This window comes from Hakea prostrata, chromosome 2, assembly GCF_041222555.1.
Source record: "Hakea prostrata isolate BN-2017 chromosome 2, UWA_Hpros_2, whole genome shotgun sequence".
NCBI classification, from domain to species: Eukaryota; Viridiplantae; Streptophyta; class Magnoliopsida; order Proteales; family Proteaceae; genus Hakea; species Hakea prostrata.
Genome location: NC_142601.1, coordinates 68,481,567 through 68,588,513, shown reverse-complemented (window position 1 = coordinate 68,588,513; position 106,947 = coordinate 68,481,567). Strand labels below are relative to the sequence as shown.

The 106,947-nt window shown below is 37.8% G+C and overlaps 11 protein-coding genes and 1 pseudogene across 13 annotated transcripts; 6 read left to right on the top strand and 6 right to left on the bottom strand.

Annotated features, from left to right (window-relative positions):
* Positions 1–211: 211 nt before the first annotated feature.
* Positions 212–10,107, bottom strand: TRANS11 (translocase 11). 3 transcript variants are annotated; one of them, XM_089146232.1, is made up of 8 exons: positions 9,771–10,107; positions 9,591–9,668; positions 9,004–9,263; positions 5,638–6,091; positions 5,451–5,515; positions 4,622–4,815; positions 3,351–3,559; positions 212–1,415 (listed from the first exon to the last, which is right to left on the bottom strand). In XM_089146232.1, exons 1-8 carry the CDS (start codon positions 9,918–9,920, stop codon positions 1,233–1,235), a joined length of 1,593 nt encoding a protein of 530 aa, XP_089002358.1. In that variant the 5' UTR covers positions 9,921–10,107; the 3' UTR covers positions 212–1,232. The 3 variants fall into 3 exon arrangements, with proteins under 3 accessions (XP_089002358.1, XP_089002360.1, XP_089002359.1); XM_089146234.1 differs by lacking the exon at positions 9,591–9,668; XM_089146233.1 differs by having other exon boundaries at positions 9,560–9,862.
* A 2,625-nt stretch (positions 10,108–12,732) lies between these two features.
* Positions 12,733–19,955, bottom strand: LARP6A (RNA-binding protein). Its single transcript, XM_089146231.1, has 11 exons — positions 19,652–19,955; positions 18,721–18,802; positions 14,874–14,968; positions 14,563–14,634; positions 14,395–14,474; positions 14,225–14,309; positions 14,012–14,059; positions 13,835–13,903; positions 13,623–13,754; positions 13,373–13,457; positions 12,733–13,191 (listed from the first exon to the last, which is right to left on the bottom strand). The coding sequence occupies exons 1-11, from the start codon at positions 19,850–19,852 to the stop codon at positions 13,079–13,081; spliced, it is 1,062 nt and encodes a 353-aa protein (XP_089002357.1). The 5' UTR covers positions 19,853–19,955; the 3' UTR covers positions 12,733–13,078.
* A 1,642-nt stretch (positions 19,956–21,597) lies between these two features.
* On the bottom strand, positions 21,598–25,438 carry LOC149026010 (choice-of-anchor C domain protein, putative (Protein of unknown function, DUF642)). Its single transcript, XM_089146230.1, has 3 exons — positions 25,248–25,438; positions 22,557–23,054; positions 21,598–22,448 (listed from the first exon to the last, which is right to left on the bottom strand). The coding sequence occupies exons 1-3, from the start codon at positions 25,354–25,356 to the stop codon at positions 21,862–21,864; spliced, it is 1,194 nt and encodes a 397-aa protein (XP_089002356.1). The 5' UTR covers positions 25,357–25,438; the 3' UTR covers positions 21,598–21,861.
* Positions 25,439–27,772: 2,334 nt separating this feature from the next.
* LOC149026009 (pentatricopeptide repeat-containing protein At2g33680-like) lies at positions 27,773–31,000 on the top strand. The gene is given in 2 exon segments (XM_089146229.1): positions 27,773–30,368; positions 30,370–31,000. Coding segments are annotated over 2 exon segments (2,763 nt in total). The 5' UTR covers positions 27,773–28,001; the 3' UTR covers positions 30,766–31,000.
* A 767-nt stretch (positions 31,001–31,767) lies between these two features.
* Positions 31,768–52,557, bottom strand: MNS3 (alpha-mannosidase 3). The gene is made up of 6 exons (XM_089146228.1): positions 52,290–52,557; positions 45,120–46,081; positions 41,388–41,646; positions 33,436–33,633; positions 33,122–33,270; positions 31,768–32,978 (listed from the first exon to the last, which is right to left on the bottom strand). The coding sequence occupies exons 1-6, from the start codon at positions 52,371–52,373 to the stop codon at positions 32,720–32,722; spliced, it is 1,911 nt and encodes a 636-aa protein (XP_089002354.1). The 5' UTR covers positions 52,374–52,557; the 3' UTR covers positions 31,768–32,719.
* A 3,003-nt stretch (positions 52,558–55,560) lies between these two features.
* LOC149026007 (ubiquitin C-terminal hydrolase 15-like) lies at positions 55,561–65,927 on the top strand. Its single transcript, XM_089146227.1, is given in 15 exon segments — positions 55,561–55,933; positions 57,213–57,598; positions 58,155–58,608; positions 58,702–59,119; positions 59,204–59,358; positions 59,475–59,563; positions 62,445–62,530; positions 62,623–62,785; positions 62,960–63,083; positions 63,195–63,352; positions 63,449–63,533; positions 63,956–64,168; positions 64,657–64,718; positions 64,792–65,232; positions 65,234–65,927. Coding segments are annotated over 14 exon segments (2,865 nt in total). The 5' UTR covers positions 55,561–55,933; positions 57,213–57,311; the 3' UTR covers positions 65,364–65,927.
* A 2,529-nt stretch (positions 65,928–68,456) lies between these two features.
* On the bottom strand, positions 68,457–69,578 carry HBP1 (SOUL heme-binding family protein). The gene is made up of 2 exons (XM_089143239.1): positions 69,278–69,578; positions 68,457–69,115 (listed from the first exon to the last, which is right to left on the bottom strand). The coding sequence occupies exons 1-2, from the start codon at positions 69,499–69,501 to the stop codon at positions 68,692–68,694; spliced, it is 648 nt and encodes a 215-aa protein (XP_088999365.1). The 5' UTR covers positions 69,502–69,578; the 3' UTR covers positions 68,457–68,691.
* Positions 69,579–70,633: 1,055 nt separating this feature from the next.
* Positions 70,634–82,792, bottom strand: LOC149026005 (WD repeat-containing protein PCN-like). The gene is made up of 11 exons (XM_089146224.1): positions 82,379–82,792; positions 82,112–82,261; positions 80,358–80,673; positions 80,209–80,272; positions 79,223–79,336; positions 78,932–79,094; positions 75,615–75,759; positions 74,874–75,469; positions 73,052–73,233; positions 72,079–72,339; positions 70,634–71,117 (listed from the first exon to the last, which is right to left on the bottom strand). The coding sequence occupies exons 1-11, from the start codon at positions 82,550–82,552 to the stop codon at positions 70,850–70,852; spliced, it is 2,433 nt and encodes an 810-aa protein (XP_089002350.1). The 5' UTR covers positions 82,553–82,792; the 3' UTR covers positions 70,634–70,849.
* Positions 82,793–83,021: 229 nt separating this feature from the next.
* Positions 83,022–85,623, top strand: LOC149026004 (uncharacterized). Its single transcript, XM_089146225.1, has 2 exons — positions 83,022–83,986; positions 85,014–85,623. The coding sequence occupies exons 1-2, from the start codon at positions 83,063–83,065 to the stop codon at positions 85,086–85,088; spliced, it is 999 nt and encodes a 332-aa protein (XP_089002351.1). The 5' UTR covers positions 83,022–83,062; the 3' UTR covers positions 85,089–85,623.
* Positions 85,624–91,201: 5,578 nt separating this feature from the next.
* LOC149026003 (uncharacterized) lies at positions 91,202–91,687 on the top strand. Its single transcript, XM_089143612.1, has one exon. The coding sequence runs from the start codon at positions 91,202–91,204 to the stop codon at positions 91,685–91,687; it is 486 nt and encodes a 161-aa protein (XP_088999738.1).
* Positions 91,688–98,222: 6,535 nt separating this feature from the next.
* Positions 98,223–98,663, top strand: LOC149026002 (uncharacterized). Its single transcript, XM_089143611.1, has one exon. The coding sequence runs from the start codon at positions 98,223–98,225 to the stop codon at positions 98,661–98,663; it is 441 nt and encodes a 146-aa protein (XP_088999737.1).
* A 938-nt stretch (positions 98,664–99,601) lies between these two features.
* On the top strand, positions 99,602–101,906 carry LOC149026001 (cationic amino acid transporter 5 pseudogene; annotated as a pseudogene).
* The last annotated feature ends 5,041 nt before the right edge of the window (positions 101,907–106,947 follow it).

Below are 106,947 nucleotides of genomic sequence, written 5' to 3'. Positions count from 1 at the left end.
TGCCAGAACATTCACCTATCAAACTCATCTGGACATGAGGTGTGTTGGAAGGCGGTGGGGTTTCTCTCTCCTCTTTTCTTGAATTTTGGAAGTGGAATTTCAAGGCTTGACGTTCATTAGTCATAGCATGAGTCCCTCAACCCTTTTTGGGCAAAATTGCTTCAGTCCTGCTTCAGTCCTGGGCAGCAGGACTGAAGCAATTTTGCCCAAAAAGGGTTGAGAGCAGAGCGTAGAGGTTCCATTGTGCCAGACGCTCTCTGGCATGCCCATGACGCAGGGCTGTCGGTTTCTTTTTCCCCATGTTTCTAAAATTATAAATGGAGTTCCATACAATCTAGCTAGAGAGACCTGTCGATGAGGTGCTTGACATTTGACAATTCGGCCTTTATCTACTCCCTTAGGGGTTTTTTTTTTCTTGGTAAAAAATTTTCATTGATGGGCCCAGAAAAGGCAAGCGGACAGTGAGTACAAAGAGTCAGAATCCAGTGATCGAAAATTAGCAAGCCAGCCATCCTGCTGGGGAAGATAAGGCCCTCTTGGCTAAGGAGTGAGCTATAAAGTTCAACTCCCTAGGGATAAAAGAAAACGCACAAGATTGGAGACTCTACAAACTCCCTCTTTGGCGTTTTTGCCTCTGAATTAAAAAGAAGCAGGGTTGTAACTGGCAAAATGCTCTGATGGACGCCAAAAACAGCTAATGGAGTGGCTTAGACTGAAGATGAGTGCAGGCACTAACAAACTCTTGGATCCTTTATAATTAAAATTGCACCTCAGCGCAACAGCCAAATTACGCCATGTTTACCTCAGCGCAACCTGGGTTTCGATTGTGTCGGAGACAAAAGAGGTTAAATTGTAGAAGGTGCTCTTCTCCTACTCCTTTCCTTTCACCTCTTCGTTCAATTCTTACATAGTATGTTGGTCATTTTTTTGCCTCTTCTCCGTCTTCCAAGCTTAACATCACATCAAAGATTTGACAAAATCTGGATCAAGCGCTTTGGAGTTATGGGCTGGCCGTTTTGAGGCATGTCTCCCACTCTACCCACCCATTTGAGTTTATGGGCGAAAATGTATTCAGTTGTTGCTACTTATAGGGGGTATTAGACCCCCTCTGAAGAACCATTGCGCTAGTAATTTTCAGTGTATCCATCCCAGTGAGGACCTAGATACCCCCCACCAACAAAAGAATGGGCAAAGATAATGATATACAAAGCAATATAAAGGTTACTGGGGATTTAGGCTGACACCAGACCTACGTACCCAGCCAACATGGCTAAGGCGCAGGATACAAAATAAGCCATTGTAACAATAGATTGTTCTCTAAGTCCACATAGCTCAAGGTGGTGATGCAGAGGTGACATCCTGAACAAGCGACGCCCCACTCCATGTAAGCGTTTGGTCATCTTGTAGTGAGATACCTGATCCATACACTATTTTCAGACTAAGAAGAGGTGATCGGAAAATAAGTTGAGCATAAGAACAGCTAAAACTGAAATTTTCACAATTGATTCAACTCTATACCTCGCTGTATCCTACCAAATATAAAATGGCGCAGAAGTAATGCCAACTCTGAGCATAATGATTCAAGACCACATGGGAAAAAGTTAAGATGAAGCCAGCATAATCACATCCTAGAAAATTATATTTTGCCAAAAGTTTCTACAGCCATTTAAGAGAGAATCTCCTCAATGGCACACAGTTTAGGTACACGGGAGAGAGGCGGTAAACAGGTCTGCTAATATTTGGCTAACGGTCTGAATCACAGTTTTCAAGGCAGTGCATTGGCATCAAAGCATTTTAGTTGACCTGGAACCCTTCATCTAGCGCCTTGACCACCATGTCTGAATGAGCTGATTGCCAAAATTTTCACCCTAAACATACCAACCATATCTGTCCATGCCCCCTCCCCCTCCCTGCTGCAGATTTAACAACGATATGACCTATCTTCTTCTAAAATCAACATAGGGTTGCTAGATATGGGTGTTAGGCCTTTGCTGCATAGGCTTACGTGGTCATGGACCCATTCTATGGGCCTAAAGCTAAGTGTTTAGGCCAAATACGAAATTAGATCAATTAATTGGTTTCATTGGTCTAGTTATGTAATTCTACTCAAGTTAAGTTATGAGGGCAGAATAGTTTTTCAATTTGTTCTTTTCAGTTGGAAGGGTCCAAGTCATAAATCTGGTACGCAGACCAGATTTAAAAGGTTTTTAGTTCAATTCTTGTTTCTCTTATTCGAAGCCTATTTGTACCCCCTTGAGGAAGAACATATATAGTTCATGATTAATAAAATCCAAGCTACCCCAAAAAGGATTCAACCACAAGAATTCAACCTAATTTGGTGCGCATCTCCAAGGCATTAGAACATAGGTTCAATCCAAATGGCAACCCAAACTGAGAACCCTAATTCCCCAAAAGCCTAACTCAACAAGTTTACTTTGAAAACTTCCTGAGAGGAAAATTTTCCCCATTTACAGAAACTGAACCAAACTATCAACATTACATTCCCAGACCCATTAAAGACTACCTATCCCAAAATACCCCATAGTCCATAAGTGAAGTCTCAAGATGTCCTTGTTTGGGTTATAAAAGGTTGGTTTTGATAAGATCTTGAAAGAACTGGCCCTCATTTAATTGAAGCTACATCACTTCATTCTAGTCCCATGCAATTTCTTTCCAGTCCCAATTTTAAGTATCTTTTCTCTCGCTTGGCTCAGATTTGTTAGAAATTTCACATATTGATCAGCCCCATCTGATCCGACCATGTGCAGCTTTAGATGCCCATTAAAAATATTCTTTCCCCTGTCCTGTATTATATGTTGAAAAACAACAATTCATTACGTATGACATGCTTATGCATACTAATAACTATTCACATGTTTTATTTTGAGGTTGGAGGCTCTTTTAGTGCAGCAAGTGAATTAGAACCTCACAATAGAAGTTGCCATTCAGATTACAGTATACCATACTAGCTGACATAAAAAACTGAAATGCAAACCAAAACAACATGTTCAAGCCTGGTATTTCATGCTCATCAAAGGGTGTCAATAAAATTAGATTTTTTTTTAACCTAAAGTACACGAGGAATTGAATCTGGATATTATAAAGTTAATTCATTGCTAACTAAATATTGTATTGATGTGTTCCAAGTTGAATGCGACCAAACTCTATGCAGTAGAGGATACTTACATCTAAGATATTTAAAAAGAAATAGAAATTTCAGTGAAAACTTAGTACTAATCCAAATGCTATAACAGCAGAGATGAAACGGCAGTGACAACTACAAAAAGAAGAGATTATCAAATGGCAGACCTGCAATATTACTGAAACAGATAGGTTATCAAATGCCATACCTGCAATATAACTGATAATGCTTCCAGTACAAAGACTCCAGATGCAATAAATAATGGGAAGAACATTCCTGTGCATGTTGCCATTGCTGCTAATGCTCCACCCAATGCCAAGGATCCAACATCACCCATAAATACAGATGCCTTGTACCGGTTGTGCATAAGAAAACCAACACAGGCTCCAGCCATGGATGCTCCAAATATAGCAAGATCTGCTTCAGAAAGCTCAGAAAAAGTTAACCATGGAAAAAGCTTGAATCTGATTTTATTGAACAAGTGATGAGTATTGAGTCCTTGACAAACAACAACGTATAAATGCAGCAACCAAAACTATCATGTATCAACCCCTAATATAAATAGAATAACATCAGTGTTGATGAGATCGGTACGCCCAGACTAATCAACCTTAATAAATATAAGATATAACAAGATAAATATAAATCTTACCTGTAATTAAATAACTAAACTAGAATACCGTACTGAACCCACAACTCAATAGGACTAAGTTTATCTACATCCAGATCCATGGAAGCACTCTGCATTAACACCCCCACCCCCCAACAAAGGAAGAAAGACAAAAATCAACCCTCTGAGTGCGTTAACACCTCCCCACCCACCCCCACCCCCCCAACAAAGGAAAAAAAAGACAAAAACCAACCCTCAGTAGAAAGTCTAGAGACTAAATCCAGAAAGGGTAGAAATTCCTAAATATGAAAACCATAATGTCCTTAGTCTCGTCCTTGACCTATCTGAAACTATTAATAGCTCAAAGGTAATCCATAATGACTTCAAAGATAATCCTCCCCTTCAAATCACCAATACGTATACACTACCTAATCTGAAACTATTTAATAGTTCAAAGGTAATACATAATGACTTCAAAGATAATCATCCTCCCCTCCAAAACAGCAATAAGTATACACTTCTACAAGTCACATTAAGGATGTGTATTTTGAAATTATACTCCAACCCCTCCCCAAAACAACAACCAAAAAAAAAGAAAGAGAGAGAGAGAGAGAGAGAGAGAGAGAGAAGAAAGAGAAGAATAAAATAATTCACATATGTTTTTGTCGCAAATTTATTTTATGCATGCGTGGCAGGGGTTAAATCCTCTTGTGAGTGAAAGACCAAACACCATCATCTTCCTGTGCACGTCATTCTAATATACTACTAAATCAGCACAAGCCAACCCAAACAAATTTGCATTTTCAGGGTTCAAGGTTACACTGCATGCGACTAATATATTTCAAGTTCTAGGAGAAATTTGCACTGACCAGAACAAATTGGAAGCACCGCAATCGACATGCCTATAAAGGCCAAAGCAGCTGTTCCTCCAGCAAGACCATCAAGGCCATCTGTTAAGTTAACCCCATTCCCCATTGAAACAAAACAGAATGTAGTCAAACAGGGATACAGTTTACCCAGAGGCATCAGGCCCAATGGTGCAGGAAGAGGCACCAACATTTTCCTACATAAGAGCAAAGAAAAAAGGTAAAAGTTAAGCACCACATATTTAACACTTGTTGCATCAATAATTTGTAGAAAAAGACATACATCACTTTAGATCAAAACTTATGAAATGGTCATACATCACATTTTCTCATGGTTTTGTAATTATGTTATTAGATCAAAACTTTAGGCAGGAAATGGAAACTTGTAAATATAGCCATGTTAATGTAGATGTAAGAGAAACTGTCACCACTTCAATACGTATGCTGCTCTCGATGTATCCAGGGTTAAGATTTTGTCACCTACCATATCCCCAAATTATGGATAACTGGAAAAATTATAGCAAAAGGAACAGCAGCATTATAGAACCAAGCCGTTTTTAAAACAAAGTTACCTTGGAATAAAATTACGATGATGAGAACCAGCCTTTCCATATCTAAAATTTCTCTTAATTGGAATATTAGATTATATGGCGTCTAATAATTTCCATTTGGAACATCATATTCTCTTGACGGATTGTCTTTATATTCTTAATAGGAAATAAATAAATAAATAAAGATATTTTTCTTCCTTCAAATACTTTTTGACAAGTATAGACCATGTTCACGTTACCATCACATAAATCTCGATCAGATTAGTTACAAGAAGGTATACATGCTATAAGGTGATGATACAAGCGTCGAGTCCAACCAAAACCAAAACCATATCCCAACAGCTACCTGCCAATACATCCATTAGAATATAATACAAACGTGGAGGACATTTTTCATTAGAATCTTAAAACTGAATGAAACTGAAGGAGTGGAGAACAGACAAGGAAATAACATAACAGAAATATTACCTCCAAAAAGACTTTCAGCCATGCAGGTAACCCGTAATTATGATTTTTAACAAAACTTGAAATGTCATCAACTAACCCAATAAAAGAAAATGCTACAGTAGCCACGGCTGCTCCAGAAACTTCAACAGAAGGTAAACCAGCTACAGCTCTGGCAACAGATATACCAACTGGAATAAAAAACAGTCCACCCATCGTTGGGGTTCTCCTTTTCTTAGTGGAATGCATAACAGGACCTTCTTTTCTAAAGATTTGATGAATCTTCAAACTATTGAATAATGGGACAAATAGATACCCCGAAAACGATGTTATAATTGCAGATATAAAAAATGGTCGTGTCAAGAAAAATGATCGTAATGGCAGTCTGACAATCCGCCATGAACACCAGTCGACAAATAAAAGAAGCATAACCAAGAAGGCTACCAATCCCATAGTAATAAAAATCCCAGGTTGGATCCTGCCAAATGTAAACAATAATGTTTAAATCAATCACATGAATTCCATGTCCCACCCCCAACCTCAACACACATACACACACAAAAGAAGAACAAAACAAAACAAAAGAATGACATCCTACATTTATGGTCAAATAACCAAGAATTTCCTACTTTTCAGACAACAGATATGCAATGTCAGAAAATATTACCAAAAATGATTTTGGGCATGTTCTCACTCGTCACTATAACCACTGCTGAAATGGTAAGATGAGCTAATTTTACAAACATGCTGAATTTATTCAAGCCAAGAGATATTAAAGATGTTTCCTGCACTCAATTAACTCATCCTTGCCAACTCAGAATTTCAACTACTGAAACATACAGAAAGAAATAAGCTTCTACTGAGGAATGAGGGGAGGGAAAAAGTCCCAGAAGTGTAAAAAGAATCCAGGATACCCTAAAAAATGTAGTCTAGAGTGTGTTGCAGCTGAACTTAAGAATGACTGCAATATACATGAAAACTTGGGAAAAATCCATCCAGAAAAATAGGGCAGCCATTCCAATTTTCAAATATTTATAACTCCAATGGCCTAGATTCTTGCACTAGGTTTGCAGAAACTTCTAGTGGAAGGAGATCCTCGTCAATGGGCAATTTAATATCTTGACAGACACAGAGAGTACCACACTACTTCAGAGAGGCTATATTGGGAGGCTGAAGTAGAGGTTACCAAACACTGGAATCTCCGTGCCAAAGGTTACCCAGCTGTTTCTTTTTTGTTGTAGGGAACAAATACCTTTCTATTGTACACTTATTTGTGTTTATGGGCCAATCCTTGTTGCATCCATCCCCTTTGGGTTCTTTCACAGAAGGAAAATCTTGGAGAAGACTAGAAGGTCAGCCATAAGATTACCCAAGGAATCATTTTCACAATCTTTATTCAATTTTTTATATAATGTAATATTTGAGGAGAATTGAAATGGCTAGTTAAATGAATAGTTAATTTCTATAGCATAGTGAGATTGACACCATTAAAATTGCAGGAGTAATTTTACTGTATAATATTGGGCAAATGTAGAATAAGAAAAGTTCAATCAAGAACAGTGTGACATAAGAGTGATAACAGATGATGAGAGGCTGTTCAGATGAAAGTATGATGATGGCAAGAGTAGACAAGGCAGATTCACATTAGGCCAGGTGGGTGATAATGTAAACTCATCCAAGATTGTTTGGCCAAGAGCATAATGACCAGTAACTAAAGTTGATGCTTCAAAGAAAGGAGAAAAAAATTAAAAATCTAAGGCTCTGAAAGGATACAGGAAAGGGTGAAACATACTTGGGTTAGATAGTGTGAAAAGATATATGTGATTGATGGAAAGGTACTCTAGGTTGGCCATCGAGATTAGAAAGGTACAATAGCATGCAGATAAATAACAGAAATCTGCTTAGTTTAGCAGAAATACACCTTGGTTTGAGATTCTTACATTTTCCAGTTTGATACAAAAGGTAAAAGGCTACTTTATTGAAACCTAAAATATGGGTTACAACTTACAAGAATAGTCAAATGTTAGAAGTTAGCAAAGTCAAGTTGTAGAATTGTTAGGAATTTGAGTCCAGATTTGAGATTTGATTTGGAAATCCATGTTCTGCTTGTGAAGTCCTAGTCTGAGGAGTGTCATATAATTGTCTGTTTTGACCATTCCAATTTCCAAGTCAGTTACGAAATCCAAAGTATAGCTGCAGTGGCGTATGGCCCCAGATATGAATTTTATAAAATATAGCTTTTCTATTTACCAGAACTAATGCAATTGTGGATTCAACAGTGTAATAGGTGGATTGCTAGACGGGCTTTCTCTTCTATTTTATATCTGTATCTTTCTATCAAGATCAAAACTAAAAGAATTGAGTAATCAATTGCAGTTTGGGACCATTCAACGCTGTTTGTGTTCAGTTACAGAATTACGCCATGAAAATCTTTCACGCAGGACATTCAGTCCATGTCCTAATTAAAGTTTGGATTGGGCTTAGTTTTGGATTTTATTGTGGCAGAGAAGTCCCAAAGTGGGGTTTTAAGGTGCATTCAATTATTATTCATTATTGGATCCCATGTCTAAAGTAGAAATTTAGGAAGTTATCTTAGCTTCCAAGAGTTCTAATGCTAGTTATTTCTCATAGTAACAGCTTTTTTAATTTTGGTTGCTTATTTAGGGCAAAATGGCACAAAAAGTCCTTATAGTCAATTCAGTATATTTACAACTTATAAATATGTAACAAACCACTCATATACTGGACTTTGAATGGAAATTTCAATTTGTTTCTTGACTGCTTTGCTGGCTTTTTTTTTTTTTTTTTTTTGTTCTCTCAGTTTGGGTAAAAAATCTCCTTTCTTCTTTCCTTACCCACCTCACGGTTGATGTTTTACTCTCTTGTTATTCCTTTCTTTTTCTAATCCCCCCCCCCCCCAAAAAAATTATCTGTTCCATTATTTCTCTCTCACCCTCCATTGAAGGAAGATTTCCTCCATTTTCTTGCTTAATTTCTCTTTAAGCTGCTACATTAATAGCTTCTTTCTGTTGGTCATCTGTCCGTTTGAACTTTGGAACCTATTTTTTAAGAACAGATACTTTCTTCTTTTTCTATGGGAAGAAAAGCTCATTAAGGATTCAGATCAGCTTCCCAGGCAAGCCGGAGGAAGGGGGAACAGAAAGAGAGCTCTAATTTCCCATTCATTATTTCATATATACCAATTATCTGAACAAATTTCCAACCTTTTTCTTAATCCTTCATTTATACATGTGATTTTTAAGAAATTTACTAGATCTAATGGGTGAAAATATGAGTACTTTTCTGGTTCCATGTTTTCCAAATATATCAGAAAGAAGCAATTCCATGAAAAAAATTTAATTCTCAGAATGACAGGAAGGATGTCCATACCTGTGCACTTTGCGTCTTCTCCGAAGCACACCAAGTCGGTCGGTAGTTACCATAACAGATCCATCAGATGTGTCCAAATGCTCCAGATGATCCCTGACATTATGTACCTCGACATCCTTAGAAGGATTTACTAAAAATTGTGTTATTTCTGTATCACTATCTTCACCTTCACTTGAAGATAGCGTGTAAGAATCTATCTCCGAAATCTCCTCACCTTCCCCTAATCCCCACTCCTCAAGAGAAGAAACACCAACTGAATCCTATAACAAGAAAACAAAAACCATAAGGTCTACTATGAGAAGACCAGTTCCCTAAACTAAAACAAAGTCCTTAAGTTGCAACTTAATTAGTAATACGATCATAAATAAGTCATTCAGGCAGGAGACTTGGCTAATTCTGAATTTGAAATCTTTACTCAAATTTTATTACAGATGCATTGCGTTGTTATTAGGTTATATACAATTATCAATAAAACACAAAACTGTGGAACATGTATTAATATCTAAGTTGTGAAACGGTGAAGCGCCAAATACAGAAGCGAGAGCAAACTGCTAACCACATCTTCCGATGAGCTGAGTGAGAAATACCTCATCCATGGTCCCAATGCCAAACAAATTGCGCCGAAATGTAGTTGATCCGCGCCATGGAACATTAGATTCAGATAGCTAAACATAAACCAGGGACAAGAAAAAGACTGACGTCTGAAATGGACATGACAACCGGTGGAACAAGAAAAACAAATAGAAATCTTCATAAGCACAAGGTACCTTTTCCTTTAGATTATAATGATCGAATCGGCGATTACGAAAAGGCGAAGCAGAGGAGATCAGTGTCGTTCTGCGATTGAAGTCCGAACGGTTTAGGGCTTGGAGAAGGAACGAATGAGTTTGGTGGAAAGCTGTTTTATGAGAAAGCATGATTTAACAGAAGAGGCGGAAGAGAAAGAGAAGAGGAATGAGAAGAAAAAACGAAAAAAAATACTTTTTGACATTTATATTTGTCGCATTGGTTCTTCCGTCCATTTCTTTCTTGCATATAAATAAGGGAAGAAGTTCCAGCCATTCGGAAGCGAGGGAAGGTTTTAAAATAGTTTCAGTCTCTTTAAGTCTTCTTGTCTTTACCACCAAAAAGGGCAAATAGTTTCAGTGTGTTGTGACCTTCAGCGTAGCGAAGACAGCCGTGTAGCTAAGCTCTTCGTTTTTGCCAAAATGTTAATAAGTAGACAACGACGTTTCAACGAAAGCTTCGCCGCTAAAATTGGTTCGAAATCTTTCACAAGTTGGGCCGGCTGAACCGGATATAGATACCATAGACATGACCGTTGAAGGGCCTCAATGCGCATGGTGCCCAAATCTGAATGAGCCAAGGTGAGGATTAGTAATGCACTTATGCACATCGACCCTTGATTTGAGTTGATTTTCAGTTTGTATGATTGAAGGATGATTCTAAGAAATTACTCTATAAAAGGAGAGAATACTCCAGCAAGAAGAGATAATGTTTTTGGGAACTTTAGAAAAGCATAAAGAATCTTTTTAAAGGAGCGTAGAGAACAAATTTTGGAGACGTTGTTTGGATTTGGAGATCTGAAGTTTGGGAATAAGTTTTTCTTCATCTTCTGTTCTCGAACTTTTCTATGGTGTTTTTAATTTTTAATATGAACTAATTTAATATTTATAAGGATCAGATGTAGCCTATCTTTGAATATCCACTCTTGAATTAATCAATATAATATCTTAGGGGATTTTGATCTTCGGCCACAACACGCCTTATTTGTAAAGGGTGAAGCTAGGATTTGACATCCCATAGGGGTTAAAACTTAAAAGTACTAATATTTCACAAAGAACACAATGAATTTTCATCCAGAGACTAAATATTTATATATACATGGAAAGAGGGCTAAGAAGCTTGTTTGCTTGCCAAAGGAGCTAGATACAAGGGGAGTCGATGGCTATTGACACCACCGAAACCCTAAAATGTTGGTAACATTTTGCCGACATATAAATGGGGTGAGACCGTGAGACTAGGAGAAGACAGTGCAAACTACAGAGAGCAGGAGAGATTAGAGGGTGTAGAGAGAGAGATCACAAAGTGCGACCTTGCAGGTGAAAGTCAAAGAGATAAGTTTGGAATTGATAGTAAAATCACCATGTACTTGTTGTAGTGGAGAAGAGTTGCAACTATACAAGTGTCAAGCATTTCTATTGTTGGAGTTAGAGGAGGAGAAGAGTTCTCAGCTTCGAATCATGGTTTGAAGTAGGGATGTAAATGGATAACCAAAATCGGCTCCTGAATTTGCAGCCCCATCCGTTTAGTAGTATCTGAATCCATCCAATTACTAATAGAATGTGGATATGGCATACCCCTTTCCCACCAATTATTATTTGTCCGATTAAATTATGCAATTAAGTTACTAATTTGTATTTGTTTTTCTTGTTTTTATATTTTTTATTTGAGATATGTGACTATTTTTCTAGATTTTCTACTAAATAACCATCAAAGTTGGTAAATTTTTAAATTTCAAAACTAGCCTCACAAATTAAATGGTAAAAAAATTTTCAGGTAGTCGAAAACTTGTATTCAATTTATATTTATGCTCATTTAAAAAAATCTACTTAATAAAATAATTATCCGAAAATCAATAGAATATTATCCGAATCCCTTGGAATATAATAGGATACAACTATAGTATTACCACTACCAATCCGAATCCAATCCGTTTACCCCCTAGTTTGAAATTTCATCATCTCTTCCGACATCCAACAACACCAACAAGAGCACAACTCATACTGCCATCATTAATTTTTGCCAACATTTCGTCAGTTTGGCAAAAATAACCAACTTTCCAATGATTTTCCAGTGACGTTGGGTACCTTTCGTTTCGATGTTTGGTTTCGTGTCACCATGTGGCAAAACCGCAATGTATCATCACTGACATAAAGTGCCGTGGTTTTGCCCCATTTTCCTCTTTCTATTAATAATTTGTTTTTCTTCTATTCTCTCCCTTTCTCGGCCTTTTGGCTAAGATCAAGTGACAACAAAAATATTTCTTATGTTCTGATAAAAAAACTTTAAAAATAGGATAATTACTACTTATTGACCCTTAAATTTTAATTTTATTACTAATCAAACTTCCTTCTTTATGAAATTACTATTGTCCCCTCACTTTTAACGGTGTTAAGTGACTGTTAACATCAAATATGAAATGTCTATTTTACCCTTCATTAAAATCAAGAAGTAAAAAATATAACATTATCCTCATTTATAGAAATTATATTAAATATCAATTATATTTTTAAAATCTAATATTTTAGAATTAGTTTTTGATTTGGTGGAATCACATACTTATTGTTGTTGAAACTCTCACATTCTACATAAATTTTTCATAATCACAATGATGAAAATTTCACAAACAAATCAACATATAAGATGTTAATTAATAGGAAATTAAGTAACATGCATAATATTAAGTGATATTCTATTTTTAACTTTGAATTAAATTTGATATTTCTCAATATTTTAATTTCTATTTTAAGTTTTATTTCTTTGGTTTTTTTTTTTTGACAAAACAATCACATCTTTCCTTTATTCATTGGTTTCTTTCTAAAAAAAAAGTTAATTTAAAGTTAATTTTGCCTCATAATTAATTAAAGATAAAATTATAACTTAACACAAAAGAATAAATAAGTAAAAAAATAACTGCAGAGTTATTTTTAAAATTTTGAAATAATATATAAAGGCCACATCATCAATAAACTATCGAAACTTAATGGTAAAGGGACATTAGTAATTATAATCAAAGTTAAATGTTAGATTAGTAATACAGAATAAAATAGTAAAAAATTCAAAGTACAAGAAGGTAACCGTAATTATTCCTAAATAAATAAATTTGAACGATTTTCCACTCTTTAAACGGTAAAAGATCCTCGACTTTGATGACTGTAAAGACCTGGCAACATCAATTTGTTTAGAGAAGACTATTGTATTCTGCAAACAAAACCACAGTATCCACAACGAACCGGCTATGTTTCGCAGAGTCCTTAAAAGCTTGAAGATCTCCACAAACAAAGGATGTTTATCAAAGAGGCCGACCACGACCCATTGAGAAACCCCTCGTTCCATCAGGCATTTTTGGCCCTGGAGGTGGCTTTGAACCTTCAACACCAGGACCTCGGTGCAGCGTTCCATGGCCTAGAGAAGAGAAAACAATTTCCCATTAACAAGGCTAAAAAATAGAGTATTTAACAAGAAATATACACTTTTAAGCTTCCTTATTAGTAGACAGTGGATTTGAATATCTCGAATAATCAAGAAAAAATAAAATGTTTAGGTTTGAACAAAATAACTACAACTCAAGTGGTTTGTAGACTACCTTGACCATTATGGTTGTGCTGTTTGTGGCCTTTCGGTCGACGATTTTTCCATCCAGTTCTCTCAGTTCGCGAGTGCCCCTCTTCCTGTGATTTCAAGAGTCGTGAACATTCTTTCCATTTCATTTTTCTCTTTACAGATGACTATAATTTCTACATGAGGTAAAAAGAAATATATATATATATATATATATATATATATATATATATATATATATATATATATCAGTAAGATAATATTGAACAGCTGACCGCTTGTTCAGGTGCCTCATCTTGGTGATCAGTTGATTTTGAGGGATCATCATCCCCTGCTGCATCAGATACTGGAGCATTTCTATTCTTCTCAGAGGCTTTAGAGCCTTTTTTGCTCGCCCCAACCTTAACCTAAAAAGTAAAAACAATAATTAGTAATACTAAAGCAACAAAATTTGAGTGCCAATAAGAAAGTAAACAGAAATTATTACCGCTGGTTTCTTGAGAAGCTTAACACGCATACCAGTTCTCCAATTGGTCTCATCATTTAAGGTGGCAACCTGTGGTAATAACCCAAGAGCTAGGGTAAATAGCTAGTAAATCTATGTAATCAGCCACACATCACAAAGACAAGACAAAAGTAAATAAGAGGCAAGAGTTTGACTCACAGCTTTGTCAGCAGCCTCCACCGTCTCATATTCTACAAAAGCATGTGCCTACAAAGACACACAGCCAGACGGATGAGATTGCTAAAGGAGCGACAAAGATAAAAAGGATAATTGTAACAAAGAATTATAAGATCACAAGAAAATCACCTCATGCAGAAAGAAAGTAATGTTATCAATAGTTTTAAGCCACTATATAAGCAAAAATTTCCATACCTTTCCACTGATCAACATTTTGCCCTTACTGTTCTTCGTTGATTCCTCGGCTGCATGTGGGTCATGGAGAGAAATATTCCTTATTCTGAAAATTTAGAAAATATCAAGACATTTAGCATTTTCATCCAACTACATAAATATAAGAACATAAGATTACGATTAAGGCATACTTGCCGGCAGCCCCAAAGATTCTCTTAATGCTCTCCATTGAAAAGTTCTCTGGCAAATTCTCTAGCAAAACAGTCCGTAACTAGAGTTCACAAATTAGATACACAAATAATTCTTTCAACGATAAGAACATCAGAAGAACTAAAACTGAATTTCCCCGCGATAGATACCTTTGCATCCTGCACCTCAAAAACTGGCAGTGGATGTATTCTCTTCACCTTCTTCCCATCTGAACTCAAAACCTATAGTGGAGGTAAATGGAAATTATCAGTTCCAACACTCAAAAGGCATTAGAAAATACCTTTCAAAGTCTCCATATGATGGAATATAAATACCTCGAGAAAAAAGCGGGGGAGGGGGGGGGAGAGCAGAATATAAAATTCTAAATACCATTTCAAAGAAAAGGTCTAGCATACACTGGGTTCCAGAGAATTAGGTCAAACAGGAAAAAAAAGGGAAGGAGAGACCAGAGAGAGATTACCAGCTGCGTTGATTCCTGGAGTGCATCCACTATCCAAGAATTATCTCGAACAAGTTTTTTTATTTTCCTGAAGGACGCAATAAGAGCCACAGGAACTGCAAAAAGCTAAACATCATTAGTTTCAGGATTGCTTCAACAAAACAATCATAAAATATTTTCATTCTCTCCCAAATAAGTAGCAAAACAGAAATTTGAGAAAGACCTAGTTAGAATAAGAATTTTGGACTCAATGGATAATAATCTCAGAACATGAAATGAAATTGACAAAAACACATATCCCCTGCCCTTTAAAATATAACCACAGACTCACACTAGCATTCATGCTAAATTGATTAACAAATCAAAATTTCATAAATTAAGGGAGGAACACAGGAAAAATATTAAGCTAGCTCTTGTTCAATGTTCATAATCAAAACAAGTAATTAGAGTGTACTAAGTGATACTCACCAATCACTTATAAACGATGCTTGGATATTATAGATTTTCCCCCCTTAGGGTGGGGGGAGGGGTGGGTTTGGTTTTCTTGTTTGTGTAACATTTGTATTTCTGCAACCTTTCGCTGCTTTTTTTTCCTATATATCTTGTAATTAATACTCAGCAGCATTATAAGCTTATAACTATCTGTTAACAGCTAATACAACAAAAAGAACGAACTGCAAATCACCAAAACCCCAAGCCTTCTACTTCTTGTCCCTCACTTAAGTGCAGCATAATTTCAGCATCATAACAATTAAAAGTTGAGCTGTTCAGATTATGAGATTTCAAAATACCAAACATCAACATCGTACTTCTTGCTTCATTGATAAATTTTCTGCACAAACAAAGAATTACATATAAAACATTCAATAAATGATGAGGATTCCACATCAACATAGAACTGCCACTGGTATCAGGATTTATGAATAGCAACTATCAGCTGTTCCTACTACACAAAACTCATTCTCTAGAAAGTAGCAACTTCAAAGCCCCCCACCCCCAAGGGAAAAAAATAAATAAATAAGTAAAAGAAAAGAAAGAAAAATTCCTTTTCAATTCCACCAAAGTTCAAGCATCTGATGCTACAGAGAATGCTGAATCATTCTGTGGAAAGTAATCTCCCACTGCATACCCCCATCGGTCTTGGTTTGGCTTGGTGTACACTTTTAGTTGTTTGAAGCTTATAAAATCATCCCTCAACGATACCAAAACCTTTGGATGCAAAGCCCCCATGACCAATTTGGGAAGTAGGTCATTTCATTTTTCTCCAGAAGCATAAGCTCACAAGTAGTCACATAACCTCCCCCACCCCTTCCTTTGTAATGGAATGAAGCTTGAGGCAGAAAATTGATATAGAGATAAAACAACTAAACATAAAAAACCACCCACTTCTAAGTCAAGCCAATTACATTAATCCACGCCTAACACTCAGAATACAAGAAATGCAGAGAAGGCTCATCTGAACAAATCCAATTTTCTGTACTTCTTTACAGTAATCCTTGATTACTTAATTTGGGGAACAGGGCTGGGTAGCCATTGTAGGAGTCTCAAAAAACCAATCTCTTGTGGCTGAATCACTATTCAACTGTTCAAACTGCAAACGTTTCTTCATCTTCAGTGGGGAACAAAATGCCCTTCGTGTTAGATACGAACATGAAACCAAAAACTATCCACACCAAAAACACACAAGGTATGATCTTCAATAATAATAATTTAACTTGGGATGAAAATGTCAATATTAAATAATTTGGCCATTGAAAATCATACACAGTTACACAAGTTGACAAAAGCAGAACACAAAACAAAAGAATGAGGTGTAGATATCAGTCTCCTAGTGCAGAAGGTACCACTAATTGTGGAGCCTGGGAGTGTATAAGCCTACCCCTTCCTTTGCAGAAGAGGCTGTTTTAGGTTTTGGTCAAACCTAGAAGAAACCGAAAACTTCAGTTGGAGGGGAAAAAAGACTAAAAATCCCACAATACCAATCCATCAGGATCCAGCCATAACCCAAACTATACAGCAGCAGAAGTGGTCGTCCAGATCTCAATTAATCAAATTGGGTTCGATTTATTTTTGGTGTTGATGGGCTACCTTGTGCACAGTATTGCCATCCATCTTGCAAGACAGGTAAAGAAAAAGGTCTTGAGATGAAGTGAAGTTCAGAGCAAAGCCTCAGGAAAAATAGATTGAATAATTAATACATGCAACATTGTGACTTACAAGAAAGAAAAAAATACAAGCAATATAATGCATGAACCATGTGTGTAGAAAGAATCAGTCAGCAGTTGGTTGCATAGTCATTCAGACCTATCCCAGTATCTCGGCACAGCTACAGTTGGCTGCACCAAGAGATACATTGAGAGAAGGCAACCTGTCATAAGTACCTGCTATATTTCATCATCTTCTTCAACTTTTTAATTACCTATCAAATGTAAAATCCATGACAAACAGAATGTTTGGTACCAGAACTGCTCAAAACAAAATTAATTTTGTGGAAAAAAGATTTTCTCATCCAGCAACCTCAGTTTCTCCAATCCAGCACCAAGTTTTGCCATGTGAAAGGGTGAGGGAACCATTTTGATCATGTGGATCTAGGAACTGGCATATATTGGCTATATACCAAGTTACTAAGAATTCAATAATAACTTTCCCCCACACCAAAAGGTATTTTAATATACCTAATATTTTCAACCATCTATTTCTGTTTAGAATAACTTCATTTCCTATCTGAAAATTCAGAGTTTTACCACTGACAATATGCAGACTTCCTTCTGCCTGAAATTTGATCTGTGAAAAAGGGCCTTTGGGGTCCATGTCCACAAAATTTCATCTCAATTCAATCGGCCACATAGTAAATATTTGTGCCAGATAGGAAAAAAGAAAATTATTTTGTTGGACAACTAAAAGAACCTTTTTATTGGTTCAGCATCATTGACTGAGACAGATATCTCAAACCCTACAGAAGAAGACTCAGATGAGTAAGGCAAAATCATATCCTGCCACATGAGCTACCAGCAGCAATAACTGGGCAACCATCAGCATGATCTGCAATATGTACTCTTCATGGTCCTCTATCCAGACATTGCAACCAACTTCTTCTTTTTTTAAGCATGTTAACATTAAGTTATCTGACTTAGTTGAAATTCAAAAAAAAAAAAAAAAAAAGGAGCAGCCACAAAATCTGGAGATAGTCTCTGCAAAACCAGGGATGAGGCTGCACAGTTTATGATCCTCTACAGCACACACACAAACCCTCCCCCCCCCCCCAAAAAAAAAAAAAGAACCACCCTTGCACACACAAAACAAAAAATCCTTTTGAAGATAATGAGGTATAGAATTCCATCAAGAGAATCCAACAAAATGTACCAACCAACACACCACATTCAACATAATCAAATAAGCACTACTACTGCGTTACCAAAAAAAGGCACTACTACTGCACTGAAAAGCAACACTATACTGTATAATCCATACTACAACTGACGTATTCAATAGTAAAGATCCTGTAGAATAGCATAGTTTAGAATGTAAATACACTTGAAGTCTACGAACACCAGCTAGGAAAAGAAAGTGCTGTTCAGAAACCCTACAATTAGATATGAAGCAAGGATATTGTTCAAATTTTCATGTCAGTCCTTATCAATCCAGACTCCAATACCAATTTTCACAGTGATGGTAAATTGCTGAATATGAAACCGCCTAATGGAATTCAAATAGTAACACCATCTATACATGCATTCCACCAAAAATTAGATTCATACCATAACACGATGTCTGAAAATCTGTAACTTCACTAAACAATATCTTTTGATTCTTAAAAGACTTTTTAGATAAACCAAGAGTCAAGACATGAAAGATTCACATGACATACCAAAACCTTCTTTATCCTTCTTTACATGGCTCATCAGAAACTTATCTGTTGAAAGATTCTCGTCACTAAAATAGTATTCCACCTGCATAAAGATCAACAGCTTCAGAATATTGCCCTCAAGGAATGTCTTCATAATTAGAATGCTCAAATAGAGGTGCAAGAGAAACCTAGTCTACTTCACTCCTTTGCTTGAAGGAAGACCTAATATTTTGACTCTTGCTAGGCTACTTACACCAAAACAATTATGGAAAATCGAGTGAAAATGTAAGAGACAATGATCATCTGAAATAGACAATCTGTACTGCAGCAACAAGCTCATATTACTGAAAAGAAAAATGTTGCTAAGAAAGTAAGAATGAGAAGAAAAAAATTACCAAACCACAGTTCCACCAAACTAGATTTGGCTCCAGCCAACTAAACAATATTAGGTTACTCCCATCTAGTATAATTTTCTACACCATCACTGAATACAGAGATAAACTAAGTCAATCAGCAATAAGAGGAAGAAAATCCACGATCTAAATAACTAGGTCTTTTAAACCCTACTAAAATAACAGCATGTCTCTCATCTCGCTAGTTATCTTCCAAACAGACGGATCGTGTATTCAAATGCGATGTAGCATTTATGATTCGTTCAATAATATGAAGATTTCCAAAACAATTTACGAAACTTTCCGCTGCCCAACTACGGAATCGATAAGCGAAAAAAAAAAAGACTTAAGGGATTCGATCACTTGCTACTTGCAGTAATAACAATATTTATGAAGCCAGAAAAAAGAAAGATTAACTTTTTAAGAACCCATCACATTTTGGGATACCGTTAAACATCATATAGCAACAGGATTAAAGCATATAGACCAGACACTATTTCGGCGATCCATGATCAAACCAATCAATAAAATCAGATGCAAAGAGAAAAGAAAAAACTCGCCTGTTTTATGATCTTGTCTTTGAGATCATCGGTAAGAACAACAGGTTCGTTGGTCGAGGAAGGAGGAGGAGCGCCGGTCTCCAACGGCTGCTGGTCAGATTCTTGAAACCCTAAATCGTCGGGAGAACCGACACACATAAGTTCAGAATCAGGAGGAGCAAGGGCTACGGCGGATCCAACCTCTTCTTCTTCCCTTTCCATTCCGAAGTTGAAATCTAGAAGAGTAGAGAAGGGAGAAGGAAGAGGAGGTGGAGGCGGAGCTGAAGCAAGTAACCGTAAGAACGCTCCCGCGCTCTTACTCTCGTCAAACTCAGCTCTTGTCGGCCTTCGTCGAGATCCTATATAATGGCCACCAGGGCTGGCCAGCAAATTCCCACGTGTTAACTGCACGTGCTTAGATGGAAGTTTTCAAATGTTCGACATTTCCCGGGTCGCTTTGACTCTGGAAGTTTGATGTTGTTGTTAACTTCTCTTAAGGACCGAACGATTTTTGAACCGACAAACCGATACTTGTATCGGATGGATAGTGGTCTCGGATAAAATCGAAGTTTTATTGTTTAATGAGATCAATGTATGGATTCTTGCTTTCCAATTAGTTCTATTCGAGGTTATGAATCTAACCTTCCAACTAGAATTCAACATTACGAATCATTGCCTTCAAAGAAGGCTGAAAACCTGGAATGTGTAATCGAGATGGACCACACTGAACCAGTTTGTTATATGTGGGTCATGAGTTCTAATTCCTCTAATATTTAGTGTGTTGTAACTTAGGTAACAAATTCTCTAATTAGGAGAGCTTTGTCTTCGACAAGTAAGATGTGTATCGAAATTGTACTAACATCAACCCTAAGATAATCATTCATTACTTCATCCTAGCTATGGATGTATAGTTTTTTTTTTAATCCAAAAATATTTGAACTCTTGACCTTTGGTGTTTATCAACTAAATCAACCTTTTTCAAATTCAAAATTTTTTTTAAGTAATTGATAATTTTAAATTATATTATAATTATTTTACCCAAAAAAAAAAAAAAAGGGAGAGAGTCCACCATTGCGCCAAGCCCGCCATTCTTACCCAAAAAAAAAATCATTTTTACAAAATCTAAAACTAATAGGAATGAATATTTTGAATAGTTCAAGTCTCATTTAGAAGCCGCTCACTCATTCTATAATATTCCATTTGGGAAATCTTGTTGTCGTCAATCAATGGATTTTGTTAGTTTTATTTGTTGGTGGTTTTTTTTCCCTTTTTTTTTTTTTGGGTTTTCCCTTTTTTTTTCTTTTTTAATTTGTTGTACAAGTTGAACTTATATAAGTTGTTCGGTGATATATGGGGAAGATGAGAAATAGTTATCTAATATAAAAGAGGGTGAGCTGGTTGGTTCCATTAATCTAGACATTTGAAATTTATACGGTTTAATTGTGAAAATTCATGGATTCAAGAAATCTAAAAATTCATCGTTTTACAATAATCACTCGATCAAACAATTTTTCATGATACATTCACAAATTTCATTCCACAAATTCAAGCTAACCAAACAGTTAATTTTATGAATCTATCACTCCATAAATTTGAAATCTCTTGCTAGATAATCAACCATCACATTCATGAATTTATTTACATACCCAGAATGGATAAAACTGAAGAGAAGTTTGAGCTTCTGAATTTTATGCCTGGCGTAATCCAAGGAGTTGGGATGTTCATTAAGAGCGAGGAAAGAAGCTTACAATCACTTTCGAAATCAAAGATGCGCCATGATATAATCTTTTCAGACATTAAATCTGCTATCTGGTCAAGCCTTAAAAATTGAAATATCCTTTTCAGACCTTATTAATGCAGAAGCTTTGGAAACTCAGCACCAACTATACAGAACTGCTAGTTAAAATTTCATTTTATTAGGAACATCACTTGCCCATAACAAGTACAGTTATGGGCAATCTGTAGAAAAGAATATGGACAATTGCTTCAGCAGGGGCCAAAAGATAGCTCCCACATTTAAAACTCAACCCCTTTCAATTCATATGGAAGATAGCTGCCTTAAAGTCTTGCTCCATTCATTCACGTCAACTCAGAAATACAGTTACATATAGAGAGAGTTGTTACATTCACAAAGGGAAGATCACTGAGATACTACTTGGCCATGGGAATATGGTTAACCAAAACTCGCATGCCAATTTACTAAAGCATTCATGCCAAGTTACCTGACAATCCTAAACCAATACCAAAACAAACAATAGAAACCCCAAGCTCAGAACTCCACACATGTTTCTTCGGTAAGCAGAGGATGCCAACACCCTCACATCATCCACCACTGGTCCACACAAGGAACTGTGATCATCCGACCTTGTATTGTAATAGATGCTATAGAATGCAATTCGTGTTCTCTCTGCCTTGGCTGTGAAAGTAAGATTTGTAGTTTCAAAGGTTGAATTGGAATTGGGAACGTAATGGATGTTCTGAGCTTGATCCCCTGCAAAGGCCATGATGGCTAAGGGATGTTGGCATTTATCATCAGCATGTCCCAAGTTGAAGACCAAGTTATACTGTTTCTGGGATTTTGTTTCAACCATCTGTGAAATGATACCCTCCTTCCCTGATAGCAATTCAATTGCACGTTTACCTTGGGGAACACTGTAATGATACGAATCAATGTACCTGACGGCTCTGTTTGATTCGACAATCCATCCTGGCAGTGACGATGTCTCTTCATCAAGGTTTGTGGGCAATAGAATCCCTAGAGAAGCATTCCTGAACATCCATGGACCTTCTTCAAAGTCCCCGTTAAGGACTGCATTGTCTGCGACACAAGGAACATACGCATACAATGAAAAACAGTGAGGCTCATGCTACTGCATTTCATATGGAAGAAGAAACCAATATCATCATACCATAGTACTGTGTATACCTTTTGCTTTATCAGGTGTAAAAAGCTTCTTCATGGCAATGTTGTCAATGATGGGACCACATGTGGGGTCATCTTCCATGCCTGTATTCCTGAACACTACCTCTCCAGCATCTGACTCGGCCTGGAAAGCCCATGCATATGAATCCCAGCCTTGCACATTGTAAAGGGTCTGTAGATCAATGGTCTGAGAAGCTGGAGGTACGGATATATTGAGAGATTCTAACTGAGCACATGTCCTTGCAGCACTGAATGTGATGGAGTACAATGATCCCTTCTCAACCTTGATATTCTGCCTTATTTCAGCATCATTGCCAAGCCTCACTGCATGCATACCTTGAGGTACTATAAGGATCATACCTCCTTGCTTTTGACCTGATTCTACTAATTCAACTGTTCCATTCAATTTCCATTCAGGGACAGAGACTGGACCATCTGCCAAGCCCTCATTTGAGAATCCGCTTGTTGGAACCGTTTCAAAATCACCATTTGGTAGTAAACCTATTTAAAAGATTAATCAGTAACAGTATGAAGTTAAAGCTGATCACAGGTTCTATGTCTACTGATTGTGCAGTCTCAAGATGGATTCTGTATCAGCTTCTATGTCTACTGATTATGCAGTCTCAAGACGGATTCTGTGCTTAGAGAGGATTCTAAAACCTGATTTCTTTTTCATTTTCTCCCTTCAAAATGTGTCCCATGCCCAGAATCTATTCTGAGGATGGATACCAAACATAACCTAAGACCACCAATTCTACATTATTGATTAAATCTTAGGGAAAAAGAGTTTTCATTGGAGTACAGAGTGACTGCAAAATGATACCCCCTATTGATGTTATCATGTGTGTTCCCATGCCCCCCCGAGCTTCAGTGCTGCGCAATTAATGCAGTGTCAGCCATACATAGCTCAATGCTGCGCATTAAATACGCAACAATGAAGCTGACCCCCCGCCCCACCAAACACATAGAGCCAAGTTCCTCACATTAAATACTCCCCCCCAACCCCCCCCCCCCCCCCAAAAAAAAAACCGAACACATAGAGCCAAATTCCTCACATTAAATACTTCCTCTTAACTTTTAATACATAATGTCCAGTTAGATAAGTCAAGTAGTAGCTTTATATTTCATTAACAGCAAAAGCATGGATATGAAGTGACACAATGAAATCATCACAAACAAAGCATGCATGACTTTCTTTTAAAGCAAAGATAGCAATTGCAGGATCTGTAGAGCGCAATACCCAAGATGGTCCCCTGATATTATTAGCTAATGTTGATCAGGATGCTGATGGACCGGGTTTGACTCTTAATAGTTAATAAAATTTGAACCGGTCTATCAAAATGTAAACCCAAATCCACAACATCCGACCAGTCAAAAAGACCAGACCCAAACCATCATGGTTCCAGAAGCAGATTCCTGATTACTGGTGATGGTGGGAAAACACAAACCAAATTGATTGCATTTTTGGTTTCGTTTGGACCAAGGCTGCGAAGTTGGTTCGGCCGTTGGTCCGAACGCACAAGCCCCAACACAGTTTCCACTTTAGTCCAACCTATCATATCGGTAAACAGTGGGACTTCACGCGTAAATGGTGGGCCCTCTACTCCCTTTCCCGCCACTGGACAGAATCTGACAACTGGAAATGGTACGACTCTTTTGGCTTCGTGCTCGCGCATGTATGGGATCACTCTGGGATCAGGATTGCACCGAGAACGGCGTACATTGCAGATCTCAGATGGAGAAAAAGAAAAGATCTTCACCGTCCATTCCCACCAACCGTATCGATTTTAGCATCCCACGTTCTCAAGAAGCTGCTGAGTACATCAATAATAACAAGAAAGGAAAAACTGAAGTAGATTCCAACGATCCATGGCTACCAAAGATGGATTGTGTTTATCTCGAAACCCGAAGGATTTTCTGGGTAATCGAAGAGCAGAACGTCAGAGAGAGAGCTGAATCACTTGACTAAATATCAATGGAGCAATGCAATGCAGCAGTGCAAGGGAATCAAATTCCTCACGGGACAAACGGCATCAAATTAAGAATGTTAGATCACAATAAAAATCCATGTCGGTGTCAATCAAGGTTTTATAATTTATTACAAGATCACCACAGTGACCACACAGGTCTCATTCAACATTTCTTAAAAAATAGTTAAGAAAATCTGAAACTTCTGCATTTTGCACATAAAAATTAGGTACACGAATCCCATCAAGGTCCAAACACCGCCATTAAGGGAAGAGCTTTTGCTCAGTATCTTCAAAGGTTACCGGCAAAGTGAGGGGGAAAAAAAGGAGAGAAAGGAAAGAAAGATGAGAGACTGCTTTTCAGCAAAGTAATGGGCGCAAATGTCACTAGCACCGAAAACCAGACTGAGTTTTCCCACTCATTTCCGTTTGATGAATGGAAATGCGGTTGAGTTGAACATTGAAATCAAGGAGCTATTTTCCCCTCTGAAATCGAATCTTACTTCCGCTAAAAACTAGAGATACCCGACGCATCAAATCATAGAAAAAGAGGAACAAAAAAAAACCTATTCTGCTTCCTTGATTTTAGAGTTTCATTAGGCGAATCGAGAACAGAGAAGAGTAAATGAAAGGAGAAAAACTGAGGAAGACACAGAAAAGAATTCCTGAGCTTATCCTTTAGTATAGATCAGAGAAATACACTCAGTGAAGAAAGAAGAGACCTTACCGTCATCACCAGCAGAGAGACAAACAAAGAACAGAATAAGCAGGGGAACCCATTTGCAACTTCTGGTGCTTTCTCTCATCTTCGAAGCAGAGTTACGAGTTCCTTCCATTAGCTCCTCTCACTCTCTCTCTCCGAACACTGAACCAAACAAATACTGAGTTGCAGAGTACGAATGAGAGGTGATGGGAAGAGTAAAGCAATGGGAGTGGAGTGGGGTTTTAATAATAAAAATTAAAAAAAAAAACTTCAAGTTTCTGTTTAAATTTACCTTTGAGTGACCCAGCCGTAATTTTCACTTTATTTTACTTTTACTGAAAAGTATCTTATTTTTCTTTCCCATAAGAAAATGGAATAATTTAAAATTAAAGATGTAGGCTTGTAGTGTTCACAGTTCACACGATTGACCGATATTCTTCCATGTTTTACGATTTGTCTCCGCCGTTCTTGACAGCGATGGAGGGTTTATCGATGATCTCTTGTCGTCTAGTGAATCACCGTATTCTTGCAGATCGTAACAACCGTCCATAACCTCTATAAACCTAAATCAACGGATAAGATGTGGTGGGAGATTTTGAAAATCGAATCGAATTGAATCGGGTTTGACATGGATTCCGAGGAGGAGAATGGACCAGGGTGGGCCCTTCCTTAGCTGTTTTCAGAGAGAAGGTGAAAAATGGGCCCCACACGCTTCAATTTTTCTTCCTTTACATTGGACTCCTTTTCGGCTCTTTCCGACCGTTGATTTAAATTAATTTCGTACACGAAACAGGCTTTCGGGACAAAGATCTTGGGAAGCGAGTTAGCTAGCCCTCAAATTTTCTTTTGTAAAACCCTAGACCTAAAGTAACCGAGAGAGCAAGAGTGATATTTTTCTTGGTTGTTCCTAAAGCAAAAAGCTACTTATTTTTCTATTGGATTTGAAAATTTATTGACACATTTGTCATGGTATTTATGATTTGGGTCCCAAGATTTGGTATCCCTAGAAGCAATGAGATTTTTAGTTGAGTTGATGTGTTCAAACTTCAAACTTGAAGAAGACTATTTTCTTGCCTTTTTATTATGAAAGTCTTAATTATGGGGCCACAAAACAGGAATCATTCAAAGGATTAGGAACCCTAGATGATTAAAGCCTACGTTAAGAATCTTTTAGATCAATTAAATGAATATTAGCCGCCTAAAGTTTTGAAGCAAGAATCTTTAACAATTTTGAAGTAAATCTGAATGTATCTCCCACTTCTACTTATAATCATTTTCTTCTTATGAAAGGGTATTCATGACAAATTACTTACAACGAAGCTTCTCCTAGCATCAGGATACAATGTTCCAGCTGAATGTAGAGCTTGTGGCCACCCAAAATCATCAGAAAATCACCTCTTCACTACCTACCCATTTACTCTTCATTTATGGCAATACCCTCCTCCGCCTTCACCATTGGGACCCTTCACAACCATTCGCCTCACAAGTCAAGATTCTTATATCTCAGTCCACTTCACCCTCTTCTAATCGACTCCAAAACTTTCGAAACGTTATCGTCCTTTTGGGCTCTATGATGGTACTATAATAATATCACCCACTCCCCCCAACAATCACTGCATAAAGACTCCCATCAAAGCTCGTAGCAAGCTGTCGTTGAATTCAAACCTACAATCCCAACCAAACCATTACAAGAGTCACTAACTCTTATTTGTTGGTATCCTCTTTTACTAGGCATGGTCAAACTTAATGTGGCTGGCTCCTCTTATTCATATCATCATCGCCCAGGCATTGGTGTAGTTAGAGACCATAATCATCAGGTGATCTTCACCTTTGGATAGGGAATGGAGTGCCATGATTCTCTAATTACCAAAGCTCAAGCCATTCGAAGAGGACTCTCTTTAGCACTTGACTTTCATATCTCCCGTGTCCATGTTAAGAATGACAACCAAGCTCTTGTGACTTCTATCACCAACCAATCGTCTCACCATAGTTGGAAAATCTCTCATTTAGTCCATGACATCCTCATGTTGGCTATATTTTTCTCTGAATGCTCATTTTCTCATGTGTTTCGAGAAGCAAACTTCACAGTTGACAAACTGACTATCATTGTTCCCACCCTGCCCTTTCTATCCTAAATTTTGCTTTTCGATTTCCTTAGATGTAAACTACCTCGTAGTTATCTTTTGAATCAATAAATTTATTTTTCCAACGAAAGAAAAATGGAAAACAACAGATGATAGATATGGAGAAATAAGGTGTTGCTGGAGCAATACCATCAAAGAGTTAAGAAAAATGTGTAGCAAAAGTGAAGAAGCTATGATGGATGAATGGTAAAACCAGGAATAAGAAATAATCATATTAGGTTTTGTGAGGAAGTAACTCTGACCATTGATAAACTATGAGAAAATTATTCATCAAAAAAAATAATTACGAGAAAATCAATTGGAATGAAATAACACATTTCAATGTCTTTGTACGAAGAAACGCTTTTATCCAAGTCGAAATAACTATAAAAACTAGCACAGAGTAAGAGAATTGGTGAAGAAGGATGCATGGGTTAAGCTCTTGGGAAAAGACTTATTGTACTAGGGGAGAAATTTTATTTAGTTTATAGCAATAGCTGTGAGAAGCTCTTCCCTCCCTGCTCTACAATTTGAGTAGCTTCATGAGAAACCTCTACAACCGCAATTTCACCCATTAAACAGAAATGAATGAAAGAAAAAACCTGTCTGTTCTTCACTCTGCGGTACCATTGTATTTCCTTACGTTACTTTTCTCATGATCTTCGTATACCCCTTCAGGGTATCCTCCCTGATCCTGAGTGAAATCCTTTCTGTTATACCCAACTGCAGGAGTCGTTTCATTCATCTCAACAAGAATGAATTGTGGTTTCAAAGAACGATTTACACCCTCAACTTCTCCAAATCAGATACCAATGGGCCTCAGATTTCTCTACAAGACTACGGGTCACTTTTGCGGCATCTGGGAGATTTGAAACAGATAAAACATGGACAATCACTTCACTCCAACCTCATAAAAAAGGGTTTGGATCAAGATGTATTTGTACGAAACAACATCCTCAGGTTTTATGCTGATTGCCACGATTTGATTAATGCCCGTCTTGTGTTTGATGAGATGCCGGACCCAAATTTGGTCACTTGGACGAGCATGATCTCTTCGTATATACAACATGGTTATAACGACCTTGGTTTGCAGCTATTTTCTAGTATGTTTCATTCCGGATTACGACCAAATGAGTTTGGGTTTTCCGTGGCACTCAAGGCTTGCAGAATTACAGGTAATTTGATGACGGGTAAGGTCCTTCATGGTCAAATACTGAAATGTGGATTAGAATTATGCAGCTTTTGTAGTACCTCCGTTCTAGGATTATATGCTGAAAACCCAAATTCGGATGATGCACGCAGATTCTTTGATGGAATTCCAGTATGCGAAAGATCTGAGGCCTTGTGGAATACATTGCTTGACAGTTATGTCCAGGCCGCTAACTCTGAAGAAGCTGTTGAGTTTTTTCGGAAGATGCTGCGGTTCAATATATTGCCTACATGTTTCTCTTATACAATTATGATCAAATTATGTGCTGATATTCAGAACCTCAATCTTGGAAGATCTTTACACGGCTCTATAGTTAAGGCTGGCTTTGAAACCCATGGCTTTGTAGGTGGAGCACTGGTTGATGCCTACTCAAAATTAGGAGCCTTGCATGATGCCTCGAAAGTGTTCTGCAGTCTTGAACAGAAGGACAATGTGGTGTGGAGTAGTCTGCTGTCTGGTTTCCATCAGATTGGGGATGCCAAACAAGGGCTGACCTTGTATCTTGAATATGTATCAACAGGTCAAGAACTCGATCCATTTACTTATGCAAGTGCATTCAATTTGTGTTCAGATTTAGATTCCGTAAGAGTTGGTTCTCAGATACATTGCAGTTTCATCAAGAGTGGTTTCTTGCTGGATTCTTTCATTGGGAGTGCTGTCATCAGCATGTATGTCAGTGCTGGAATGATTTCTGATGCTTATAAAGCTTTGCTTGAGGTTAGAGATAAGAATGAGATATGTTTCAATGCCATGATTGCTGGTTTAATTCTAAATTCAGAAGACATAGTAGTTCTGGAATTATTCTCTGAGATGAAGGAAATGGGACTAATGTGGTGGGGTCATTCCACAATAAGCTACATCCTCAGAGCCTGTGCAAATTTGAATATGTTGGGTGACTGTAAAGCTCTCCATTCCTACATATTGAAAACTTTAGGGAATCCTGGTTCTAATGTATGCACAGGAAATGCCCTAATCGAGATGTATTCAAAGTTTGGAAGAGTTGAGGAAGCCAAAATGGCATTGGAAGAGATGGACATACCAAATGAGTTCTCGTGGACAAATGTTATATTAAGTTATACTGAACTAGAGAGGTACAGAGAAGCATTACATTTGTTTCGTGATATGTTTCTATCTCCAACCACTGAAAAACCAAGCCAGTTTACCCTTGTTGTTGTCATTCAGGCTTGTAGAAGTCTTGCAGTGCCAGATCAAGGGAGACAACTTCATGCTTACGTCGTAAAGGCAGGATATGAGGCCAATGCTTTTGTGGGAAGTGCTCTGATTGGCATGTATGCAACATGTCCAAGTGACATTAATGATGCTTCTCGAGTATTCTCTTACATGCCCGAACAAGATCTTGTCTCTTGGAGCACAATTATTTCAGCATGGGCACAACATGGAGATGGTGAAGAGGCACTAAGGCTGTTCTCAAAATTTCCCCATGGGACCATCCCGGTTGATGAGTCCATCTTATCAAGCTGCCTCTCAGCTTGTGCAAGCTTAGCCGCATTGAAGAGTGGCAGATGGCTCCACTCCCACATTATAAAATCTGCATTTGAATCTCACATACATGTTGGTTCTTCTGTGATCTATATGTATTGCAAGTGTGGAAGCATTGAAGATGCACGTAAGTTCTTTGATGGGATGGAAAAACACAATGTGGTGTCTTGGACGGCAATGATATCTGGATATGCCCATCATGGGCTAGGTGAAGAGGCGCTTACCCTGTTTCATAGGATGACAGAAGTTGGTTTGAAACCCGATGGCATCACTTTTGTCGGTGTTCTTAGCGCATGCAGTCATGTTGGGCTTTGTCAAGGAAGGTTTGCAGTATTTTGAATCCATTGAAAATGATTATGGCTTGGATGTCACAGTAAACCACTATGCGTGTGTGGTTGATCTCCTTGGCCGTGCTGGAGAGTTGGATAAAGCAGAGGAACTAATAAACAGAGCTCCATTTCCATCAAAAACCCTACTGTGGAAGACCTTATTGGGTGCCTGTAACAAACATGGCAATGTACATGTTGGCAACCGGATAGCTGAGTTACTGGTAAGGCTAGAGCCAGATGAGCCATCAACTTATGTTTCACTTTCAAATATTTATGCATCATCCTTTATGTGGGATCATTTTGTTAAGGTTAGAAACAGAATAAAAAAAGACAACATTCAGAAGCACCCTGGATGTAGTTGGGTTGAAATTGCATCTTGAATATTTTGTTTTGTGTTATTTTCTCTCGGTTTATCCTGACTCTTAAGAGTGCCTTGAAGGTTTGAATATGTTTACTATACGTTTCTCGTGCCTCTCAAGATTTGAGTGAGGCATAAATTGAAAAGGGCATACTTACCACTGTCTCCAACCAACTTGCCCACTTCAAAGGTTTGACTGACAAGTGTAAACCTCACCCCATGGGGTTCCCAGTCCCAGTTGCTCTATAAAATTGAGAAGTACGAATAATTCACTGAAGAATATGATAAAGGCGAAAATGGTGGATGGAAAGATTATCATGAACAATCGTCTCCAGGTAAACACTGTAGAATACATCCATTTGGATCCTACAGAATTAACAAACCATTTTCTTCTTTCTGGAATAAACACTACAGAATACATCCATTTGGATCCTACGGTCGAAATTTGATGACTATAAAATTATCTGTATCACAAACCATTTTCTTCTTTCTTCCAGAAACTCAAGGATTAAGAAGGCTGTTTCATAGACCCACCCACACATCAATCCAGGGATGATCTTCAAAGAATGGCTAGACAGGACATCAAAGAGTTGGTTCTCAAGTTGAATATCTAGAATATTATCCACATGGAGATTCATCCATTCAAGAAGGGGGAAAAGAATCCTGGAATCTACGGAGAATGGAGAAATAGATACAGATCATGACCTTATCAGAAATTTAGTTAATGTAAACTCGACAGACAGACAGATAGCCTGTCTGCAGGAGGCAATCAGGAATGGCTAACATTCTGGTACAAGGAGGGACAAACGTGCAAAAACCAACGCCCTAGCAGGACAAGAGCAGACAAGCTTCTAAAACCTCTGACAGTGGCACCACCACTGAACCAAAAATCTTTTTTTTTTTGGCAACCACTGAACCAATAATCTAGATGTCCAGAAAATAGATTTCGTAGGGACGTATACTAATTACATGAAATTAATCAAAGAAGAAGCTACAGGAAAATGCTGCCGATTTCACAAACTCCCTTTTTTGGGAAAAGTAGTCCACATGAACTTTCTGAAGAAGAGCGCATCACAACATTAGCTGGAGAATTCGGTATCCTACTTGATTCAACAAGAGAAAAACTCAAGATTACTGGTAAGCTGGGCCTGATGCCAAAAAGTATTCATGATATAGGTAAACTGAAAATTCAGGGGAAGCATTGTTAGTTCGCTCATATACAGATGTATTTGAACAAAACTCCGAATGGGTATGAACATACCTCAGTACTCAACCTTCACACTTTTGACAAAAAGTTGAAGAGGTGATAATTGAGTGTGTGTGTATCACTCCTGCTGTACCAATCTCATGCCAGTACCTTGTGGATGCATTCAGGCAACTATCCTACAAAGTTGTCAATGCAGAGAATGCAGAGAATGCAGAGAATGCAGAAATGGTTGATATAAGCATCGTTTGAGATTAACCACAATTGGAAAAGTACAATGCAAAACTGTCGAAATTAATTCTGTAAATTAATGAGGCTCATTACTCAAAATCATACTAGAAAAGTGAATATTACATTTGGATCCACTCAGCTCTCATATGGAAAGGGGAAAATGCCTCAATTAAAAACATCCCAGACAAGGGAGAATTTTGAAGAAAAAACATCTTCCAGTATTACATAGATGGAGAAGGAGGCCTGGAGCTATTTCTGACATCAAGTTTCCTAGTATATGATAAATCAATTGAGCACTTGAAAAAGGAGAAGTAAGAATAGAGAACCCATGAGCTTCTGCCCACTGCTTTCACAACAATGCCACTTCACATCCTCCACAACATTGCCAATGCTACTCCTTGAATGCCAGATTGTAGAAAAAGCATATTAGGATGCTTCAATATATCAAAGGAACTGTTTTAGTTTGCTCCACCAACAATCAGGACAGAACCCCCACAAGCTTTCTTTTCCATGATTACTCGAAAGGACTGTAATAAATGTATCATTCACTTTTCACTAGGCCATTTATGGGCAAAGGGTGAGCTTCTGTGTTAAAAACAAACTTGTCTAATGGAATAATATTGCTGTCTCCAAAGAGCAAGTATAAATACTTCAATGTCTCACCCAAGAAGAACGTCTCCATCTTGTCCCTTCTATGAGGGGGAAGACGGGTGACATCATCCAGAGAACTGTAACCCCCAGAATCAATCTTCGTATACTTTTCAAATGCCTCAAATATCTGCCAACCCCATTCACGGTACCTGCAGAAGTTCAACACTTGTAATATGTTATAAAAATGGCAAATGGAATGACATAGCAGATTTTACTTCTACCTATTCCTGCTGATCTATGAAGCAGAATTCAAAAAGGAATTTTTAGCTCAGGGGAGAACTATTAAGCATACTTTGGATCTTCTGTAACACGATACAAAATTAACAATGATTCCACGGTTTCTGGGCGCAAAAGGTTGTGGCGATCAGCTTGTTTAATAATTATATCATTCACATATTCAGAGCTCTTGTTTCCACCATCAAGGCCATCTTCATTATCTCCCTGATCAGAATGAAATAATATTCCAGTACTCAGTACAAATCAAGACAAGAAAATGCAGTTCATAAATTTTTTCAAGATGGAAGTGGGAAAAAATGGTTTATATTCACTCAAATCTGAAACATTCAACTGATGAAATCTCTAGGTTGGCAAATTGATTCCACTCACCTCTAAACGGAAGTAAGCAATTTCTGGAGCAAGGCCTGTAGTGGTCACCGAATACATCTCAAAGCAAGTTTTTGTCAGGTCTTCAGCAAGCTTCAAGTTTTCCAGGTCGTCGAAACTAAGCAGATTTTCTTCCATAGCCTTTCTCTTTGTAATACCTTTAGTAGCACCAAGCGCCAGAGTTCCTGGGAGGAAACAAACCTGGGCAGGCAATAAGACAGTTATGTCAAAAGATTAGCATAGTGAAGTAAGCAACAAACGCAATTTCTTTTCTGGATGAATAAATAACTATATGGGGGGGGGGGGGGGGACCAGCCTTCAAGCAAGAGACCAGAAAGGAGAGCTAAAACCCAGGAGACAACAATGAACCAATTCCTTGGGGTATCAACCAACAAACAGAATTTATCTCATGAAACAAAGCATATTTTTCTATTCTTCTTAAAACAAAGGGCGAACTTGGTGCCAGAGGCTTCCGCACAAGCAGAGTCCAGGGGGAGGGGGGCAATTTTCCCACGCAGCCTTACTCCAACAATTTTTTGTCAGGAGACTGTTTCGGTACCTTGACCTCAGGCTACAACTGTGGTTCACTGACCATTGAGCCAAGGCCGCCCCTTTATTATCACAAACTATGAAATGAAATATAGTTCTAGATTTAAAATTCTTCCAACTGTACAAGAAATACAGAATTCTGCAAATGACAAAAAAAAAAAAAATGCCCATAACAACATATCTTAAATTCATACTGATGTGACCGTAATCATGGTATGAATTTAAGACTTCAAAACATGAACTCAGGTTTAGATGTAAAAACTACTAAAAAAAATTTAAGAATGTAAGCTATCTGAAGGGATGCCCTTGTTTAATCACACCATTCATTTAAGCATGCATGTGGCATCATATACGAGATCACGCTAAGGTGCAAAATATGAGATTGTCACATATCAGCGTCTTTCTATTGGCATCAATGCAGCCTATATATTGAGTCAACTAGGGATTTTAACAATGTACATTTGTAATGTTATCCCTGAATCAAGAATCTATTGAAGAGGCATATATGCAGTTAAGCCTCTGGCAAAGTATGCTGGTGAGGCGGATACATGACAGCTCTGTAAGCAGCTGAAGAGGATTCCATACTTCCACATGTTCATCAAATTCTCCATTCATGTGACAACTTTCAGCACAGAAGTTGTTTTCTTCTGATGAAGGAAACCCAAACCTTTTCAGAGACTTCATACATTTAACAATATTTAATTAATAGGCTAGAATTACTAGGGAATAAAGAAGGTTATTGATTCAGCTTTGGTTTTATCAGTTTGTTTTGGTTTAGTTCAAGATGTTATGGATGCAAATCAAAACCAAACCAATATTAATTGGTTTCTAGTTTACTAACTGAAACTGATTATTAATTGGTTTTGGTAAGAAGGTTTGTAATTGGCTCGGGTATATAGTTTACCAGCAGTTCAGTCATAAAAAGTCTATTATCTGTCCAGTTATGTGGTTTAAATATACGGTTTATTATCGGTTTGGCTATATAGTTTACTTTCGGTCAGTAATACACCAACTCAGCCAAACCCAACTAAATCAACCCTTCCTACAATCATCACTACTCAAAGTCGCCTTCGTCTTTCATCACCATTTCTCATAGGATCATTTTAGTCTGTCTTCGGCTCTTTCAGTTCCTTCAATCTGAATAAATCAATACCCCACATTGGAACATCCAAAGGCCTTTGTTGAACATGGTCATGCCACCTTAAATAAATTTCTCACAACTTATCACGTGTCGAAGGCTCAGAGCTATCCTCAAGTCAGCTAACCTTCATCTTGGCACTCTTCCATCTCTACATCTTTATTTCCACCGCATTGAATATATATATGATGCTTTGTAACTATGCAACATCCCATACCATACATCATAGCTAGTCATATGATTATCGTATAAAATTTTCCTGTAAGTTTTAAAGGAATACACTAATCAAAACAACACTTTGGATGCACGTCTCTATTTCATACATCCTATTTCGATTCTCCATGAAGCATCATCTTTTATATCCATCTTTATCATGATTGAGCCTAGACAACAAGAATAATCAATTAGCAGAATTCCACCTTCCATCCAATATAACCAAATCTTTTTTGGGGGTGAATTATTGTAACCAAGGTTACACACTATATACTCCCACTTTGTTCTACGTATCTTAAAAACTTTTGATTCCAAGATTGATCCTTGTAACTTGTTATCCCTACTTTTCTTTCATCCACCAAAACAATATTATAAAAAAAGCATACATCAAGGAAACTCATCTAGAATTTCTTTGATTAGACCATCCATGATAAGCACAACTAATAAAGGCTAAAACCTGATCTTGGTGTAACCCAAAGTACTTGGGAATTCACTATGTTGGCCATGCAGCTGGGAGCATTCCCCTCTCTATATTTTGGATATTGCTGAGGAATTCTCTATGCATCTGCATATGTGACAAAAACCAAAGACAGAAAGAAAAAGCGGGAGCAACACAACTGCACTGCAAACCACAGAGTGAACACCAGTGACCGAAAAAGACGAAACTCCAGCCACAGGTCAGATCAGACTTGATCAGGATGCACACCACAAAAAACATATTCTCTAAGAAACAGCAACTCATGTCGCAGAGTAAAAGGGAATCTCAGATCAGAGGGGGGAAACTTCAGATGCAGGATAACAAACTAGCGCAAGCTAGAAGAAAATTCATGTCTTACAAGTAAATAGTGTGACCTCATTCTAAACCTAATCAAGTTGAGATCATATGTAGAAGAAATAAATCCCCAAAGTTACTTGGAAATCTATCATACAGAAGGGGTATACCGCAATGTAACGGCACTAGAAACTTCTAAATTCTAAGTTTAGAAAACAGCAGGACTTTCAGTCAACCAGTTACCAGAATGGAAGCAAATCTCAGTCAGATCCAACAGAAATTACGAGAGTTTCGATTAATGAATACCAAGTTTTGACCAATTAAAAAACCCAGTTTCTACTTTCTACAATAAATATTGCTGACAAAATCTCATGAACATTCACAGTACAACAAAAGCCACAATAAATATTGCTGCAAACACCACGTGGTTCTCTAGAGACTCTAAAAACAGACATAATAAGATGGTCTTGATCAAATCAGTCCTCCAATCCTCCTACCTCTATTGGTGTGGCATCTTTACCCTCCCTAAGTCCACCATCCACTCCATGGAATCTCTCTTCCATGCCTTCCGCTAGAAAGGCCAAGAAACCTCTAGATTCCTTCACCCCCTCAAATGGTCCTCTGTTTGCCGCCCCAAATCTAACAATGGGTTGGGCTTCTATCAGATTCGGGATTTCAATTGCACTTGCTTGCTGAACCTCATTTGGAAAATCTCCACCAAGCATGACTCTATATGGGTCAATTGGGTTTATTCCCACTTGCTGTGAGATGACTCCATTTAGACTGCCTTCCTCCCCCCAAATCCTTCATGGGTTTGGAGGAAACTCCTCTTTAGGCCCCTTGCGCCACCTGTTGCATTACCACCCATATAGCTAATGGGGCCTCCACCTTCTTCCTGCTTGATCCTTGGCACCCTTCGGGCATCCTCTACAACCTCTTGGGTCCTCGTCAAGTCTACTCTTCTTGTATCCCCAAGCTCACCCTCCTCCCGTATTTCATCTCTACCAACTCTTGGACCCCCTCCCTTCCCCCATGAACCTCACTCAAACTTGGTCCTCCCTCCCTCCCCTTCACCCATTAGATAGGGACCAAACCATTTGGTTCCCCTCCCCTCTGGCTCCTTCTCGTCTTCTTCTACTTGGAACCATGTCCACTCCCACTCCCCTATTGTTGCTTGGCTTCCTTTGGTGTGGTTTAAAGGCCATATCCCCCACCATGCTTTCTATACCTAGAGAACCCTCAACCTTTTCCTACCCACTTAGGCTTCCCTTGCTTGGTGACACCATCATGTCAACCCCAACTACATCCTCTATTGGAATGGCCTAGAAGATGTTGATCACCTCTTTTTCCCAGCCCCTTCTCTCATTCTTTATGGGTGAAAGCTATTATTACCATTTCGCCCCACTCCAGAAGCCCCCTTGGCTTATCCCGGGATTGGGTTCTGTTCTTGAGACACTTTGCCAATACTTCTATCTGTGATATGATAGGGAAGTTGGTGTTTATGCTTTGATCTCCCATATTTGGTGGAAGCAGAACCTAAGAAGATGGATCTCAAACTCCAAATTCATTGACTCAATTTGGAGAGCCATTTGCTTTGAGCTTTCTTGTAGATTACAGGCTGTCCCCCACCCACCAGTTTTGGACTCCCCCAGGAACAAGACTATTGTTGCTTCCTGGGGTCTTGGTTCCTCTTGTTTGAAGAGTCAATAGATTGAAATTCCCCCCCCCCTTCCAATTTCTTTTCTTCTCTTGTATATTCTTTTACCCCTCATAGGGGCTTTGGTTAACGAATTATTCATCCATTCACCCCCCCCCCAAAAAAAAAAAGAAGGATTGTAAATCCTATTCAAATTGGCTTCTAATATTAGATAATGAGGTAAAACAAAGGCAATAAGGATGAATGGTACCCCAATTGATAGCACTAGGCATACTTATAACATTAAGTTAATTTCAATTACAATACTGCCCCTTCATACACAAGTAACTACTCATAGACACATATACCCTTAAACAAAGAGAATAAATACTACAAGTAGTACCAGGAGAACCCTGATGGTTTCCCTAAACTATAACATTATCAATAAACAATAGTATCACTTTATATCACACTTTAATAAGGACATTGATGCAGCACCAGAAGGTACTTCATGTTATTGTAACCTAGGAGATAATTCTTCATATTTGGTGAACCCCAAGTCTAGCTTGTGAGAAGATAAAACAGGAGATGCTGTTTTGTGTGGGAGTTTTAGAGATAGTGTAGGACTTGATTATTTATTGGGGATAATTATATAATCAGATTTTTAATTCGGGCAGGATATCTAGGATAAGTTTTAGTAAGTTTTAAAATTCACTCATCTTGCTTTCGCGGATGATCTCATGATTTTTGCTAAAGCTAACCATTCCTCCATCTCCTCCATTCTTGATGCTCTCTCCTCTTTCCAGGCCCTCTCTGGTCTCCGGGTCAATTTGGATAAGTCTTCCCTGTTTCTTTATGGAGTTTCAGATTCTGTCCATTCCTCCCTTCTCCTCCTCATTGGATTTAGGCTGGGATCCTTCCTAGTCACCTACCTTGGCCTCCCCCTTATCCCTGGCCGCCTCACCTGTCATCATTGTTCTCCCATGCTTGACCACATAAGAAAAAACTTCAACTTTGGAAAGGCAGCCTCTCCTTCGCTGTTTGAATAGTGCTCATCCGCTCTGTTCTTCAGTCCTCCTACCTCTACTGGTGTGGAATCTTCTCCATTCCTAAAGCCACAATAAGAGCCATGGAGGCCCTTTGTTATGCCTTCTTTTGGAAAGGTCAAGAGTCCACCCAGTTCCTCCATCCCATCAACTGGATTTTTTCTATCGTCCCAAATCTAAAGGGGGCTTGGGCATTCGGCGTATCTCTGATATCAACCTTGCATGTCTCCTGAAACTCATCTAGAAAATTGCCTCCAGGCATAATTCCATTTGGGTTTCTTGGGTGACTCTCACTTGCTAAAATCTGATTCCATCTGGACTGCTTCCATCCCCTCCAACCCGTCCTGGGTCTGGAGAGAGCTTCTCCTTTTTCGCCCTTGGGCTCTTCCTGCCATTTCAATCCAAATCTCCTCCGGATCCTCCACTTCCTTATGGCTTGACCCATGACATCCGTCGGGCATTATCTTTACCCTCTTTGGGCCTTGCTTTGTCTATGATACCCGCATTCCCAAGCTCACCCCTCTCTCTACCTTTATCACTAATGGTTCATGGTCCCCTCCCCCTCACTCTAGACTCACACAAGTGTGGAACTCTCTCCCTCCCCTAAATGTTGGCATCTCCCATGACTCCACCATTTGGCTTCATATCTCCACCAAGCTCTTCACCACCTCCTATGCCTGGAACCTCCTCAGACTCCCCTTTGCCCCTGCACCTTGGGCCCCCCTTCTTGGTTTAAAGGTCACATTCCCCGTCATTCCCTTACCCTTTGGAGAGCCCTTAACCTAGCCCTTCCTACCCAAGCTTTTTTCATTAGCCGTCACATCCCAGTTAACCCTAACTGCAACCTTTGCTGGAACTGTCCTGAAGACCTTGAGCATCTTTTCTTCTTATGCCCCTTCTCCCGATCTCTTTGGGAGAAAGCCCTTGCTTCTATTTGGCCTAGGTTGAGGCGCTCTTATGGCTTTGCTCGAGATTGGGATTGGTGCTTGTGAGTTTTCTCGGGTTCCTCTCTTTGCAACTAAGTTGGTAAGCTAGTGTTTGGTGCAATTATACACCACTTATTGTGGGAGCAAAATCTTAGGTGTTGGTCTTCCAAATCTCGATCCCTTGATATGATTTGGAAGGCTATCTGATTTGAGGTCTCTTCTAGACTTCATTTTATTCCCCCTCCCCCGGTGATTGACTCTCCTAGGAATAGGCTAATTGTTAGTGCCTGGAGTCTCACCTCTTCCTTTAGGCCTCCCCCGTGAGAGGCTTGTTTTCCCTCCCCCATTATTCTCCCTTTGTATTCTTGGCGTGGTTGTCTTCAATATATTTTTTTATTCATCCAAAAAAAAAAGTTTTAAATTTCCAAGAGTCCTAGAAATTAGTTTTTTTTTGTTAGTTTTTTAAATGCCAAGAGGCCTACTATAGTTGTTTTCTTATTGAAGTAAGTCTTTTTTATTATTTAAAAACTTGTAATCAGCATATTGAAAGAAGAAGAAAATTCTTTTTCTATCTCCCTCTTCTTCTTCTTCTTCTTCTTCTTCTAAGTGTTCTTCTCCATCTTCCCCTACTTCAAGTTTGATTCTTCTCAGGTTCCCCTTCTTCCCGCTATCTTCCTTATTCATATTTCTTCTTTATTTTTTCCCTCATTATTTGGCATCAGAGCCCAAACCTGGGTAAATCTCTTCTCTCTCAAGCGAACTCTTCAACCTTCTTGTCTCTCTTCCTTCCTTTTCTTCTCCTCCCTGAGATCTTTCTATCTCTTATATTCCTTCCTTATTTTTCTTTCTCCAAATTTATTTTCTCAGTGATTGTGACCAAACAATGCTGCAACAACCCATCAAATCCTATTTCTTGTGGAGCCGAAGCGAGTGAGGCAGATTTCGTTTTTTTTTTTTTAATCAAACCCATGGACGAGCTTTTTTTAAGAGAGGGAGGAATTGATGCAGCACCAGAAGTTATTATTCGTGCTATAGTAACGTAAACAATAACCTAGGAGATAATTATTCATATTTTGTGGGCCCCAAATCCAGCTTATAAGGAGATAAAATAGGAGATGCTGTTTGGCTTGGGAGTTTTAGAGATAATGTAGGATTTTGTTTTTATTGGGACAATTATGTAATTAGATTTTTAACTCGGGTAGAATGTTTAGGATCACTCACTATCTTCTTCATTATTATTTTATTTTCTTATAGGATCCATGTAGCCCACACTGTGAAGTTGGGATAAGGCTTGGATGTCATTGTTGTTGTTCTGAAACTCTATAATTTTACATACTATATATCAACTGCATTTGAATAAAATATGAACATACAATACCACAAAGCATTAAGTTGAGTATAAAGAAAAAACCATAAAGACCCATGCAAAAATTAGGAAGAATCATGTTTGCTTGGCCAAGAAAATTACTGTTGGGATAAGTCAAGCTCCCCAATTTTAGCACAAATTATGGATTCTAACAAAATGACACAAATTCCCAATTACCATCTCGGGACCCATACAAACGCGGAGTATTCAAAAGATTGGCAAAAGCTTCGGGAAAATTGAAAAACCATGCAATCAACTGGGACACATATCATTATCAAATATGAACAATCTTAAGGAGGAACAACATACCAGGTGATCCATTTTAGGGCTAAATGCACCTTTAGGTCCATAAGGAAGTTCCCCTACAAAAACCAATCCTTTTGGGATAGATTTCCTAACCAGAAGGTTCCGAACACCTTTCATTGCTTCCTCGTACATTTCATGTAAGTACTTCAGATTACTGTGATTTGTTCCTTGCTGAAGCCAAACTTTTAGTAAGTACTCATAGTAGCTGTCACCACGAGATCCCAACCGAATATTTTCTCCACTGAACTCGCCAGAGCTAGGACTGTACTAACAAGAAAAACATCAATAAAATATTCAATTTGATTAAAATCTCTAATTCATCAGAGAACTGCTCAAAGTAAAACAGGAACATGAATAGGTGTATAGCCCATCAAAAAATATCACTTAAGGAAAAAGTAAATAGCATTGAAAGAAATAAATGTGTATATAGATTGTAAATACAATCAAAGAAATAGAAATAACTATAAGGATAACTCATTTTCATAATCTCATTCACGTAAGTATATATAAAGCACCCCATCTTCTCTTCGAATTACAATAGCAAAACAGAACTTTTAGATCATAAGGGATGAGTTCACCAAGGAAATTTTCTGGACCCTGGACACCAAATCAGTCACTAAATGTCAAATATTACTACATATGGAATTGCTATTGTAGTTACTTTCTAATTCTGTCCTTCTCAGGTACTAAATCTATTCTATGTTTCTATTTTACTTAGCTGCTATTTTTAACTACCCCATACCTTCTGATCTATAGATGTTAATTTGGCAACATGCTATTTTCTGAGTTCTAAATCGAGGGCTCAACGGTACTATTTTGGGAATTGCCAACTTCTGATTTTAATTTTGAGTCCCTAATCCCTGCTTCCCTGGATTATGGAGGTTTCCCGACCATAATGCTTGTGATTAGAATACCCCATTACAAGGAAAACACCAATGTTTGGTTCAATATTAATCAAAAGCTTGGAGCCATCCAAAAAAATCAAAATACAGGTGCAATCTATATATATACTCTTAACCAATGGAGAGGTTTTCATTCATGTTCTCAGGCACTGGAATATGAGGATCATAGCACCCTCACTTGCAGAACGTGAATTCCAGGATAAAAAGGGACGAATTCAACCACTAGGGTACTCATAGGGAATATTATCCTAGAGAATATTGAGATATTAAGCTCAGACACTGCTAATTGTTGACTGTGGAAGGAAAGCATCCGATAAATCAAAATTTTAAATGGATAAAAAATATCAATGGGTATAACATTTAAAGATAAAAACGTTACATAGGTAGTATGAAAATAAATTTTAAGAGATCATTTTCATTATTTCTCCTCACATTGAAGCAAATTTATCTCCAAACTGGATGTCTTTACTTAGGCATAAGTATAAGACTGGGGTTATATACATGTTGGGCCTCTGTCTGCTGGTTTATAATCTAATAGGTCACTTCTAAGGACCTCAAGTATGGGTAATAGATTTGCGTATAAGATTAGCTGTTTTAGTTTCATAGTTTTATTTTGGTTTTGTTCTTAAATTGAACCAGTTCAATCAATGGTTCAATTTTAGTGACTTAGGTAGCTTTTCTTCTAATCTAAGTATCCAGTTGGGACGGATTAGGACTCTGTTTTGAGTCTGTTTTCAGTTTCCTAATCAGGTGAGGTTATTCATTAGTTAAGGATTGGGCTAGGCCTTCCCTTCTAGCAATGAGTCTATTTTTTGAGCACCTTATATAATGTTGTAAGGGGGCCAAGCATTGTATTTGATAATGAAGTGTTTTTTTGCTGCCCTCTTCCGTTGAAGATTTGTCTCGTGTTTGATCAGCATTGTGGGAGTTTGATGTTTGATCAAATTGACACCATGTGAAGCCTGGGTGGATAATTTGAAGGAATAGGTGCTCAATCGAATTAATACCTTGCGGTTTGAAAGCCAGATGGTTCATTTGAAGCTTTGTTCTGGTGCACTTCATGTAATCTTCAATTTTTCTTTTCAAGTTTCTCAACCAAACAATCTGCTGCCAGGGAAACTCTGCAACAACAGTAAGTTTTATTCATCCCAACCCTAAATCTTCTTCTCCTAATACTCTGTTCAACAAACCCTCACATCCATCCATTCCAACTCACCATCTAGCCATAAAAACCAGCCCAAACTTGGGTCGAACATTCCCCAACCCAATTGGAAACCCCAATCTAGTTGTAGCCCCATCTAAGCATCCTCAAGCCTGGACTCCCTCATCTTCCCCTTTTCAAAAGTCCAAAACCCTAACCGCACACCTTCCTGCCAATTCATTACAGCTCAATTCCATGCATCAAAACTTAACGTAACTTTCGTTGGAAGACTCTCCTTTGACAAAACCCTATCATCAAACCCTAACCCTAGTTTGACCAAAAATACTTATTTTGACCTAGCCTAATTACCCTGTTCAAAGCATATCCTTGTTATGGCTTCTAGTTGGTCTCCTACCAATCTAGAACTAGATTAAACTTCCAAGACAATAGATATCTGATTTAGAAGTGGTGGAAAAACACAGACACGTGCATACATCAAATAACTAATTCACCACTTCATTGACAATCTGCCCTTGTATATTATATTACAAAAACAACTCAGCCTTGTACCAACTAATGGGGTCAGTTACATGGATCCCTATACACAAAGCACACACAAAAACAAAAGGTTTAGGGTGTAAATATAAATAATACCCCTCTTTCAATACAATCACAAATAGTAGAGCATGTTGGCGCAAGTTTCTCAAGTTAAAGCATGTTGCCATATAAGTTTACCACTTATCCAGAAAACATTGAACTTTACAGTATCTGGATATCTTACTGAAAAGTTCAACTCCCAGAAGATCAAGAGGTCCAACTTTCAAATTACGATCAATGAAAGAAATACAATTGTAAGGAACACAAACAGAGGGTAGATGAAATTCAATTTGATGCAAATGGTTCTTCATTGTGTTCCCTTTCACTGCTAAAGTGAAGCCTAGAAATGAATACATAGAGATTCTAGGTTCATAGTTTCCACAGACAAACAACAATTAGAGGATCAAACAATATTATAACACCAGGAAACCTTGAAGCAATTTGGATACCCATTTGAATCAACTGGGACTATCCTAGGACTGGTTGAAAACAGCAGGATGGGCAGACACCCAAGATATGAATGAATCCTGTTGTTTATCAAATGGATGAGATGATGGCCACTTCTCTTCACTCCATGATAACAATCAAAATGATTGTGTGAATTCCCCAGCAGTAATAAGAAGCTTAAAGCAGTGAGTTGTAATATAAGCATCTTGGTCACACAACATTCACTTACCTAAAGCATGACAGCTGTCCTCCATTACTAGAAAATTAACATTTACGACAAAAAACAAAAAAAAACAGATTGATATTGTTGGAACTGAAACAGAATGAATCCAAAGCTTCAGTCAAGGCTTGATGCTTGATTGCTTGGTCCTCAAGCAATCATGTTTAAATCCATGCTACAGAATATTAAAATAAGAAATAGATATAAAAAATTATCTGATGACAATGCGTAAAGAGAAACTTTCTAGGCCATATACTGGATTAAAGTTCATTCGCAAAGAGAAGAAATGATGTCTCCAAATCAAAACCTACCTGTAGCATTTATGAAACAGTGAAACACATAAAGCCAGTTTAGAAATGAAAAGGCAATAGTAACTGTTCAAGATATGAAACATTGAAACCACTAACCAATGAGGATATCGCATTTACCTGATGTAGATGGGTACCAGTCCTTCTACCTTAGGAAGGGTCTTTAGATGTTCCAAGACTTTCATGGCTTCCAGACCATACTTTGGATCGCCTGAAATGACACTGAGGTAGTTGAACTCAAGCTGGAGAGAAGAAACTTCAGATGTACTACTCAATCCATCAGGAGCCGGATGTGCTGAGCGATCTCGAAGAACAACATCGCTAAAAGGAACAGAAGTTGGACTTGAAGTAAAAGCAACCAACAGATGATCGGCCAAGTCCTTAGCTGCATCTAGGTAAACAGTTGGCTTAGGTCCTCTGATTGCTGTAGAGTCCATCCCATGCTCTCCCCCACTTAGATGATAAGCACTAAGAAGCCCACCCAGAACACGTATGGTAGTTTCGAATAAATTAACTTGATTTTTCTCACTAATTCTTTGTGCAAGATTTTTTTCAATCCATGTGCCTGCTTCGGAAACAATTTCATCTATACCCATTATCATGGCTGTATCTAATGAATCCACAATAGTAGCACCCAGGCCACCTAAACCATCAATTCCCCTCTTACTTACTGGCATAAGTTCATCATAGCCCATTGCATAGTTTTTATAGCCAGACCATGCATGGATAAATGCCTTCTTAACATTCTGTTGCCTGGATGTCCATTCTGACAATGAGTTTATCTTCTTCGAATTGTGAGCAGAACTATTTTTGCTGCCTACCTCATCAGGAGACAATCGTGGGGGAAGCCTAGGTGCTCTTCTCCAAATTCTCCGAAGTCTATCAGCACCATCTATGACACTCTTATGCCCCTTGCCCATTATGTCTTCCCCTGATCCACCAGAAGCAGAATGAGTAGGACTTGTATGTGTCAGTGCTAAATATGCCACACCACCAATCAACAATAAGAATAAGAACCTCCCTGTACTACATCTTAAACATTCACGTTTGATGTTTTTTGCAAGCAAGGTTTGGCTGATAACCTGGTGAAATGAACAGGACAAAGAAATAAAAACTCCAAATCAGTCCAGGATAGAAATCTGCTTCTGAATTAGAAGTAAACAAATCTCAGCATACAAGTAAAAAGACTATAAAGAAATACAACTTCTAGAAAATCTCTTAATAGAGAAACATCTAAAAAGGAGATATCTAGTAATACATTTTTTAAGGTGACCCTCACATCCCTAATAATCCAGTTAACTCCCTCCTTCCATATGCTTATAGATTCTCAATAAAGGTGGATCACTACAAGTTCCTCCCGTTTATCAAGAGGCAGAACTCCAAAGCCCAAGCTTGATGAAGGGTGAACCAGGGAGCACATTGGGTCACCAGTCCGCAGAGATTCCTTCTGATTTTGCACCTGCCAGGCTACATTACACCTTGTCTCACCCAAAATAAAAGAAAGGAAGTGCAACCACCAGACCAATGAACACTCAAACTGAACTTGGCCATCCTTTTGTACACAGGGACAGGACACTAAACTAGTGTTCTGAATCTTGCTTTAAGAGCTGAGTAATTGAATAACCAAGGTGCTCAACATCACAGTGTGATTAGCTTTTGCCATGGTTTTAGTGCATATTATCGGAACGGGTATCGTTGACTGGAAAGTGAAACAGTATTGGATTTGGTCTCCAAGGGCATAGGTGGTACCGGATAGATTCGCCCTTAATATTCCCTCTAAAAATGAATGTTTGGACTTTATTACTCCTTGCCCATACTGTGCAACCAATACGGTATCGGCACAGTATCGGTATTGCTTATGTGGAAAACCAACACATATTGTTAGATATCTGCGATACATACCAATACCTTGAACCATGGTTGTGCAATCAAGATTCATGAGCAAGCAAAAGTCTGTTAGTGGTTGTGGGAAGCATTCTTTTATCTCAACTTGACAGGAATTCTTCCACTATGGGGTGGATCTGAAGAAAAGTTAAGTGATGCAACTTATCCAGAAATGGTAAAAGTAGTCATATAACTTAAAGCTTCCTTTTCAAGTGTTGGAAGGTCCAATACCCAGAGGCACCAATTCATCAGTCAAAAGCTTTAATGGGAGTACCATAGGAATCCAGTGCAATTCAAAACTGTATATGATGCAGTATCCTTAGCCTGGTTGGACCAACATGATCCACCTTGGAGACCTTCCTAAACCAGCATTTAGTCCCGCTAAGGCTGGAAGTCAAGTACTTAGGATGCAATATTTTCTTTTTATTTTATTTTGGGTAGATTATGTATGACTACTTTGGCAGTTTTTCTTTCTTGGTTATAGCTCAGTTTATTGGATTTTATTATTGGTAACTTTCTTTGTAAGCATGTAATACAACAAAGCAACCTACATTGAGCTTTGAATGAAAATTAGAATTTGGCAGCACATGAATTTGTGAGCTTGCTGGTTGAGTTTATCATCAACTCTCCCTCAGGAACTTATCTTCCTCTCTCCCCTGCGACTCTGGTTTCTTCCTAGGTTTTCCCTTCTCCAAACCAGTCCTCCACCAGGATGGGTGTATAGAGACCACATGGTATCTCTCTTTCTGGTATTCTCTCAGGCGTTGAAGGACAAGGGAGTTCAAATGCCAATGGAGAATAGAGTAGTTACACGAAGTCTAGACTCCAGAGACATAGGATATATGACCAAGAGAACAGACTCACAATAAGATGAAGGGTAATTCAGTTTTCATTCTGAAATGCTTCCTCATAAACCGACACTCTGTTAAGTTTAACTCATTTATTAGGACTGCAAGATCCATGGCGACCAAGGAATAGATCATCTTATTCTGTTGGAGGCCATCTCAGCAGCTCACCAGCTTTAAATGGGGTGAGTAAGAGAATTTCTACATGAGGCTGAATCCAATTGTAAATAAGTGAGGAGAGAAGGGGGACACATATGGGCAGGCTGTATGTATTACACTTATTATTGTTCCTTGTAAAGTTTTCATGTCCAATGATCCCATAACATTTTGTCACTTCATCAAAAATGCAAAAGAAAAAGCTGAAACCTCCCAACTTGCCATCAAGGTATTGGAAAACAGTTGCAAGCTTTTCCAAAATTTAGGAATAAAAGGAATGGACAATCTCTGTATTCTATCTAGTTCAATCAGGATGCTGAGACATCTTTGAATCTCGATGTTGGCTATTTCAGGGAAAAAGTCTTTTCCGCAAAACTGAGCTGCTTAATGGGAAGACTAAAGAGATCTGGAGGATCTAAAGCATAATGCACCTGAAGCTTTGCTTTGACAATTGCCTAAATGACATGGTTCACCATGCCAAGATCTCGATCTCAATACATCTCCCCCCCCCCCCCTGAGAAAAAAAAAAGTTCTTGATCTCAAGGCATGTCTAGGCAACCCAACCAAGAGAGTTGGCTTGAGATCTTGTTGAGTTGGTGGTTTTTTACCCCCCCCCCCCAACTGAGGCTACAACTCAGGGGGGATCAAGGATCGTTTGGGGTTGGAACTTGCTGTCCAGCCTATTTCAGTCTTTTTTAACACAACGGCGACCGCAGATTTATGGGGGGGAAAATAGTGCAAATGTGAGTTTCACTTCAGACCTCAAGTGGAAAACGATTACATCATTACACTGAAGTGAAATCATAAATCTCCTATTGAACATATCTTATACTCTTACATTAATGCTCAAAGTTCAAAATTCAAACAAGTCTAATACATTATACATGTTCATAGTTCAAATCACATGTTCAAATGATAATCCAACCATAAGAGTCACAACAGAGTTCAGATTTGAGACTCTATATGCCAAGCATACTGTCTCGTCTAGCTAAATGGAAAAATAGAGATATCTCACGAGATCTTGGTGAGATCCGAGAGTTCTCCTACCATGCTAAATGGTACCAAGTTAACATTCATTGGGCCCTCTGAAGAGTAAATAATCATTTGCAAATTGCAATATTAATTCCTTTGCATTAAGTCCCTTGAAAGTGCAGGAATGCTCATTTCGAAATGGGCAGAGAAAAGGAGCTGAGGGAGATAAACTGGCTTACATTCAGGTTGGGGCAAATTAGCAGTTGTTGTAAGAATTGTTCCACCTCCCATGGGGGTGGTTAATTAAGAACTGAAGGTTCTGCTGTTCCACATCATATTGTCCTATGAGATTTCTATCACAGAATGTCATGCACTCAACAACCTCTCTTTAGTTGAGAGGCAGAATACCAAGTATTTTCCCAAGAAAAAAAATCTCCAAAGTTATGAAATCTACCATCAGAAAATGTCTACTATAGTGACTAACCAATCCAAAGGTGGTCTCACATCAATATCATAACAAAGGTTGGTTACTACAAAATAGAATGCCTCTTGTCATGTAAGATCAGAAGTAGGGATTTTACATAAGAATGCCTCATAAGTCAAAGCCTCCCCTTGCCTGAGTGAAAGGTGGACAAGTTAAAGATAGCTCTTCATGGGTTTAAGCAGTCACTCTATGGTGAAACACAAGTACAAGGAAAGCAAGAGAGCTCACGTACTATTCATTAACAACCGTAAAAGGGAATTTTCACTTCTAATTGTGCATGAAGATAAAATGGTCTACCCAATAGACAAGGTTTCTGCCACTACAAGGTCAAGGAAGGGCGATAATCCATGCAACCTTAACCTTGGTTCAAAGAGAAGCTATTTCCCAACTCAGACCCACCACCACTAGGTCACGATAGAACAACCTAATAATTGTGCCAAGGTCCACACTCAATTATGCATGATGGCGAAATCACAATAACAAATACCAAACAAAAGGAGAAAGAAAGAGAGAGAGCCTTAGGAGTAAATTGACATCAGAATTTAAAGTTAGGGACCTAAAAGAACTAAAGCACAAGATAGCCCATGTCTAATGGAGGAACAACTTCATATCAGAATTAATATGCTAAATCAGACAAATGAGACAAACCATAGACCAAGCCTCTTAGGTTAAGGCCTATGAGGGGACAAAATCTCTTTGGTAGGCATGCTCCTATAATAAGGAAACCAATAATACAACAACAACAACAATAAGCCTTGTCCCAACTAAACGGGGTCGACTACATGGATTCTTGCCTTCCAATCAATTCTATTTGAGGTCATGCTAGATATAAGGCCTAAGCTATGCATATCCTTTCTCACCACTTCTCTTAAGGTTATCTTAGGTCTACCCCTAGCTCTTCTAGTTCCTTCAAACTGGATTATATCACTTCTCCATACAGACCAATATGAAAATTAAATACAGACCAGGCAGGCTTCACCATACATAAAAGGCAAGCCTGGGGATGTTGAACTTTTATTGGTAAACAAAAAACAAGTAATTTGTGGTACTAGGTACAAAGAATCTCACTGGATTTAAAGATCCAGATGATATCAATATGTATTACTCTAGAATGGATCATACCAACAAAGGATCCAGCCAATATTCAAAAGCTTGTCTAAGTCCTTTTACAGTTGGTGATCAGCTACATGGGTAGGCCAATCAAGTAAGAAAAAACTCAATACCCATATTAAATTGGCCAATCCAATATACCAGATACATCAAATGGGTCCCATCCCTTGGACAATTCAACTGATTTGAGACTGGTCTCTAGCACTATGCAAATAGGATCTCTACCTCATCTGGGCTTCAAGCTGGTGAAACTCTTCCAAAAGAACTAGGTTTTCTTAGCCTCAAGCTGCTAAGGCAATTATTGTGATGGTAACACAGCTATTAATATCAAAACGTGATGTTCAGCATGACTTGCAAGGCACATTAGAGCTAATGGACAATTAATGAACTATTTTCACCAAGGGAACTTCAGCTTCATTTTGTCACTCCAGAGGCCATGAGGTTACACTGAGACAATTAACTGGTAAACATGATTTGACACTTAACCATTTGCTAAGATGAAAGGACAATTACTGATTGTTAAGATGAAATGACAATTACTGATAAAGAGAAAAAAAAATGGTGCTACCAGAGTTTAATCTTTGAGACCAACAAACCCAACAAGCCAAAAGAAACGCTAGTGATGGATAATAATGGATCCCACATCAATTGTCGATGGGATCCCCATTCTGTTGATGTACCTGTCAATATTTATTATATATTTACTAATAGAGAAACCATGAGCCACTTTACAACTGAAATTATCAAACATGAGTACCCATGACAAACTAGGACGTGGGACGCTGACATGACGATGAGGGGAGTTTGGATCCCACCCCATTCAGTTCATATACCTGCAGTAAATCCACTTAATACACTGATCTCTGGAGACGAAAATATAGCGCATACAATATTGAAGGTCACCTGGACATTAACATATATTTTCCTGGTTATGAAGGATTCTGAACTGTAGGTTGGATAATTCACTAAATAGTAAGCCATATATTAGGTAATGAGAAGTGGCATTTTTTGTTTGCTTTTCCATCTTGTTGGATTTTCTTTCTTTCCTTCTTCTCAGTAAGCTGATAATTATTCATCTAAAGAGGACTTATAAAAGAAGGGCCTCACAAGGGGTGATAAGAGGATGAAGAGGAGAAATCAAAGAACTTTCATTAGCAGGATTGATCTCGCAAAGATATCAATCTGATCAGTGCTAGTCTCAATCTTTCGAGTGGAAACTTCACTTGAAAATACAGAAACGACTGGGTAATCAAGCATATCCATGGCCAGGATGATATAAAAGTAGCTTGCATGCTACAAACCTTCATTAAAATACTGTCACACAGACTCAGGGCACAATTACACACGGACTGCTCAAAAACAGGGGGTATTGTTTCTTAGGCATTTATGCTTTGCTCCTATGAAATAAATAAGGAATTTAGGGAGATTCTCTTAAACAATCTTATCTTCATCCCATCGTTCAATCAGAACTTAGTTCAGGTTCAACAAATGGAACCCCTAACACGCACACTACAATGTAAAATTAATCAGCAGAAACTCAATTCATTACTGCAGGTCTCTAGAAATGACAGAATTAAGTTTCGGCTTACTGGACAATTTGCAGTCACAAACAAACAAATTTAAGACATGGTAGGTCTCTAAATTTTCAGTATTACTGTTACGAAATTCTTGTTAACAGATCCAAATATTCTCATTTCCGAGACCCCAAATCATCTTATTACGTCGATCAACAACTTTGTCATAACAAAAGTGCAATCCAAATTGAAAAAAAGAAAAAAAAAGAAAAAAGAAAATCAAGATCTACCTCGAAATTCAAGAGTCATAGGAATGAGTACGTACATTGAAGGGTGAGCGTGGGCGGAACTTCGCGTTGTCGTAATGAATATCTTTCATTGAGTAAGGTAAAACTTTCGAAGTGCTCATCCTAAAGAACTGTTAGGGATCTTTCTCCTTCTACTTCAAAGTTCTTTTCAAACGAACATATCAAAGAAGCAGAGAGAAACAGAAAGATCAAGATTAATTCAGATTTAACGAAATCGCGTTGCAGAATAAGCAATCTGTCAAGAACCTGCTACCAGCAGACGATATCAAGACGCTCGGGCGTGAACCGCGGGTTCGGGCAGACTTAAAACATAACCCGACGGAAGACTTGTGTCTGAAGTCAACGCACGCGCGCGTTTCCTTTTGCTGCTTCTTCTAAATAAAAATAAAAGAAGAGAATGTTCCGTCGTCTTAAAGTCCAAACCTTGTTCTTAGAATAAATAAACAACGTTAGATTGGAATCTCTGATCATAAGAAATTAATCCTCTTCGTAGACCGTGTGATTGGGATTAAACATCTGTCTCTTTTAGATACTTTTTTCTCTTGTCTCATTTGGTAATTCATCTACAAATTGAATGGATTATGACACATTTTAAATGTGGCTCTTTCTCGCGTGCAGTGGAGCATCCCAATTTTACAGCAAATGTGTACACTCTCTCGAAGGAGAAGTATGTAAAAGCGATGAAAAATAACTGAGAAAAAACCATTGGTTGAAGATAATGCTTTTGTTTTTTTTTTCGTAAATCAGACGAATTTATTAAAGCAAAGCCGAGAAAACAGAGTTACAAATATTCTGTAGCCAGGGAGTGGATAAAGGCCAAATTGGTCATGCCTAAAAGTGACTTGGCCCTTTTTGCTAGGTGATCCGATACATGATTGAATCTTCTAGAAATGAAAGAAAAATGGCATTCTTCAAAAGCACAGCTTAAGTGTCGGATGTCTTCTATGAATGCTTGGATCGAAAAAGACAGCAGCTTCTGACATTGTAGGTTGAAGATAATGCTGTCAATAAGTTTTTATTCATTTGAATAAAAAAAAAATCTAAGATAAATAGTAGAAATATTGTCCAAACTTGTCAACCTTTTAATGTGAATGAAAATTTTCTCAAGGGGATTACTGAAAAACAAATTTTTTTGGGGAAATGATGCAATAAACAAATTTGATATAAGTAATATACTTATTGTCTAAAATTTTCAACTTTTACTGTGAATGAAATATTTTTCAAGGCATTTACCCCAAAAACAAAAGGAAATTCAAGGAAAATTGTTGAATTATAAAAAAATTCAAATAAGTAGTATAACTATTGTCCAAACTTTTCAACTTTTGACTGTGAACTAAACATTTTTCAAGGGGTTTACCCAAAAAATGAAAGAAATAAATAATTTTCAAGGGAAATGGGGCAATGAGAAAAAAGAAAAAAAAAAAAAGTTAAAATAAACATAAGAACTATTATATAAACTTTTTACTATAAATGAAACATTTTCCAAAGCAAATGATGCGATTATCAAAAATATTCTCAAATACATAATAGGTCTATTATCCAAACTTTTCAACCTTTTACTGTAAATCTTTTCGTGATAAATAGTGCAATACTCCTTCAAATTCCATAGACAAATAATACACCAATGCCAACGCAGAGCTGTTTTAGTGGTGAAACCAACATCTCTTAGTGAATAGGTCGTGATTCGACTTTTGCTAAGGCATATTAATATCCCATCCTCCGACTAATAAGTCACTTTGTACAAAAAAAAGACAAAGAGTACCCCCAAATCTCATTGGAAAAAAAGAATATATCAAAAGTAAAAGAAGGTTTTCACTTTTATTACTGAAGTAAATTTTAGTATCGTACGTTAAGAAACAAAAAAATTAAAGAAGAAATAAAAGTTGGTATTTTACTTGTCTTTAAATGGGTCCAAGCTCTCACAATGTCAAGTGATTTCCATAGGAAAAAGAAATGCGTTTACACTACAAACCTGTTTTGATTGAAAAATGATATAAGTAAATCATATTAATCTCATGTAACTATAAATTTTTTCTCTTGGTGTATGAGAATCATCAATCTTTACATACTTTTAGAATTAGTTTATATGCTAAGAAAGAAAATATAAGTCATCATCATATGAGCGTTAGATTCTCTATTTATGGTTGGCTTTCCAAATAAGCAAACCAAACACCATAGTTTCCCAAATTTTCTTGCAAACCATTGAAAATAAAGGTCACATGATGGATGAAAGCATGCTAAAATTAGGAGATTGATTATAACCAGCCACCATTATTGTACTTAGCTTCACCAAACCTACCCATAAAAATGTATTTTTTTAAAAGAAAATATCATTAATTAAAAAGGAAGTATTCAAAATTTCTTAACAAACCTCACCAACCAAGAAAAGAAATTGCACTAAAAGTGTTTTTATTAACTCGAATTGGAAATTAAATTCTATATATCACGATAAAAGCGTTTAGATTGGAATATGATGGGTCTCCATCTATCATATAAAACAGTTAATGGATTGATAAGAACGTCATTTCTCAGTAGAGAGTCTGTAGATTCGAGTATTGACAGTGACATATTCATATGATAATTCCCCACCCTGTGCTCCCCATAGCCCAAAAAAGAAGAAAAAAAACCCTCTCGTGGAATTTGGTGAATCTAAACCATTGATATGGTATCCAACTATATGGATGGGTCAAGTAAAGGGAACAAGACATTAGGCGTAATCTCATGTATAGTATCTTCTTTTATTAATATTATCAGCTACTTATTCCAAAAAAACACGTCGAGTTTTCAAAGGAAACTCACCATAAGTGACGTGGCATACACGTGGACTCTACGCGTAACCTGCTGTATAATTTTTATTTTATTGTAAATTGTGAAATAGAAAAAAGGAAAAAGAGAAAAGAGAAACGGAAACGAAGTACAGTGAAGGAAAGAAAAGAAAGTTGGTGTGAGGAAAACTAGTCTGGAATGATTTGGTGAGGTAGGTTGTATTGATCGGATAGATGGAATCTTTGTTGATTGATTAATCATAACCATTCATCTTATTAACTTAATTTTTATCACCTGTAACTACTTGGAACTTCTAGTGATGTAAGATCTATCTGTAACTTCACCAAAAAAAAGATCTATCTGTATCAGACGGTAATGATCATCTAGAGCAGGGATAGACGGTTATCGTCTTTCGGCATAACCAAGGACATTTAGGGTGGCCCCACCAATGGACAACCAATATTCTTGATGCCTCGTGAGAGACTTGTGTCTCTGAGGAATATTAGTAGCATCAAAGCTTCAATGGATCGAGAAGCAATAGATAATGCTTATTTTTGGCTTCTTTCTTTATCAATTTCAAGTGGGCTGCGCTTAGCTGAGAAGGGGACTGAGAGAATGCAGCAGAGGACTGTTGGGAACTCCGTATGCATTTTGGAGAAATCAAAGATTCTTGGGGCACAGAAGCGGGAGTCTGAAGTTTTTTGGTGCTTTTTTTCTTATATGCCGGAGAATGAACTAACCCATTCTTGGTGTTTTCACAAGTTTTCTGTGCGCTCACTGTGTCTCACGCCGAAGCTGCTGGATTCAGCGTTCTTGGTGCTTAAGTCAGTTAAATCCTTTTAAAAGATTAAGCTTGAAGATTTGGGTTGTCGAATAAGCAATTTTTGCAGTATGGGTAATGTGGAAATCTGGCAACATTTTTTTCCTGTTTTACATTTGCTTTGATATCTTTGAGTCCATGAGAATGTCTGATTTCATACCTGTGTAGTTGAATATTTTGTGTTTTCCTAAGTGAGATTGCTATATGAGGCGCTTTTTGATGTGGGTTTCTTCCGAAATCTCATTATAGTTGTGGGCTCATTGACAAATGACAAGTGAAAGCTTTCATTATTTTTCATCAGTGAGTGATGGGTTGTTTTCTTGTTATTTTGCTTCTGTGAAATGCAAAAAACGAAGCTTTTATTCGGCGGGAGTCTTTCCGAATCACATTCTGTCTGAACTGGAGTTTCTTCTAAACATTGAAGTGTCGAAAGTTCTACTTACTCTTGGGGCTGAATGTGTATCTAGGAAAGGTTTTTCTGTTCCATAGTTTCTTCGTTTCCATGCAGTGAAAGGGCACTTTTTCTTGGTTAGATTTTTTCACTAGAACATCTCAAAGTGGAATTGTTGAAGCCATGTATGATCTCACTTTTGCTTGGAAGCTGGAACTTCCATTGGCTGAATGATTAAGACAAAGATGAGACATTTCCTGCATTTGGCTATCCCCGTTACATTTCTTGCAATATGAGGAAAAAGAAACAGGAGGAAGAATGACAAGAAAAAGGAGAAGAAGAAAACGCCTGATACACCCGCCCCCCGTCCTTTCCTTTTTTCTTATTTGTCTATTTTTTGTGGGTTCCACCCAACTCCTAGGATAGGAAGAGTTTGGTGACATTAGTCTATAAGTGGCCCTTTAGAATTTTATTTGAGCTGTTCTATTTTGCATCCTATAAGTTAAAGGATACACTGGTAGACAGTTTCACCTTCCCTGTGTACATTATATTCTTCTCTTTTCCTTATTCTATATACATCTGTATTGTTTTATCCATTTACCCGTCAGACTTTTTGGGGTGGGTGGGCGGGAAAGGAGCTATGGATATTTATCTTGCTTTACCCATTTTCTCTTGGCTGTTTAGTCTTGTTGGACCAGGATTTTCCTAGACTGGCTTCTGGTTGAGATATTTGGTATTTCAATGTTTCTATCAGTTTGGGGCCTTATTTTTTCTTATTCTATGGTGAAGAAGAATTTTTTTGTTTGGATGTTATATCATGATTCTTTTTGGTTAACTGATGCTGAAACCTCAAATTTTGTCCAATGCTGGTTTTCTTTTCTTTTTTGTTATTTTGGAACAATGACCAAATATTCAGTATGTCTATCATTTTTGCCTTTTCATTTGTTTTCAATCTTAATGTAGGAGAGGAAAACAAAAGAAAAATGAAGGAGAAACTTTAGCTTCTGCAGTTAACTGAGCTTCCCATGTAACGAAGTTGGACATGAATTTATTGATGGTGACATGCTTGAGCCAAGGGAAGCTGATATACCAGTCCTGTTTCTGGTCTTGGTTGTGCTTCCTATAGTTACTTACATCTTACTTGGAAAATGGAATGAAGTTGCAAACAAAAAGGAAAGGGTAAGTTTGCTTGCTCAAGTGGCAGCTGAAGAAGCTCTCCTTGCTGATGCAATTGCTACTACCAGTGTTATCCCTGTTGTAGATTCTTCAAAGCCTGGGTTTCTTGAGTGTGCAAGATGCTTTGGTCCGGCTAAGACCCGCTGCTCCCGTTGCAAGTCTGTTAGATACTGGTATGGCAACATTTCTTGCCTTTTGTGGTTCTTTATAGCACTGGATCTATAATTACGTTGTTCTTCCCTCTCTCTTTCTTTCTTGGGACGAAAATATAAATAGTGTAACTTTTAAAGATTCTATTTATGAAGAGATGTATATGTATGTCAGGGAGGAGAGTTATTTCTATATTAATAGTTGCCACTTACGCTGCTGATCTACCATTCCATTTGCTTGGCTTAGCAGAGGAGAAATTAATGCTAAACCTACTCTCTGATGTGTCCATGATATTCTTTGTGTTTGCAGAATATTAATAGTAGAGCCCTCTCATCTGATGAATTCCTTTGATTTTTTTTAGGTATTTCCAAGGAAATATTAGATGTCTTTGAGTTGGTATGCATATATATATATATATATATATATATATATATATATATATATATATATATATATATATATATATATATATATATTTACAGTAGGAATGTAAATTATGGGCAATTAAGGTGCATATATTATTAAGAAGGATGGGCATATTGTACGTTGCATAATCCTGGCATTGATTACAATTTACAGTTCTGGCAAGTGTCAAATTATCCACTGGAGGATGGGTCACAAGGAAGCATGCCAGCAATTGGAGTCTACGTGCCTAAATCTATCTCCTAAGCCTGCCTCAGGTGAAGAATCTGTCTGTGAGAGGGCTCCAAATGAATATCAGGATGGTCTCTTCCAAGGATATGAAATTAAGCGCTCTCTGCCGGACCATGATACTGTGGATAAACCAAACCATCCATCTTCCAGCAGTTTTGCTGCTTCCACGAATTCTACCATGGTTGATGCATGTCAAGCATCAATGGTGGAGAAAAAGCTTGCGGATAAGCGTGCTTCTAGTAAATCAAACAGAGAAACATTGAGAAGAGAGGATGCTGCTTTAGGGGGATCTTGTGGTGGAGAAGCCCGCAGTAGTTGGGATGACAGTTCAAATTTGTCTAATGTTATCCCATCCAAGAAGGCTTCCGTGCGACATAAGGTTACCCAAATTCAATGTTGTTCCTTTTGGTTATGTTACTGTTTCTTCCGTTCTGTTGTATCTCCTAACATCCTACTTCTGTGGTGGCTTCAGTTAGGAAGTGACGATCCTATTGCATCGTTAGAACAAATCTCAAAAAAGCATACCATCAATAGCCATGATGATCATGACTTCAGAGGCCACACTGAATGCTTATCTAAATCAGGAAATGGGCCATGTCCAACAGCCTCAATACATTCAGAGAGAACCAGGACAGGTTTGCTTGAAGTTGAGATGGACTTCACTTCAGATAGGGATAATTTCCAAAATGAAAGAGTGGCTTCTAATGGTGAAACAGTTGACTTGAACTCTCCCCCTGAAATTAATTCAGTCAAAGGAAGCATAAAATCTAAGAGCATATTGCATCCTTCTGAACCCAAAATTTCAGGGTCCCCAGGATCAACTTTGAAAACTTCAAGAGAAAGTACACGCTCAGGGATGCCGAGTAAAGGACGTATAGCAAATGAATCAAGTGGGGTTTTACACTTTGTTGTGGATACTACAACCTTGTGGTTCTTATTTCATCTATATCTTAATACAGTATATGTTTATGCAGAACTCCTTCAAGCAAGTGATTTTACTGCTGTCCCTGGTAAGGACAAAAATGTTCTGTCTGACGGCATGATGAAGAAGATGGGTATAAAGAAGTTACCTAAAGTTCCAAAACAGGATGCTAAAGGAGTTACCAGTGATGCACAAAATAGAAACAAGGTTTGCCACTTAATTGACATTTTCGATCCTTGGTTGACAAATTATTTGCTTTCTTTACTCAATTGCTGGAGATATGAATGGAATCTATTCTCTTTTTTCCCCCTTTTTTCTTAAAGGTGCTATTCCCTTACGAAGAATTTGTAAGATTGTTCCAATGTGAAGGCTTGGACTTATTTCCTAAAGGCCTTCTCAACTGTGGGAACAGGTAATTTCATATGCTGCTGATTTCTTCTTTTTTTTTTTTTTGGTGGGTGAACTATGCTGCTGATTTCTATGAAAAGGTATTTTGGATATATGGGAATAATATTTTGTACTGATAGTTGGGTTTATCATTGTTCGTATTCTGCGGTTACATGAGATTCTCTAGGTTTATCATTGTTCGTATTCTGCGGTTACATAAGATTCGCTAGGTTTATCATTGTTCGTATTCTGCGGTTATATGAGATTCGCTAGGTTTATCATTGTTCATATTCTGCGGTTACATGAGATCCGCCGTTATGTTGGTCCTGCCAATTACTGGAGTCCTCCTTTTTATTGAAAACAGAAGATTGCTTCTGAACTGTGAATTTAGGCTTCAGAAAAGCAATGTGTCTGCTAAGTAAACAAAAAATAAATAGATCTTTCTTATTGAAAACTGAAGCATGAGTTCTTGGGACAACTCTTTTATCCATACAGCTACATATAACTATATCCTTTCTTTGTCGAAGTGGATTGAAAAAGAATGGAAAGCAGCTAGCTGTGGTGCTTAGTTTTCTACTCACTACTTTGTACTTTGGTCGACAAAAAGTAAAACAAAAGTAGGATTTCCAGAGTGAGACTGAACTCCAGATGGGGTAACAATCCTCTGGACACTACATGCATACATGCATAATCAAGCGAGCTGCTAGATCCTTGTGTGGACAAGAAACATCTCATTTATCTGGAAACTGAGGTCTGCAAATGGGGCTTATCTTGTCACATGATTTGAGGTTTTCGAGAGCACCTGCTTTACTATTCTGTTGGATTATTTCCCGCTCGGCAACAAATACATGAATAATGAAGTTTTGTTACGCTGAAAAGATCACAGGTTTTCCCTTGGTTAGGAGCTTCTCTTTAGAGTTATGATTCAAGACATGATATTCTGATAATTTAAGGGTCATATCTTTGAAGCCCTAGAAAAAATGTTGATAAAAGTGGCCTAGGCATCTAATGAATGTGAGTACTGTGGAGTTATAAGAGGTGTTTGATGACTGGTTTTTTAGTTAGAAATTAGCAACTGGAGGACGTTTGAGGAACTTCTTGGTGTCAATTTTTCTGATATTTAGATAGATGCTTGACTTTCCACCTCTTATCTCCAGGACAAGGAGTTTGGGATTTGAATTGATGCAGATCCATTGGTGCAGCTCCTCCATATCTTCTTCTACATCCGACCACCCTCATGGAATGTTTCCCCAGTAATTTCTGTTATGTCAATCAGGTTGGAGATATCTATGGAGCTTTAGTCGGGGGTTGATTCCCAAAAGGTGGTTAAGAATTAGCGACTCTAGGAGGCTTAAGGAACTTTTCTTTTCTTTGCAGTCTGTCATAGGGATTGAAGGATTGGACTTATCTTTATGAGGATTTCTGGTGGTGGTTATCATTCATCCTAGGGTCAAAAAGCAGAGAAGCATTGACAGGCAGGGGGTGCTCTGGCCAGGGTGTTCTAGCAGCCACAATTAAGCAGTTGAGACTCAAGAAACTTTCAAAGCTTAAGATTTTGTCTAAAAATTGGTCACTTTGTTGGCCATAATATGAATTTGCCTTGAAACTTAAGGGCAAGCCTACCTAACCATGGCAACACATGGTCAAACCATTAGATTTTGGGGAAAAGGAAATGCAAAAAATGGTGGCTTGACTTTGGGTCCTAGGTTCTTATAGTATACCGTAGCCCATTGGATCCTTTGCCTTACCTAACATATGAATACATGGTTTAGTAGTAGAACATACCCCACATGGGTTTGGCTGATTTAGAACAATGTGCCTCTTTAATTGGTCCTAGGTTCGAATCCTCTTAAGTGTTATGTCTTCAGCGCAAATTAACTGACTAGTTGCTTGGATTGGGCTTTCAAGCTTTAGCATTAAATAAGGGTGAAAAATACGTCTATACGGAGCGTTACATATTCTTTTGATATTGGTTAATGCAGCTTCCTAAGGCTTCTTTAAGAGTTTTAAGTAGTATTACATTACACTAGGGAATCACTCTGTTGTTTCCATTTGATTGTTAGGGTAACTTTGAGCTGGGTTACCCAATTGTTGAACTGGAAGGTATTCTTGTTGACTTTTCCCATGGCTGGGAGGGTTCCTTGTATCTCATTATTTCCATATGCAATCTCTATTATATTTTCTCTATTTGTTAGGCAAGTTGAACCCCAGAATCTTGTACGTTTGATCAATGATGGCCATGATCACCATTCACCATTTCACCCCCATGCATTGACCCCATTTCTCTCCCCCCCCCCCCCCCCCCAAAACAGCCCAACAAAAAAAAAAAAAGAGGAAAAATTTAAATAAAATTAAATCAAAGACCCAAAGAGGCACCTTGCATCAGGAATCCAATATTTGCTGCACGTGGAGAGGAGGCTTCAAATGCTTCAGTTTGTAGAGGTGAATAAACAATGGATTTGTTTTTTACTATGAGGGGCTTCTAATCGGAGTAAACTCTCTCTTTTTCTTTCCCCCCAAACCCCTCTCCATTAGTATAAAATATTTTTGTTCTTCAAAGTGAGTAGTGAGAACTTCTATTTCTAAATTTAGCTTTTGATTTGACAGTCTGGATTAAGTGGTTAGGTTCAAAACATCTAAAGCTTTGAAAATATAATATGAATTTGAAGTGTCTATTCTTTCATGTTTGAGTGCTGGTAAATATTTGGGGAATCAATCATATGAAGCCATTAATGATTGATATTTTCTTCCACCTAGGCCATCAATTCAATTTTTTTTTTATTCTGATGTGATTTGAAATTTTTACTGCCTCCGCTTGAAAAGGCAGACTTTGGTTGCCTTCACATTTATTAGCATTTTCTGTGCTACTGTTTTATTAACCTTTCTGTTATGTTTCAATTTACCAGCTGCTATGCAAATGCTGTATTGCAATGTCTGACTTGCACAAAGCCACTGATTGTCTACCTGCTTCAGAGATCACATTCCAGAATCTGTACACGCTTGCACTTCTCATATTGATTTGATTAGATCCGATGCATATTGTTTAGAGACATGTAACTCCCTTATATATTCTGTTTATATTAGGCTGTATGAAGGATTGGTGCCTCATGTGTGAACTTGAGCAACATGTAATGATGTTAAGAGAAGCTGGAGGCCCGTTGTCTCCTGACAAAATCCTTCTACATATGCGCAGAATTGGTTGTCGGATGGGTTCTGGAAGCCAGGAAGATGCTCATGAATTTCTGAGGTATGTCAAAATGCACATGAAATTCTTCCACACCCTTCCGCTCTATTTTCTATCCTTCAAGTGTACACCAACAAATAGTTATTTATTTAGTTCTCTTCCCGTTTGTTTGACATTATCCTTTTGTTCTGTTTATTTCCCTTTTTAAAGAATTCCAAAAGTGTGTTTTGTATTCAGACTTCTGGTTACTTCCATGCAATCTATATGTCTCGAGGGATTAGGTGGTGAGAAGCAAGTCAATATAAGCTTGCAAGAAACTACGTTAATCCAACATACCTTCGGTGGTCGTCTTAGATCAAAGGTAAGGCGTTCTTGCTTGCTACTTGTATCAAGTGCTAGAATAATTAATTCTTTTTTGTGGTACTATTTTCTTGTAGATAGCACCTTTAGCTAGTTTGTCTCGCTGATGCAGGTCAAATGTATGAGATGCCATCATGAATCTGAACGGTATGAGAATATCATGGATCTTACATTGGAGATACATGGTTGGGTTGAGTCACTGGAGGATGCACTTACTCAATTTACTGCTCCTGAGGATTTGGATGGAGAAAACATGTATAGATGTGGAAGGTCTGACAAGTTTCTTTGATGTATTGGGAAACTCGTAGTGTCTTTAAAATTAGGTATATCCTCTATGATATTAACTGTTTTATGTTCTAATCAAAGGTGTGCCACATATGTTAAAGCACGAAAGCAGTTGAGCATACATGAAGCACCAAACATCCTTACAATAGTTTTAAAGAGATTCCAGGTATGACTGTATGTGCATGGAGCTTCTTTGTTAGAACGTTGATCTTTGTTAGTGCCATCATATGGGAAAGACATTGGTCTGTGCCTCAGAGTTGTATGGTTATGTGTGGCCATACTTAATTGGGTATTTTTGGTTCCATGGATGATGATATTATTTAATGGACTCAGGAAAAATAATACCAATGTATGCATGTTAATATGTTTTGAAATGTAGCAATGAATTTGGGAAGGTGCAGTATACTCAGCTAAGTGATTGTCAAATAACTTGTTTTTGGTTTTTGACCATGTTTCATGTTGAACCATCATTTTCCTTGTTAGCTGATTTTTGTTATCCCCCTGAAAGTGATTTCCAACTTATTTTGAAAAGTTCCTTTTACAGTTTCATTGCAAACTGATTTTGAATTATGGGCTTTGTGTTTTCAGAAGGGGAGATATGGCAAAATAAATAAATGCATCTCTTTTCCGGACATGCTAGACATGATCCCATTCATGACTGGTACAGGTGACAGCCCACCCCTATACATGCTGTATGCTGTTGTTGTGCATTTGGATACGTTGAATGCGTCGTTTTCAGGGCACTATGTGTCATATGTGAAGGATGTGCAGGGCACTTGGTTCAGGATCGATGATACTGAGGTAGTCTTTTCTTTTTGCAATTGCTTGTTTCTTGATCTGACGTGGTAAAGAAACTGTGTACCTTACATGTTGAGAGGATCCATGGAAGGTTAAGATGACTTATTTAGTCCCACCATCTAGAGATCTTAAGTTCTGGCCATTTTTACTGATCTAATTGTTTCTAAATATCCTGCCTTATAGCTATTGCCTCCCTGTTGTGGTCCATGCAATGAGAATGCTGGTAGATGCTCAAAACCTCAAACAACTGAGTAGGTACTTGGGATTTACCTGGGCTGTTCCACAGCCTTCTGTTGATCTGTAGTTCTGACCATTAAATTGTATGTTTTTTTTGTCTGACATGTTAGTAATATGATGGTTTTAACTATTTAGATCCTGAAATCTGTCAGAATGTATAATGGTACTATCCAGGTGGATCCTAAATTTTGCATTATTTACGTAGTTCTAGTATTAACATGTTATGGTATTTAATATCGAAGCTTTTTCCACAGGTCCAACTAGTGCCAACAAGCCAGGTGATGTCAGAAGGTGCATACATGCTATTCTACTCGAGGTAAATCGGATTAAAAATCTGCCCCTTGGACGTCATTTGTGTTCAATTATTCACTAGTTCGAACATTTCGTAGGTCTTGTCCACGCCCTCCAAGAGTTTCTCCACTGCAACATCAATCTGCGGGAATGCGCTGCTTAACAAAACAGAATCTCTCGAGATCAGGGCAAACTAGACATGATGGCAACCATTTTATTGGGCTTCAATCAGATCCCAGACCAGATGTATGGTTGGGCAGGGGTAATCGGACCTCCAATGACATTTTGAGGAGTGCAAATGGAAATATCCTAACCATGAGAGAAACATCAGCAGAGACGATGAGCGTGGAATTCTCAGATACCACATCAAGTGATTGGTCCATCTTCACAAGCTCAGATGAGGCATCATTTACTACTGAGAGTACTAGAGATTCATTTAGCACTGCTGATTATGCTGACACGATCAATCTTGATCCGATCTCTTCAATATTTAACTCGTTCTACCCTCCGGAATACTCCTCACACAGGACTGTTTCCATCTAGTAAGCCGCAGACAAGATTCCTTTCAGAAGACAAGGGCTTTGTTTGGGATTCATCCCTGTCAAATGAACCGCTTGACAGTGTACAGAATGGAAAGAATCCAAAACGGGTCAGTGTTTTTTGGACCTAGCCTTTACCTTCTGTTACTAACTGCAGTGTGTTTATAAAATACGGGAGCAATCCCCAAGATAGTGTTGTTCATACATCATTGTGAACTCTAATTATTAGAAGAATCCTTGTTGTCTAGGAATTCCCATAAGGTGAAATAGATCACTTGGCAAGAGACTAGCATTCCTAAACTTCTTTCCATCTTCTTAACCTTTCTGTTAGGTGAGGTATGTATGTGAAGACATTGAGTGATGGGACTGGATGTTGTTGTTCTCATTTTGAGATTTAAAGGAGTAAAGCTACCAACTTACTCTTTGGAATTTTGTAACATTTTGTCGTAATTCATTCCTGCAGTAATATAAAATTTCAAATTCAAACTCTTGATTTCCTTATCTGAATTGCCATCTGTATATGTATAAGATACAAAAAACAAGCTAAGCTTCTTCCTTTAAAGCCCAACAGTTCGCTCATTTCCGTATCAACTTTTTCATTTCTATTTTCAAAATAAAAAAGCTAAAATTCCTTTTCTGCCCGGAAGATTTTCATTTGCATCTTTTACATGAAAGCAAAAGAGATTTCTTTTCAGTCATCCATATTGACTACACATTCACGGCAATTTTGCATCCTCTGTTTTAGCACCTGTGTTTCGGCTTGACCTTTACCTGTCATAAATAGAAACAAAAGAGGATTTCTAATTCAATTTTGAAAGGATTTCTTATCAAGGTTCTCTTCTCCAAAATGATAAGTTGTACTGATCAAAATTTTAATCTGGGTTGGGTTCTCTGTGAAGAACTTTCTTTCCATTGATATCGCTGTAGAATGGGAGAAAACCAAAAGAGGACAGGAAAGCTAAAATATATGACGTGCTAAAGAGATAAGATGATGCCATTCTACCTGAGCAGTTTTGTAAATTCCTCAGCTAAATTCCAATTGACAAACTTCCATTACAGGCAAAACTAGTGGCAGATGGCAGAACAGAACCTTACGATGACGATAGGAAAGTATGTACTTGCATTTGCTGGAGCAAAAGATAATACTAAAGCATATAAATATGAACACGGAGCAGAGAATCTTGTCTACTCGGCCGTGCAAAGTTCAAACAAACCCAAGACACTAATAAAGGAGAAGAATGTTTGACTTCTGACTTCCATTTATTTCCCCAGCAAAGCTTACATATAAAACTCAAACACACTCTTGGGATCTTCATTTTATGTATTCTCCAGCTTTCCTTTCTGTCTCTGCGCTTATGCAGAAATGCATCACAGACAATAAGCTCTCAGCTCTCATGGGTTTCAATCACAAATTGAGTTTCTGGGTCATTCTCTTTCTCCTCTTAATCATCTTCTCCTCCTCCTCCTCCTCTTCTCCATCTTCATCCCTTAAACGTCAAGCAGATGATGCTCCTTCAAATGTGCCAACTCAGTACCAAGTAGTCAATACCAAGAACACAATGTCTTTCTTCTTGAATGAAGACCTCACGAAGAAGCAGAATAGGAAGAAGAAGAAGAAGAGAAAGTCGAATTTTGGATCAAGACCCTTCTCTGTTATGCTCCCCAAAGGCTTCGTTCCTCCTTCTGGTTCTTCTCGGTGCCACAACAATGTTCCTGGATCTGCTATCTTCTTGTGTGATTACTCTGTTGCAGAGCCTTGAAGAAAGACCCGTGTCTATGTTCTTTGATGATTAAACATTACATCTCTGTGTCTCACTGGCTTTTAATCAAACAGAGCCTAAAGGTGGTCATTCTCTTATTTGATTTCTTATCAAAAAGAGTTGAAGATGGTCTCCGACTGTAATGGACATTCAAAGATTTCTAATCAGCATGGGTTGAAGATAGTCTCAAATCTTTAATGGGGTTTTTCTTTCTTTCTGTCTTGTTCTTTCTTGAATACCTATTAATGAGTTCATGTTGTATTTGGATGGTTTCCCATCCAAACGGGTAGCTGTGGAGTTTTGTGTATGAATACACGATAGGTTTACTTTGTCTTCGAATAAAAACTTAGGAAGAGAATGACGTCCAGGAAATGGAGTACAGATCAAAACCCGTGAACCCTTCTGGATTCTGAGATATGGTTCGTTTAGATTCCTGGGTTTTTGTTGCTTTCTTGTGTCAGCTGTTATTGTTATGTTCTCATGGCCCATGCTTTTCTTCACATCATTTTCAGGATTTTAGCAACTAAATCCTTCTGGGGAGATGGCGTGAGATGGGGAGAAAAAAGCATGTGAACTTGCATCGATTAGGGTTCTTATTTTCGTAAGTTACACTCTATCCATGCAACGAGAAGGCTCTCTTGTCGATGTTCTTAAACAAAAAATTAAAAATAATAAGCTAAGCTACATGCAGTGGACCTTCATTATACATCAAATATACATTGAGAAAAATAAATAAATATCCCCCACCTCCATACTCTCTTTTGATTCCTCCATTTGTAGCCAAATACAAGTAGACCTCAATTAGTGTTACACTGTTACTGCTACTTTTGTGTTGTATTTCTAATCAATCCTCAAAGACATTGCAGAGATGGAACATTTGGGACTACCTCTGCAAAGTTTCCAGGCCCCATTGGATCTGCTATGTGGAATGAGTTTTCAAACAGAACTCTGAAACCAAGCAATCAAGTGAGTCTACTGGGAAAACTTCCCCTATTCACTGTCCAAGAGGTGGGGAACAGAACAAAATCCATCTGATTAACAGTGTTGAATTATAATTGTTGTTTGCAATCAAAATTTTAGGTTGAAGGTGCAATTTAGGGGATTACAGCCAAAGAATCACATTTTGGCATTACCCAATGGCTTATATCAACCCCCCCCCCCTTCTCTTTTTTCCAATTCAATAGCCAGAGTGAAGATTCATTTCCATCAGTACAATGGAGAACTAAGTTGTAAGCAGTTCATCTTGGTTAGTTTTCCAAAATTTGACATTATCTTTTCTTGAAAACATGCTTAGTTGAAAAGAAACTCAACATTTCTTTCTTTGCTGTGCACAATTCTCTCCCCATCCTTGAACATAATGGCCGTGTATAAGATCTGAAGCTAATTATAGTGGAGGATAACATATTTTTCTATAGGACAATGATACATTGAAATGTCCATTCATGATGACATTGGATTTAAACATTTCAGAAAGCTTAAAGATGATTCTAGAACAATTAGCTGATACAAATTACATACGAAGTACTACACTACTATGGTTCCAAATAGTAATTACTAATTTAAAACTCAACTTAATGTTCAACTTAATGTTCAACACAAGAGCCAGTAATAAGATCAAGCTGAGAGCCTGTGACAAAATACATAGGGTAGCAGCAGCAAGATTCCCCCTGGTGTTTATGTCAAGATCTAATCTTTGATATCAAGCATCATTTATATCAAACATCATCCATATCTCATTCACCCTTTTCTCAAATTCAAATGGTGAGTTATACTGTGCAACAGTGTAAACTGATGTTGGATCATCAACCTGGCCTCTTTCGACTGCAGCTGCCCAATTAGAACCAGCCAGACTCTCATGCAAAGCTGCTGCTTCTTCTCCAAGTTCGTCATCAGACACAAATCCACCGAATTGTCTTACTGCTGCATACACGGAACTCCATTTTTGTACATGAAGACCTTTTGCTGGAGCTGGGTCAGCTTGATTCTCTTTAGGGACATAAAAGCTAACAATGAATGATGATGCACAGAAGGGTCCATCACTAGGGGAAACTTGAGTGATTACAGGGGCTGTCATCTCTATCTTCTCCTTGTAAGCATTCTTCCCTTGAATGTAATCAAATAGCCTACAACAGCAAACATGCATTTTGATTAGGGTTTTATTTTGTGGTGCCTAAGAGATTGCATCATCTCTGCAATTCACCCTGAGATATTGAAGGATTAGTAATACCCAGTTCAAGTTCAATTACAATAACTGTATAAAAATGGAGAAATTAATAAGATCTTACTGTAGAAAGCCTGATCGGGTCGCTTCAACGTAGGAAATATCTTGAATCGGAGAAGTTGATACCCACATGGTCGAATTATAACGGCGGATTTCAAAGCCATTGCCAACATGAATGACATCAAAGCTTGGACATTCGATCCTACTACATGTAGGAGGAACGATTCCCACACTCATGTATAGGAGTCCAAAAAGAACTGCAAGCTTGAGTAGCTTAGCAGCAGCCATGGTGAGATTGTTTTGGGAGAAAAAGCCAGGCAAAATCAATGCCGTTAATTGGCCTCGTTCGTTCAACGTTGAAGTTACCTGAACATATAAATATGTGGAGGAAGAGGAAGAAGAAGCTAAGCCAAATTACGGAATTGGGCTGGTTCGGAAATCACAAGTTGTCAGTTTTCACTTGTTTGAGGAAGGGTATTTCTGTGGTTTTAAAGAATATTAAGGGTTTTTTTCAAAATTTGTGTAGCGGCTAATATTGATTTACGTGGAGGATGGAGGGTGGAGAAAACGTTATCAAAGATAAAAGGAATCTGGAAAGAATTGTAACGATGGGGTGAGAAAGGCAAATCCAATTTGTACACTTTGCACATCAATATATGACATTATTGGAAAACAAGCCAAACAGAATACATCTCATCAGAAAACTCCAATCTAAAATCAAGAATGTATGATTAAATAGAACTTTTGTTTCTTGTATTTAAATTTAAAATTTTAAATAATAAAAAGAAAACACTGGCTCATACCCAATTTTAAACCTCATACTCATACCCTGCAGATTTGAATGTTCTTAGTTCTGGCTTGATGATATTTTCATCTTGCAACGATTGCTCATCCTTCACCTCTTGAAGCCCTTGGATCTCATTAATCTGAAATTTATGATTGTTTTACTAAATCGGCTTAATTGGAGTTTACGTTGCTAGTAAAATTTCAATTGAACTTACTTGGTGCGGATTTGTTTTCTCATGTGAATGAAGATGCCTGTAAAAGATTTCTAGGTTTTTTTTTGTGCCTTTTGCCTCGATAGGCTATTCGATATTGAGCATTATGTGTAACCAAGTTCATTCCATGGAAGGTAACCAAGAGCCTACAAACTTGGAATTGGAGTTCCAGGCATTTCAGAAATAAGTGATGGAACAATTCAATGATCTCCACGCAGTTCCTGGCAAAGATATGCTCTCTCCCTTAGATTTGTCGTTTTCTTGATGCATTCCTTTGATGCCAAGAGGAATTTAGGGTTATCTTGTGTAACACTAAGAACAAGGTCAAGAGAAAATCTGATTTTTCTTTTGGTGAGACCTAAATGCTTCAAAGGATGAGCAATTGTTGCAAAATGAAAAGACATCTGCAACTAGAACATCCAAACCTGCAGGGTATGGGTATGAGCTTTGAAGCTAAGTATATTGATTAAAAACAAAAAACTAATGGAACATATATTGATTAAAAACTAATAAATAATATTTTACACAACATGCTACAAAATTTGTAGGAGAAGGATAAACTAAGAAGGGATCCCTGGCCAACGATTGGAGCTCCCTCTTTCGCTGGAAACCTAATATCTATGTAGGTAAAAGGTCAATCAACTTCTTCCATAAACATGTCTGTGCACAGGGGCAACAAAGGTCTTCATAACTTCCATCCATGGCTTGTCTACAACCAAAACTGAATTTTCTGATGTGTGTGACACAAACAAAACAGGATCTCTGAAATCACAGAAGTCAAAATTCTTATTATTTCTTTGTTTCCGCATGAGCTTTTTGTTGGTGGGTGGTGAAACATGACCATTGGTCAACTTGTCATCATCATCTCGATTCACCGGCATCCCGAAGTCAATCAAGCACATTGCCCTACATACAGAAACAACATAAGGATCATAAATAAATTGGAATTCCGATCATCCTTCAAATGAAAGTACAAGGACAGAATTATGTTTCAGGAGATCCTACAATATGGTTTCAAAAAGCCCACAAGTACATATTTAATCAACTAGAACCATTCTGTGGGAAATATAAGATCCTTGATGTGTTCAATAAACCAAAGCTGCCTATGCAGAAGTGAAGCCACATACAACACGTGATTGGGATTTGCAGACATGAATCAGATGCGCATTGCATCAACCAAACGGAGCCTTCAAACCATCCCAATATAACAAATGGTTCATCAACTCTCATGGGTCAAGGATTGAATATCTAAACTCCCAGTACCATATAACAATGCACCAGGCAAAAATTTAGTTGAACTCTTTGGTTGTAGAAATACCTAAAGAAGGGGCACCCAAGATTACCCAGAGAAGTCAGATCCAACTCTTATCTAACAGAGGAGACAGACATCCTCCACCAGGCGGGATTTCAATTCGATCTGACAATGAAATTCATCTCCACTGTATTTCATTGACTAAATTCTTCAACTGAGTTCTAGGACAACAAGATCAATGTTGATGGATGGAAACCGTCATCACATCTGGTGATGGCTGATCAAATAATCAAGGTATTATCCGGAGAATTGTCCTGGTGTTTCATCCAAACCTTTGATGCTAGCCAATAATTACAATATCATACATGCACCCTCTTTCATGACAGTAAAGAGAGAAATTTGGGGATTCTCAATAGTCAGGACAGAATAATAAATTTAATGCAATAGCAAACAATGCCAGAAACTTCCGAGTCATCAACTCTTTATTGCCCTGTGGCTTTTGGGGGTTGCATTGTGGGGCTATCTGGTGTGGAAATCATTGTTGTATAAACACAAAATTCTTCTATTAAACAAGAGTTCAATTATTTCACAGAAAAAAAAGAGAAGATAATGCACCTGGCACTGTACACGATGATCGAGGTTGAACCTGAGACAGGTGAAAAGGAAAGGCCAATAACTTCTCCTGGAAATTCCTGAAATCTCCTGGGCAAAACAAATGTGTGTTCCCTCGACCATTCTCCTAATTGCTTGGCCTCCACATCAAATGCATAGACATGGTTTGAAGAGGTAGTGACAATTAGCACATTGTTATTTCCAGGAGGGAAACCACCAGCAGTAACAGAAGACCCATTCAACCGGGATATGAACCAGTGCTGCCTGTCCTCCAACAGAACATAACTTATTAGTCCAAAATTTATGTAAAAGTCAAGCATTAGCACCAAAATCTGAGAACATCGTTAATTTCAGGGCAGCCTTAAATGGGTAGGCAGTAGGCTGCCCAGTCACCCTTTACCCTTTCTAACCTACTTCAAGAAACCTTCTTAACCTCTTCTTAGACTGGATATCATAATGTGCAGGGATGATGGTCCAGGAACATAAGCTAACTTAATTGCAAGAGGTTATGCAGAATGTCCCATACATAAAATTGCAAATCGTGGTCCATCAACCATTCATTCATTCAACCACCACCTTAATGCTGTCGTTTGAATAAGAAATATGTTTTCAACAAGTTTGCTATCATAAGGCTCAAATCATAAAAGAACTCAACAATATGCACAAGAGACGTATAGTAGATGTCGAACTCAAGTTAACTGTTTAAAACTCATACTTAACTGCCCAATTGAGCAGGTTAACCAGATCACCCACCAAAGCAGCTTTTTGGGTCCTCCACAGATTTTTCTAGAGCGGAAAACTATAACAAAAGCTGCTTGTGGCTCAATATGCAGTCCCGATTTGTAAATTATGGTTATCATCTGAAATTATTAGCTTGTCCCAGTTGTTCATTTAATCGACTGAAGTTACTAGAAACATACTAGGTACGAGAATTAAAATCTACAAATAAGAGATACATACAAACATAGATCCTCACCTTTCAGTTTCCAGGTTAAAGATATAAATATCACCAAAACAGTTGATAGCCGCTAACCACTGCCCATCTAAACTAGTAAACATTTTTGTTATGGGAGGATCACGAGACGGTAAATTCCCATCAACGTCCTTACGACAAGGTGTGAACATATGCAACAGTTCTGCAGTTTCAACATCAACAACCTGCACCATCACAAAAGATGTGAAGCAAAGATGAGAGTTGGTCCACCAAAAGCACTAGTATGCGAAGACAAAACTAACAATGAACCATACTACAATAGACACATGCAAGGTTCAAAATATTGGTTTCAAGATTGGTGTGGACCAGCCTCAAAACTGATACACGGCCAAAATTCTGTCTGAAACCTGGTAATTTCACCACAAAGTTTTGGTGGCCATCAACACCCCCATTGAAGCATAATTAACACCATCGAAGAGGTATTTTACATAAAAATCAATGAAAATTACTCATTCATATCCTACTAATTGAGAGACATGCATGTCCGTTCAAACAAATGCAGAAAGCTGTAACTTGTAACAGAAGTACTCTATCCATACAATCAAATGGAATGTCACACAACATGATAGCCACAAACTAAATAAGCAAAAGAAATGTGTGGTGAGAATCCAAGACCTCCACTTAATAATTACATAGATTCTTACACTAAGATTCCACTATTAAAACAGAAAATAATTGGTACTCTTTATCGTTTTTTGAATAATTAAAGTAAAATTTTAAATTAGTTTTCAGAAAATAAATAATTAACAGAAAATTTAATTTGGCACCATCACTCAATCAACAAGTGATGATGTCTCACATATATTATTTTCGATGTCATCTATCATGTATGAATACTATTTTTTATGAAATAAATTATATGGAAATTAATTTTTAAAACCAGAAAGAAAAAAATATTAGCACCTCAAATAAAAGTCATTCTCATAAAGTAAACATACATTGATTTGACAAGGAACAACAATGTTTTAATGCATCAGAAATTAAAAAAAATTGGGATACACATACCTAAGTTCAAGGCGTATCCCCAACAATTCAGCAAAGTAGATGTTTGTTGACAAAGGAAGGGACTTGAGGGAGAAACAAGGATTTGAAACCAAAAACTTGGATTGTCAAAATGGTTTAAGTCTATCAGGCAAAACCAAAACGAGATCTAAGAAGTATGCAAATCTCATCGAAACTAGGTATAGAAGTAACTTAAGATGGACCAAAATGGTCCATCCCACTTGAAACATGCAAGACAGACAGATTTCAACCAAGATGGACAGAGATTTGCTACCTTTTCCCCCTATCAGCCCATGGCAAAAATTTGGAGGAGACTGAAACATGTACTGTTAACAATATTGCTTACAGCCACTTACAGAAGATGGGTGACAGTTTGGTACATCTGCAGCATCAAGTTTTGGCATACCCTTATTGTTACCTGTCACCTGTTACCGACCTTACTACAGAACATATATATATGGGCATTCGTTCAGAACATAGGCAAGGATGATCAATCAGATGCATACAGTCAACAGCCATATAACCCCTCCCCCCCAACCCTCCCCAAAAAATAAAAAATAGAAAAGAAGAAAACACAACCACCCATACGAAAAGTGGAAAGCACTATCAAATTCATTATTGACAGTGAATACCAAATCTCACACAATTATTGAAAATCTTTTTTTCACGTCTTCCAAGTTTAAGATTAAAAGTTAGTCCAACCCAAGCAAGGGAGCAAGAAAAAATCATATACATCCACTCTTATCAATATTTAAAAAAAAATAAAAAAATAAAAAATAAATCTATTCAAAATGGCACTTACATATATCTTCCTATCTTGACTTGATATCATTAAGCGAGAAGAGTCAGAACTGAAAACCATTGAATGGGCAAATGGTAGTGCCCGAGGTAGTTCCCTCTCATATACTGCCCAACTGTTCTTTTTGGACCTCTTCAATTGAAACAGGCTGGGCTTTACATTGTCGGAATAAGCAAATAGAACCCCAGTATTTGACATTGTGCTGCAAATGATCTTCCGAGATGCTTCACTCTCTATTCGAGTCAGCAACTTAGTGGTTGCATTCTTTTGAGATCCCCTATAAGGGATAGCACCAGAATTTATATGAACATAAAAAATATCCAACCAGTTGGAGCACTGGACAAGAAGCAAAGGAACCCCATCAACATTGGTACTGGGTGCCAGCTGAATGGGCACTCTTTGAGGGGCAGGACAGATATCATGTGGTGAGAACTTGGTGAACTCCCTGATAGAGTAAGCGAAGAGCTTTGTGTCATCGCCACCTGAGATAAGCATGGGGACTCCCAAATGCGCCCACTTATGATAACTGAAATCAAGAGGCTTCTCATGCTGACGAGTCCTTTTTTTTCTTTTACCAAGCAACGGTGCTGCCACCAGCTCTGCCATTTATAAATTCAATTAGCTACCCGCCATCAAAAGAAATATATACGCATATAATACAAAAAGTTTTGAAACATAGTTCACAGAAATTCATATACAGGATCAAACTATTGGAAAAGTATTAAATATATTTGTGGTCCATACCTTCTCGGCAAATGGGTACTGCGACAGTCAATGCCATGATGTCATGGGTATGAGCCCGTACACAGCTGACATAGACCCATTTTGTCGCTTCCTCAGGGGAGTTTTCCTCACTGCTAGCGCCAACTGAGCATTTATATAGGATAACCTACAAATAGCAATAACAGTATGATAACCAGTTAAGTAATCAGAACAGAAGAATCTGATACATAAAATATAAAAACCCCAGAAAAATTGGAAACCTAGTAGGAAACCATTTATTCACATAGATGATCAGAAAGCACTTAAGAATGGCTTGTGGGATACTCTAGAAGTTTTATCATAAAAGTCCAGCAGTTTACGGCAACAGAATATCAGGATGGTAAACCATTATACGCAACAAGCAACAGATCTGAGCTCTAGGCTACTTTAAATTACTTCAAAGATTCTAAAAACCAAAAATATAAATCATCAATTTCCCCTCTCAAAACCTTCAACCTGAAGCGCAACAGTCACTTGATATAAAAAAGGCCCATGAGTAACAGTGACTGTAGATAAATAAAAGCAACAGCACAGTAGCAGCTCAACAGTGTGTCGATAGATAAAGGCAATCATACAGTAGCAGCTTCAAAATTTAAAATAGTCTGCCAATTAAATCAACTATACCTTGGGAATTTTGTGATCCCCACGGGTCAGGGAGATGCCTGGTGCATTTGATTGTTCCAAGAGGTCAACCTTTAAAAGGAAATGTGATGTACTGTAATTCAGTTTTCTCAGCTGGGATTAAGTCCAGTGATCCCTAACTAGAAAGCGATCCTTGAGAGGCAAGAAATTTTCTTCATAGGAGATAACCATTGAGGCAGTGAAAAGCAATGGCAGTAAGAGACTGGCAATGCCAATTATGGGAGGTGAAACATACCTAACTGAATATTTTAAGCGACTTAAAAGAATGGACCTTCAAAAAGAAATGGAAGAAGAAGCAGTATCTAAACTTAGAAAGTTAAACATGTTAAGAATGTAAGGCTTTTTCCAGGACTTCACATTTGGGAGGTTAGTGAAGTCTGGCTGACCTCTTATGGTCACCCTCACCTGACATGAGTTTTTTAAACCTGAATTTGTGCACCCATTTTACCCAAGGGGTTCAGTTATTGTGGTTTTTTTTAACTCTCAGTAAGATAGATACCATATAATCTCTGCTACTGGTGTCTAAATTGATCTCTTTCAGCTGAACTAGAACATAAAAGATTTAACGCATTGTTGTCAAGATACTGCCTAGCCGTATTGGTCCAGGTGCCTTGAAATAGTGTCACCTTATGTCCAGGCCCCCTCCGACACCTTGAGTCACCTGGACATCAGGACAACCATGGATCACAGAGAAAGAAGGAACACAAAGGAAAGGAAGAAACAGGAAAAGATAAGAAGAGGAATAGATAGAAGAAAGGAGATCAGAGAAGATAACCTTAGAATCGGAACATGGATATACAGTCAGCGGAGCAAGAAGAAAACTTGCATTTGGGAACCGAAAGAGGATGAAAGGATAATTCTGAAGAAATAATTTATTATAGTTGCACTCTGGTGCATACAAATGATACCTAATGTTTGTCCACCATAAAGACACTAGAACAGAGCATAGATCTGCTGCAAATGCCACCCAAGCAAAGATTAAGATCTCCACCTTGTGATCTTGATGAAGCTCAAAAGATTATCTCAGGTTCTTCTGCACATTCAGCAATTGCTTGTGAACCAATACCCTCATCTCAGTTGTAAACACATAAGAATCGGTGCATCACTTTTTTACTGATTCTATACTTCATACTTGGTATGATCAACTGTTAAATTGTGGCTTTTAAATTTTGAAAAATGACAAAATGAAGATGGTGGAGGGGGGTTATTCTGCCACATGGAATAGCGCAAAACATGTAATGGCTAATTTGTGAAATATTATTGGCTGCCAACTAAACTACAAATGGAAGGCAATTTAGTCAACAAGACCAGCTCCTTTTCTAGGTGATCGATGCAAATCCTATAGAGGTCTCAAAAATCTGTAAAAAAGGGGTGCCTCTAGCCATGTGGAGGTATGGCAGCGCAGACAGTTGTAACGTTCCCAAAGGCATCTAGGTGAATTAAGACATATGAGAAGGGGCAGAAGAAAGTGATATTACCAAACAAAAAGCAGCTAAGGCAACTAGGCGATGATTTGGCAATAATGGCAGATCAGTCCATCCAAAATCTTTGGGACCTATAGGTCGGCTGCATCTGCGGTTCCTAAGCCAATATAAGTGTCTTGATACCTTTTTCATCCCTTTTGCTCTGAGAACTAAAGGCTTGATTGTTTCTTAAACTTAAATAAGAAATGCTTGTCAGAAAAAACTAATTGCTTTCTACCATTGCAATGCCTTGTGGGTGAGCCAGCGAAGTTGTTTTTATTTATTTTATTTCATGAGAGGATGCTTTATATGATGCAGCACTCCACTAGTGTCAGCCTTTCTTTCTTCTTGCATTGCTGACTGAACTCCAAATTATCATGAGAACATGATACTATCTCAGTGACATTTGAATTTACCTCCTCTTTTTTTGTGTGCCTTCAATGCGATCACACTATAACTCTCCAAACTAATGGTTTTACTCCCTTGACAACATTTTAGTAGTTAATATGTCAGTATCACTGACTAATGGCTAATGACATTTCCGCAAACACTACGAAGGTCAAAAACTTGAGGATTGGCACTTGACTTATTAGCAATTTTTTCTTGATCTCCGGCGTACAAACTTGACTGATTATATTCTCTCCCAGGATCAATTTCAGAAATGTATACCAAACAGCAATCTTATTCCCAGAGTTCATGGAATCCAAAATCGGGGGTCAAAAATCAACTCCATCTGGAACCAAGGAATAGGGAGTGAAATGGTATACAATAGGAGCCTCTAAGATCACAAGTTGATCGTCAGCAAAAGAGTATAACAATGATCCAATACTAGATTTAGCAAGTGGCTAGAACATAAAAGGAGGTCAGGCACACAAGGCTTGGAAGTAGAGGATCTGAACCCTATAAATTTGAAGATTTAATTTATATCCTTGAAACTGGATTTACCACGAAGAAGGGTAAAGATTTTTATATGAGGATGGTATGGAGCGGCATTTTGCAAAAATCTAAAGGATACATAAAAGGAAATAAGATTAAACAAATCCTATACAATCTCAATCAAACATAAGATTCCAAGGAATCATATTTTAGATCAAGATGACTATCTAATATAATAGCAAAATATTCTAATAACCTTCACAATGTGGAGGACATCAAGGTACATAGATTTTGCTCCAAACTACCCACACACCATACCTGGCCATCAGAACCAGCAGAAAACACTCTTGTATGGCTTGGAGATGCTGCCAAAGCATAAACGTCACCCTTATGGTAAGAATGAGCCTGCAGACGACTACCATGCTTGCTGTTCCAAAATTGAACACTACCAGAACTATCTGCACTAACAAGGGTCCCACACCTGCACCCATCAGGCTCTAACCATTAGCATTTTGGTGCAGCAACAATTCACTCAACTCCTAAAATGTTGATCAAGAGTACAGCTGTTAAACAAAGTCCTTAAAAGGAAAAGTTAAGGATGATCGTTACCTTAGGGAAAGTAATGACCATGTACAAACACTGCGTCCATTACCCAAGCCTCCAAGCCCAACTGTTATCCTGTAGACCTCATGACCTAATTCAGCATCCCAGCACCGAATAAACCTACGAAAACAAGCTTTATTTAAGTGTATGAAAACAATATGGCATCAAAACAACTTAAAGCACCTCTTTTGCTTTTCTTTTTTTGTGGGGGGGGGGGGAAGGAAAGGTTCGGTAATGGAAAATTGTATAATACAATTGCAAGCATGAAAATTATAATAATAAAAAAGAAGAAGAGCAAATTGCACTGGCACCCCAAAATGGACGCCTTAAAGCACTGACCCCACTTTATGTTTAAAAAGCATAGAGACCCCAAAATCAGATTTTCATTAGATATATTTGTTCAATTTGTCATTGAAAACCTTTCAGACACTGTTATATTATAGGGATATTTTTTAAAATAAACAGTGATTTAACTATTTTCAGTGAAATTTGACAAATATATCCAATGAAAATCCAATTTTGGGGTCCATGTGCTTTTTAAACATAAAGTGGGGTGTCAGTGCTTTAAGGCCCCCATCTGCATGTGCAATTTGCTCTAAAAAAAGTAGCCTAGAGACAAAATATAGGTTGAAAAATCAACAAACCAAGAAAAAACAGAACAGTTGATCACATTTACTGCATCACAGATTAAAAAAAATCCTCTCTCTCCATAGAGTTCCTCGAGACAACTAAGAATTCTCACAAGATATTCACCTAAAATTTTGGAAAATAACAAACATCCCCAAAATCAAGACAATATTGTAAAATAAAGCCTTTAGAAAATCCAACTTTATTTTACCAAGGAACAGAGATGCAACTTGGTTATGACATTTTATTTGATAAAACCCACATTATCAAAGACCATTTTGCAGTAGCAATGCACACGACTACTCATGCATACAGAAACAAATATCCGAAACATAGAATTCATATAATATTAAAAAAGAACATACCCATCGCTACTTCCAGAAAATATCTGCCTTGCATCATGACTCCATGCAACACTGAGAACACGACCTGTCAAATAATAGCCAAAAATCACTTTAACATGGCATCCAAAGCACCAAAATTGATATCACAGGCAAAGGTTTCAACATCTCACCATCAACCTTAGACAATAACTTGTAAGTTACACCATCCGCATCAGAAATATTACACACTCGCACAGAACCATCATCACAACCAACAGCTACACGTTGATTTTGAAAAATTGATTGCAAATGAAGATTAACAGAGTCATCGTCTTCATCATCACCATCTTCACTATCACTAGTTTCATGGTAATTTTGACCAGTACTGTTATCATTTCTATACCCGTTGACTGCATGCTGAGAATCATGTTGCCTAGAAAGTATCGATTCATCAAATGGTTCTGTAGCCATTTGCCAAATTGAAACCCCATTTATATCTAACACAATCTGCAGATACAAGACAAATGCTGTGGTAACTCATTGACTGGAAAAGTCGTTGAAGGATACATCTTCAAGCATCAAACAGTAAAATGTAAGGGAAATTTTTCGAAAGCAGAATACATGCAAATGTGAATGCACCATCAAGATAAAGATGTCTACATGAAACTAATTAGAAGGGAAAGAATAGATCAACTATTAAAAACTGGTCCCAGATGCACCTTAGGCGGATCTTCAGCAAGAGACTTGTCCATCATAAGAGCAGAGTTTTAGGTGCTAAGTTTCAGCATATCCTACCATAATTTCATTAAAACTGTTCAACATATACCTTTTTCCAGTGACGCAACATTTACTGCATCCTCTAATGGTTTTTTTTCTTCCGGATTCAGAAGACAAATCAGTGACAGATTTAGAAGAGGAAGTTATAACCTGTTACTCCACTAAAGACAGGCTGTGTAGGAATGCCTAAGCACCAAATCTAATCCAAGGCACCTCTGGAGTGCACACTCATATATGTTGTCTCAACTCTATGATGACACCAGAAAATATAGATCTTCTTTATGTGTCGTCACTATTTATTCATGAGAAAGAGAACACTACATGGTCAGATGCAAGAGCCAACAACCACACACTTCAGATAATATCCCTTTCCCCGTTGTCTATTTCCTGTCTGTGGTAATGTGGTTTCAATTAAAGAAACTAATCTACATAGTATTCACCAACCATCCCTACCCTCTGTGTCTACGTGTGTTCTGAGAGAAAAAAGAGAGATTTTCACTTCTGGTATTGATACATACTAGGGAACAGTTTTACTGATAAGCATCAGACAATGGGTAACTGAACAAGTACAAAGCCAGTATAGGCCGATAGAGAAAGTAACCTACTCTCAACTGAAGAACAGAAGAGGCCAATGAACAGCACTAGGGTAAGTTACGCAAATTTGAACCTGTCATCCTGCTACTCCAAAAGCAGGAGTCTCAACTAAGCTATCACTGAAGTTGAGATTCAAGTTAAGGTGAAATAGGACAATTATGTTGGTCTCAACTAAGCTATCACTGAAGTTGAGATCCAAGTTAAGCTGAAAAAGGACAACTTTGTTACCACCAACATCCAGTTTTAATATAGTAGTCACAAGGGATTCAAGGTTCAACCATCACCCAAAATCCCAAGATATACAGCCATCAGGAAATGCAATCGAATGAGTCGACGGTGGTGGTCCATCTTGCCAGTACCAAGTTTACATTAGTAACGTCGGACGAAGAATATCTTGTGAAGTATTTGCAAACTAAACCCAGTGCATTATGAAAATAGTTCAGCTTTTCAGGTATCCGATTATAGAAGATGCTTCGTAAAATAAAGGTTTAAATTAGTATTGCTTGGTAACAATTGAAATGCAATACGAAATAACAATAAGAAGCAGAGGTGACGACCGTAAGAAATACGGTACCTTTTGCTCCAAATTAAAAAAATCCCACTCTGATATTGTCCCATCGGTGCTTGATGACAACAACCGGCCGCAAGGAGTACTTTTTGAACCGGAATAGCACCAAACGAGGGACGTTATTCTTGATTTTGGACTTGTATTTCCGTGGATCCTCTGTGCATTAAACCAAGCATTTCACATTAGTCTAAACACCAAACAACTCATGATCACCGAACAAAAAATTATTCGTAGAACCATCGCTACAAAACGCAGGCTTAGAGAACAAAATACCAGCTGACAGTGCCAACCAACGGAACCAGGGGAGACGAGCCAAATCTCGAGAGAACCATCTTCACGAGCTGCAGCGACCTGGGAACCATCGATGCTAGTAGCTAGAGATACTATTGGCGATGGTTTCCAATTGATGCGATTGGAACTCTCCCGATAAACTCTGAGCTGTTCCATGGCCAATACAGAGCCCTAGAAGAATCCTAACTCATAACCAACACCTATAGGGATTCAAGTATTGAAAACCAATCCTGTAGCTTCTTCTGTGTATGTGAGGAGAACGTTTTCTGGAGTTGAAGCTGAGTGGCAAGAGTTTAAGTCGTAATGACATCTGCAAATTTGCAGAGACACTAAAACGAGAGAAGGAAGAATGGAGGCGCGAGAAGGGTTTCGTATTTTAGGGTTTTAGGGTGCAGATTATTTTTTATTTTAATTTGTAGACATGGCCGGATCCATCTGATGAACCGGAACCTCAGAACCGGTCTGTCCGTTCCCACTTTAGAGTTTAGATCCGTTCCGATTAATACGTGGCTGGAAAAGGCATCTAAGGGTATACATGTAAATAGACATGACAGTTATCGGTTCGGTCTGGTATCCTGTATCGCATATAGCGGTGAGTCCCGAGTCACCGAGTGGCTTACAAGAACTTGGACAAGTGATCGAAGGAACCATTGTTTCGTGTGCGATATGGCAGCGTCTACTGCTATTTCTCGTTATTTTCTCGTCAAAATCTCAGCTTGTTCTGCACGATTACACTCACAGGCAAGAATGTTTTCGACAATGAGAGCGAGGCTGATGGGTATGACTGCCCTTTCTCATCAACACTACCATCATCTCTCTGCAACTGCAAATGTAGAACTCAACGCTGCTGTGAGAGGCAGAGTTTATAGCTCGACTCACAGGCTTAAATTCACTACTGGGTGGAGATTATTCGGCTCCGAGGCCAACACCAACAGCACCAAAACTTTTGCTTTCTCAGATTCTGATGATGACGACGATGTGGACGCCAAGAGCAAGGCCCAGAAACAAGTTATAGATAAGAGTAAGCTTCCTCCTCCCTACGACCCATTCAGTAAGAAACCGGTCATCGAAGAGCCCAAAGACCCTAAGGATCTTCAAGAAGTATTCCATAAAATGAGGTCCGAGGGGCTCATGAATAATGCCATCAAGATGTTCGACGCTTTGTCTAAGGACGGTCTCACCCACGAGGCCATGGAATTGTTCGCTCAGATCAAGGACAAAGGCGCCATGCCCGACGTGGTAGCTCACACTGCTGTGCTTGAGGCTTACGCCAATGCTGGGAAGAGCAAGGACGCTCTCAAGGTGTATATGAAGATGCTGGCCTCTGGTGTCAAACCCAATGCCTACACTTATACTGTTCTGATAAAAGGCCTTGCACAGGACTTAAAGTTAGCTGATGCCAAGAAGTACCTCGTGGAGATGGTGGATAAGGGAATTCGGCCCAATGCTGGAACCTACACTGCTGTATTTGAGGCGTTTGCAAGGGAGGAGAAGATAGAGGAGGGGAAGGAATTCTTGGAGCTGATTAAGGCTAAGGGTCTTATACCAGATGAGAAGGCAGTAAGGGAGCATCTTAGCAAGAGGGGCCAGGTATTTAGAGCTGTCATGAATATGCTTTTTGGAAAATAATCAAATGCAAATTGTTTAGTCCAATGAATTCTACCACCAGCACCAAATCTAAGCGTTGTTTTTCTAGAATGTGAAATTTAGAAGGAAAGATGGGTCACTACTAGAAGAGTAGGATAACTTGTCCTAGCAATTAGTTCAGGGTCTTATGGATGGAAATAGACTTCTCTTTTAGTGTTGCCTCTTTTTTGGTGCCATCACTATTAGCTGTCTTTTATTCTATTGCAATGGTAAAGACCTAGATTGGGTAACAAATGTAGTTCTGATTCTACTTTTAGATGGGAAATTTCGTAGCATATGATATAGTCTTAATGACTTAATACGATCACTTAGAATGGTAGTATCTATTATTATATTAAATTAGGGTAATGTGGGTGCAGTTTGTGCACATCATGCTAGACCATGTATGGATTTGTGTGAGAGAGATTAGGGGGGGAAATTGGTATTATCTTCAGAGTTTGAGACTTTGAGCATTTGCAAGTGCTGTGCAGTTAAGGCCAAAGCATCACTTAAGGGAAGGGCTCTGTTGCTTGGAGAACTCGTTATCCAAATTCCCATATGTATTGCTGGTAGAGTCAGGGGAGTTCTCCTTCTCGTTTGCTTGCCTAAACTTTGGCTCCACTGAGGCACTTACTACCTTGTCAACACTTCCCTATACACTTTGTCAATGCAGCTCCCTTTCATCAAATAGAGATTGAATGTGTAAATATTTTAAAACCTTCTTTCAAGTCATTAGATGAGAAATCACAGTAATGCCATGTTGAATGTGTAAGAATTATGGCAGAAAGTTTGCAAGCTCATCCAAAGTATGGATATCACTAGGGTGGAAGATCAAAGCATGGTCAGGTGCCTCAATTTTGACCAAATTATCTAGAAGTTCCCAGTAGTCTTCTACTTGTAATTAGTGCATATGTAATAAGTTGAAATCTGTTTAGTAGCCTCTGATTTGGTTTTCTCAATTAACCAACTCTGAGCGTGTATTTGTTTCTAGATCAATAACTGTCTCTACCAGAAGCCTGATACATTTGTTCCCAAAGAATGCAAAGCAGCTGTTACGCAAAGGTAGGCAATCAACTTTACCCTCAGCCACTGTAAACATTTAGTGAAATTTCAAGAGATGAATTAGATAGATGAGTCAATAGCGAGTTAAAACTTTGCAACATGCAAACTTCTTTTTTTAGTCAAACTAGAAGAGATACGTTAGGTTACAGAAACGTTGTGTTGATAAGTAGTACCATGCCCCTTTCAATTCGATGAAAGGCTTTGATCTTCTATCACTGGACTGAAGGACTGCAATCTTACGAATTTAATCTGGCTGTAATATATTATAGGAAAATAAAACCAAAAGCTTCCAAGTTTCCGGAATAAGTATTTAAGTTGATGGCCAAGCTTCTTCGGAAGAATCTTTCTCGACTCCTACAAAGCCAGACTTCCGGGCCATATGGAAGTGACTGTCCTAGCTGGACTCTAATCTTGACATAGAGTTGGCATCACTTGATTGTGAAACATGACCTGATATCTGATATCTGATATCAGTAGTTGGAGATGAGGGTGACATCTACTTAGATTCTAATCTTGACCTAGTTACCTGAGCAGTTGCATATTAAAATGTCAGACCTGTCTACTCCCCAATTTTGACTGCTAGTCAAACTGACTATTTTTTATCATGTATATTTCTTTGTGTTGCATTATTGCTCTCTAACCTTCCTAGTCACAGTATGGGGAAATCCTCCACTACCACACCAATGGCGATTTGGGGAATGATATCATTTACATAAAACCTTAGATTAGGTAGAGGAGAAGTAATTATGGGAGGACATATGGTAAATTGGCCACAAACTTTTGAGCCTGGATTAGGTCCCCCCATGCTTGAAGTCTTCATGTATTGTTTTGTAACTACATAAACAGTAACCACTCCTCCCCTCCCCTGGCCCCCCAAAAAGAAACTGTTCATATCACCAAAGGACCAAAAAGTTATAGTGTTACACCAAAAAATGACCGACCACAGGTTCACTTTCTAGACCGGGGAGTGGGGACCAAACCCGAGCCTTAGGGGATTCGTCCTTAAGCCATGAATTCAGAACCTAAAGGCCCGAGAAGGCAGACCATTGTAGGCTAAGCCAGCCACTGTGTGCTGAGTGCACAAGGTCAATTCTAGTACTATAACACACACCCTAGGGGCTTATTGTGTGTACAACTCAGAGGCCAAAGACACAGGTCAGGATGGAGCTTTATCATTACACCCAATGACATGTCCTAGGAAACACGGTGCGTTCCGTGGGGCATACAACCGGCTATTTCAGAGCGGCTCAGATACATCAAGCCCTGCCCTTGTTAGTCCCAGGATGGTTGGTCGAGCTATAAATAGCTCACTTAAATGCAAATCAACGGTACATACTTTGACAATTCTTCCTTCCTTACTCTGAACACTTGCAGTCAGACTAAAATCCCATACTAAATGTAAATATAATCTGAACCGTCCAATAAAAAATGGTTTACGTGGCAAATATCCAACCGTTGGCAGCTGGCAGCAGCCTGCGGCAAATTAAAATCCGGGTGGACACCAGACAAAACCAAATATGTTTTCAAGTAGAGGAACGGTACTTGCCGGATGGGATATTATGGCAAATTCAACTTGGAACATATTTGAATGTCAACAAAACTTGACCCTAGCCGACCTAAAAGAAGGAACAGCAGCTTGGCCACCATTGTAGAAAATTCTCATGAGGTTATCTCGAACTTTATTCTGTGTTCAATTGACTTTTAGGGCTATTAAATTTTTCCTATGAAATGTAGTTACTGGACCGAAATTTTGTACGAGAATACTTTCATTTGGTCGGTGTTTTTCAGAATGAGATTCTTGGAGACTTTCTGTTCTCTTAGGTGGGTGGGTATCCTATTCCTACCTTCCATTGAGTGAGAAAACATAGAGAATTAGATTACCTAGCTTTCTTTCTTTTTTTTTGACTTTCTGATTCAGCACTTGACACTTGACACAGAGAGAGAGAGAGAGAAATAATAAATGTTCAAGTTTCTCAATAAAGGTATGAAGATCCGGATTTCATTGCCATAACGACCTTTTCTTTGATCAATTCCAGTACATAAAATAAGAGACTATATATTATAGGTGGATCTAGGGAACGATATGGAACAATCTTCAAAGATCGTAACATATAGACACTGTTTATTTGCTGAATCTAGAATGAGATGGGAAAAAGGGGTGGAAATTTTTTTTAAGAAAATAATTTTTTGGGTAATTTTCATCTGGACCCCTGAAGTTTGGTCTATGTCATTTTTAGTCCAAAAAAATTAAGACTTTGCATCTACCTCCCCTGTACTATGAAAAAAGTCAATTTAAGGACAAAGTATCACTTTTATGACAAATTTGCCCTTTATTTTTTTTAATTTGAATTTTTACATAATTTAAAATTTGGAGGATTCAGATCGAAGAATAATTTAAAAACTTGAGGATAAGAAATTCGCTTTTTTTTAAATTTCTTCAATAGTAGTCGTGCTTCAGGATTCAAACGCATCTTCAATGGAAATTCCAAGCTTCAAATGCATCTTCCTGTATGGACCTGAAAAAACAGCATATTCCCCATTTGAGTTCTAACTGAGCAAATCTGGAAGCAAACTAATTAGAAAAAGGAAAGAGAAACCAAAAAGAACTTCCTATTTCTTACCGTTTGAAGATTTTCTAACGCTCTTTTGTAATCAATGGACAATTATTTGAGCAGGTTAATGGCTTCTGGGATATACATGTTGTGTTGGCTAATACTTTTTCACCATCGATGGAGAGGAAGAGAATCAGAGATGTAGAATAAGGGGATACCATGAATTTTTCTAACCAATCACGATTGCAAACGTCGGCCTACATAGAGGGAAAGATCAAGAATTTTTAGGGTTTATAATTTGTGTACTTTCCCTTGCAAACGTAGGCCGCTACACAGAGGGAAAGATGTCGGCTGCTACACAGAGGAAAAGATCAAGATTTTTTAGGGAAAGATCAAGAATTTTTAGGGTTTAGCCACTACACAGAGGGAAAGATCAAGATTTTTTAGGGAAAGATCAAGAATTTTTAGGGTTTATAATTTGTGTACTTTCCCTTGCAAACGTAGGCCGCTACACAGAGGGAAAGATGTCGGCTGCTACACAGAGGGAAAGATCAAGATTTTTTAGGGAAAGATCAAGAATTTTTAGGGTTTAGCCACTACACAGAGGGAAAGATCAAGATTTTTTAGGGAAAGATCAAGAATTTTTAGGGTTTACAATTTGTGTACTTTCCCTTGCAAACGTCGGTCTCTACACAGAGGGAAAGATCAAGATTTTTTAGGGTTTACAGTGTGTACTTTCCCCGTAATAACAGATTATGTATGTAAAAAATTTTAATTAAAAAAAAGGCAAATTGGTCATAAAATGATAATCTGTCCTTAAATTGACTTTTTCTATAGTACAGGGAAGGCAGATGCAAAGTCTCAGTTATTTTGGACTAAAAATGACATAGAGCAAACCTCAGGGGGTCCAGATGAAAATGTCAAAGTGTGGATCGTTTATTCCACTGGGTTGGGAAAGTTAATAAACAAGTTTTCTTAATTTAAGAACACTTGTATGTTGAAGTGATACGCTAACTATCTCACTCTATTACTTTTTAAAATCTCACAAAATAGATGAAATTTTGTGAAAAAATGTAGAAAACAACAAAGTAAGACTCACATTTAAAAATTTTCGTAAAATTATTTCATTTCTCGTTTCCCGTTCCCCACCCTACTATATATGTGTTGAGTATGGCTCATGCTTCACATTGTGTTATCGACGTGTTTGTCATTCTTGTAACCAAAGTTCGAAATGTCGACCCATGTCGCCGTGTCGCCCCCCAGCAACACGGCGACATATCGCCGAAAGTCGACCGACTTTTGGTAGGGGTTTGATGAAAAATTGAACCCCTGTTTCGAATGGTATTTCAGGTCATTTTGACCTGAAATTTGACGTGTAACCTAATTTGAGGCCAATAAACACATTGGGAGTGTTATTTTGACCTAAAACATCACCGAACCTAAAGTTTATAATTGGCACATGTCCGGCTATATGCGGGCAAAACTAGAAGTTTGGAAAATTCATATAAACTAATGTAAATATGCAAAGAGAACACAAATACACTAACATAATTAGTAAAGAGATGTACTAAAGTTTACAATTCATTATACAATTATGTTGAGTATGGCTCATGCTTCACATATTGTTGCCGACGGACACGGGGGTCGGCGAAAAACAAACGAAATACAGTTATATATGGCAAATTTAGCAATATATCGCCGACACAGTGAACACTGCTTGTAACATAACATCTGATATAGTTTTTTTGAGAAGAATATAATGAAAACCTAATGCCAGACGTAGTCTCAGATTGAGGTGAACCAGCATAAAATCTATCTCCTTCTTTCTTGTTTTTTATTCGATTGTGTGTAATTGATCACTTTAATTCTAACAATATGGATCTTACATGTTTATTTATTTATTTATTTCTTTTCTACACCATCTTTGCAATACAAAAAGTGGCATATGATTGCTCCCTGTTTGGAGAAGTACCATTCCAAGTTTCAAATATAGTAAGTCTTTGTTGTAATGGGTTTGAGCTAACCATACCAAATATTTTTGTTCTCGTGAATGAGGTGTTGTCCCTTTTTTCCCGTTTTAATCAGTACAGTTGATGGTTGATGAGTTAAGTTTGCATGTGGTTCTCTGTATTTGAACGTTGACAACCCAACTCAATAATTTACATGGACTGATGGAAGTAGTTGAATCGTCAGTACCTATAAAGGAAATCTTAATAGATCAACATAAACATAGCATTTATGAAACAAAATGGGTTGAAAGCTCAAGCCCACCTACCTCCAACCATAATATTAATCTTGGGTTAAACTGTTATCAACTCAAATTGTTGTTGCTCTTGCTCCAAAGAAGAAATAATAATAAATTCTCATAATTCATTTTCTATTAATTAATCAATTGCTCACAAAGGGGCTTTATCGATTTCTGTCCATGAGAGGACGTGTTATGGTTTTTTTACTTTTTTTGGGCAATAGATAGACACGTTATGGTTAGGTAAAGGAGGAATTGATTGAAAATATCTACATGAGATTTCTTGTCAAAGAGGTTTTATCGGTTTCACAAGCAACTCATAATTGAAAACAGCCAAAACAAGAAGCGGTGGCTGGTGCAACCGATCCTTCATATAAGGTTTTGTCAACTTCATTTTATTTTAGAAATTATTTGGTTTGATCTTTAATCTTGAATAAATCGTTTTGTTGTATCTTGGAATCAAATTCCGCATGTATGATGTGGGAAGTAATAAACAGATACTACAACTAATGGGGGTTGGTCCAAGTGGTAAGCAGCTTGGTTCGCTTAAGCAAGGCTCCGGTATCGAAAACCTCTGGCAAACCAAAAAAAAAAAAACAGGTACTATAAAAATAAAAAATTGTTAGAAATGAAGCCCTGTTTGTACGAAAACCTCTGGCACTAAATTTGATTTTTTCTTTATTTTTGGATGATCATATTAAAAATTACAAATTAATTTCAATAGATTAAGTGACTACTAGCATCATGCAATGGTAGATGTACACCATGGTCACTTAATTGATATGAAACTAAACACACCTAACACATTGATGGCAATCACACGAACCAAACCATTATTAGAGATAACATACATGATTAATTATTTTGTTTTTGGTATTTCGATATTAACCATTTTCGGGTACTAGAGCTTAATTTAGATGAAGTGGATAACATGGTTGGTCGGTATAGATTAAGACACGTGGCACATTAGTAATTATTCTTTAAACCGTTATACGGGATTACCGGCTCAGACTCAAAATCGGTTCGGTAATGTGCCGGTTTGTGTAACGGCTACACCTGTCACCCGTCATGCTCGGAAAACAGATCGTCTCGTTAATTAATGGGTAACCCATAACCGACATCGCCTCAACTACCCTTTTTCGTAATTTTCTTATCAGAAACGAGGATAACTTCGTAATTTAACTTATACCCGAGACATCTACAAAAAGCCCTCACCTTTACTTTCATCTTCCACCCATCTTCAATCGCTTCTGCTTTACCAATCCCTCTCTGCTTCGCAAGAAAGCTAACAAAAAACCAGAGCTTTTTTGTGAGATAATAATGGCGTCGCAGATGATCGAGAAGCACAGAGAGAATGCAGAGGTTTACCATGGAGATGCACTCTGCAAGCAGAAATCGATTGAGCTGTTAACAGAGATGGAGCTCCCCAAAGGTCTTCTTCCTCTGAGCGACATGGAAGAAGTGGGTTTCAATAGAAACACCGGGTTCGTGTGGTTGAGGCAGAAGAAATCGACGGAACACTTCTTTAGTAAGGTGAGCAAGAAGGTCTCTTACGCGCCGGAGATCACCGCTTTTGTGGAACCTAGGAAATTCAAGAAGCTCACGGGAGTGAAGACCAAGGAGATTTTGATTTGGGTTAGTCTTTCTGATATCTTTATTGATAATCCTGCTTCCGGAAAAATGACATTCATGACTCCTGCTGGACTTTCTCGTTCTCTTCCAATTTCGGCATTTGAGCTCGAGGAAGACGATGGAGCTGCGAAATCCGCGGAGACTAAGAAGGAAGAAGCAGCAGCTGTGGCTTGAATAGTCTAAATTAACTATAAGAAACAACTTTGTTGTTCCTTTTAGCTCTTTTTAGGGAAACAAACTCTGGTGAAATAAAGATTTGGGTTTTATCGCAAACACGATTTACGATATTAATATGACATGTAACATGTTTGGAATTATCAATCAGTGGAAATTATGGTTTTATTTCTTTGTTGGATTCATTGTCTCTGCAACTCTCCCTCTTTAGGGCCCGTCCGTCCTTGTTTCACATAATGTGTGGCTCTTGTTGCTCTGCACATTTCACCAGCTTCGTTTCTACCCTTCAAGTGGGAATTTATCAAGTTCATTTCATTGTAAAAAATGGACCATCATTTCTTGTGGATGTGTGCCATTTGTCCCAACATCACGTCATATGGTTGAAAATTCATTTATAAGTTAGAAGTACCACAATGATCTTTAGCGCAATAAATCTTATCTTCAAGGAAACCACTTTGGAAGTACAAGCAGCTTTGTGCACCCGCCCTTAAGGTCATAGACACGGAGGGAGGGAGATAGGAATTCTTTGCTCGATGACACCTTTCAGTCACCTTTTAGATACCTAAGGCCGTATGTCTTAGATGGCCAAGGGCGCCACTGAACTGGATTGCTATCAATTATGATGGATCTTATAAAGAAAATTTTTAGCCCTGACAGATGGGATTATTGAAGATAATATTACCTGTTTGGAACTATTTGCTATCTTGGGCTTCAACGGAATTGAAATCCGGTCACATTTCTCTACATCTTGCAAGGTGATCAACTTGGTCATGGAGATTAGAGAGCTTAAAATTTTGTCCATCATGTTCGAGAGATTAATACATGCTTGATTTCCTAGCTAAATATGTAAATTCCTTCCAGGAAATACTCTTTTCCGTAGATGCTATCCTGTCGATGTTGTCCTCCCTTGCTAAAGATGATATCAACGATAAGAAGATAAGAAGAAGATAAGAAGTTCTACATTATGTAATTTTTTTCTTTCTTTTTTCCTTTCCTTTCTTCAATAAAAAGCTTTATTTAAAAAAAAAAAATGATCTTTCAAGTTTCAATTCATTGGTTTTACCCTTAATAAAAGTTTTCTTGGAAAGGAAGGGAGAGGCAAGTGGGATTTTTATCAGTGTCCAATAAGGTTCATTTCCATGCAAGTCCTTATGGATGGAGGATACATGTCCGTCAAAAGTTAAATCAAAATAAAATAAAAAAATTCCTCCCATTCGTCTTCATTCTCTCCCTAGTGGAACGAAGATTAGAAGCCAAGAAAATCTTAGGAAATCTGGGATTAGCAAAGACTAGTTTTGCAAATGAAGACACTAGTGGAATAAAGAGTAGAAAGTAGAAACCATGAAAATCTGGAATTAGCAGAGACTAGTGTTGCAAGAGAACACATTAGGAAGAGTGAAAACTTCTTCTTTTTTCTTTTTTCTTTTTAATTTAAATATTTAGGTCTTATCATATACATGTGTCCTCCATCTAGAAAAAGTGTGGAAATGGACCCAATAAAAGTTTAAGGCAAATATTAATATTTCACATGTGAAAAGAAGGTGGCATGACTTGAAAACAAAGGAAAAGAGAGCTATAAAAGGAATTTTTTTAAAAAATTTGAGGGGAGAGAGGTAGAGTTGCCGTTGCTTGCATAGTGTTGGGCGGTAAGTTCAAAGAAGTCTTAGAGTTGAATCCATTAAGAATTAGGCTAAATTTTCTCCCCTTCTAATTTTTTTTGAAAAGTGAGCTGATTAAAAGAAAAAAAAAAAAATAAATTTTAAATCTTGAACCATAGCATCATCTGAACATATTCATGATGGATTGAGATTTGTTAAGGCCGCCAATGTAACCCCGAACATCTAAATCACCCAATAAATTTTTTTTTTTTTATTTTGTGTTTGCCATTCCGAATTTGTACATATCACATGCATTGAAATTAGGTCTGTTCAGTCTACCCAAAAAAGGAGGAACAAATAAATAAAAAGCCATTCACAAACAATAATTATATACAAATTTATTAATTTTCTTTGCCTTGTCCTTTAATTTCCCACCGATGCATTTATTTCAGAAAAGTTAGCCACATCAACTTGGGAGTTGGAAGTAGTTGTAGTTCTAATCGCTGGTTGTATAGTGAGAGAAAGAGAGAATTTGTTTCAGTCCTGTGCATTTAGAAAGTGGGACTTTGCTTCAGTCCTGCATATTAAATACACAGAATCAAGATTTCAATCCAACCGATCAAAATGATTCACTTGACAGTTCTGCATATTTAATGCGCATGACTCGAGCAATTTCAGAGAAAGAGAACTAGTTGATTTAACAATTCATGGGAAATGCTAGCTAGCTGGTCCACACCACTCCTCTTTCAATTAACACACCTGCTTTGTCTTCAGATTAGTGGTTGGTCTTGCAAGATATGCAGGACCAATATCAAACTTCATTTAGTACAACATCATTTCAATTGCCATTTACCATTCTCAGAATAGAAGGTTGGAAGGGAGTCAAACTTCATTTAGTACAAAATGTTTCTTTTTATAATGTTAATAAGAGTGCAATGTACTAGCTAACTCCTTTATCTATAAGGCTATATTTGTTGCATGTCGGACTTTTTGGCCTATTTTGGATGTATGGTTTTTAGATTTTTGTGATCTTAATGCCATGCGTCGCGTACACTTTAATATATAACCTTATATTTTACTGAAAAAAAAAAAAAAAAGAATGGTTGGATTTTTTTTCTATTTTAATTCATCCTTGTTGGATCAATCAAGTATAATTATGTTTGTTCAAATCAAGGTGGGAGCTAGGATTGAATATATGAGGGAGAGCGAATAATGAGTCTGGATCACCTCTTCGTCAAACAAGCACTAATGTTTTTTAATAATACATATTATGTGGGCCAATGTGAGACCCACCTACCTCTGAATTATTTTTTTAATATTTAGATGTAGGGTCCTTATTAAAAAATTAGGTAAATTAATAAGAGGACTAAATATAGATAACACAAGTATAAGTAAATTATAAAAAAAGCAGAGAAGCATTGGCAGGCAGGGGATGTTCAGTAAAGTCAATCTATGCATCTATTCAGCTATACTTTAGCCATAATATTAATGGCTGAAATTCTAAAAATCGAACTAATGAAATTTAAAATTTAAATTGCTATTAGTAGGAATCGATTAAAAAATGAAATTAAATGATTATGATTAGATCTGATAAAATTAATTGCTGAAATTCTAAACGCGATTTAAATTTCTATTAAATTCCTTTTCAAGGATTGTTCCTTTGCAATAAGCATTTGGGAATGTATGGTGATACCACAAAATCAAATATGGTTTTTTAAGTGCGAAAAGAAGGAATGGTTCTATGCCAATATATGCAGGTTTGCTGTCAAATGGAGCAAAGATTGGCCTGAGCAATTTATGCGTACCTTACAATTTCTTTGGGGATGGCGAAATCGAGATACCCATCAGGTAGATTTTTCCAAACTAGGGAATGGTGTGCTCATTATAAAGGAATTTTATTGTGCCAATAAGGAAGCTTGGACAACATGTAGAAGCCCTGTTCTTGAACCAAGTTTTCTTTTGGTATCTTCGGATCTTAAAGCTATAGTATCTTTCTTTAGTGCTACTGAAAAAAAAAATCCCCTGGAAGTTAGTTTAGATTTGTGAAGAAGAAATCATCGACCCATATGCTTAAGGATGCTCGTTTTCTCTATTAGAGACTGTTTGAATTATTTCTTTATGTTTATAGATGATGCAACACTTAGAAGTCTTCATGCTCATACTAATCTTTTAGATGAAACAGAGGAAAGCAAGAACTGGTTAGGGGTAAGCTTTCATAAAAATCAAGCTATGAGTGATTCCCAAATATTGGAGGAAATGGGTTTATGTGGAGTCCTCAAAGAAACAACGGAGATATACTGTGAGAATGGCTTGCGAGCATGAACACCTGAAAAGCTCCCATATACAGGTTTGCACTTACAGAGACCATCCAAATTTAACCTTCTATTTATGTTTTCAATTATTCATTTTCTGAAGCTCTTGAAGTTCCTTCTATTAGAGTGGCCATGACACATTTGTTGAACTCTTGATAGCTTTTGTAGTTTCATGCATTACAACTGCAGCATGAATAACTGTTTGCAGTGACTAACGTTTCAAAATTTGCCATAGAAGATCTCTAGATCAGTGGTATATCTGTAACTGAGTAATATTGTTTGTGATACATGCTAATTAATTTAGTCACCAGTATAAGGATACGAGAGATTGCTGTGTAGATCTCTTGTATGTTATCAGTTATCACTGCTGCTGGCTCCTTAAAAGTAAATTTCCTAACCATCTCTTTGTGTAATCCTCTGTTTTGTGTTGGATGTGTCAGACAATGCTTTCATACTGAGAAGACATGGAGTTGAAAGGACCCTCTTTTCCTGCTTAATGTTCAATGAGTAAGAAGCATTTAATCTAAGAGACCAATTGGCTTTTGCCTTTGTGAAAGAAATAATGAACCCAAATGTGAAAATGATCAGTAGAAATTAAAGTGTGTTGGAGTATTGCAGGCACAGCTTGAAACATGTTTTCAACAGTAATGGCAAGGTTTGATGCACACCAGTTACTGGTAGTATTTGGAAGTGTGAAAATTAACTTTTGCAAATGTGTGGGGGAATCCCATGATTCATTGTGTATCATTTTTCTCCGATGAATTAAAGTTAAGAAAGGAAGGGGGCTTGGGTTGAGCTCAGATCATCTTTCGAGGAGGAGGAGCACTTTGTACTCCCCGACAGCCTATTGACCACAAATTACAAGGGGACCCACAGGATTAGGGTGATGGATTGTTTTAAAAAAAAAAGTTTTATTATTTTTTACTTATGAGTTCCACATAATTTGTGGTTGTAAAGTCGCCGGAATGCTCCTCGTCATGGGAGATGATCCACACTGGCTTGGGATGCTGCAAGAAGAAGGGGGAGAGATGGAGGGTGGGGGAGGGTGGTGGAGAGGTGGACCAAACTGGAGGGGCAAGGGTGGACCTTGGCAGAGTAGGAGGGGCGATTGGGCCAGTCCCAGCAATAGAGGATAATTAGGGAAAGATTATAGGCATATAAAGAGCAAAATAAGAGGGTATAATAGTTATTTTAACTGAGGGGATAATTTAATCATTTTAACCAAGGGTATAAAGGACATTTTGCATCCCCAACTTAACTGTCAACAGGTTGACCGTTAAGGAGACCAAGGGAGCTTGGAATGGGACGCCGTGGAATATATGGTTCTTAAGGAGACAATTACGAATTTGGGCCCAATTAAAAGAGCGTCTACAAAAAACTCTAAAAACGATAAATCAACAAATACGTGAACCACCTCTCGAATATGATCCGATTATTTCTTAAATTGAACCAAGTCTTCAATAATCTTGATTGTATTTGGGCCAAATATTTTTTTTAAATATAATTAATGCCGCCGAATGAGTGCAAACCCAAGATCTACCTAAGGAGGTTAGACTTTTAATCGCTTTACTAACCCATCGTTCACGACTCATCTTATAAATTTTCTTATCATGAATCACACGATTCATGACCTGAACGTCATTTCAATTTGAATATTTGCCAAAATTAGGCTATCCAGCTCTTCAGTGGAAGAGATCTTAGTTGAAAATTTGATTTTAACTAAATCTCAGCTGTTGAAAATCAGCGATCGAGATGTTGTTGAGATTGAAATCCTGATCTAACGGTCTAAATTATATCCCTTAATGGTTCAGCGCTGAACTGAAGCAAGGTCCAGAAATCCAAATCCGGAGACGTAAGTCTTTTCCCTGGCTTCGGTAGAAACAAGAAGCGAAGACTGACTTTGACCCGTAAGTTGAAAATTTGAAATACATGTCTACGTTTCCAACTTCTCATCATTTTAAGTTTTAACACACGATTTCCGTTTGACCGAAAATGGAAAAAACGAGGGTCCTCAAATTCTATGGTCGCAGCCCACTAGTTGGTAATTGATAAAGTGTTAGATCGTAGGAGCCAACAAAACAACCATAAGACCGTTAATTTTGAATCTTCACCACGTTAAATTAGTTGCAAACTGAGATTCCATATCAATGACCACAAATGCGGATGACGATATTTTCATAGTATCAAATTATCAATTATAAAACGATTTTCTTTGCCAAAACCGATAAAAAGATTATGTAACGGTCAAGTGGCTTAACTTGTATTTTTTCATTTTTTAAATTAATTTGTTTTGGGCGAGAAAGTGGTAGGAAAATGGGTGGGCAGCTTCTAATTCTAAACGCACGTGCACGCAGCTGCGTTCACACCTGATCACATCGGGCCCCTAGTAAATAATACACGGGTGGGTCCCACCATATTCTTCACAGCTTTGTAAATTGCTCCCTTAAATCCTCCGCTTGAATGGAATCTTCCGATTTACGTGACTCACATGTAATTAAGAACCCGTATTTGATTTCCATTTTTGCCTTATAAATACTCTCATTTCCTTCCATCTCCTTCACCATCAATCTCATATTCAGATTCATAGAAGACGGAGGAAAAAAAGCTTCAACCTAGGTGGAAACAATGGCTTCTGGAATGATCGCAAAACACAGATCAGAGAAGTCAGAGATCATTCACGGTGAGGAGGCATGCAAGAAGAGATCAATAGAGCTCTTGGAAGAGATGATGCTTCCAAACAATCTGCTTCCAGTGGAAGAGATGGAGGAGGTGGGCATCAACAAAGAAGATGGCTTCTTCTGGTTGAAGCTGAAGAAAGCCCAGAAGTACAAATTCCCCAAAGTTGGTGACACCCTCTATGCTACAGAAATCTGTGGCTTCATCGAACCTCGTCGGCTCAAAGATTTGAAAGGAGTCACTGCAAAGGAGTTGATGCTCACCTTCACCATCACTGAAATTTATATCGATGATGTTTCTTCTGGGAAGATCAACTTCAAGACTGCTAGTGGCTTTTCCCGTAAACACCCAATCTCTTGCTTTGAGCTCCCAAAACCAGACAAGAAATGAAGATGGCAGGAACTTCTAGCTCCTCATGCTAAATGATGCTATTTTTTTTTCCTTCCAGTTATGGCAGGCTTATTTATTAGAAAAATTGAAAATGTTTCTTCTTATGTTTCGAAATCTTTTATGATATATGTAATAGAATAAATTTTAAGGGATGAGGGTATAATAGTTTACAAATTTAAGGGTATATATGTAATTTATTATAAATAAATTAATTCTGTGATTTAGAATTATATCCACTTTGTGGAGGGCATAAACGTTTTCTTAACAAAATTATCAAAAAGTCCCTGTAATTATAGGCCATTTCCATAAAAAGTTGTTTCTAATCAATTTAAAAGGACTTTTGCGGAAGTTTGTTAACTTATAATTAAGATGTGCTTATAATAAAGGGATTTTTTTCAACCTTAATTGTTTAGCTTGAATTTTACTTGGACTCAATCAAATAGAGAGAAAAAGAACAATCAACTGTTTTGTTGTAAATAGGCCGGTGAAGAGTGTAGTGGGTCCCACTTACTATGATTTGCTGTGATTAAGTAAAAGATTTTGCTCCTTCTGTGTCTCTTTGTATTTCTTCTAATGGAATGGTAAAGCCAATTGATATGTTAAAGTTTGGCCGGGTAGATGTAACTCAAGTCAATGGAGGATTAGTGGAATGGTTGTCACACCAAAAAGACATTGGTAATATAATTTCTTTTCAATTTTAAACAGATTTAAACCAACCCCACTTTTTGGTCTGGTTCAAAATGCCAACTCCAAGTGCCGAACATCCTCTGAACCCACATCGTTTTACGGCCACGTTCAATCATGGTTCTGCAAATATGCATCGGATAATTCAACTACACCGATCCGTACCGGTTAGAAGTAGAGACTCTAGACTCTAGAGAACAAATAAAATTGCGTCGGAACCAAACGGCCGAAAACGGAAACCAAATGGTCGATAACGGAAAGGTCCCAAAACAGATAAAAACTTGAAATGCTTGTTGCCTAATCCATAAATGTTGTGTAACATGCAAATCCAGTCTCTCTCTATAGCTAACCCCAGCTAGGTCACAACTCACAAGTTCTCTGTTCAGATTTCGATACTGCCATGGATGGAAGAACTGAAGAAAGTGAAGGAAGGAGCTATTGGAGATGGAGCAAACAGGACTTCTTCCCAGAACAATCCTTCGAAACTTGGGGTAGCTACAGAACAGCGCTCTCTCAGACGTGTTTCCGACTCAAGAATCGTCTCCTGGTGCGCTCTACCGACTCGAACGAGTTGGAAGTCTTGGGTAGACAGAGCGAGAACAGCATGAAACGTTGCCTTACATGGTGGGATCTCATCTGGCTTAGCTTTGGTTCTGTTGTTGGCACTGGTATCTTCGTTCTCACCGGTCAAGAAGCTCATAATCATGCAGGCCCTGCCATTGTTCTGTCCTATGCCGCTTCGGGTCTCTCTGCTTTGCTCTCTGCTTTTTGCTACACAGAATTTGCTGTTGAGATTCCAGTTGCAGGTGGGTCTTTCTCATATCTTAGAATAGAATTAGGAGACTTTGTCGCATTCATTGCTGCCGGTAATATTCTCTTAGAGGCTATCGTAGGCGCTGCTGGACTGGGTCGATCTTGGACTTCTTACTTCGCGACTCTGATCAACCGTGACCCCAATTCGTTACGAATTAAAGTCAGCAAACTTGCAGAAGGATTCAATCTATTGGACCCAATTGCAGTAGTTATACTCATAGCTACTTCAACTATTGCCGTATCTGGAACTAGGAACACATCGTATGTGAATTGGATCACATCTGTGCTTAGTGCTGTGGTGATTCTGTTTATAATTATTGCTGGCTTTGCTCACGCTAAAGCCTCAAATATGACTCCTTTCTTACCAAACGGAGTGGAAGGTGTGTTTCAAGCTGCAGCTATTGTGTACTGGGCCTATACAGGTTTTGACATGATTGCTACAATGGGAGAAGAAACTAAGAAGCCCTCTAGGGATATACCTTTAGGTTTAGTGGGATCTATGTCATTGATCACTGTTCTCTACTGTGTTATGTCCTTGTCACTCTGTATGATGCAGAAGTATTCTCAGTTAGATGTGAATGCAGCTTATTCTGTGGCATTCCAGAGTGTGGGGATGAAATGGGCAAAGTTTTTGGTGGCATTGGGGGCACTGAAGGGGATGACTACTGGTTTGTTGGTGGGTGCTCTTGGCCAGGCACGCTATACTACCCAGATTGCTCGAGCCCATATGATTCCACCATGGTTTGCACTTGTCCACCCAAAAACTGGAACACCTATTAATGCTACACTTTTGATAACTCTCACTAGTGCGTGTGTGGCATTGTTCTCAAGTTTGGATGTCCTGTCAAGTGTTTCATCCCTTAGTACACTCTTCATTTTCATGCTTATGGCGGTTGCATTGCTTGTAAGGCGATACTATGTGAAGGATATCAGTACAAAGCACGATCTTTTCAAAGTGGTTATCTGCCTATTGACAATTATTGGCTCTGCAATTGGAACGACGACCCTCTGGAATTTGAATTATAGAGGATGGGCTGGGTACACAGTAACCATGGCAATATGGCTTATAGGGACGGTGGCTATGTTTCTTCTTCCTCAGAAGAGAGTACCCAAAGTCTGGGGTGTCCCTTTGGTCCCTTGGTTTCCTTCTTTGTCAATTGGGATAAATACATTTCTTATTGGATCACTTGGTTACAATGCTTTTTTCAGGTTTGGCATCTGCACTGCTTTGATGTTAGTTTACTATATATTCTTTGGTCTACATGCAACATATGACATGGCCCATCAAAATCCAGATGAACCAGAAGTTCTTATGGAAGGGAAAAAATTAAGAGTTGACAGTTCTCAAGGCAATGCATGACTTTTGTATAGCTGAAGACGACCATATTTTATTTTGATGTTTCTTTCATTTAGAGATGTCCTTATTTTATTTCTAGATGTGGAACTGACTAAATAGATCTTTGTTAGTTCGTTAGACAGTTATGATGTTGCAATCTTTCTTTTCCAAACTCATTGGTTTCTCTGTATTCACATTGTACAATAGCTAGGAAGGAGCATCACACAATCTGATTTTCTGAAAGCTTAAGCTTTCTATATGAAATTAAAGCTATATTCTTGATTCCTTTGATCTGGAAACTAGCGAAACAAAGTTACTTCTGAAAATGCTGTGTGAAACTAATTCTTTCTACCATAACATCCAAGTCCCCCATTCATGGTCCAAACAAGATAAAGCTTCGACTAAAGATACCTAGGACAATGGAATTCTGAATGGGTATTTCTATAGCATATCCAAGCATGATTGCAAGACTTGATTTGTCTTATACTTTATTAATTCTTTTAGAATCTATTTTGCAAGTGTTTTTCCAAGAATAATCTGAAAAATTTCTTGCAATTTTCATAGATTTTAATTATTTACGTTACCCTCTTTAATGGCTCTAGTCATAGACCTATCTATACAGCTAGCTATTAAAGAGTGTAGAGAGAGAAATTTATGAAGTTAATAGCATATTGACTCTGTTTCAACCTAGCTGGAAATAAACTTATAGCTGAAATCTGTTATCTATATCCTCAGGTTAACATGACAGATGGTCTGAACTGGTTAATGGTGTTTTCTTTTCTTTTTGTTGATTAGAATGTTAGGTGTGTTGATCACAGAAAATGATTTGAAGACTTGCAAACCAGTTTCATCTGTATCTTCCCCTGAAAAGTTGGCGATGTGAATAATCAGTTTGGGTAAGGTGTTGGAATCAACAATCCCATGGAAGGGCTATGAAATCAAGTGGTTGAAACCTCACTTCTCTGAATGATAAGATATAAATAGCATGTTGAATTCTACTAGTTCTCACAGGCAATTGCCGCCAATCACCCTTGCTACCTTTTCAGACTTCACACCAGCGGCTTACTATCTGAATAAGTTAAGCACAGACCAACGGAATCAAAGGATCAACTTGTCAACTACAATTGTAAGCTAGATAAAATATTATTAGAATGTAGATATGTGTGTTCAAAGTAAAAGACGATTTGTTTCTCTTAGGAATACCCATGTCTCACTACCTAATAAACATTATGAATCAATGGAAGAGTAAGTGAAAAAACATGAGTTTTGTGAGATCCCTCTCTCAGGAAAATAATCAGAATAGAGGTGCATAATAAACAGTATTTGGCATCACTTATTCTGTCACCATATCAACAGTTCAAAGAGAAGCAGAACAAGAGGAATTCTATGGATAGACCTAAAAAGTTGTGTATGGACAAGTAGAGAAACAGAAGTCACAGTATGAGAATCATGTTACAGATGAATAAACTTCAAACAGAGACCAATAGAGGTTTGGTCATCTACAGCTTTCTTTCTTTCTTTCTTTCTTTTCTTTTTTTTTTGGGGGGGGGGGGGGGGAGAGGGTTGAATTGGAGAAAGGCATGCATACTGTAGGACTAGTAAAGGTATGGTTTTGAATAATCTAATTGGAGAAAAAGGTTTGACATGACTGATCCCTTTTATGTGGAAGGTTGAGACATGTTATAAGGATGCGCTAAGGTTGAGTTGTATATGTTATAAGGCTGCGCTGTATAATTGTTGAGTTATGAAAATTGCTTTTTCTCCCAGTCCTTTCTTGCTTATAAACTGCTCCTAGAATCATAGTAACATCCATTTGCTTATGTTGGTTTTCTGCTTAATCTGCTACCTTCCTATTCCCCTCGTCTATATAGACTATTTCAGCTTGCATATCAAGCTTTTGCTCCATTTAAATCTCCGAACTCACCCTGCTACAGAGCCTTCAACAGGTCTTACTTTTGTGTCTTTGTCCCTCTTCCTTCTTAAGGATTTCTAACTTGCATCCATATCACATATCTCCCAATTCTTCAAGACTGGATTCCATGTGTGAGACAGAACTATGATGGTTTTTGAGACATGGGCTTAATGTTCTTCCTTAGTAGTTAGTGCAGACTATATAGAGTACTTATAGTGCAGGGAGGTTACTGTATGTCTCATTTTCCTACCCTATTAATTGGAAAATTATGTTTTTGTGTTGAGTGACTAGGTTACAAGAATTTTGTAGGTCTGGAATCTGCACTACTGTGATGTTAGCTTACTCTTAATGGGACTATGCATGCAATTTATGTATGTCTGATCTAATCAACTTGAGGCACACTAGGTAGAAGAAAATAGAGAAACATAACTAGGCAAGGGTGCTATATTCTCTTAACAGAAAGTTTAACTGCTTTCCTTTGTTTGATAAAATTGAAAACTTCTCTGTTTCTGCAGTAAAGCTTCCTTTTTTGCACACTATAGGGATGTAGATGTGTGGTCCATGTGGATCAAGCAATCCTCTATTTCTTCTGAGGATGTTTTTGAATATGAAAAATTTGTTGATCTTCAAGTCTCATTAATTTTGAAGTGTAGGAATTATACTTTTTGTTAGTTTCAATCCTAATAGAACACCCCAGCTTTCCCTTCTTTCTAAGTCCCCAAATATTAAAGAACACCATTGGGCATATGACTAATTGGTGAATTAGCAGTGATTTAATTCACTGCTCAAACCCAAACATGGTGCAGCACTCAATTTGAACTGAAGTCTTAATATTGTTAGACACAGAATGACCATTGATCAAAGCTTTTTCTCTATGTAATGCTTAAGCTCAGTGGTTTAGTTCAGGTTCCTCCACCTTCTGGAGTTTTCAATCTATGACAGAAAAACTGAACTGTTTGTCTCTCCAACAAACTAGCAGAAACAAAAAGAATGAGAGGAATTCTTCTCGTCCCATCTGGCTTCGTGTCCTAGCCTTCATTTGGCTTAGATCTAGGCGCTCTTAACCTTTCAGCATCGATTGCTGCTGGTCTGCCTCCACCTTCGGAGGCTTCTCGTTAGCTGACTCTATAGGGAACTCTATAGGGAAACTTCTTCTTGGTGCTTGCATCTCTCATATTTGGATGTAGTGTAGTTATCATAGATGGACTACCCAATCCCCTTTCCTCCAAATTTGGATGGCCATCTATACTGATGTTAATTCCAAACTCTCCCTTTTGCCTCTTAAGTCTATTGTAGGTATCCCTAAGGAACAGGCATGCTGGTTTTTTTTTTTTTTTGGTGGGAACCCTTGAGAACTAGTTGTCTTTCTCACTTGACTTTCATTTTCTAAGATATATTATTTGTAAAAGCATGAACTCAAATAGATTGAGAGTGAATCGATTTTATTCACATCCATATCAGTCAGATTTACATCTCTTTTACATTTTTTTCTTCTTTCTGTTACATCATCCATTGAAGAACCTCTTTAGTTCTTTCTTTTGCTAAGAATCATCTCTCGTTTTTTGCCATTATTTTTAAAGATTTCTCCTCCTATTGATTTCTATTAGATTCTTGTAATTAAGGTATGAGTAAAAGACATTCGAGAGAAAAAGAAAGAAAATAACAAGCAACCTATATTCAAGGAAAAGATGGAATAATTTTCTTAATTGAATATGCTTGTGTTACATCTCTATGTAGAGCTTTTGTCCAACTTAAGTTCTTGTTCTTCAATCATCTAGGACTTTTGTGGTGATGATAATATAGAGTCCCAATTTACTCTTGGTATCGTATTACAAGTCTTGTAGAGTTTAGATTTAGACAAAATACTAGATAAGGTGGTGACTAGGGTTTTACTAGTCATGGTGAGACTGTGAGAGTCAAATATTAGTGCCTCCTCGCTAGGGCTTTGCTAGAAATATCCTTAACAATTTCAGAAATATAGATGCAAATATATATTGACCAAAATACCCCTACTTCACTTTTTGTTTTTTTTGGGGGTGAGGGGAGAGAAGAGAAAGAGATAAAAGCCCATATGGAAATAATTTAAAAGCCCATGAGAATGTCCATTTGTGCAACGTGGTTAAGCCCAATTAATGGCTCCCACTTGGGCTCAAACACGTGAGAGTCCACTTCCGCAAGTCTTTCTTCTCTCCTCCCAAGTAGTAGAGCGCTCTGGCAGGTATACCCTAAAACAAGCCCAACCCATGTGAAGTAACATGGGCTTCTAAAATAGGGTACTTACACCCAAAAAAATAAAAAAAATAAAATTTATCCGGTTCATTTCCTTATAGATGTATGACATATTTCCTAACATCACATTAAATGGTTGAAGTCAATTTATAAGTCACATCAAAGAGTTGTGATTAAATTAAAAAAAATGATGTGACCTGTAAATAGACATAAACCTTTTGATGTGATGTTGGGACACATGTCATATATCTACATAGTCCATTTACTTATCAGAAATGAACATAATATTAGTCCTCTAAAATAGGTTATATCATTTTGGAGGTAAAAAGTTTGAACACATTGTATTTTGGGGGTTTTAAGTTTAAGTATCCTAAACTAAGATGATTTTTTTTTTTTACAATAATATTTAAAAAAATATTATGATATGAAATATTAAAATTTTATTTATAATTAGGTAATGATGTCAATAAGATGTATGCATATTTTCAAGCGTCGATGTCACCATAAATAATTAAAGAAAATTTAGACGGTGAAAGTTCAACTAACATCGAAGTCCAACCTGACAAAAAAGCAAACCATTTCAAATCCAAAGATCAATCAGTCCTTATAAGAATCTGAGAAGATAGGAACTAGAGCTTCCAAGCAATAATTTCACATCGGACTCCTTATTCTATCATCTCCATCAATAGCAAAAGTGAGAACCATGAATTTGACTACAGGAACTGAATGAGGGGGGAATTATCCAATCAAACAAGAACCTCTGAAATAATCTTTCCTAGTGGTTTTTTTTTTTTTGAAGTTAACATCAAACCTATGGAAAAACCCAGAAAAAACTAGATAGCTACACGGAAAGATATCATAATTGTGTCTGACAACTAGTGAAAATGACATTACTTATAAGTCTCTTTCTCTCTTTCAATTGGGCACCTTGAATTTTTTTTAAAGAAGTTAAATTTACCACTTGCACAGAGAGAATACTATAAGGATCCCGTGATCACCCATTTAATATTTTAACTTGTACTCCCCTTTCTGATAGCTCTTTCTCTCTTTCAATTGGGCACCTTGAATTTTTTTTAAAGAAGTTAAATTTACCACTTGCACAGAGAGAATACTATAAGATCCCGTGATCACCTAAATTTCTCTGTTAGGTGAGAATGTAGCTTAGCAAAGAAAAGAAAGCCATATCCTTGAAATACCAAATGCCTCAATTATGTCACTGCTGACTTCATATTGCATTCCTAGTAAGTGAATTTTAGCTAGAGAAGCATCATGTGACCACACCATTATTTCCAACTAACTTCCTTGGAAAA

Bases quoted from the DNA above. Each gene is read 5' to 3' on its own strand.
- TRANS11 (XM_089146232.1), bottom strand. From the start codon at position 9,920: ATGCTTTCTCATAAAACAGCTTTCCACCAAACTCATTCGTTCCTTCTC. The intron at 6,092-9,003 runs GTATGGACATCC...TACATTTGGCAG, and splicing joins AGAAGACGCAAAGTGCACAG to GATCCAACCTGGGATTTTTA. The intron at 5,516-5,637 runs GTAATATTTCTG...ATGTATTGGCAG, and splicing joins GGCTGAAAGTCTTTTTGGAG to GTAGCTGTTGGGATATGGTT.
- LARP6A (XM_089146231.1), bottom strand. From the start codon at position 19,852: ATGGAAAGGGAAGAAGAAGAGGTTGGATCCGCCGTAGCCCTTGCTCCT. The intron at 18,803-19,651 runs GCGAGTTTTTTC...ATCTTTATGCAG, and splicing joins AAGACAAGATCATAAAACAG to GTGGAATACTATTTTAGTGA. The intron at 13,755-13,834 runs GTAATAATTTCT...TTTACTTTTTAG, and splicing joins AGCTTCTCAAGAAACCAGCG to GTTAAGGTTGGGGCGAGCAA.
- LOC149026010 (XM_089146230.1), bottom strand. From the start codon at position 25,356: ATGGAAGGAACTCGTAACTCTGCTTCGAAGATGAGAGAAAGCACCAGA. The intron at 23,055-25,247 runs GTAAGGTCTCTT...TCTTTTAAATAG, and splicing joins TCTCTCTGCTGGTGATGACG to GTTTACTACCAAATGGTGAT. The intron at 22,449-22,556 runs GTATACACAGTA...CTTGTGTCGCAG, and splicing joins TACACCTGATAAAGCAAAAG to ACAATGCAGTCCTTAACGGG.
- MNS3 (XM_089146228.1), bottom strand. From the start codon at position 52,373: ATGAGCACTTCGAAAGTTTTACCTTACTCAATGAAAGATATTCATTAC. The intron at 46,082-52,289 runs GTACGTACTCAT...TCATTTCACCAG, and splicing joins GCCCACGCTCACCCTTCAAT to GTTATCAGCCAAACCTTGCT. The intron at 33,271-33,435 runs GTGAGTGGAATC...CATTCTGATCAG, and splicing joins TTGCTTACTTCCGTTTAGAG to GGAGATAATGAAGATGGCCT.
- HBP1 (XM_089143239.1), bottom strand. From the start codon at position 69,501: ATGGCTGCTGCTAAGCTACTCAAGCTTGCAGTTCTTTTTGGACTCCTA. The intron at 69,116-69,277 runs GTAAGATCTTAT...TTGCTGTTGTAG, and splicing joins ACCCGATCAGGCTTTCTACA to GCTATTTGATTACATTCAAG.
- LOC149026005 (XM_089146224.1), bottom strand. From the start codon at position 82,552: ATGGAACAGCTCAGAGTTTATCGGGAGAGTTCCAATCGCATCAATTGG. The intron at 80,273-80,357 runs GTGAGATGTTGA...ATTATTTGACAG, and splicing joins GTTATTGTCTAAGGTTGATG to GTCGTGTTCTCAGTGTTGCA. The intron at 71,118-72,078 runs GTGCATTATCTT...TTCTGTATGTAG, and splicing joins ATCATCGTGTACAGTGCCAG to GGCAATGTGCTTGATTGACT.
- LOC149026004 (XM_089146225.1), top strand. From the start codon at position 83,063: ATGGCAGCGTCTACTGCTATTTCTCGTTATTTTCTCGTCAAAATCTCA. The intron at 83,987-85,013 runs GTATTTAGAGCT...ATTTGTTTCTAG, and splicing joins ATCTTAGCAAGAGGGGCCAG to ATCAATAACTGTCTCTACCA.
- LOC149026003 (XM_089143612.1), top strand. From the start codon at position 91,202: ATGGCGTCGCAGATGATCGAGAAGCACAGAGAGAATGCAGAGGTTTAC.
- LOC149026002 (XM_089143611.1), top strand. From the start codon at position 98,223: ATGGCTTCTGGAATGATCGCAAAACACAGATCAGAGAAGTCAGAGATC.